This window comes from Micromys minutus (assembly GCF_963924665.1).
Source record: "Micromys minutus genome assembly, chromosome: 16".
Taxonomy (NCBI): Eukaryota; Metazoa; Chordata; class Mammalia; order Rodentia; family Muridae; genus Micromys; species Micromys minutus.
The window spans coordinates 48201484-48340586 of NC_137985.1; the positions used below are offsets into that span (position 1 = coordinate 48201484).

General features: G+C 48.7%; 9 protein-coding genes across 13 annotated transcripts in view; 5 read left to right on the forward strand and 4 right to left on the reverse strand.

Annotated features, from left to right (window-relative positions):
• Positions 1-5752: 5752 nt before the first annotated feature.
• RPP25 (ribonuclease P/MRP subunit p25) lies at positions 5753-6370 on the forward strand (the record flags this gene model as incomplete). The annotated part of the gene is made up of 1 exon (XM_080930049.1): positions 5753-6370. The coding sequence occupies exon 1, from the start codon at positions 5771-5773 to the stop codon at positions 6368-6370; it is 600 nt and encodes a 199-aa protein (XP_080786175.1). The 5' UTR covers positions 5753-5770.
• Positions 6371-18687: 12317 nt separating this feature from the next.
• On the forward strand, positions 18688-28697 carry COX5A (cytochrome c oxidase subunit 5A). Its single transcript, XM_080929878.1, has 5 exons — positions 18688-18885; positions 25412-25528; positions 26719-26840; positions 27919-28042; positions 28552-28697. The coding sequence occupies exons 1-4, from the start codon at positions 18798-18800 to the stop codon at positions 28030-28032; spliced, it is 441 nt and encodes a 146-aa protein (XP_080786004.1). The 5' UTR covers positions 18688-18797; the 3' UTR covers positions 28033-28042; positions 28552-28697.
• Positions 28698-35789: 7092 nt separating this feature from the next.
• Positions 35790-39608, forward strand: FAM219B (family with sequence similarity 219 member B). 2 transcript variants are annotated; one of them, XM_080930652.1, is made up of 5 exons: positions 35790-36005; positions 36195-36282; positions 36925-37002; positions 37381-37429; positions 38784-39608. In XM_080930652.1, exons 1-5 carry the CDS (start codon positions 35792-35794, stop codon positions 38946-38948), a joined length of 594 nt encoding a protein of 197 aa, XP_080786778.1. In that variant the 5' UTR covers positions 35790-35791; the 3' UTR covers positions 38949-39608. The 2 variants fall into 2 exon arrangements, with proteins under 2 accessions (XP_080786778.1, XP_080786779.1); XM_080930653.1 differs by having other exon boundaries at positions 37381-37558; positions 38784-38858.
• Positions 39609-42276: 2668 nt separating this feature from the next.
• On the reverse strand, positions 42277-50369 carry MPI (mannose phosphate isomerase). Its single transcript, XM_080930327.1, has 8 exons — positions 50315-50369; positions 49730-49857; positions 48349-48549; positions 47001-47142; positions 46511-46693; positions 44412-44585; positions 43213-43421; positions 42277-42917 (listed from the first exon to the last, which is right to left on the reverse strand). The coding sequence occupies exons 1-8, from the start codon at positions 50328-50330 to the stop codon at positions 42699-42701; spliced, it is 1272 nt and encodes a 423-aa protein (XP_080786453.1). The 5' UTR covers positions 50331-50369; the 3' UTR covers positions 42277-42698.
• Positions 50370-58727: 8358 nt separating this feature from the next.
• Positions 58728-85691, forward strand: SCAMP2 (secretory carrier membrane protein 2). The gene is made up of 9 exons (XM_080929922.1): positions 58728-58866; positions 73393-73461; positions 73848-73946; positions 75617-75734; positions 76979-77107; positions 77638-77797; positions 79097-79198; positions 83976-84096; positions 84310-85691. The coding sequence occupies exons 1-9, from the start codon at positions 58810-58812 to the stop codon at positions 84442-84444; spliced, it is 990 nt and encodes a 329-aa protein (XP_080786048.1). The 5' UTR covers positions 58728-58809; the 3' UTR covers positions 84445-85691.
• Positions 85692-86413: 722 nt separating this feature from the next.
• ULK3 (unc-51 like kinase 3) lies at positions 86414-92640 on the forward strand. 3 transcript variants are annotated; one of them, XM_080929967.1, is made up of 16 exons: positions 86414-86610; positions 87184-87324; positions 87408-87528; positions 87940-88044; positions 88697-88840; positions 89033-89115; positions 89408-89563; positions 89747-89852; positions 90042-90082; positions 90303-90405; positions 90537-90601; positions 90688-90766; positions 90838-90878; positions 91184-91231; positions 91359-91425; positions 91526-92640. In XM_080929967.1, exons 1-16 carry the CDS (start codon positions 86509-86511, stop codon positions 91540-91542), a joined length of 1419 nt encoding a protein of 472 aa, XP_080786093.1. In that variant the 5' UTR covers positions 86414-86508; the 3' UTR covers positions 91543-92640. The 3 variants fall into 3 exon arrangements, with proteins under 3 accessions (XP_080786093.1, XP_080786094.1, XP_080786095.1); XM_080929968.1 differs by having other exon boundaries at positions 90841-90878; XM_080929969.1 differs by lacking the exon at positions 87184-87324.
• A 6224-nt stretch (positions 92641-98864) lies between these two features.
• On the reverse strand, positions 98865-102865 carry CPLX3 (complexin 3; the record flags this gene model as incomplete). Its single annotated transcript, XM_080929801.1, has 3 exons — positions 98865-99089; positions 101390-101477; positions 102702-102865. The coding sequence occupies 3 exons, from the start codon at positions 102863-102865 to the stop codon at positions 98865-98867; spliced, it is 477 nt and encodes a 158-aa protein (XP_080785927.1).
• Positions 102866-103859: 994 nt separating this feature from the next.
• LMAN1L (lectin, mannose binding 1 like) lies at positions 103860-116169 on the reverse strand (the record flags this gene model as incomplete). Its single annotated transcript, XM_080929949.1, has 13 exons — positions 103860-103992; positions 104851-104978; positions 105572-105695; positions 106399-106466; positions 107464-107615; positions 108133-108265; positions 108928-108983; positions 109947-110067; positions 110435-110534; positions 111812-111870; positions 111976-112083; positions 112182-112336; positions 115992-116169. 13 exons carry the CDS (start codon positions 116167-116169, stop codon positions 103860-103862), a joined length of 1515 nt encoding a protein of 504 aa, XP_080786075.1.
• Positions 116170-121927: 5758 nt separating this feature from the next.
• CSK (C-terminal Src kinase) overlaps positions 121928-139103 on the reverse strand; it is a 24667-nt gene continuing 7491 nt past the window's right edge. For both annotated transcript variants that reach the window (XM_080930408.1, XM_080930407.1), the window contains exons 2-13: positions 126447-126523; positions 125987-126100; positions 125758-125870; positions 125238-125457; positions 124366-124459; positions 124119-124184; positions 123936-124035; positions 123742-123832; positions 123434-123507; positions 123137-123332; positions 122973-123059; positions 121928-122741 (exon numbers count right to left, since the gene is read on the reverse strand). In XM_080930408.1, the coding sequence (XP_080786534.1) occupies positions 122559-122741; positions 122973-123059; positions 123137-123332; positions 123434-123507; positions 123742-123832; positions 123936-124035; positions 124119-124184; positions 124366-124459; positions 125238-125457; positions 125758-125870; positions 125987-126100; positions 126447-126461 (1353 nt within the window). In that variant the 5' untranslated portion in view covers positions 126462-126523 and the 3' untranslated portion in view covers positions 121928-122558. The remainder of the gene's footprint in view (positions 122742-122972; positions 123060-123136; positions 123333-123433; positions 123508-123741; positions 123833-123935; positions 124036-124118; positions 124185-124365; positions 124460-125237; positions 125458-125757; positions 125871-125986; positions 126101-126446; positions 126524-139103) is intronic.

Below are 139103 nucleotides of genomic sequence, written 5' to 3' on the forward strand. Positions count from 1 at the left end.
CACATGTAATGCCAGCACTCAGGAGGGAGAAGCAGAGTGACCCCTGAGGGTTTAAGGCTTTGTGTGTTCTACACAGTGAGCTCCAGATCAGCCAGAACTACAACAAGCAGGACACCTAGCCCAGCTGGTAGAGTGCTTGTTTGGGACTCACAAAGCCCAATCACCAACACCCATTAGCATCTTGTAATCCCAACACTCAAGAGGTGGAGGCAGGAAGATGAGAAATTCAGGATCAATCTCAGCTACACAGTGAGCTGAAGAAGCCCAACCCTCTCCTCTGGGGACTCTTAAGTTTAGTCAAGTGAATGGCTCATTAATGTACCTGCCTCCAGAGTCTGGAAAGTCCAAGGAGGAACCGGCAGCATCAAACTACTGGGGAGATTAAAGAGGTCACTTGGCTACATTTGCCTCCCCCTTCTGCCTCCCACAGGCCTCCACTCACTCAGTTTAGCCCACACCCACACTTCAGGACCAGAGACAGAAGAGGAAAAACAATCTGAAAGTAAGTTCTGGCTGGTGCAGGTGTCCTGTCCTGGATGGCACAAAGGAAGAAGAGGATGCTCAGAGGGAAGACAAGCTGAGCCAAGGAATGAGCTGGGACAGAGAGATGGAATCCCAGCCCCATATCTGGGCCTGAGACTGTTGTCCTGGTCAAGGAGAAGCCTGGACTCCATAAGACAGAGCATCCTGCCCTCTCCTAAGCCACCTCTATCTCTAGGCATCATTATGGCACTGTTAAATTGATAGAACTCTAGTATCTGTAATCTTACTGAACCCCAAAGAGAGCCCAGCAAGATTCACCACTTCTGTGTCCATGAAAATAACCTCTGTGTGTTAGAAAACAAATTCAGCCCTCCAGATTCAGGACTGGTACCCTTCTACACCATTTCTTCTATGCATTAACTCCTTCCTGCCTCCCTCCCCTCTTAAATTTGCTCCTCAGATATTCAGTTCTGTTGGTATTTAAAAATATCCGCAAATTCTTTGTTTTTTTTTTTTTCCCCTTCAAGAAGGGATCTAATTCTCCTTAAATGTGGGCTAAGATGCTCATAACTAACAGACACTGCTTCTCCCCCCCTTCCTCCCTCCCTCCCTTCCCTCCCCTTCTCCTCCATGTATGTGTGTGTGATTCCATTCTTCTCATGTCTGATACATCATGAGGGGCCAGTGGAGGGTATAGGGACCTCTAACTAACTAATGAGATAATCTCAGGAACTGGTGTCCCATCTAGTCCCTCACTGCAGCCTCGGGTAAGATCCTGAGTGGGGAGGTTTAACCCTTTCAAGCTGGACTTGAATTTATGACTTTCAGAAATTGTACAGCATGATAAATGCTGATGGCTTTTTTAAAAGTATTTATTTATTTATTTGTTTGTTTGTTTGTTTGTTTGTTTATTTATTCTATATGAGTGCACTGTAGCTGTCCTCAGACACAGCAGAAGAGGGCATCAGATCCCATTACAGATGGTTGTGAGCCACCATGTGGTTGCTGGGAATTGAACTCAGGACCTCTGGAAAAGCAATCAGTGCTCTTAACTGCTGAGCCATCTTTCCAATGCTGATGGTTTTAAACTGTTAAATTTGGGGGCAACTTTTTTATGCAATAGCAGATACCCAGTCCATTTTCTTCACCATGAAAACCTCCTCTCTCCACAAAGACAACCTGTATCTTTCTTTAAAAAAAAAAAAAAAAAAAAAAAGCTGGGTGTAGGGCACATGCCTTTAATTGTATCCCTGGGGAAGCAGAGGCAAGGCCTCTATGAGCTAAGGCCATCCTGATCTACATAGGGAATTCCAGGACAGCCAGAGTTACCTTGAACGGCCCTGTCTCAAAATATTTATTTTTAATTATGTCTCTCTCTCTCTCTCTCTCTCTCTCTCTCACACACACACACACACACACACACACACAAGAATTCACAGAGACCAGAGGCTTCAGATCCTCCGAAGTTAAAGTCACAGGTAGTATGAGCCCCTTAATATGGATGCCGGGCACCAAACTCAAATCCTCTGGAAGAGCATCAAGCGCTCTTAACTGAACCATCCATCTCTCTAGCAGCCACTCTTGCTTATTTTGAGATTGGGTCTGATGTATCTCAGACTTCCGAGGCTGGCCTTTCCATTGCTGGTTCTTTTGCCTTCTCTCCAAAATTACAAGCATGAACTACCACAGCTGGTTCTCAGCCCATACCTTTCCTGGGTGGCTCAAGTCATTTAAGTCTTAGGAGCCAAAGCAATGACTCAGTGGCTTGCCACCAAGCCTGTTGATCTGAGTTCAATCACTTGTAACTCGCATGGCAGGAGGAGAGATTCAAACCCTGTACATGTGTTTAAAAAATGGAAAAGGAGTCTTAGGAGGTATGGTTGGCATATTCTGGTAATCGCAACAATTAGTCTGGAGGCTAAGAGGAGGATTTTGAGCTTCAGGCCAGTGAGGACTATAAAACAAGACCTTTTCTTAGACTATTCATTTTCTTCTTTTATTTATTTATTTTTCTTTCTAGAGACAAAGTTTCACTGGTTAGACCTGGCTGACCTGGAACTCTCTATGCCAGTCAAGCTTGCCTTGAATTCGCAGAGATCTACCTGCCTCTGCTTCACTATGTTAAGCATCTTTTTCTTCCTGCTCCAGGCTGCTGCTGGTAAGGGCCTTTGTAGAGCACAGGCTGGTCCTCTCTCTGTAAACTGATATATCTAATGCTTTCTAATGCTTTCCCCACCTCTGTTTCTCCTGCACCCCTCATCATTGTTTTCTCTCATCAGCCTTTACTTTATGTGTGTGTGTGTGTGTGTGTGTGTGTGTGTGTGTGTGTGTGTAGTCTCATGTAGTCTAGAATAGCAGTGTTGCTAAGGAAGACCTTGAACTTCTGATCCTACCTCTCACCCCTCCTTTCGCAATTTTAAAATTTTTTTTTAATCACAACTTATAAAAAGTAATAACAGCTACTGTGTCCCAGGACCTCAGGAGCACCTCGAGCAGGTTACTATAATTACCCTTCCTTTACAGGTGACAAACCAAGGCAGGAGGGTTAAGTCAATTGCCCAAGGTCACGAGAGGCAGAAAGAGGCTAATGAAGCTTGGACTGCAGGGTCAGTACCTCAATTATAAAGGCTCCTCCAAGACTTTACGCTTACTTAATTCCCTATCCGTATTTTGTAATCCTTTCCTTAAAGAGAGCAACAAAATCTGGATGTGGCTGCAGAGGTAACAGATGCCAGTGTGCAGTTTTCTTGTAAGTATTTAAAAATACATTTACATATGCAAACGTATCCGCAGGGTTTGGCGGGCAACCAGCTTTTTCAGCATACAGCCCTGGCTGCCTTTCTAACCATGATGCTGTGTGCAGCAAAGACAGTACTTTCCCTACATTGAACCTTCTTTCTCCTCCCGCTGCCGTCTGTCCCCTTTTGGAAGGTCCCTACCCATTTCGCAGGATTTCTCCTTTGGCCTTTTCCCCCCATCCTGGTATCGCTTCTCACAGACCCTTCCTCTTCATCCTCCTCACCTAATCTTCTTTCCAACCTCCCGCGTTTCTCCCCTCTCTGACAGCCCCGTTTCTTCACGGTCCAATCGGTTTCTTCGGCTCACCGCCCCTCTGCCAGTTCTGGGCTTTAAGGCTGCCAACACCACGCAGTCCCCGCATCCTTCCCCCATTACCTCCCCCGCTGCCGCCCCTCCCCGGCTGGGAGGGAGCGCACAGCCGGCGGGCGACAGAGAGAGCTGACAGAGTAATGAATGGCTTCAGCTGTAATTAGCGACCCCGCGGCTAATCACGATGTGCATTTACATTTTAAGTGCTGCAGAGGGAGCGGGAAGGAAGCGGGCGCGCGGGCGGGGAACCAGGCCTTTTCAGCGTTCTCCCTCCACAGACTCGAAAATAAAGTGAATAGGGGAGTTTATAGCAGAGAATGGTGGTACTGGGAAGGGGTGTCCTTGAGGGTCAACTTGGGTAGAGGCACTACCACCCTCTTTTTATGGAACAAACCTGCAATCCCCAGGTCTTCCAAATTATAGAATACTGCCTACATGGTCTCTAAGTTGTTTAGCCCAGGCTTGCATACTCCTGGGGACGCAAAGCTCGCTTTTCCAATTAACACATTCCTACATAGCTTCTAGTCTTTCTGGAACTTTTTTCCAGGCCAATCCGAAACTGCCGACTTTAAGTCCCATCACTTGCCCGAGACAACCGCAGTCGTGGTTGTCTTCCCAAGGTTGGGCCTCCAGAGCTTGCTCCTCCATGTGAAGCCGGCAAGAGTTAGATCTAGGGCAGAGTTCCAGTTCGGGGCACACTCCAGGAGTATGAGCAGGAGATTAGGGTCAGTCACTCACTTGAGGGTAAAAAAACAAACAAACAAAGTCCAGTGGGTGCAGCCACACTCCAAGAAGAGATGAAATATAAACCCGGTGTTCCGAGCTGCGGGGCTGAGAATTGTTACAGATGGCAGAGGAAGAAAGAGGAGGGCCGGGCAGCTCTACCCCTAAACGGAAGCAGTGCTCATCCAGACACTGTCTTGCTGATCCTTTGGAGAACACCGTTCAGTGCTTCGTCCTTCCCTGCGCTTTAACAAGTCTGCCTGGCTCCCTGCCTCCTTAAACCGTCTTCGTTTCATCAGATCTTGGTCCCTAGCCTCCTCTTTCTACTGTTCATCTCACCTCTCCTTAGATTCTGTGGAGTTTCCAGAGTTTGCAAATACCCTCCCCCCAACATCCCACCAAGACACTACACCCTGCCGCCCACCTCTTAGAGTCTGCCTTCTCTCAGTCTCCTTCTAACAAACCCTCTGGATTTCTAGAGGCCAAGGCTGACTGGCAAGGAATTCCACCTGGAACTGGAAGTTAGGAATCCGCGTTAGCACGGGCTGAGCCACGCACGTAAAAATGCATGCAGCTCCAGTAAAGGACTTTCAGGCATGAATACCAGAATTTAACGCCTTGGAAGAAACGGTCTCCTGTTCCCCGTTCACTTTAGGCTGGCCCAATGCATCACTTCCTGCATTTCAGAGGCGTATAGGTACCGGAAGCCTGGAGGTATGTATGGTCAAGAGGAACAAAGCTGAAACTTAAGTCTCTCTAAGCAGCTATTCAAGGACCAGGCCACGACGAAGTGGTCCCAGCCCAGGGAAGGCACTGCGTGCAGCCGCAGCCAACGCCTCCCACACTCTGCTGACCATGCACTAGCCGTCCTTGACGCAAGAATATAGAGAAAGAGAGGGGGTCCCTAGAGGGCTGGAGGTGGTTTGGAAATCTCTTACCTAGGAGGGGGTCTAGGGATGCCCTTGAGCTGGAACCCCGCAGGGCTTAGGGACCAGGCTTGAATCGGCGTTTGCAACTCAAGCATAGTTTGTATTTAGGTTGTTCCTGCATGAGAGCTGGTTCAGGGAGGACAGATGGTGACTTCGGGGAACTTCGCCTCCCAAATCACCCCCGCGCAGCCGCTGAGCACCAGCGCTGGATCCCAAAGGCTGGCGGGGCTGGAACAAGTCACGCAGAGTTGGGGTGGGGCCTGGACGAAGGGGCGGGGCCTATCCGACTCCCAGGCGGAGCTTCTGCTAAAGGCGCGGAGCACAAGGCGCCGAGGGCGCAGAGTAGAGAAGAGCTACCCTGTACAAGTCTGGGCTGAAGACTGCGCGTTCCCAGCCCACCTTCCAGCTTTCACTCGGTGCCGGCATCCCAATCCCTGCCGGCCCTCGCCCGGCACGACTCGCGGCCATGCAGCCCCGGGCTTGAGGCGGCCCCATGGCAAAACCCGCGATCCCAGCGACGACGGCGCATGGAGAACTTCCGTAAGGTGCGCTCGGAGGAGGCGCCGGCGGGGGACGGTGATGAGGGTGGCAACCCGAGCTCTGGCCCTTTTGCAGATCTGGCGCCTGGTGCTGTACACATGCGGGTCAAGGAGGGCAGCAAGATCCGCAACCTGCTAGCCTTCGCCACCGCCAGCATGGCGCAGCCAGCCACGCGCGCCATCGTCTTCAGCGGTTGCGGCCGGGCCACCACCAAGACCGTCACGTGCGCCGAGATTCTCAAGCGCCGCCTGGCGGGCTTACACCAGGTCACGCGGCTGCGCTACCGGAGCGTGCGCGAGGTGTGGCAGAGCCTCCCTCCTGGGCCCACGCCGGGTCAGACGCCCAGCGATCCGGCCGCCAGTCTTAGTGTACTTAAGAATGTACCGAGCCTCGCCATCCTACTTTCAAAGGACGCACTGGATCCACGACAACTTGGCTACCAGCCTCCAAACCTCAATCCTGGTCCTTCATCCCCTCCTACAGTGTCGACGTCCAAGAGGAGCCTGGGGGAATCTGCTGCTGAAGAAGGCTCCGCTAAGCGCTCTCAGCCTGAGCCAGAGGCTGAGAAAGAGGACCGGACTGCCTGAGAATTCTCGCCTCTGAGCCACCCAGACCGACTGGATCTTTTATCTTCAATGCCCCTACATCCACATGCACCTTTCATACCTGGGTTTTAAGGGGCCCATGTTCCTGGACACCGTTCCTCAGAATGACAGCGTGGATCACAAGGTGACAGGAGAGGGAGCTCAGGAATAAGAAGAGAAAAACCTTGAAGTCCAAGGAAACTTTGTGGGACATGTTGCTAGAAGCCACAGAATAACACCCACACCTTTTCTAGGCCATCGTTTTTGGGGAAACGTGGTGGGTAGTGGGACTCTTGAGCTTTCTTGGGGACCCAGACGTTAAAAGCACCCAGTATGCATGAAGGCTGACAGTTGAGGTTTTAGAAATCATCCTGGCTGTTAACTGAGAACAGGAGCTGTGAAGCTGATTCCTTGAGGGTGGCCAAGTTGAAAATGTCTAAACCCTATCCTGCCCACCCACACCCTAGCAATCCCTTTTAGCCTCCTTCCCCTTTGCATGGTGGCAGAGAGGGGACCCAGGACAAAACTTGCCATGCTTAGTCCCCTGACTCCTGCTGGAGTCTTGCTTCCAATAAAACAAACATGAAATGGCTCCATCCCCAGTTTTGTCTCTTTTTTTTCTCTTTTTAGCCACTCGCCTGAGCAGAGACCACTTTGGCATGCTTGCCTTCAGCCCTATTAGCCTTTGGAGTCCTCAAGGTCAGACACAGAGACAGGGCAGCGTCAAAATGTTGAAAAAGGGACTTGTGGTGGAGGGGGTTGGGAGTCGGTGTCCCCGTTATCCCCACAAGGGAAAGGAAGCAGTATTGCTTTTCTGGGAGGGGAAGGAGGAGGAGCATTGATGGTGGCAACAGCCTGCCAAGGCTGGCCGACCATGCTAAGGTTCTAACCTTGTGCCCTCCTCCCAGTAGACATTCCTACCCAGAGGCAGGCACAAAGCCCCATGAGTAGGAGCTCCCCTTCACTGCCCTCTCTCTGCAAAAGGACAGCACACCCTTGGGAGAGGGGGAGGAGGGAGATGGCACAAATCTACTGCTGGAAATTACTATTCAGCAGAGAAGCCCGGGCTGTGAATCACTGCAGGCTTCCTGATAAGCGGCTGCCTCCAGCCCTGCACAGCTGTGTGTTGAGAGATAACAGCCTCGGATGCCTCTCAGCTCAAGTCCAAGTCTGGAGGGGGTGGGGGTATGCTGTGTGCTGGAAGTCGGGGAGCTGTGCAGCATACAGCTCAGGATCTTCAGAGCAGATGCCGCCCCCATGGAACTCAGCACCTCTGGAAAGGAGATGGGAGAGGATACATTTGTAAGTCACTTTGCTTGTAGAATCTTTAAATAAATCCTACTGGTGAGGATGTGGGCTTCTGCAGCTGATGGAGAGGCACGTTGGGGAAGCCTCTTCTCTCCTTCCACTATCTCAGCATGTGTTCTGGCTGAGTCCTGTCATCCAGACTGCCATTCACTGCCCTCTGCCTCCCACCCACCCCCTGACTTAATTATTTATTTTTAGGGGAGGCTTTGCCATATAGTGCAGGCTGGACAAGAACTGATCCTCCTGCCCCAGCCTCCCAAATTACAATTTGTCCAGATTTTTTTAAAAAAGGTTTATTTGTTTATTATATATAGGTACATTGTCGCTGTCTTCAGACACACCAGAAGAGGGCATCGGCTCCATTACAGATGGTTGTGAGCCACCATGTGGTTGCTGGGATTTGAACTCAGGACCTCTGGAAGAGCAGTCAGTGCTCTCCAGTCCCTCCCACTTCTCCCCAGCTCTATTTCTTGTTCTTGAGGAATCTCTAGGGGTGAGGACTGGGCTGGGGGTGTAACTCAGATAGTAGAGAGTTTGCCTAGCATGTATAAAGTCTCATTTTTGATTCCCAGCCCCCCATAAACTTGTCAGGGTGGCCCATGCCTGTAATACCTGAACTCTAGAAGTGGAAGCAGGAATATCAAAAGTTGAAGATCATCCTTGGCTATACATGTAGAGTTTGAATCTAACCTGGACAGAGTATTCAGGAAATAGTAAACTATCCAGACAACTGAGGTTCTGTGGACTACTGGGCTTCTGAAACTAAAGGAAAAGGTAAGATGTAGAAGCCAGGAATGCTAGAGACTTGTCTAGATGACTGCCCTGATTCCAGTGCTGTGGAAGCAGTGCCCGCTAGGCATCTCAGGAAAGCAAAGCTACGGAGGCTCCTTTGATAGGCCAGGTAAGTCTCCTTCCAGCCTAAAAACATGTCTGAAGATGGGGAAAAAGGACATGCCTCCTGTAGCTTCAAAACCTGCTGCCTTGAGAGAAAACAAGCCACACATAGCTTTCTTTACTGTATTCCTACCCAAGCCAGCAGTTGGATGCTCAGGCTTTCATGGGTGTGTTAACTTATCAGTAGACACATCCATGAAGACCCCATCTCTGCCTTACTGGTCCTCTGGCCCTGCTGTCCCCTGAGCAGTTTCTAAAGGAAGGGAGCACATATTCCTTCTGTACCTCCTCCCTCCCCATCACTGAGGCTGGAGTGGGAACTTGAGAAGAACTGACTTAGGGAGAGGGAGTGAATGGAGCCCTCAGGGGTCGTTGTCCACTTCAGGAAGAGATTGGTGGTAAAGTGGGAGAAAGAGAGTTTCTCTTGTGAGACCTCCATCTTTCCAGTATTGGCCTGTTTTGTGAACTTGCCCTGGTGAGTGGGAGCAAGCCTCTATTTACCCTACACAGGGTACCAACAATGACTAGAAATGATTGTTCCCAAGTCTGGCTTGCAGAACCAACTAGTTTATTGGGTTTGCTTACAGAACATGAGTGAGGGGTTGCTTACAGCAGTCTGGGCGACCCCAAGCAGATACACCACTGAAAAGTCTCACCCCAGCACAGATGACGGCTTCCCCATAGCTGCACACGTGGCATTCCCCCTCCAGTTAACCTTCTACAGTCTTTACACTGTAGCACCTGCTGAGACCACAAGTCCACACACACACACACACACACACACACACACACCTGCAAGCAGGGAGGGAGGTACAGGAGGAAGGGCAAGACATGTCAAGCGAGGGGGTGTCAACAAACCTAATCTGATGTCACTAATATGTACCTGCTTCTGGTCATGCTTGGAGTTGTTCTTGCAGTTAGAGTTCCCACAGCTTGACACTTGCCTCCATCCCTCTGACACGCAGGCCACAAAATCGAAATCCATTGAGAACATAAAAGTTCATGTGCGAGGTCAGATGGGTGGTGGCTTCCAGTGAGGCCATTCAACTCAATGTCATTGTTCTGTTGTGTCAACTTCCAGCCTAGGCACAGGGCAGGGGTAGGAGTTAGAATCACAGAATAACTCAATATTGCTTCAGGACCCACCACCCCCAAACAACAATTTATTGTAGAGAAAGAAAAGTCGTGTTTATGCATGCCTTTAATGCCAGCTCTCAGGAGACAGAAGCAGGAGTTTAGAGAGTTCAGGAATAGCTTTAGCTTAAGAAAGTATAAGGCCAGCCTGGGCTACGTGATAGGACTCTGCCCCGTGTCATTTGCTTCTGTCCCTCTTCCTAGAATCACCACTACCAAAGAGATTATTCTTGGGGTCTTCTGACCTGATTATTAAGCAGAAACCATCTGATTTAACCCAATTTGAACACAAAGGATTATGAGTCCCTTTTTAATTTAGTTTAAAAAATACATAGTGTTGGCTTTTTCTAAACTTGTATAACTGAATGCCAAAAGCAGTGTTAGAAATACACTTTTAGGGGGTTGGAGAGATGGCTCAGCAGTTTAGAACACTGACTGCTCTTCCAGAAGTCCTGAGTTCAGTTCCCATCAACCACATGGAGGAGGCTCACAACCATCTGTAATGGAATCCAGTGCCCTCTTCTGGTGTGTCTAAAGACAGCTACAGTGTATTGATATATAAAAAATAAATCTAAAAAGAAAAAAAATATATCCTTTTGGGTTGGGTGGTGATGACTCACACCTTTAACCCAGCACTTAGGAGGCAGAAACAGGCAGATCTCTATGAGTTGGGGGCCAGCCTAGTTTACAGAATGAGTTCCAAGACAGCCAATGCTACACAGAGAAACATTGTCTCAACAAACAAACAAACAAATGAAATGGGTTGAGAAGAGCAATTGGAGCTTGAAAGCTACAGGGAAAGAAGAGCTGAGACTCTGGTCATGGGACAGTGGGAGTGTGGGACAGTGGGAGAGTAGGATAGGGCAGGTCTTAGCGCTATTAAGGCTAAGCATCACTGCCATTCCAGGCCTTCTGAACATTCATCCTACCCTGGCCAGGTCCTGGCCTGCTTTTCTGACATTCCAAGAATGACACCTTCTAAGGATCAAGTGTGGAAGTGTGAAGGGAAGGGTTGTATAAGGTTCAGGAGCTGCCATACGTTAGCCATGAATCTGCTAAAGTATATTCATTATCTAGAGAAGATATGCCAGACACACACTCAGTTAACCTTTGCCCTCCGTTTTCCGAACCTCATTACTTGGCCCATTTTTTGTCATTATTCTAATCAAGAGGGACAATCTAATCCCCTTTATTTAACCTAGATATTAGAATACATGCAGGTATCAGAGGGGGTAATTGAAGAGAGTGGGGGCAGAAGATAGAGTAGAAAAGGTGGGTCACCATGAAAGGGAGGCTATTAAAGGTATGTGGTTAGACTTGTATCCCTCCAAAAGACGTGGGTTTTAGTTTTTAATTAATTATTTATTTATTTAATATGCATGTATGCAAGTCTTGTGCCCATAGAGGACAGAAGCGGGTACTGAATCCTCTGGAACTGGTATTCTAGATCGTTGTGAACTGCAATGTGGGTGCTAGAAATTGAACCCAGGTCCTCCAACAAGAACAGCAAATTCTTTTAACCAGTGAGCTATCTCTCTAACAAAAAAAAAAAAAAAAAAAAAAACACTTTAAATGCCCAACCCAAGATAACTATGGGCTATCTAGAAACTCATTCTTTTCATGTTAAAGGTCTTTGGGACCTCTCTTTGACATTCCCTTGCTGCCAAACCTCACTACCTGAGTTTGATTCCTGACATTCAAATGGTGGGACGAGAAACTGCTCTCCATCAAATAAGAAAATATAAGACACATTTTTAAAAACATAAATTAAAGAACTGTGCCAGAGCTGCATGCCACTGGTGGTACAGGTCTACAATCCCAGCAACTCCAGAAATTGAGGCAGGGCATCACAGGGTTAAGGTTAGCCTGTGCTAGAGTGTGTGTAGAAAGACAGAAAAGAAAGAAGGGGGAGGGAGGGGGAGGGATAGAAGGAGGGGGAAGGGATGAACAAAGGAGGGAGAGAAGGAGAGTGGGGGGGGGGGAGAAAGAAATAATGACGGAAATATTGCTCCATAGGTAGTAGATTCTGGCCAGACTGTACAAGATATCAGGTCTTGTGGTGGTTTGAAGAAGAACGATCTCTATAGGCTCATATATTCGAATGCTTTGTCTTCAATTAGTGGAACTACTTGGTAGAACTAAGAGGTGTGACCTTGTTGGAGGATGTGTGTTTTTCAATCTCTCAGGCCTGGAATTGTGGATCAAATGTAAGTTCTCATCTAGTGCTAGAGTGCTCTGCCTGCCTGCCTGCCTACCTGCCTGCCTGCCCAACCTGCCCTGTCTGCCTGCCTGCCCTGCCTGCCCGCCTGCCTGCCCTGCCTGCCTGCCCTGCCTACCCTGCCTGCCTGCCCTGCCTGCCCTGCCCTGCCTGCCTGCCTGCCTGCCCTGCCTGCCTGCCCTGCCTGCCCTGCCCTGCCTGCCCACCTGCCTGCCCTGCCTGCCTGCCCTGCCTGCCCTGCCTGCCTGCCCTGCCTGCCTGCCTGCCCTGCCTGCCCTGCCTGCCCTGCCCTGCCTGCCTGCCCTGCCTGCCCTGCCTGCCTGCCCTGCCTGCCTGCCTGCCTGCCTGCCTGCCCTGCCTGCCCTGCCCTGCCTGCCTGCCCTGCCTGCCCTGCCTGCCTGCCCTGCCTGCCTGCCTGCCTGCCCTGCCCTGCCTGCCCTGCCCTGCCTGCCTGCCCTGCCTGCCCTGCCTGCCTGCCCTGCCCTGCCTGCCTGCCTGCCCTGCCTGCCTGCCTGCCCTGCCTGCCTGCCTGCCTGCCTGCCCGCCTGCCTGCCCTGCCTGCCCGCCTGCCTGCCCTGCCCGCCTGCCTGCCCTGCCTGCCTGCCTGCCCTGCCTGTCTGCCTGCCCTGCCTGCCTGCCTGCCTGCCTGCCCTGCCTGCCTGCCTGCCCTGCCCTGCCTGCCTGCCCTGCCTGCCTGCCCTGCCTGCCTGCCCTGTCTGCCTGCCTGCCCTGCCTGTCTGCCTGCCCTGCCTGCCCTGCCCGCCTGCCTGCCCTGCCTGCCTGCCCTGCCTGCCCTGCCTGCCTGCCCTGCCTGCCCTGCCTGCCTGCCCTGCCTACCCTGCCTGCCCTGCCTGCCCTGCCTGCCCTGCCTGCCTGCCCTGCCTGCCCTGCCTGCCCTGCCTGCCTGCCTGCCTGCCCTGCCTGCCTGCCCTGCCTGCCTGCCCTGCCTGCCCTGCCTGCCCTGCCTGCCTGCCCTGCCTACCCTGCCTGCCCTGCCTGCCCTGCCTGCCCTGCCTGCCTGCCCTGCCTGCCCTGCCCGCCTGCCTGCCCTGCCTGCCTGCCCTGCCTGCCCTGCCTGCCTGCCCTGCCTACCCTGCCTGCCCTGCCTGCCCTGCCTGCCTGCCCTGCCTACCCTGCCTGCCCTGCCTGCCCTGCCTGCCTGCCCTGCCTACCCTGCCTGCCCTGCCTGCCCTGCCTGCCCTGCCTGCCTGCCCTGCCTGCCCTGCCTGCCCTGCCTGCCCTGCCTGCCCTGCCTGCCCTGCCCTGCCTGCCTGCCTGCCTGCCCTGCCTGCCTGCCCTGCCTGCCTGCCTGCCTGCCTGCCTGCAGCTATGCTCTCAGCCATGCTGGTCATAAACTCACACTCTGAAACTATAAGCAAATCCCCCAATTAAACTTTTTTTTTTTATAAGTTGCCTTAGCCAATGGGTCTCTTCACAGCAGTAGAAAAGTTACTGAGAAAGGTCCTATCCACAGCACAACAATTAATTAATTAATTAATTATTAAAAATAAAAACATATTGAAATAGGGCAAGTCCTTAGTCTAAAATGTGATCCTGGGGCTGAAGAAATAGCTCAGCAGTTAGGAGTGTGTACTGCTCTTACAAAATCCAAGTTCAGCTCACAACTGCCTGTAACTCCAGCTCTAGAAAGATCCAATACCTCTGACCTGTGAGGGCACAAACACACGTGTGCACAAATACTTACTCAGACACACATAACTAAAAATAATAAAATATTAAAAAAAAAACTGTGGCCTTGTAAGAGGATATATATACAGAGAGACGAAAAAATAATCTAAAGATAGGGGGCGGAGATTACAGTGAGTTATATTTATCAACAAGCCAAGGAGTTTAGAGGACAGCCAGAAAAGAACAGAAGTTGAGAAAGACTCTTCCCTAAGGATCAAAGTATACAACCATGTGCTGATTTCATTCTTAGTGTAGATCAGGCTGGCCTCAAACTCAAAGGGGTCCTCCTGCCTCTACGACCTTAGCGCTGGGATTAAAGGCATTTCCCACTGTCCCCAGCTTCTTTGAGTTTGAAGTCTAGGGGCTTTTGTTAGTGAGGCTATAGGCAACTGACACAGTAAGTTCTTTCACAACCTCTAGTGAAAACTAGGAAGAAAGAATAAGGAGTAGTTATTATCAAAATGTCCATCCCTACACGAAGGGTTTATTCTCTGGGTTGTGTTAGCAGGTATTTCTGGTGTGTCAAGAAGAAGCATTTGAGAAATTTAGCCTGTGATTTGAAGCCAGTTACTTCTCTGGGCCTCAGCCTTCTTAGCTGCAGAATAAATCCCAGATCATTGAGGGAAGAAAGCGGGTGAGCTACCTGTCGTGGGCGCTGGGAACTAAACCCAGGTCTTCTGCAAGAGCAGTGTGCATGTCCTTAAACACTGAGCCATATCTTCAGCCCTGAGTTTTTCTTTGAAACATTAAAATATATAATATTTATATATAGACTTAAATATAATATATATTATTGTATATTATATTTTTATATTATATATAAATATATATGTATATATATTATATTTGGGTATGTATGCATGTGTGCCTGCATGCAGGTGCCTACAGAGACCAGAGATGGAGCTGCAGGTGGTTGTAAAGTGGGTGCACCGAGCCAAACTCAGGTATTCTGGAAGAACAGCCACTTCTCTTCTCTGCAGAACCATGTCTCTGGCCCTGGTTTTTCTCTTTAAACCCTAATAAAATTGCTCTCTAGCTTAAACAAGTTTTCTTGTCAAACACGGGACATACCTGCCTGTATACCTGCAATCCCAGCACTAAACCCAACACAGGAAGATTGGGAGTTCAAAGCTAATCTAGTCAAGATAGCAGCACCCTGTTTTTGTTTTTGTTTTTTTTTAAAAAAAACAAAACAAAAACAAAAACAAAAAAACAAAAACAAACAACATGGGTCCAGCAAGATGGCTCATCAGGTAAAGGCACTTACCACCATGCTATCAACCAGAATTCAATCCCAGCAGTCCACAGAGTGGAGGGAGAAAGCCACCTCCTACAAGTCGTCTTTCATCTCCCCACTCCTGCCGTGGTACACACATGCCCAAATACACACTCATGTGTGCGCACACACCCTCACAACGATATATTTAAAATCCCTTCACTTCCAGCTCTTTTTGGTTTTTTCAGTCTTTTGGTGATGGTGGTAAGTTTGGCGGTTTTATTTTGTTTACTGTTCTGGGATTGGACCTAGGGGCTCATATCTGCTAGGCAAGAGGCTTTGTCACTGAAGACAGCCTGGTCATGGAGGTCACCACCTGCTCTAACTCATGATTTGCTACACATTTCCGGAGAGAAATTCATTGTTGCAGAACGGCTCTGAGCTGCCCTCTACAGGTCATTTTGGGAGGGACAGGCTCTGAGCTCAAGGAAAGGGAAGAAAAAACTTTGGTGGTGGTGGTGGGTGAGTGGGGTGCTAAGGAATTCCCACCACAAAGCTAGGTGCTCCAAGTCCTGTTTCTGAGCAGAATCTGAGGGAGTAGAACTTGGCTCAGACAGCACATCACTACAGAGCCCTGGCTTTCACATAAATGTGTGTCTCTATATACTTATTTGGACCGTGCAACCTTCATACTAGAGCAGCTGTTTTGGAAAACGCTTACCGCATGGCTCAAACAATGTTTTAGACGTATGTGCAGAAGAGCTGAAAATGTGTCCACACACACAAAAAATGTGCTGGTGGGACCATCCAGAACAGTGTTAAGTGATAGCAATAATATATTCTTGTCTTGCCTCTGGCTTTCAAGCTAAAAGTTCTCAGGATCTGTAACCATGAAAATTATGCCGACACATACAATTGAAGTAGATCATTAAAGCGTATGCATGAATATTTAGAAAACCCTATTCATAATAGCTCCACAGTGGAAATAACCTAACTGTCCATTAGATGAGAAAAGCTTTGGGCCAGCAGGACGACTCAGTATTAAAGGTGATTGCTTTCTAGTCTAGTGATCTGAGTTTGATCCTACCCCCTACCCCTCCACCTAGTCCCACTCCACCCCCTCATTCACCCACCCTCCACACATGGAAGGGTCTGACTTAAAGTTGTCCTCTGACCCCCATGCATGCTTAGAGATTTGCCTAGGTGATATGGTGAGACCCTGCATCAAAGGGGAAAAAAGAAAGACCAAAAAAGGCCAAAGGTCACGTTATATGAGTTCCTTTATGTGAAACGGCCATAGAAGGCAAACCTTTGCTGTGTGCGGTAGCACAGGCCTGGAATCCTATCTGCTTGGGAGGCTGAGATAGGTAGATGAAAAGTCTGACAGGGCTACAGAGTAAGTTCGAGGCCAGCCTGGGCAACATAGGGAGACTCTGTCTCAGAAAAACTAAATGTATGGAGCTGGAGGTACAGCTTAGTGTTGACGTACTTGCCTAGTACATGAGAGTTACAGGTTTCAATCCCCAAGACTGGCGGAGGGATAAAAGAAAACATACAAACAAACTATAAAAAAAAATCAAAGGGCTAGAGAGATAATTTAGCAGTTAAGAACACTTGCTGCTCTTAAAAAGGACCAGAGTTCGGTTCCCAGCACCCACGTGGTGGCTCACAACCATCTGTTACTCCAGTTCTGGGAATCTGATGCCCTCTTCTGGTTGTGTATGTGGTACACATACATAAGACAGACAAAAACACTCTTACACATCAACTAGTTTTTTGTTTTGTTTGGGTTTCTGGTTTGTTTTGTTTTTTTGGGGGGGGGTTGGTTTAGTATGGCTTTTCAAGACGGGGTTTCTCTGTGTAGCCATGGCTGTCCTGGGATTAAAGGTCTGCACCCCAGGCTGGAGAGATGGCTCAGCAGTAAAGAGCACTGACTGCTCTTCCAGAGGTCCTGAGTTCAATTCCCAGCAACCACATGGTGGCTCACAACCATCTAAAATAGAATCTGATGCCCTTTTCTGGTGTGTCTGAAAACAGCTACAGAGTACTCATATAAATATAATAAATAAATCTTAAAAAGGGGGGTCTGCACCCCACCCCCAAACCAGCAAAATAAAAACTTTTATAAAGTTATAGCAGTAGAAAGGAAGTCAGAAGTTCCTTACAATGGGATGGGAATAACCATTTTGGGGGGGGTGAATAACTATTCGTGGACTGATAGGATGTCTAGGGTGATAGAAGTTCTGGAACTAGAAAGTTATGATGATTACACAGGGTGCAATGGCTATAAATGAACACCAACTGAGTCTGTATCTTTAAAAGGGTTTTACAGTTTGTGAGTTATATCATTCTAGACAAGTACTCCACCCAGGAACCACATCCCTGGCCCTTTACAAACCCACTTTCTTCGTTAAATTGTTTCTGTCACATATTTTGTTGAATCAATTTAAAAAGTAACTAAGGGCTGGTGATCCATCTCCTTTAATCCCAGAATTCAGGAGGCAGAAAGCAGACTGGTCTCTGTGAGTTCAAGGCCAGGCAGGGCCACCATGTAACCTTGTGACTTAGTGTTCTATTGCTGTGAAGAGAGCACAACAACTCTTATAAAAGAAAGCATTTAGCCAGGGCTGGCTTACAGTTTCAGAGATTAGTCCTTTTATCGTCAGGGCAGAAAGCATAGCATGGTACTGGAGAAGTAGCTGAGAGTTCTATATTTGAAGGTAGCAGGAAGAAAGAGACTCTGAACCTTGCATGGGCTTTTGAAACCCCAAAGCCCACCCCGTTGGCACACTTCTTCCAGCAAGGCCACACTTCCTAATCCCTCTCTAGTAGTGCCACTCCCTGATGACCAATCACTCAATATGTGAGACTGTAGAAGCCATTCTTCAAACTACCACAGCTTGTATCAAAAACTAAATTAAACTGACTAACATATGTCCCATACTTGGCACAGAGAGGTGAAGAAGAATTTAGACAAGCCAATTCATGGATTCATACTCTTTCAATGAAGTTACAGTTCCTCATTTTTTCTCATTTATTTATTCATCCATACGTTGGTTTCATTTTAAAGGTTTATTTATGTGTATCTGTGAGAGTATACAGTACAACATGTGGTCACCTGTGGTGTCCAGAGGAGGGTGTCAGAACCCCTTGGAGCAGGAGTTACAGGCAGTTGAGAGCCACCTGATGTGAAGTAAACTTGAGTCCTCTGACAGAGCTGAAAGCGAATAAACTATTAACTACTGAGTCACAGAAAGCACTTTATCCACTAAACCATCTATCTCCCTAGACCCCAAACAACGTAATTTTTGAGTCGGTTTCCTTAAGTGCAAAATTAAATAATTGGGCTTTAAAGGGGGTGGGAGAGACCATGTGACCCAGGCTGTCCTTGAATCCCCTTTTCTTCTGCTTCTGCCTCCAAAGTGCTGAGACTGTTTGTTGTCTTGAGTCACCACTCCCAGTATGAATATATATATACACACACACATTTTTTTTTCTGAGAATCAGGTTGCGTGGGAGACTCTGAAACTCCTAATCCTTAGCCTGTAGGGGGTTGGGATTTTAGCATACCCCAACGCGCGGGGCGAAGCGGTTATTTTTATTATGATTTGTCGTTATCGCCACAAATCGATTTTGCAATTATCTCCTCCTCCGCTGGCGATTCCAAATCCACACTGTTCATTGCTCACCCCGCCTTTTCTTTCACGCAGGAATGTTCACTATGGTCACTCGGGTCATCGGACCAGCATTGGCTCGGAGCGGACGTGGTTTGTCCTGGACGGCCTCCGTAGCGGCCCGCGACCACATGGTGCCCCCACCCGCTTCCGTAGGCGCGGGCTCTGCAGTGGGCCGGCCTCATGCTCCGCCCAGCGTGCGTCGCTGCGTGAGTCCGGCCCCCACGAACTGCTGTGCGGCCCGCGAGCTCACACCGGCTTCTTTTCAGCCCCAGCCAGTGCGCTGCGGTCGCCGTCATGCTCGCCGCTGCCCTCCGTCGCTGTACCGTAGCCGCGGCCGCCCGAGGCCTCCTGCACCCGGTCTCGGCTCCCAGCCCCGCCGCCGGTAAGGCCCGCTCCCGCCACAGCCCGCGCCCGCGTGTCCTTGCTGTGACCTGGGCTCCCGCCGCCACTCGAGGGCAGGCTCCCTGGCGGCCTAGCCTTTGCCCTGCGAGCCGGCAATAGAGTCTGGTGACCGTAGTGTGTCCGCTGCCGTCTGGAGTTATGTGGGAGACTCCCCCGGGTCTCCCTCCCGCCACTTCCTGATGCCGGGTCCGGTCAGGTGTGTGGACCTGCCGGGGTCGCTGAGGACAGGGTTCTGGGCCGTGACCGTTCCCTGCACTGACCCGGTAGCCACCTGACCGGGAGTGGCCCCCGCCGGCCTACTGCGGCGTCTTGGCGAAGGTGACATTGAGCCTCCGGGCGTGCCGCCCGCCTCTGCATTTCCTAGAACACAATTCGATTCCCCAGTGGGACACAATACCCTTTTAGTCCTAATCAGGCAATTCTCTGCTGGCATTTTTTTGTGTGTGTGTGTGACCTTCATAACTGAGTACGGCCACGTTTAAGGACTATTGAGCCAAGTTCTAGTCCCGCGCTTAAAATAGGTAGTTTAAACGTGTGGTGGTTTCTTGCGGTTTGTGAGAGAGCCTCAACGTTGATAGGTATTGATGGTAAGAATGTTAACGTTTCCAAAATTGGGTACCAAATATCCAGGAGTACTGGGTGTACAAACATGGAAATCTTCGTGGATCCCCCTTCCATCCGTTTAAAAGGAGAAACCACAGTCCTGGACTATGAAGTATTAAGTTTCGCTGCTTGTCCCCCCCCCCCCACCCGCCCCCTGTGTGATCTGGAGACTTTGTGTTCATCACTGTCCACCCCCAGTGCTGAGGAGGAACCAAGGAACCTGTGTTGCTAGATAATTGCTCTTTGACTTGGTGTGGTCTCAGACCTTCTCTACTAGTATTGTACTCTTTCTTATTTTTGGTTTGGTTTGGTTTTGGTATGTCGCAGTTGTGTAGCCTGGCTGTCTTGGAACTCTTTGTAAACCAGGCTGGCCTCTTCATTTTATTTTAGAGACAGGGCCTCTATACTGTAGTATACTCCAGACTGTACTAGAACTCAAAATGGTACTAAAGGGCCAGCCAGGAATTTAATGCATTCCTCGTGCCTTCCAAGTGCAGGGATTATGGTTGGGAGCCTTCACACCCAGCACATTGTACTTTTAATTAAAGTAATTGTGCTTAGATCCTGGTCTGTGATGTTAGTGTTTTACGAAATTTCGTTCATGAGTGTGGATATAAAAACAACTTATCCAGGTATGGTATCCCAGCACTGACCAGGTTAAAAAAAAACAAAACAAAAAACAGAATCTCTTTTGTGTTCCAGTCTAGCCATGGCTACATAGTGAGAGCCAGTCTCAAACACAAAAAAGGGCCTCAGACACTCCAAAATTGTTTCCTTGATTACTTGAACCTAAAGAATATTTTTGGCCTCATTTAATTTTTTAAAAATGTATTATCAACAAAAAAAATTTTAATGTAGGGAGTTTTGGATTTTTTTTTTTTTTTTTTTTTTTTTTTTTTTTTTTTTTGGTGGGAAGAGGTTAGATAGGGTCTTATAGGTAGTCTAGTTGGACTCAAAAGCAGTTGTGTAGTTGACTCATGATCATCCTCCTGCCTCCACCTCTAGAATGACCAGGATTACAGGTGTATGCCACCACACTCAGCTTTGGAATGCATTTAAGAAACCTAGGGGGTCCAGGGGTTATAGGTTAAGAGCACATACCACTTGTCCTTGCAAAGGACTCAGGTTCAATTCCCAGTGCCCATATCCAGAAGATCCGACACTCTTCTGACTTCCTTATGCATCCCATAAGATGTACAAACATATATGCAGGTGAAACATACATTTAAAAAAATAAAATAAAAAAGAGAAACCAAGGAGGTAATCATATTTTATAGAAGAAACTGATTCCTACCTGGGAAACTGATCTTTTTGTTAGTGATGGAACTATTATCTCTTTCTATGTTAAATTTGGGTTATCCTGATGCTTTTTGGGTCTTGCTAAGGCTAGAAATGCTTTTTTTTTTTTTTTTTTTTTTTTCCATATAGATAAACATCTTAGAAGTTGGGTGTTTTTTTTGTTTTTTGGTTTTTTTTTTTTTTTTTTTTGAGTTGGGGTTCTGCCTGAAATTTACTGTGTGATTCATGCTGGCCTCAAATTTGTAGCAGCTCTTCTGCCTCTGCCTCCTGGATCCCGGGATTATAGGCAGTTTGTGTACCCCTGGCTGTCCTGGAACCCACTCTGTACGCCAGGCTGTTCTTGAACTCATAAAGATCTGCCTGCCTCTGCCTCCAAGCACTGGGATCAAAGGTATGCACCACCACCTGACTGAGGTTTGTTTGTTTTAATTTCTCTTTTTTTGGGGGGGGGAAGGAGCAATTGAACTTTGGGGGTTTGTTATGTAACAGAGAAATTTTATTTCTTTTGTTTTTAAAAGGAGGTTTGGAAAATGGCAAAGGTTTATTGTTATTTAAGCAAATCATAGACTAAAGTTCATGTCTCTGAGGCTTTCTATTTTTCTATTTACCCCCCTGGTGTACAATTCAGAAACTAAGGCTTTTAAGTGGTTCTCCATTACACCTAAATACTTCCACGTGGGGGCAGTATTGGTTGCAAATGGTGTCTTCCTATTTAGCTGTGTGACCTTGTATACTCGTTGATCTTAAGCCTTTCTAAAGTTAATGTTTTTGATAGTTCTGAGGTTTACATTTGATAATGCAACTTTTGCCTGGTACAAAGGCTTAATATAATATGGTCATACCTTGCTAAATAATAAAATGAAGACTGGTAGGTACCTCCTGCACATTAATCGGTTTTGTCACTGGATATCTTATAGCCTATTACATACCTAGGCTTTGAAATAGGGCCCACTTGTCCTATATTTGGTTCATGTTTGGCAGAAAATGTCCAAACATACTCGGTTTATTGTGATTCACTTCATTTTGAGGTTGAGATTTGTTATTGGTATGAGATTATTTTTGTAGTTGAAAGTAAAAAGGGCAAGCAGGGTATGGTAACACATATGCCCTTAGTCCCAGTACTTAAGAGGTGGGCAGATTTTTGAGTTCCTGTCCAGCCTGGTCTACAGAGTAACTAACAGTACAGCCAAGGGAGATGTGAGGAGGAGGTGGAGGAAGCTGGACATGATGGGTTTACAGCTAGGGAAGCTGAAGAAGGCAGGAAGATCAGGTTGGTGTGGTGTGCAGAGTTGAAGCCCCTTTCCAACAGAACAAAGGGATGTGGGGGTAGGGTGTTGGTTTGGGGATACATCCTCCGTTAGTAGTTTCTGAACCTTCTTAGTGCTGCAGTTCCTCATTTGTGGTGACCCCCTCAACCACACAATTATTTTGCTGGTATTTTATAACTAATTTTGCTACTATTATGAATTGTAGTGTATATAGCTTGTGTGTAAGATCTGATATGAGACCAATGGAGGTGGAGACCCATAGGTGCTAGTGCTTAGCCTTATGTCCTTGAGGTCCATGTCTGGCCTAAGCTTTGCATCCTCAATAACCCTGGTGTCAAATTTGTTAATGCAACCTGCAGATTGTTTGCTTCTGTCCCTCATTCCTAGAATTATCACTGCCAAAAGGGACTATCCTTGAGACCTTTTAGCATGATTATCAAACAGAAAACTATCTGATTTAACCAAATGTGAACACAAAAGATTTATGAGCCACTTACTTTATTTTTCTAAATTCAGTGTTGCCTTTTTCTAAGCAAATGCCAAAAGCAGTGTTAGAAATATCCTTCTGGGTGTCTGTGTAGGAAAAATCTGGGCTGGCCTAGTTGTGTAGCAGAAGATGACTGAATTTCTAAGCTGCTCCTGCTTCTCAGGTGCTGGTTTATAGATCTGAATCACTATGTCCTGGGGCTTTCTGCAGTCTAGATAAGCATTTAGCCAAACAAATTACATCTCAGCCCAGAAATAGCTGTTTTGAAACATTCACATTTTCACACTTCCTTTTCCTCCTCTTCAGTCTCTGATGCCTTTAGGTAATATCAGAGCATTTAATAATTAAATGGCACCAGACATTTTTAGTGCCAGCCAGGCAGAGTAGTGTACTTTCCAGTAATCTGGGGAGGTGGAGGCAGAAAAGTTCAGGGCCATCCTGAACATACACAGCAAGTTTCAAGCCATAAGACCCTATCTCAAAGCACTCATATGTGCATGGGCCGTTATACAAACCCACTTAGGACATGAAGTGGTGTTGAGGGATTGGCACATCTATAATTTCTCTAAAAACAAAGTATTGGTTACATGTGGGCAAAAACTGGACCTGATACAATTCCAGCTTTTGGGAGGTTGAGGCAGATGGGGAGGATGGGACATTCAGGCTAGCCTTCAATACATTAGATGCTCTCTTGAGAGCACAATAAAACCTACTATCTATATATACAAATAAAAACATTGTACCTTATTTGTGGGAGGGGTGACTAAAGTCAGGTCATTAGCTAATAGAGTAGGTTCTACCCATTACTACCCATGTATAATTTAAACTTTGTGGAACATAGGATAGTCTGATTTTTGCTGTTGTGGAGTGTGTGTGTACACTCAGTGGGTTTTTTTGTTTTTGGTTTTGTCTGCTTGCTTTGGTTTTGTTATTTTTGAAACTAGAACTTGGCATGTCTGGAACTCAAGGAGTTCTTGCCTCTGCTTCCCGAGTGCTGGGAATGTACAACTGTGCTTGACCCTAATTAAGGATTGTTTTACTTGTTTTTGTTATGTTTCTGAGCTTGGATCTTAACTCTGTAGCCCAGGCTGGCCTCAACTTCCAAAGTATTAGTATTACAAACATGAGTTTCTATACCTAGCATTTTCTTATTTTTCCTCCTCTTCATGTAAGAGTTTTTGATTTGGCTTCTAGAACGGGGTAATGAAGACACTGAAGGACATGATCATCTTGCCTTGAATTTGTTGTGGTTTTACAGTTAGAAAACAAATTCATACCTAGGAGTAAGCAAAAGGGCTTGGCTACCTACCATAAAAACTTTTCTAGGTTGAAGGTGAACCTTAACAGTTAAACCAGATTTAAAAAACAAAGCAAGCAAGGCCCTGATAGCTCAGTCACTGGGGATGGGGAGTCAAACAACTTACCTCCAGGGGGAAATAATATATACTTTGATTTCTCTTGAGTAAATATTTAGTAGGGAAATTACTGGGTTTTATGGTAGCTGTGTTTTAACTTGATGATAAGTCACTAAGCAGTCTTTGAAAGTGGCTATACCACTTTATATTTGCACTTTAAGTACTCCGGTCCTTACTCTGGGTAACTTTAGTTTTTGAAAAAGGTAGCTTAGGACTTCTGGGTAACCATGAGATAGAAGGTTATTGCAGTCTTTGTTTTGTGGCATATAAAATGTACTAGTCTTCTGAAACACTGAATATACATGAAATTTTGATTAAGTTTAAATGTCAGATACATATAGGTCTAGAGACCTTTTTCCTTGTCAGAGAAGTTCAGACACTTTCGTCACATTCATATATGTGTTCCCATATATGTGAACCAAGGTTGTAGAGAAAATTTATCTCTGAAAATTGGGACTTAGTCTGTGATCTTCTGGGACTCATGGCTGGTATTTTGTTCAAGGTATAAATGGTGTTATTCAAAGGAGAATGCCTTTATTTGATCTTATATTCCTTCTCAAAATAATTGTACATTTTTGTCTACTTCTAGTTTTCTCCTTTTCTATCAGTTATCACGTTAAGGTTAAAATGCTCATTAGGAGCTGAAGAGATAGATATCTCATTGGCTAATGGTCTTCAGAGTATTACTTGAATTTGGTTCCCAGGACTCAAATCAGAAGACTCACAAGGGCCTATAACTCCAGCTCTGTGACATCCAGTACCTCTGACTTCCGAGAGCACCTACATTTTTGTATAGGCATGCACAAACATTCACACAGACGCATAATTAAACCTTATTGCTGAGTGTGGCCGCAGATGTGTACATGCCATAATGTGCATATAGAGGTCAAAGGACAACTTCATTGCCTCTTAGCTTTCTGCCTTTATGTAGGTTCTAGGAATCACTCAGGTACTTAGGTTTGTGTTGCAATTGCCTTTCTATACTGAGGTATCTCCCTGGCCAGAGACAGGGTTTTTGCTAAACAGACCAGGCTGAGCTCACTCACTCTTCTTAATGTTGGGATTATAGGAATGTGCCATCACACACACACACACACACACATATATACTATTTGTTTTCCTTTGTTAGTATTGAAGATTTGTTTTCTTGCTTTTTTGAGGTAGTCTCACTGCAGCCCAAATTGTGCATAGAATTCACTTATAGTGCAGGCTAACCTTGAAATCAGCACAGGCAACATAGCAAAATCTGTCTCAAAAATGAACAAAGGGGCAAATTACTGCACTAGACAATGTATCAAACACACTTTGTACATTGAGGCCCCTTCTGCATTCTCTGCTCTTCTATCTGCCAATGACAGCATTAAGGACAGGGTGTAGCAGGTATGGTTCAGAATGGTCTTACACTAGTGAAGTCATTGCTCTTTTCCTTTGTAGCTGTCTCTTCCATTCGCTGCTATTCTCATGGGTCACACGAGACAGATGAGGAGTTTGATGCTCGCTGGGTGACATACTTCAACAAGCCAGACATTGATGCCTGGGAATTGCGTAAAGGTAACTGGAACATAGATGTATCTGTTTGCATGTGTAAACCTGAACTATTCCCACTATTTTATTGAAAGCAACTAATTTGAAAACACATTGTGTGAACTGGCGACTGTCACACAGCTTGCAGTTAGAAAAGCCTGCAACTTCCTTCATGTTTTCTACAAAGTATGAGTTTTAAACTGGACAGCAGGTCTGGAGTATAGTCAGTGATAGAACTCTTGCCTAGCATGCATAGGTTTTGGGTCTGGTTCCCGTTTAGAACTGGGAAGAAAGGAAACACATGAACTGTTGACATTTGAGCCAGAGAACTCTGTTGTGAGAGGCTGTTCTCTGCACTGGAGGGTGTTTAACAGCAGAGTTACTACTTTTGTACTTTTCAAATACTTTAGATGAGTATTTAGATAGTCATTTGAGCAGGAACATTAGCGCTAACATTAAGCAGTCATTATTGTAAGTGTACTATATAAATAATCTCAGATCAAGAATCTGGCAATATGGTTGTGGGTATGATTGGTGGTCTGATATATCTTTGTTTAAATATTTTATAATAATAAAAGCAAGCATCCCAAGTGCTTTTAACCTCTCTGCCAGAATGTAATGGTCCTGCAGCTGGGGAAGTTCTTACTTAAAAACCTGAAGGTCTTATCAGTGTGTGAAAAGAACTGTAATTGTGCATTTTCATCAAGCCTTTAATTTTCATGATGTATCATTTTGTTCAGACACAAAAGTAATCATGCCCAGTCATTTTCTGGTTGAGTGTGTATGAGTCTTTACACTAATGTTTCTCTATAATGTCTTCTTAATGTCATCATTTGAGCCTCATTATCTCTCATTAGGCATCTTCTGGTTGTTTTTAGATGATCTTTCAATACCTTTTATTTTAAAGCATTCGAAATTCCTATATTGTATTAACAGTTAAGCATGTAAGTTGAAGCTCCAGGGCTTTTCCTTTAATCTCAATACTGATGCATAATTCTGCTAGTTTTTTGTGGAAGATTCATTATGTTCTTACTAGTTTGTTATAGGTAGATTCTCATTTTACAGATAATAGTGGCCCAAACAAATGAGGCCACATGTCCATGATTCAGTAAGAATAGAGAGAGCTAAGCCATTGAAAGTAAGTAGATAGATAACTAAATTTTAGTGTATAAAGGATATTTCAGGATAATATGAACTTTTTTTTTTTAACTTGACAGGGATGAATACACTTGTTGGCTATGATCTGGTTCCTGAGCCCAAAATCATTGATGCTGCTTTGCGGGCATGTAGACGGTTAAATGATTTTGCTAGTGCTGTTCGCATCTTGGAGGTTGTTAAGGTCAGTAGAATAATAACACTAAGGTTGTTTCAGAATATGTGGGCCATAACACTTATTGACACTGGTCTGACCTCAGCACAAATAGTCTATAAAAATGTTTAAGGATCTAGGCATGCTTTAATTCCAGTACTTGGGAGTTTTAAACTGGTGGTCAGAAGCAGGTGGTCTCTGAATTTGAGGTCAGCCTGGTCTACATAGTAAGTTCTAGGGCTACAGTCCAGTGAAAGCCTGTTTTTTTTTTTTTTTTTCCACAAACAAAATACAAGGTTGGAGAGATGGCTCAATTGCTAAGAGCTGCTGATGCTCTTAACTGAATGCTCTTTCAGAGAATCCAGGGTTCTGTTCCCAATACCCATTTGGTAGCTCACAACTGTATATATATAACTCCAGCTCCGTGGGATCTGACACCCTCACACAGACATCCAGGCAAAACACCAATGCACATAAAATAAAATAGATAAAACACTGGAGAGATGTCTCAGTGTTTATGAGTACTGTCTGCTCTTCCAAAGGACCTGGCTTTAATTCCCAGCACCCACATGGCAGCTTATAACTTTCTGTAACTCCAGTTCTGCACCCTCACACAGACATACATGCAGGCAAAACATCAATACACATAAAAATAAATAAAATTAAATATATACATACATACATACTTTAAATGAAAAGTTTTAAGGTTTGTAAGGAAAAAGTGGCAATCCCTTATCTGTAATGACTGAGATAATTAAGGATTCTGTAAGCTATCAATCCACTCAGCACTGGCAGTTAATTCAGTTAGGCCGTTAAATTAGAAGCAAGTTTTTAAAACTTCTCTTGTGTTAATTTAATTCTTCTGATGCCTGATGGGCATGTTTAATTACCTTTTCAAAACTCTGGCATTACCACCTTGAACTTCTCATCCTCCTGTCTCTAATTCTGAAGTGCTAGATTACAGGAGCGCACACCTGGTTTTGTGGTTCTGATGACCCAACTGAAAGGCCTCCTCATGTTTGGTGGGTATCCTACCAACTGAGTTCTAACCCCAGCCCTGCAAATGTGATTAAAAGCTGTTAACAGAGACTGTTCTCATTGCCAACAGGACAAAGCAGGACCTCATAAGGAAATCTACCCCTATGTCATCCAGGAACTTAGACCAACTTTAAATGAATTGGGAATCTCCACTCCAGAGGAACTGGGCCTTGACAAAGTGTAAACTCCCTTCAGTAAGTAGCATGTCCCTGCCTGAAGCAGAAGAATCAGTTCAAGGAGTGTTGTTTTAATGGCAGCATCATCCTGTGTTTGTTTATGTGTGTATGTTTGTGCCATGGCAGCTCTGTGGAATCCAAAAGACATTTTATACGAGTCAGTTTTCTCCTACCTGTGGGTCCTGGGGACTCATCTCAGATTGTCTGGCTCGGCAGCAAGTGTCTTCACCTGCTCAGCCATCCAGCCATCTTGATTATTATCCTGACTATCTATGTTGTTCTGACTGCTAGGATTACCTGGCTTTAAACTTTTCTGAGTAGAAAAAAAAAGGCTAAGTACCAGTGGCATAAATGAAGAGGCTACAAAATCAGACCCTGTAAATTGGCGATGGGGCAGTGTTAAAAGCAGAAAGTGCTCCAGAGTGGAGGAGATTTCCTGGGACTGTAATTCCAGGGGTTATTTAAATAAACTATCTTCATTTTAGCACTTTACTGGCTAATTCTTTGCTTTTTCTCTCTCTCTGCAGATGGGCTTCCCAAGGAGTTAACTGCTATTGCTACTTGATTGAAACAGTTGCCTGGAAATGTTTTATTTGAACAAATTTTCCTTTGAGTATCAAACCATGTAATAGTAACTTGGACTTTAATAAAGGGAAATGAGTTTGACCTGAAATTAGGTATTGTGCCATTGTTTGCATTGAGAAGCAGAGGCTGAGCTGGGCATGGTGACACACCTTTAATTCTAGCACTTGGGTGGCAAAGACAGTTGGATATCTTGAGTTTGAGGCCAGCAAAGGGCTACATAGAGAAAGGTGATCTGGAGAAGGTGCTCTGCAGCAGCTGACTCTTCTCTGCCTGCTCTCAGCAGTCTTGTGTTAGTTTAGACATTAGAGCATTTGCCTTTCCTGGGATTGGTTTGCAGGCATTGTGGTTAAAGACTAGAGAGACGGAGTTTACCCCTTGAAAGAACTAAGAAAGCAGCCCTGTTTTACTTCAGGAGCTCCATGATACTGGAGCGTATCTCACTGTTTTCTGCTTGTAGGTCTAAGTGACAACAGTACAGTTGTATTCCTATAACAGGCAAACAGTGTTAAATTGAAATGTAGATGTTTTGTGTTCTAAAGCGATGCCAGGAGTTTTAGTAAGTTTGATTTTTGTTGTTTTTAAGACACATCAAACCCATTCACTTGTTTAACCATGCTACTATGATAAGGTTTTACTCTCATATTTAATAAAATTTGATCCCCTACCAAAAGACCTCTCATTCCCTGGTTAAGAAGCAGAACTGGGGAGTTGGTGAGATGTCTTAGTGATTAACAGTACTGACTGTTCCCAGCAACCACATGGTGGCTCACAGCCGTCTGTAATGAATGGGATCCTGTGCCCTCTTCTGGTGTGTCTGAAGTGTTAGTATACTCACAGACATAAAATAAGTAAGTAAAAAAATAAGTAGAGTTGGCCAGGTGGTGATGGTGTACACCTTTAGTCCCAGCACTTGGGAAGCAGAAGCAGGTGGACCTCTGAGTTTGAGGTCAACATGGTCTATAGAGCAATTTCCAGACAGCCAGAAATACACAGAGAAACTCTGTCTTAAAAAAAAGATGAAGAGGAGGAGAAAGAAGAACCTTTTTAGTTTCCTCCAGAGATTATTTAGATGACTCATCCCAGGGACTCACGCTGATGTCTTGACCTTAGAAGATCCTGTGTTGTGGGAAGAAACTTTAAGAAATATTAAACAACTCCATAATATAGCAAATTTTAAAGTTCAGGTATAAAAGGCATTATTAAAGGAAGTGCCATTTTAGTTAAAGCCTCAAAAACTGGGATAGGGTGTTATTAATCCTAGACCCCAAAGGTAATTTTACTTAGCTGTCATATATTTGGTCTTTTTACCACTGGAGTGGGTAAAAGGATTTTTTTTTCCCTGGAAGCTCTCCTGATTCTCCTGCTTCTACTTCCCAAGTGCTAGAGTTATAGGTGTGCACCACGGCACCCATCCAGACTCTTAAAGATATTTTTTTTTTTTTTATGAGTACATTGTAGCTGTCTTCAGACACACCAGCAGAGGGTGTCAGATCCTATTACAGATGGTTGTGAGCCACCATTTGGTTGCTGGGAATTGAACTCAGGACCTTTGGAAGAGCAGTCAGTGCTCTTAACCACTGAGCCATCTCTCAAGCCCCTATCTAGACTCTGAATATTGAAGAATACAAACTTACTAAAATGGTCTGTTTCTCATGGCCATGGATGGAGCCAAGGAGAAAACAGTTCATCTACCACGGTGTATAATATGCTCGTGTGTAAGGTAATGGTCTCCATGCAACAGATACTGAATGCCTCCTGTACCAGACATGCCAGCACTGCCAACAGAGCAACAAACAGGAGGGTCAGCTGAAGGAAAGCATCGAGGAGGGACGAGGGTAACAAGTGGAACTAATGAGGATTTCAGGTTTGAAGCTGCAAGGAGAGGTTTCCCATAGAAGGTCCTAGGAGTGTAAAATAGGCTGAAGGTTGACTTGGTGAGAAGAGGAGGGTATCTTTATACTGTAGAGCTGTGTTCTCAGCCTTCCTGATGCTGGGACCCCCACAACCATGAAGTTACTTTCATTGCTACTTAATTGCAGTTTTGCTACTGTTATGAGTTGTAATGTAAATGTCTGGTTTTGGATGGTCTTAGGCAGCCCACTTGAAAGAGGCATTTGACAACCCCCACCCCCTGCCTCAGGAGTCATGGGCTACAGGGGTGGTGAGCCACAGGTTCAGCACAGCTGTTGTAGACCATTTACTGAGGTAGGGTAGTTTTATAAATTGCCACCTACCACCAATTTCTGACCCCCCCCATAAACAACCTTCACCCCCAACTCCACATAGTTTGAATCAACTTCGAAAAATGTGTGCTTTTGGACTAGCAAGATAGCTCAGTGGGCAGGGGTGCTTGCTCTGAAGCATGATGACCTCAGTTCAACCTCCACAGCTACATAATGCAAGGAGAGCTCAGACACACACACACACACACTCATACACATACTTTCTTTTTAAGAAAGTTGTTTAGCAAAACAAACAAAAAAACTGTAAAATACAGATATTTTTGCAGAGTCTAGTCCATTCTAGTATGTCCTATGATCTGCTTGTCTGACAGTTCACTCATGGTGGTGCATGTGTTTAGCTCCACACTCAAGAGACAGGCATGTGGACCATGGAGTCCAAAGCCAGCTGGGTCTACATAGTTCCAGGCCTGACAGCTACAAAAAGAAAAGGAACAAAAAAAAAAAAAAAAAACCTGTGCTATGTGGAATTTTAATTGTATCCCTCTCAAGGAGAGATGATCCTAGCTTTAGGTTTTGTATTTCAAGACAGAGTTTCTCTGTGTGGTTCTGGCTGTTTTAGACCAGGCCTCAAACTCAGATCTGTGTGCTCTGCTTCCTGAGTGCCAGAATTGAAGCTGTTTGCCACCATACCAGCTGTGTGTAGCTTTTTTCTTTTATTTATGTGCCTGTGGAGTTCTGGGGACAACTTGTAAGATTCAGTTCTCCACCGAGTAGCTTTTCATATCTTCCTACCAGATTAAGGTAAGCAGCAGAATGTAGCAGTAACGTAGGGAAGGGAGCTTAGACCTGTGTTAAACCCTTATCTACCCAATAGCACTTTTCTTGACAAAATTCAATTTAACGGTGAGGGTGAGGATTGTCTCCAAGGCAAGTAGGCGTCTTACTGCCAAGTACATCTGGGGTCTTCCACCCCTTAAATTAGGCAACTTTGTCTTCATTGTTTTCCAAGAGCTGAGTTGGAAGGTTTGTTTATAGACCACAGGGGTGGGAAGAATGGACTGGGTGTTTACAATGCTCTCCCTGGAAGCCTATGGCAGAGAGACAAAGGAAACAAAACTGCCCAATACAAGTAACTTCAGGTTATTTATTTATTTATTTTTATGAAACAATTGAGACATAGAAAACTTTGCTGTCATGCCAATGAAACTGGGTTGGCATATTTATTTCTCTAGTCTTGATTTCTCCGGTCAGTTTCAGTCTGGTGACTTGGAGTTTTGTAGGTTATCCTGGTCTTGTGGGTACTGATCTTACTCCAACAAAATTGTCTCATTTATTCTGGGAATACACTCAGGACGTCATGTGTGTTAGGCAACATAACAGCACCCATATAACTGGATAGCTACCTTTCTTTTGCTGTGCTTTTTCTTTTATAAAGATGGGAAATGTCTCAGAGGACTGCATTGTGAATAAAATATTAGTGATCTTATCTTGTTAAAGTCACAGCTCTGTTGGGAAAACAGCTTGCACCTCTGAGCTTCATAAATTGTCTCAAGTTGTTCCTGCTGTATAACAGGAAACTTGTCCTTGGTACAAGGCCACATGTTTTGCAGAAGTGTGGTTCAATTAACCATTTTCCTACATTAAATTTTGTTCAACAGCAAGAATGACATAATTCTGTGCTATTCTTGGCTTTCTAAAACTGGACCTGCTTCTATACATGATTGATTTTTAGGCTGGCCTCTAACTTGCTATGTAACCAAGGATGACCTTGAACTCTAGATTTTTATGCTTTAGCCTGCTATCATATCTGACTAAGAACATCCTAATTAGAACACATATCGGGTCTGGAGAGATGGTTCAGTGTTAAAGAGCACTGACTGCTCTTCCAGAGGTCCTGAGTTCAAATCCCAGCAACCACATGGTAGCTCACAACCATCTATAATCAGATCTGATGCCCTCTTCTGGTGTATCTGAAGACAGCTACAGTGTAGTTATATATTATAAATACGTTAATTTAAAAAACACATTATATTTTGGAAGTAGGTTCTGTACATTTTCTTGTGACTGGTATAAAACAAGGACAGGAGGACTCAAAAAGCCAGGATGGAAGTCTTTGATGCTAACATCTAAGAATCTCAGTCTAGGGAGTGGTGCACACCTTTAGTCCCAGCACTCCAGAGGCAGAGGAGGTGGATCTCCTGATCTACAGAATGAGTTCCAGGACAGCCCAGACTACACAGAGAAACTCTGTCTTGAAAAACAAAAACAAAACAAAGATTCTCTCTTCAAGGACCCATTCCCACCAGCAAAGCAGAGGAGTGAACTGGGGTGGAGTGTCTGTTGTGATCTGTAGAACCTGTTAAGACCTTCCACATCATGGGAGATGAGCTGCTTCTGAATGGAACAGAGGTAGAAGGCTTTGTGACCTGTATCCTGTGGCAGGATTTGCTCTGGAGTTTCATCCTCTAACAAAATAAGATTTATTGTTGTTTGGGGAGGGGGAGATAGCTTACTTTTCTTGGTAATTAGTAATTGATATAAAAAAGAAAGAAACAAAGGAAAGACTTCCTCAGTGAAAGGGAAGTAAAAGATAGTTTATTTTGGAGCACAGTAGTTACTATAACTGAGGAACACAGATTTAAGTTACTCCAAATTCTGTATTTAAATGTGGTCACAATTTGACATTTTTCTAAAATCAGAACAAAGACATAAATCTCAGATTGGTTGCAGCAAAATAGGGGAAACCTGCATATAAATGTCCGAGATATATCAATCTTAGTTTTTAGGTTGAGTCTTTTCATACTTTCCAAGGGACTTATCTAATAGTCACAAAAATGTAAGTCACATACAGAGGTGGGTAACATACTAAGCCAATTTGTAATTAAGCTCTGGACCTGCACAGTTCCAGCCTCCTCACAATCATTGAAGTTCAAAACAATCAGTATGTAAAATGGTCAGAGCTCGTGCCGCTACAGCTCCCTCTGATACCTTGAGATCTCACGACAATGCTTTCTTTTTTTGTTTTTTTCTTTTTTTGTTTTGTTTTTTTTTTTTGTTTTGTTTTGTTTTGTTTTTTTTGTTTTTTTTTTGGACAGGGTCTTACCCTGTCTGTCCTGGACCTCACTGTGTAGACCAGGCTAGCCTCAAACTGAATGCTAGGATTAAAGGTGTGCACCTGCACCCCAATGCCTACTATCTCATTTTAGGGTTTTAAAAACCTTTCACGAGATTTATTTAATTGCCTATATGTATGTCTGTGGAGGTGAGAAGAGGTGGAGTCTTCTCCTGAAATTGGAGTATAATCCCCTCTACCTTTTACTTCATGTTGTTACTGTTTGGGAGAGAAGTTTACCATGGTGCTGAAGCTGGTCTTGAACTCATGTATGAGCCTCTTGCCTTTACCACCTAACTGCTGGATAGAGGCACATGCAACCACATCCTTCTGTGACATTTGTATACAAGGAGTATTTTTTTTTAAACATGAAAACTGAACAATAAACTGAGTTATGTGTTTCTGTAAATAAACAGTTCCAACAGCTGGGAATTGTAGTGTAAACCTGCAATTCCAGTACCTGGGAAACCGAAGCTGGAGAATTGTGAGTTCAAGGCCAGTCTGGGCTACACATCATGATTCTGCCTAAAAATAAAATAAATCCAACAGACAGTGTAGGGTGGTATTCACCAAGATAACAGCTCTATCAAGTTTGATTTTTTTCAAAAGCTCTAACCCAAATGCTTTCTTTTTCCTATCCAGAATTGTTTGTCTGCCCCTGGGGATTTAGGCTGTACAATATTGACCTAACCTTGGATAATATGTTAACTGTGGAACAGCCTTGCAATATTTGGCAGTTTTCTACAAGGATCTGGAGCTTATTTCCAGCCAGACATCAGCACATCCCTTGGGGGCCAGAAAAGTCAAGAGTCTTAACACAGCCTTGTACCCTGCCACACACAGACTCAAGAGTGCACTTTCACCCGCTTTCTATCGTCCAATTTATTTTTGTTACTGTGGGACCTTTTTTAAAAGACAAGGACTTATAGTCCAGTCTTTTCATGAACTCTGGCCTTCACCTCCCAAGTCCTGGGCTTACAGGTATGCACCATCATGTCTAGCTTCCTATTTTACCACCAAAAGAGGGAGAATGAGAGGGAGAGAGAGAGGGAGAGGGAGAGGGAGAGGAGAGAGAGAGAGAGAGAGAGAGAGAGAGAGAGAAAGAAAGAGAGAGAAGCCTTTTGCACGCCAGGCAAGGACTGTCCCAATGTGCTATATACTTCCAGCCCCAAAGTTCTATTTAAGTGTGTAAATATGCCTAAAGAGAGCCAGTTGTGGCGAAGGTCCCAGGTACCCCCCAGAAACAAACAAAAACCGGTGGGAGTTGGGTAGTATTCCATGGGTAAATCCTGACCCTCCCAGACCTGTTTTCCAGAGAAGGGCCCTTCATATAAGCCCGACCCTCCCCCCCTTTTTTAGATTTATTTTATTTATAAAAGTACACCGTCACTGTCTTCAGACACACCAGAAGAGGGCATCGGATCCCATTAAACAGTGTTATGAGCCACCATGTGGTTGCTGGGAATTGAACTTAGGACCTTTGGAAGAGCAGTCAGTGCTTCAAGCCAGATCCCTCTTGTATCACCCCTAAAGAAGCTCCGGCTGCGGTGAAAGAGGCCCACAATGCATCCAGAGGGCACTTGGGTCGGCACACTCCGCCACCCTACTAAATGTCATTTTACTTCGACTATAGACTGAACTGAGATCCTGCACATCAACAGGTTCAGACAGACTTCTGGTTGCAGAGTACCTGAAAGGCAGGACCCGTGCTGGCCAGTTCCTGGCTGGTAGGGCGGAACCTTAGATGTTTTCTCCGCAGCAGGCCGCCGGAAAGCGCCAAGGGAAGCCCGCGCCTGCGCGTCGCCATCTTCCTAAAGGAGTGTACGTCTTGTCATTCGTTCCTCCCCGCACCGGGCTGACCACTGGCAGGGCGGGGCGGGACCGGTCATGGCGACCAGGGAGCTCCGCGGGCATGCGGTGCGGTTGTCCACCCAGGGGTCCCAGACTGGCACGGCTCCCGACAGCGTGGCAGGAGCTGCGGGGCTGCCCTCTGGACAGAGCGGCGGTGCGGCCCTCCGGCTGGGGGAACGCCCGCCCCCCGCCACAGAGAAGCGTGGACCCTACTTGGTGACACGCGCACCTTCCATTCAGGCTAAGCTGAGTGAGTGCGGTGGGCTGCGTGAGAGTCTCTGCCCAAGCGGGCTGCTGTGGCCTGGGGTTGGGCCCTAGAGCCCTGTGGTCTTGTCCCCAGAGGGGAAGGGGTTTAAGTGCAGCCCTCTCTTTGCCCTGAGAGCCCAGAAAGCAGGGAAATGGGGAAGACCCAGCTGACCCAAGACCCTTTGACTTCCAGAGAAGCACCGGGACCATGCCAAGGCCGTTCTGCGGAGAAAGGGCATGCTGGGTGCCTTGACGAACCGCCCCGATTCTTCAGGGAAAAGGTCTCAGTGGGCTTTACTTCCTCTGTATCAGCAGCTTCCAAAGAAGGCCGTATCCCTTCCTGCTTGGGAAACAGGGCGCTGTTTAAGGTTGAGCTAGCTAGCTTATCTGCTGGCCCCTTAAGAATGGGAACTAGAAGGGATGGGGGTGGAAGGGAGAGTGAGAACCGGAACTATCTCTACTCTTTAAGACTGTGCTAGTATCACGAAATAGGTTTTGTAATAGGGGAGTTCCATCAGTGTATAGATAGGATATTCATTAAAGGACAAGATGGTGGCTGGAGTCCCAGGAGTGAGGATGGAGAGCCCATGCAGTGTTTTTGGAGTTTTTAGAAGTAGAATAGTCAAATAAGACCTCTCGTAGTTGTTTCTAGCTAAATGTTGAAACTCGCATGTGAAAGGATTTGCCTGGGATCCTCTGGTTAAACAAGGTGGAGAGATGCTGCTTTACATGGTTCATGAAAGTAGGAGCTTTCAGTGTAGTGGAGTGGGCAAGAGTCAACTGCACAGAGCAAGCAGCTCGTCGTGGCTGGGATCGGGTAGAAGGAAAGTCTGGAATGGTCCAGCTAGTTCTTTCTGTGTAGGGACCAGGGCTCTGGCCTTCCCTGTGACATGCCTGTGCTTTTCTTCCTTACCCCATCTCAGGTCAGTGAAGTTTAACAAGGGCTATACTGCTCTTAGCCAGAGTCCAGATGAAAACCTGGTGTCCCTCGACTCTGACAGGTGAGTGCTTCCCTTGGAAATAGTTGGGGGTGACGACAAGCACAGCAGATTGCTTTATGCCCTTGCCTGCTGCCTTTCTCCCATAAGGCCCTTCAGGAACATTCCAGAACTATTCTCTTCTGAGTGCTGTCCCTTCCAGAGATGGCATGGCTGGAAGAGCTCCTGTCCTATTGTGCTTGCACTTTCAGTGAGAATGACTGTTTCTGCTGGAATCATCTGAGGGAGCCATTGGTGCTCACTGGGGAATCTGGGCTTGAGTTCTCTGGTGTGCAGGCTTTTGCTTCACAAGTCCTTCAGACCCCCTTGCATGTCCTCCTTGCTATTTGCAGATGTGCTACATAGATGTCCCCTGAACTGATTGTCTTCCTCTTCTCCTAGTGATGGGGAGCTGGAATCCAGATACTCCTCCGGGTATTCCTCTGCAGAGGCAAGTCCAGATCTCCTGTCTGTGCAGTGTCAGGCTGCAGGCAGCATCACCACCACTGCCAAAGCATTTGTTTGGCGCCTGCTGTGTACTCTGCTCTCTAGTCTTCTATGCCCTCTTCCCTAAGCAGAGGTAACAGGCATCTTAGGATGGCTGTTGAGATTCAAGAGAATGTAATCCTCAGGGCTAGAAGTGATCTCAGACGTCCATAGTCTAGGAATCCTCTTATAAGCTGTGCTGGAATGTTCTTGTGATTGGCCACTCTCTATGTTTAAGAAACAGTTCTTAGATGCTTGCTGCCCTTTCCCAGCAAACATACAAGTCCTTCTTTGGGTAGTTTCCAGGTCTTCTGTTTCTTGCAGCCTGGACCCACTGGTCATAGGCCTGCCTTCCAGTGTAGAAAGGTACTCAAATCTTCCCTTTCTTTCTCTGAGTCAGCACTCAGCCCTCTCCCACCCATCTTCCACTGAGCTTTCTTTCTTCAGTTGCATCTCTCAGAATAGTCTGAGCACACCTCCTAGGCTGGTTTTTAGGACATCTTTCCAGATTGTCCCAGAGAGAATCAAAGAGACAGATTATTCTCAGCCAGCCATAGTAGCATGTGCCAGTCCAAAGGAGCTGTAGTAGGGACATGACTTCACTGGGTAGCTCTCCTGTATTCTCCTAGGAGACTTTGGCTAACCTCAGTTTTTGCAAAGGAGAAAACAGCTTGCGCATTGTACCCTCCTTATATGTCTAAGACATTAAGATTGTCAAAAACTAAGAAAATTCTGTCAAGAATCACGTCTTAAGATGTCCTGCCTGCCAGTACACTGGCGAAACCAGGCTGACTTTGCAGGAGCCCAGCCCTGCCAGCAGAGAAGGAACTGGCAGACAAAGCTGTCTCCTACCCCTTTCTACCGTTCCACATATACTTCTAATACTCCAGCCTACTTTTCTGTTGTCAACCTCCCTCCCACTTTGAAAGTTTCTTCTCTACATAGCTTTGGCTATCCTGGAACTCACTATGTAGACCAGGCTTGCCTTGAACTCAGAACTGCCTGTCTGTCTCCCAAGTGCTCAAAGGCATGTGCCACCACAGAGGACAGCCCCATATTCTTGAATCTTGGCAGGGATATCTGGGTGCCTGTGGGGAAGGCTTCACATTGGCTTTTACTGTGAAGCCTGAACGGTTCTCAGTAAACTAGGGAAAACACTGCGGGTGAATGGTGATCCTTCTGTAATCCAGGATGTAGAGTGGGCCTGGGGCTAGGTAGAGCAGGGACTGGAAGCTCGGGTGTGATGAAAGGGACCTGCCTTTGGGCAGCAGCTTTGTATGCTCTGCATCCTGTTTTACACTTCTATCCTCTTCCTTTAGCAGGTGAACCAGGATGTGAGCCGACAGCTGCTGCAAGATGGGTATCACCTGGATGAGATTCCAGATGATGAGGACCTGGACCTCATTCCTCCTAAGCCTGTTGCTTCTTCCACGTGTTCTTGCTGCTGGTGCTGTCTTGGGGACTCTTCCTGTACCCTCCAGTAGCCATGACCCTCCAGGATGGGCAGATGGCTGATGGCCCTTCACAGCTCAGTGCACTGGGTCCTGCTGCCAGCCTAGAACCACTGGAGGCAATGACCTCTGGGCAGGTCAGTGGCCTACAGGTCGCCCTCACCTGGTGCTTCTCATGTCAGAGGCCCCCATTTGGGTCATAAGTGATAGGTGGAAGTCTGCAGGTTTCCACTGGGGCAGTTTCAGGAAGCCACTTTAGTAACAGAGGGAGGAGAAACTTTCTGTGGTTCTGCTGCTGACAAGGATTGCTAAGGAAACCATTTACAGACATTCTGACTGGTGTCAGGGTGTTCTGAGGAGGGAGAAGAAAGAACTCCACTCAGGCTGTGCTGGAGGGCGTGGTGGGAGGCAGAGAACAGCACTTCATGGCTTGCAGGAGGAATCTGAAAGTACAACTGGGACCAAGTCAAGAAAGCACCAAGTGGGCTGTCCTTCAGGTTTCCTTGTCTGGTTGTGGCAAGGAACCCAGCTTAATGTTGGAGTAGGACCATGGCTTTCAGAACCTCCAGACTTGGGACCTTCTGCTGGTCCTGCTGTCTGGATGGGCTTAGTAACTCTGTCAGCCCTTCCCCCATTAGAACAGAACTGCTCTGTCGTGTATGTTTATTTGTAGTTCCTTGGCCTTGGAGAGTTTTTCCGCCCGTTGGTTTTTTTTTTTTGGGGGGGGGGGGTATATTTTGTTTTGTTTGTTTGTTTTTTGGGTTTTTGGTTTTTTTTTTTTTTTTTTTTTTTTTTTTTTTTTGAGGTAAAAATTGGATTGGCTGCTGGGGCTATCACCAGAAACCTGCAGTTTTTGTAATTACCAGCAGAGGGTGCTGCTGGGAAGTCAGTGCCTTCCTATGTTTAGCTGCTTAAGCTTTTGGGAAGCATTGATGGTTGAGAGCCATTGTTCTGGTGTAGCTGTGATGCTGGCATAAATGGAAATGTTTAGACAGGATGGGGAAGGGAGACTTAAGCCAGCTCCCGGACCCTACTTCAGTTAATAGATCTGCATGCAGTGCAAGGGGGCCTTCCCTCTAACAAGGCCCATTCCTCCTATGGCCCATTCCTTTCCCCCAGCACAGGACTCAGACTGGAGGTGTAGTGCTTGCCTAGCATGTGCAAGGCTGGGAGAGGGGGACACAGGAATAACACAAGCCTGTGGGTAAGCACAGCTCAATCCTAAGCTTGAACACAACAAATGCATGAATAATTTCTCCTGCTATACTAAGCCTCTTCCTGGAATTTGATTTTCCCAGATCCCCTTCTCCACGGTTCTCTCCTTTGTTTTGTTACCCGGGTGTGTGGTGAGGCTCCGGGTAGATATGGTTCCCAGCATAAGGGACACAACAGTCATTAGGGGTTGGGCACCACATGTGACTGTCCTGCCCAGTAACTACTAAAGGCTTAGGAGGAATGATCTGCTCCCATGGCCTTTCACACATAGTAGCAGAAAGGCTAAGATCAAAAGGTAAGGCCTTCTCTGTTACTTGGCTACAAACCTGTCCTTTTGATTGCTGCCAGTGCCATATAGGGCTTTTTGTTGTTGTTCTCAGGCTCTGGGAGGTTGAAAGCAGTATACTGTCTACTGCTCTTTACCCAACTGCCTGGCAGCATCACAGGACAAGATGGGACAGAAACCAGAGACACATCTGCTTGGTTTTTGGTTTGGGTCATAGATGCTGACTGTGTTCTGTAGTGGGAGTCTGCAACTCTGCAGGGATCGCAGATTGTGAGCACTTTATGTAAGGCCTGCAGGGAAGGAACACAAAACATATCCAGGCCTTCTAGACCTCGTATGCAAATGGAATGGATTTAGTACAGAGTACAGAAAGACTTGGTAGACCTCAGTGAGGGCCAGAGTGGTGTGGAACTTAAGTGTGGAGCTCTGTTTGTATTTGGTTAAAATAGAGTAGGCTGAACATTTGGCAGCTCCTGGGGGGTGGGCAGTACCCCCAAAACCACACCCCCTGGGGTGGTTGTGTCTGTGGTTAACATTGAGATACTTGACTGGAACTGTCCCTGAGAAGAAAGTTCCCAGGCTGGGTGGCCTGGTGTGGGAAAGAAAGCATTGCTCGTGGAGAAAGCTCAGCAGTGTCCAGCTGTGAGGGGTAGGAATGGACAGTTGGTAGGGGCCGGATGAAAATCACTGATAAAGGCACAATGGTGCCCACATCCTAACTGCCTTAATTCCGAGGGCTGGGTGTTCTGCAGGAGGCAGTTCCTGGGAAGGAGTGCATCTGAGCTTCCTCAGGAGTGGCTCCCCAGTGTTTACACTGTTTCTCAGACCTCTTTCCTGGCTTGCACTTTCATTTTGTTCTAATAAATGCAATCCTAGTAGTTGGGCTTTATTGTGTTGTGATGAGATTTTTGGGTTTTATTTTGTTTTGTTTGAGACAGTTTTTCTGTGTAACCCTAGCTATCCTAGAACTCACTCAAACTTAAGAGATCCACCTACCTCTGCCTCCCAACTGCTGGGATTAAAAGTCTGCACCATCACCCAGCTTTGGTTTTTAATTTTATCTTACACATGGATGGGTATACTTGGAGTGTGTGTGTACGACATGCATGCAGATACAAGAGTCCACGGAAGTCAGAGGCGTCAGATCCCTTAGAATTGGAGTTACAACTGTGAGGTACCACATGGGAGCTGGGAATGAAACCTGGGTTCTGTGCAAAAACAGCAAGCACTTTTAACTACTGAATCGTCTCTTCAGCCCCGGTCATAATACTAGCCTGAGCTGTATGATAACCTCAAAATACATAAAGGCTGGGAGGATGACTCAACTGGTAAAGCACTTAATGTGCAAGTATGAGGACCCAAGTTCAAATCCCTGGGCCCTCCACACCAAGCACCCACATAAGAAACCAAAGGTAGTGGCACACACCTGTAATCCAAGTTGTGAGGAGGTCAAGTCAAAGGGCCACTGAGACCTGCTAGTAAGTCAGTCTAGCTGAACTGGTAAATCCCAGGCCAGTGAGAGACCCTGTCCTAAGAAAAGGTGGATGGTTCTTGAGAACTAACATGCAGGTGCATGTGCATATACACAACCATGTGCAAGCACCAGAAGCCATAATGAAGCTGAAGCAGGAGCACAACTCTAAAGTCATCCTTTGGATAGAAGGCCCACCCGTCCAACTGAGGCTGGAGCTGGCTTCCTCTCCACCCCTCCTGTAAAAGGGTTCTGGAATGCAGCCTTTCCAGCCTGCCCACCCCCTGGAAGCTGTGGAGAATTAAAACCAAAACTGGACAACATCAGAGAGCTCTTTCCTTCCACATCAGGGGCAGGCATACCAAAGGCTGACTGCTCTTTACTGTGTATCCTCAAACACAAGTGATCTTTAATTACTTTGACAGAGCTGGAGGGAATAAGCTTCATTAGTTCACTGGCCTGCCACTTCCCTTTCCTTCTCTGCAGCTGAGAAGATGCTGAGCTAATGCTGGGTGACACGTTCTGTTAGCCAAACACCTCAGCCGGAGCAGAGTGGTTGTCTCAGTGGACACACCTGGCTCAGAGGTAAAGGAGTGTTGAGGGTGGAGTGGAGTGGTTAGGCCTCAGGCTTCACACCGACCCCCTTGTCCTGAAGACGGTCCAACCTGGGCATGCTCTGGAGTCACTAATGCCAAACTCACTACTTCTAATCCAGTGTGCATTCAAAGAGTGCACACTAGGGACAAGGATTGGGCTGGACCTGAAATGTGGAGCTGGCCAGGATATAGGCAGAGAGGCTAAGAACTGGTCTCTACAGCAGACAGCAGGCCCGGAATATCAGCAGATCCTTGGGCACAGTAAGCTTCAGTGAGACACTCTCATTGGCCCCAATGAAGAGCACTCCACCACGCTGCAGAGGAATTTCTGCTTGGGCTGTGGGTGTGATAGCTGTCACTGTCCCTTGGACCATCAGAAGGATGCTGGCAGAGTCTAGTGTCAAGACTTTGTATTCAGTGATAGAGCCAGGGACCTGGTAGAAAGAAGAGATAGAATTCAGTGATAGAGCCAGGGACCTGGTAGAAAGAAGAGATAGAATAATTTGCACTCTGCTCCTGGGTTCTAGACCCTCTCAGGGGCCCTGCTGCCTCCTTCCCCACTATTCAGGCTCTTGGTGCCATGAAGGCCCACATCTGGTCCCTGGCAAAGAAATAGATGGGCTCTGTGGATGCCCCAACTAGGTGGGCTTGACAGGAAATCCAGGCCCAGGTATACCCCTGTAAGTTTGACATGCTACACAAGGATACCCTCCAGTTCCACCTACTCACCTCCATCTTCATAACAGTGAAGTCTGGCACAGGGGGATCATAGATAGAGAGATAGGGGTCATCTTGACTTCTTGTTGGGGCAAACAGCCTGTCCTCGCTGGGGCTAGGTGTGTAGTTAAGCATTTCACATAGGGTTGGCACATCGATGAATTTGGGTGTCAGGCCAGCACGAACAGTGTTGTCCGAGCATGCCATGCATTCCACGCAGTCTGAAGACAGATAAATGTCATGTAATGAGATGGTGAAGTTAGCCATGGAGTTTGGGTCTCCTAACTTAGTCCATGTCAATGCCTATAAAATTATAACCCAGTTTTAATTGGGTTGAAATGTGTGAATAGCATTGTGGGAAAATAAAAGGGAACAGGCCCTAAATATGTTAACCACTGCATTAAGACTTCTGCAACAGAATCCTATGGATGGGTAACAGTCAAACAGGACATCCAGTCAGACAGTGGTTCATGCCTATAATCACAGCACTCAGAAGGCTGAAGGGGAGTGGGGCTGGGGAAGGGACTGCCACACGTTTGAGGCCAGCCTGGGCTACAGAGTGAGACCAGAGTGTTTTCTTCTTCAAAACAAGAAGAGCGACAAAAAGGGAGGCTCAGTGGATAAAAGCGCTAGCTGTGCAAGCGTAAGCACCAGAGGTCAAACGCCAAAAATCCACTTACAGCCAGTGTGTAGCACAAATAGTTGTAATCCCAGCACTCCTGTGGGGAGACAGGAGAATCTGCAAGCTCACGGGCCAGCTGGCTTGGAGTATTTGGCAAAAAAAAAAAAAACAAACCAGAAATATCAGAACAAGAGACCCTCAGACAAAGTAGAATGAGGATGAGCCCCCAAGCCCCAGGCTGTCCTGAGCTCCGCACGTGTCCTTTGCCCCATGTGCGCCTGCATTCACACACAAATAGCATCCTTTTGTTGCACCACCCATAGTTCAGTGTAAAAATCTCTCCAGGCAGGTAGCGTTGGTGTGTAATCACAAGTGAGAAGAGAGAACAACAGCTTTGTCCAGTGTGGCTTGGCTCAGACAGATTTCCAGACCCATCAAAGGGGCTTAACAGCAGAATTGTAGCTAGTGGCAGATTCTGAGCAATATCTGGCTCAGTCACCCCGTGGTCACCAACTTCCCTCTCTCATCCACACGAACAAACGAAGTCCAAGGGGGATGGCAGTGGGGCTTACTCCGGAAATGGGCTCACCTCCCTTCAGGTAGGCATGGGGCACGTTGGCCTCCAGAAACATGGCTTCCCCAGGCTTCAAGGTGAGCAGGTTCAGGAAGTAGATGGCGAAACATCCGATATCACCTGGGTACTGCTGGTGCAGCTGTAGCAAGAGCTTCCCACAAATGTCCTCCATGCTGTTTCCGTCAGATACTGAGGGTCACAGAGCATCCCAAGGCCACTAAGACACACATGGTATCCACAGCTTTACCCTGACAAGGGAGTCTTGGTGAACAGTCCCTGCCTGTACGAATGCAGCTGTTAGGCCAGGCCTCTCTTAAACATCCCTCATCTTTGCCCAAAAATTCCATCTCTCACCTCAGTCACGTGCAGGTCTGGCCTGGCTACAACAGCTGGCCATTGTGGCGCACAGCTGTAATCCAGCACCAAGGCAGAAGGCTCACTGTGACTAAAAGGTAGACAGACTAGACTACAACAGAGTATGACCCTGTCTCAGGTGATACGGACTAGGGACATACCGCATTTGGTAGAGTACTTGCCCAGCGTGCATGCAACCCTAGGTTTGATCCTCAGCCCCACAAGAAACCCAGAGATGGTGGCACGTGCCTGTAATGGCAGGAGATGAGGGAGGAGTATCAGAACTGTAAGGCCATTCTCTGCTACAAAACAAGTTTGAGGCCAGCCTTGGGTACAAGAAACCTCATCTCAGAGGGAGGTAAGGGGGAAAATTGTATGAAAAACATTTAAAACACATAAACCACTAGCAACTCCAGTTTAGATTTTGACAAAAACATTTCCAGACAATTGCCCAGAAAGAGTCTCCTGATTAAGGGGCCACTTACTGCTCTTAAGCTCAAAATCTATTACAGTCAGGGAAGTAACCTGAAAGATTCAGGAAGAGTGTCGAATTCCCTATTAACCAAGGACTTCCCTTTCGCTAGCACTTCAACTCCCATGTCTCAGGACGTCCGTCCATCTGAGCAAACTAGGATGGTTGTCTACCCCAGGAAGCACAGCACACAATGTGCTACGGGCCAAAATGTGCCCTGGAAACTAGCCCAAGAGAAGATGAGCTCAGCCTGGGCTGGAGGGATGAGGGAGGCTTTTTGGAAGGGCAGAGGCAGAAGCAGGGTGAGTGGAGTTTCCTGGAACATGCAGATAAGGGCGGAATGGATTCAGAATGTGCAGGAACCACAATAAAGAAAGAAGTGTTCCAAGTGGTTTGGGTCTTCATGTAGATACTTGCTCAGTGGCTACTCTGTGAAACACTGGAGCGAACATGAAGTCTCTGGCCTAGAGAACAAATGGGCACATGGTGCTAAGGAGTCCCTGCAAACCTGGGTGTCAGAACAGAGCACAGGGCAAGGTTCTCCAAGAGTATGCAAGCAGATAAGACACTCAAAACCACAACAACACAAAACAGGAGGGCATGCTCACGTGAGGAAAAACAGCTGTGACACAAAGTCGCACAGCAGGGACGTGGGGACAGACTGAACCAGAAGAGGGTTCTGAGGCTGCCTGGAGAGGAAGCTGGCCTGCTGGGCAAGGAGCTAAGATCTCATCCAGGAGCTGCCACGTAGCCTTGTCTCTTACTGTGTGTGTTGACTCTGTAGGACAACAGTGACATGACCACGCCTACCTTGGTCATTTCCTGAACTCTGTTAGCACGAGGTCAGACATCTAGGAGGGCTTTAAGGAAGAACTCAGTGGTTAAGAGTACAACATTTGAGTCCTCTACAGAAGGATGCGCTTCTTGGCCCTTTCCTGCTCTCCAGCCCCACTAAATGCAAGTCTACCCCCCCCCCAGGAAGCAGCTGGGCAGCTGGAGAGAAACTGGAAATGCCCGGGTAGAGGGCCTTGATAGAATCCTCTAGGCCAGTCTGCTTCCAACCACCTCAAGAAAAACAGTTTGGAAGAAGCACTCAACCTAGGACCTCAAGCCACTAAGACTGAGAAATTAACAGTAGCAGCCGATCGTAGGACCATCTAAGTTTGGCCCCTTTTTGTGCCCTGCTTGGGGAAAAGGGCGAGGAATCCTGTCTCCGTGGCCTCATCCCTGCCTGTGTTCGGAGCCCAGGCTTGGGCACTGTACCCACCCAGACCCCTGCCACACCCACCTTGCTGGGAGATCCGTTTCACCAACAGGTTAAGCTGTTCCACCACCACCTTCTTCTCACACTTCATCAGGTGGGAAAAGCAGTTCCTCAGAGCAGAGGCCACGGCCCCAGGATCCCCACCGGGGCTCTGCTTCAGCTGTGCTGTGGCATCCTCTCCAACCAGTGCCTGGAACTCAGGCACCTCTGCAGGGTGGCCAAGGCAAGGAGATAGGAATGGGGAGGCAGAACACTAAGAAGTGAGGCCTTCCTGCCTCATCCCTAACCAAAGCTATACCCAGCAGCACTACACAAACTGTGCTGTGTAAACATGGCTCACCACCAGCCCTCAGCAACCACACCTAAACCTGGTCTCACTTTCTGGCCCACAAGATCCCTTTAGTCGCTATGATACTGAGCCTCTGCTCTCTGTCTCTATTTCCCCTCTGGCCCCAGGCTCCTCTTATGTCCCAGGCCCAGTACATGCACCCTCAGCATTCCTGCCCAACCTTACTCTTCAGAAAGGTCACTATCTCCTCCACTGGCCGGAAACCACACAAGCCCTGGAAGGGGGTGAGGGCAATGGCCATTTCTGGCTTGTGGTTGGCATCAGGGTAGTGCTCCGGAGCCTGGAGATGCAGCTTCTCTGCCAGCTCCTGTGGATGGGCAGTGGAGGACAACAATGGGGTACAGCTGCCATCAAGAGGAGTACCATCCTCAGCAGTCTCTGCTGCCCACCTGCTCCACTTACCAGATACCTCTGGCAATGAACCCAGTCAAGGCATCATGCAGAAACTTGGGGCAGAATCGTGAGCCAGGGGAGAGCTGGGACAGACTTAAGAGACCTGACCTGTGGCTCAGGAACCCTAAACACAAGGCACCTAAGCTGTGTGACTTGGGTGAATGGTTTGGGGGAGGGAGAATTAGAACGATCTGGAGTCTCAGATCATCCTCAGGTATGTAATGAGTTTGAGGCCAGCTTGGGCTTCGTAAGACCAATCTTTAAAAATCCCCAAATTAGGGGTTGGAGAAATGGCTCAGCAGTTAAGAGCACTTGCTGCTCTGGCAGAGGGCTCAGGTTCCTTTCCCAGAATCCACATGGTGGCTCACAACCATCTGTATCTCCAGTTCTAGGGGATCTGATGGTCTCGTCTTACCTCCAAGGCACCAAGCATTCATGTGATGTAATACATACATGGAGGCACTCAAATACATAAAATAAAACAATCTTTTAAGAAAGGTGCTAGAGCTATAGCTCTGTGGTTAAGAGCCCTGGCTGCTCTTCCAGAGGACCTGGGTTCAGTTCCTTGCACCCACATGGCAGTGACTCTGTATCTCCAATCTCAGGGGACTCAAAGCCCTCTTCTGACCTCCCCACACACCAGAGTGCACGGGCCTACATGCAGGCAGAACACTCATACACATAAAATAAAAATAAGTATTCATTTAAAAAGTGCAGTTTAGACAGACTGCTTAAGCCAAGCTGGGCCTTGCTCAAGAAGATTACATGGTGGGGTGCAGCTGAGGTAACAGCTGGGGTGCCTGCCCTGTCCTGGAATTCTGGAATTGAACTCTCCAAGAGAGCCAGGCGGAGAAATGGCAGATATGAATAGACCCAGGCTGGGGGAGGGGAAGACAAGGACAAACTTGGAGACTCTCTTGGCATAGGCCAGTCAGTTGTCCACTAACATTTGGCTTCATGCGTGTCCCCAGCAACTGCGCCCGAGCCAAGCTGGGGTTATAAGACTTGAATTTAGCCCTGAGCTAGAGCCTAGTATGGCTGAAGAAAAGCAACACTAGAATCAGTGGGAGGTTCCCCCAAAGGCCCTCCCTACACTGACCTCTGCACCCTGATCCCGTACCTTGTCAGGGTGTGCCTGGATAGACAGGGCTGTTTCCACTGAGAGTACTTTAAAGAGGAAGGGCAGTTTCCCGTCAAAGGTGTCTTTGACCTTTGGGCCTAAGCAGTCCTGGTTTTCAGCAATCCACTGGCCTAAGGTCTTCTGGGAAATACGGTTGTCAAGGATCTTGGCATCTCCCCGGGGATGTGTCCCCATCCACAGCTGGAAAGAGAGGAAAGTTGAGAAGAAAAAAGGAAGCAGATGACAGTCCTGGGTGCATCGGGGTCAGTGCAATGGCTTATGAGGTGCTGGGGATCAAGCTCAGGGCCTCACGCACAGAAAGGAGGTGCTCTACAATCGTCTGTCCAGAGACTCGGATGTCTCTGAAAGCAGGAGTCTCAACGGCAGATCTGTGAGGGGTTGGCACTCACTTGTTCTAGTCTCAGAACACATAGCTTTCCCATGTTTTGATTTTTCTCTTCTCATGAGAAGGAATACATTTGGGATTAAAAAAAATAAAAAATGAGGGAGTTGGAGAAGTGGCTCATTGGTTAAGAGATCTTACTGCTCTTCCAAAGCACTACCAGTCGGGTTCCAGCACCCACATCAAGAGGCTCACAACCTTCTTTAACTCCAGCTCCAGGAGCTCCAATGTTTCTGACCTCCACAGACACTTGCACTCACATGCACACAACCACATATACACAAACACACCTGTACATTATATAAAATAATAAAAATAAAATTAAAAAAAATTAACGACAGGCAAACACTTATTTATGGCTAGCCGTGCTGTTACATGCCTTTAGTCCTAGCACTTAGAACACAGAGGCCAAGTGATTGGGCATTCGAGGTCATTCTCAATTGTACAGCAAGTCTGAGGCCAGCCTGGGCATCCTGAAACAGTCTCAAAAATCAAAACAGGTGAATATTCAGTAAGTGCTAGAGGTGCTAGGGTTGAAGAAATGACACATGTTTAAGCTGTGTGTGGTGGTGCACACCTTTGATCCCAGCACTCGGGAAGCAGAGGCAGCCAGATCTCTTGAGTTCAAGGCCAGCCTGGTCTACAGAGCAAGTTTCAAGACAGCCAGGGCTACATAGAGAAACCCTGTTGGGGGTGGTGGTGGTAAGGGGCGGGTCCCCACTTATTTTATCCTTCTTTCTATGAGACAGGATTTTGGTACAGAGATCGAACAGATTCTCCTGCCTCAACCTCCCTAGTTCTGTGAAGATGGTGCTCTGATTACAGCTTTCTTTGTGCATGGATTCGCACTGGTCCCAAAACCAAGAGAAGCTCTTCTACAAGCTGCAGAGATTCTCTCCAACTGGCCCATACGGCTTGTGTCAGGCCCTTTGGTCTCATTTAGGGTAAAGTGGAATGCTGTGTATTCCAGGGTCTTACCTCTGCGTACGGCATGTCCTCTGAGATCTGGGCCAGTGGGTCACTGCTAGCCAGCAGGCATGCCACTTCGCTCTTGGAGCCCACCTTCCCCCAGGCATACTGCTGCACCACACAGGAAAGTGGGAACACTGGGGACAGAGACAGAAGATCAGCTTCCATTCCACTCTTCAGACCTGACCCTAGTGCTAGGGAACCAGGAACGGGGCTGGGGAATCTAAGGGCAGAGCCACACAAGAGTCCATGACTTGTGGAACCACTCTTCTCTTTCACAATCGTCGACGTTCCCATCTGTAAGGTTGGCAGATACCGATCTTGTCTGCCATGGAGAAGAACTGAATTCGGGTGATGGGAAGGGGAAAGGAACTTAACACTCATCTCTCTGCAACCGGTTAGTCCCAAAGTGATTCGAGCGCACGCACCATTCTCCTCTGTGACCCCCGGTTGCACTACCCACTCCAGATCCCATCCCTGTACCCAGCGTCCACGGGAGTGATCAGTCCACTGGACTGACCCGCTAGGTCCTGCCAGTATTAGTCCCCAGGACGCGACCACCACCAAGATAGCCAACACCGGTCAACGGCTCACCTCGCTGACTCGCCATCCTAGAAGCCTAAGACCCGGCTTCGGGAACGTAAGCCCTTCCCAGCAACCACCGCTTCTCTGTGCGCGGAGCTTCACGGGAAATGTAGTTTGCAGAGCCCACCCCCTCCTACCTGAGTAGTCAGGAGGCTCTGCTGCCCAAAAGCATTAACCCTAACTCTTGGTTTCAACACTCCTGCCTTCAGCCTTATGTAAGAGAACTTGCTAAGTACCACATCCTGAGAACAAAATAGCACCACTTTTGTGCTTTTTCAGGGCCTCCAGTCTAGAAAAGGGAAGTAATTCAAAAAATTCTTAACAGTACGTTAAAAGGTAATAAGTAGCAAAACATAGTGGTTCACTCCTATAATTCTTGAAGTTAGGGATTCAAGGAAGAAAGCTTGTCTTGAGTTTGAGGTCAGCCTGAGGAACATCTGGGTAAGCCCTAATAAGAAGGAAACATTTGAGGAAAAGTGTTCCTGGCAGAAGAAAGAGCTATCAAGAATCTCTAGTGCTGAACTTGGGAATGTGCCTATACTGTACACAATTAAATAACAAAGAGGTCAACACTGCCGGACAAAGAGACACACAGAAAGGCAGGCAGGCAGGCACGCATGCAAGCACACACTCATGCACACCAAAGGAAAGGGTGTCAGCAAAACAGAGAGGCGATGCATAGGGTTCATGTGCTGTCATGGAGAATTCAGGTTTTCCCATGAGTGCCCAGTGGCTACAAGGTTATTGGTGCAATGTAACTATAATGGTGGTGGCAGTTGTCACTTGTGCCCCCTTACACTATGAACTTCTGTTTCTTGCTCTGTAGAATGAGGAGAGTAATATAGATCTGCCAGATTTATTATGGGGCCTATGAGGACTGTAAAGCACTCAGTGCTGTGCCCCTCTGACTCTCCCATCCTAGGTGTTTCCAGAACCCAGCTCTCCCCCAGTCTGAACTGCTCATAAGTCGTGCAAAGGACAGAGGGGGGTTACCAGGAACCCTGCACAGGGGAGGCAGGGGATGAACTTCTGTTGTGGGGTAATCTTGTCATATCCTCTGTAGAAAGACTCTGACACCTGGACCTCCACAATAGTCTACAAGAAGAGAACCCAGCTGGAGACCCAAGATCACAGCTGTCAAAGTTCCTGGGAACAGGAGAGAGGGGTTACAAACCTCGAAGGGTTCTCTAACCCGTCCAAGCACACCATCCCTCTCCCTTGCTAAAACTGTTAGATTATATTCCTGAAGCTAGGCATCAAGTTCCACTCCCCTATGTGGCCATTTCCTTATGCCCAACTCATTCTTGGGGCTGATCACCAAGGTCCCGAGGCTGATCACTGAGGTCCATAGATAAAAATCATTATTTTGTGGCACTGACAATCATGTCCAATCAGGACTTACCAACTCATCCTAGCACAGGTTTTCCCTTTCTTGTTCTGCTAGGAGCACCTGATGCTGTCTGCTTGATCCAGAGGCAGCCCACCCCCTTGCTCACCATCTCTGGGATGAATACATCTCCTTATGTTGAGAATTTTGTGTCTGGGCATGTTCTGTGTCTTCAGACTTTACACACACTCAGACATGGGGTAGGAATTGATACCCACATTTTCTACCACATATATCCAAGGAAAGGAGACTCAAACTTTCTTTCCCAGATGTGGATACCAACTCCTCCTGGAGTCCTCTTGTTTATGTAAATCAACCTGTATTTCTTTTTTATGATATATTTGTCATATTTACATGAGTACACTGTAGCTGTTTTCAGACACACCAGAAAAGGGCAGCAGATCCCATTACAGATGGTTGTGAGCTACCATGTGATTGTTGGAGACTGAACTCAGGACCTCTGGAAGAGCAGTCAGTGCTCTTAACCACTGAGCCATCTCTCCAGCCCCCTCAACCTGTATTTCAAAGGAAGCATTCCTCTATACTACTAATAAAATGAAAAACGTAAGAATGGTGTGCTTGGCAGCTCAGGTACCTACTACCTTGGAGTTCTGTGCCCTCCCCTCTTGCCTGCTCCCCAAGCTATACTAACTCGCTGAGATAAGGATTGGGCACAGGAATGGGGCATGGTGGCACAGACTTTTACGTCCAGCAGTTAGGAGGCAAAGACGGGAAGATCTCTATGAGTTCCAAGCTAATGACACTGTCTGAAAGAGGCAAGGCGAGAGGGAGGGAGAGAGTGGGAGGGGGGGCGGAAGAGAGGGAGAAAGAGGGAGAGAAAGAGAGAGAGAGAGAGAGAAAGAGAGAGAGAGAGAGAGAGAGGAAATTAGACACTGGGGATAGAGAGATAGTTTTGCAATAATAACACTGCTTTTCCAGAGAACCCAGGTTCCATTCCCAGCACCCACATGGCAGCTTATAACCAACTGAAACTCCAGTTCCAGGGGATCTGACATCTTCTGGTCACAGGACCGGGCACCCACATGGTGCACAGAAACAGATGCAGGCAAAACCAGGTACACATGAAAGTACCCAGGAGTCCCGTCCCAGAGGCCATCACAGACACCAGAATCACATCCGCAGAATGTTCCCATCCCGTGGGAACTCCCACACAGGAAAATTATCTGCAAAGGAAATCAGGGTGCCTAGAGAACCTAGAATCTTCCACCACTCCCTCTTGCTGGTCTGGCTCAGGGTCTCACTAGCGCTGGCTGGCCTGAGACTCTCAGAAATCTGTCTGCCTCTGTCTCCTAGGTGCCATAGGACCTGCTCTGCTTTACATTCCTGCCACACCCTGCCAGTCAAGTGAGATAGCAGCTGGCTATCTTTGTGAAGCCACATACTGTGCGCTTTCTCTCCCTTTATGATTGAGATATGGCAACTAAATCTTTTTAGTCCCACTTGCTTTTATATATATATATATATATATATATATATATATATATATATATATGCACAAATCTATGTATTATGTGTGTATTTGTGCCTGTGGGTAGGTTTATACTCGAGTGCAAGTGTCTATGGGGGACCAAAGGCAGATAGATCTCCATGGGCTGAGAGTTACAGCTATTGCAAGCCAGCCAACACTAGTTCTCTGCAAGAACAGTACTTGCTTTTAACTAATGAGCCATCACTTGCTTTTAAATGACCTTAACAATCACTAATTTGACAGCCCAGCTTGTTTGCACAGACCTGTCATCTTAACTCAGGAGGTTGGTGCAGGAAGATTAAAGGTTTAAGGCCAGGCTGAAGAGATGGCTCAGCAGTTAAGAGCACTGAGTTCAATTCTCAGCAACCACATGGTGGCACACAGTCATCTGTAATGGGATCTGATGCCCTCTTCTGGTGTGTCTGAAGAGAGCAACAGTGTACTCACATCCATAAATAAATCTAAAAAAAAAAAAAAAAAAAAGAGGCTGGAGAGATGGCTCACCGATTAAGAGCACTATCTGTGTTTAGCAGTACACGCAGAAGAACTCTGCAAGTAGAGGTGTTGTGGGGTAGCCACCAGAGAAGACTGTTCAGACATGGTTTTAATCCCTCAGGAGTGTTTGGGATCTCAGTGTAGCCCTGAGCTTTTCCCAGTGACCTATTAAGCACAGAAACCACATTCTGGGTTGAGTCAGCTAACAAGAACAGTTAGCCAGAAGCAGAACTACAGAAGCCAAAAGGCAAGGTTGGTAAGTTTAGAGACCTTCCCAGAACTGTGGCCTTTGATGGATTAAGCCTTTATTTTACTTTTGGCAGGTGATGTCATCTGTGAGCTGAGTTTTACAGCCTGAATGGTGCTTCCATCATGGAGTCAATTGTGCTAAGGTCTGGGGCCTGTTACAGAGGCAAGAGGATCAGGTCCTCAAGGTCATCCTTGGCTACATACTGAGTTGGAGGCCAACTGGGGCCTCTTGGAAAGAAAGGAAGGAAGGAAGGAAGGAAGAAAGAAAGAAAGAAAGAAAGGAAGGAAGGAAGGAAGGAAGGAAGGAAGGAAAAAAGAAAGTAGAAAGAAAGAGGGGGGAAGGAAAAAACAAAGAAGGAAAAAAGAAAGACAGACCTGCTAACTTGAGTGTTGTGGTATATTCTTACAATCCTAACTATTCAAAAAACAGAAGACTTGTGAGTTCAAGGCCAGCCTGGGCAACTTAGTGAGACTCTTGATTCAAAATATTTTCTATCCCCCTCCTCCAACACTCCTTTCTTCCTTCCTTCTTTCCTTCATTCCTTCCTTCCTTCCTCCCTCCCTCCCTTTCTTCCTTTTCTCCTCTCATTCTTTCAACAAAGTCTGACCCTGAGGCTCAGGAAAGCCTGAAACTCAGGCTGGCCTTGAGCTAGCATGATTTTTCTGCCTTAATTTACGAAGTGCTGGTATTACAGGTATGAGCTACCATACCCTATGAAACAAAAGTTTTTTTTTTTTTTTTTTTTTATGGTTAGAAATGTAACTCAATGTAGATCACTTGTCCAACATCCCCAAAGCTCTGGGTTCCATTACCACTTTGAAAAAACAAATGATTATTTTGGAAGGCATACAACTATTACTCGTCTCCCACCAGCTCTACTGTAGATTTGACTGTCACCTCTGCCTAAAATCCCCCAATGGATTCAGACTGTGCCATGGCAAGACTTGCTTTCGGTTCTCTTTCCCCATCTTAAACTGCAAAGTTAGCTATTCCCAAGAAAAGGAACTAAGACAACAAATTCTAGGACTTCTAAAAGTCCAGTAAGTCTAATTTAGAACAGAGGCCATCAGATGGCCTTCGGGTAACATCAAACCACTGGCCAAGAATTTGCTCATCTTGTTCTTTCACCGCAAATTCAGCCACTGTGGGACAGGGCGGGGGGGGGGGGCACATACCTTTAATCCCAGCACTGAGAGGTAGGGACATGAATGTCAGTCATTGATGAACATCCTCAGCATAATAGCCAGTTTGAGGCCAGCAGGGGCTCTGTGAGACCCTGTGTATCAAAAGTTTTTAAATTAAGCTAAAAGTGAAATAATGTTTAACCTACAAGAAAATAGTATGCTTGTCTAAGAATCACAAGGGCTGGTACATTAGTGGGAGAGGGCGTGTTCACCCTGTGCAATGCCATAGTTTTATTTATCTTATTTATTTATTTATTGAATGTAAGCATGTGTGTGTGTGTGTGTGTGTGTAGAGGCTCCTGCCAGTTCATGCAAGTGTGGAGAACAGAGGTTGATGTTGGGAATGAGATTTCTCCACCTTGTTTTTTGAGGTAGGATCTCTCGCTGAACCTGGAGCTTAGATTTGCTAGATTAGCTGGCCAATGAGTTCCCAGGATCCTCCTGTTTCTATTTTCCCAGCACTAGGATTCCTTGTAAAGCATACCTCCATGACCAACTTTTTACATGATTTCTGGGTCTCTGAATTCAAGTCTTCATGCTTGTATAGAAAGCATTTTACCGGGGCTGGAGAGATGGCTCAGCAGTGAAGAGCACCGACTGCTCTCCCAGAGGTCCTGAGTTCAATTCCCAGCAACCACATGGTGGCTCACAACCATCTGTAATGGGATCCAATTTCTCTTCTGGTGTGTCTGGAGACAACTACAGTGTACTTAAATAAATAAATACTTAAAAAAAAAAAAAAAGAAAGCATTTTACCAACTGGGCCTTCTCCCCAGCCTCTTTTCTTACTATCCTGTCTATCTATCTCTCTTTGAGACAGGGTCTCATGTAGCCTAGACTGGCCTTGAACTCCATATGTAGCTGAAGATGGTCTTGAACTTCTGATCCTCCCTCCTATGTATGGGTGTTTTGCTTGCATGTATGTCTGAACCACGAGTGTGCCAGAGGAAGCCAGAGAGGGCCCTGAATCCTTCCCTAGTATTAGAGTTATGGATGACTGAAAGCTGCCCTGTGGATGCTGGGAATGAAATCAATATCTTCTGGATCAGCAGCCAATGCTCTTAGCAACTAAGTCATCGCTCCAGCTCCACAAATATTGGCTTTTAATTGGCAAGTAAATGGGTCTAAGTCTGGTAGCAATATTGAAAAACCATGTCTCCCTTTCTTGACCCATAGCTCCTTGGAATTTGTTAGAGATAAGTTTTTTAAAGATGGATGTAGTATCATAGGTCTATACTCCCAGCACTTGGAAAATGAGGAGTGGGAGGATCAGAAGTTTAAGCTACATGAGACCTGGTCTGAAAACAAGTAAGGGAGGGGCTGGAGAGATGACTCAGAGGTTAAGAGAACTGTCTCCTCTTCCAGACTTCCTCAGTTCAATTCCCAACAACCACATGGCTCACAACCATCTGTAATGGGATCTGGTGTGTCTAAAGACAGATACAGTGTACTCATATACATTAAATAAATAAATAAATCTTTTTTAAAAAAACAAGTAAACAACAGCAGAACAAAAAAAAAAAAAAAAAAAGGACCAAAAAAATTGCTTAACAGGGAAAAGTGCTTGGATAACCTGAGTTCAATCCCTGTGATCCACAAGATAGAAGTCAAGAAATATCTCTCACAAGTTATCTTCCACCTTCCCAAAATACATACACACACACATGCATGCACACACAGGTGTCTCCCAGAGTCTCCATATTGGTTGTTATGTTTCATTGCTTCTTCACCACTCAGCACGCTGCTGAGCTCTGGCTCTGGAGAACCACACTCTACAGACTGGGCTTCTCTCAAGATATCTGTCGTGGGGTTCTAGGACCCTGCCTCAAGATATCTGTCGTGGGGTTCTAGGACCCTGCCTCAAGATATCTGTCGTGGGGTTCTAGGACCCTGCCTACTTATCTCGAGTGAGTGGTATCACACTGGGTTCTGGTTATCGGGTATGTATCTGCTTTGGGGGTATTGGGATTCCTGGCTAAGGTTTTTGTCACAAGTCTAAAAGGCTTTCTTTTTCTTTACTGTGCTCATTGCATTGGCCTACTGGTTAGAAGAGACAGCGTGTACAAAGGCCATGAGGCGAGAGAGGACAGGGACGTTCGAGGGACTGAAAAGCCACTAAAGAGGAGAATGAGGCGGTGTGGGCAAAAGAGGGAGTGAGAAGAGATGGGGAAGACACTTTCAAAGAGACACGGAGGGCAAACTAAAACTCTGGACTTCACACAGCACAATGGTTCAGCGGGTTAGGCTCCTTGCTGCTGTGCCTGACAACCTGAGCTCAGTCCCTGAAAATCACGTCAGGGTGGAAGGAGAGAACCAGCCCCACAGTTCTTCTCTAACGCATGTGCTCTCACATCCACATCTCATGCACAACAACAACAATGACTGTTACTACTGCTACTGTTATTGCTGCTGCTGCTGCTGCCGCCATCGCCACCGCAGCCACCGCCTCCGCCACCGCTACTTTAAAAAAAAAAAAAAAAAAAACTTAAATGAGATTTCTGGGTAGTTCTGAGAGGTACCTGTCAGATTACCATTGATAAGCTCTCCAGGATGTAGAAAAGTGATGCCTTTGTTGTAAATAGTTTTGTTTGAGATTCTTAGGAGACGTCTTGGGAAAGGACATACACATTGAAGCTTTTAGCCTGGCTCATTACTCTAACTTAAAATATCTATATATGAAAGGAATATTAACTTTATGTCAACAGCCCTAACCAGCAAATGTTAAGTAGGCTGTCGTTTTTTTTTGTTTTGTTTTTTTTTCTTAGCTTGTGAGAAGGGCATCTATCAGAATCTGGGATGAGAGATTCCTCAAACCTACAAACAATAAAAAAGTAAATAAAAAGTAAAACAAACAAACAAACAAAAAAACCACAAGAAAATCAAACCAACCAGCCAAAAACCCTGGAATAACAATACCAACCAACCAAAAGCAAACAAATCAAACAAACAACATCTAGTTACAGCACAAAGAATAGACCAATCAGAAGCGCTGTTCTATTCCAGGGTAAGAAACGATTTGAGCTAGATTCCACAGCGGCACGAAAGACGAGGATAAATAAATTTGTGAGTGAACTACTACCACCTCTAGAATATCCATGAAATCACAGGAGGGTGGAGCCTAAGAGAAGCCCTGCTTCTCTAGGGCATGGGCTGATGCAAAGTTGTCCAGCTTTATCCTGGAGCACAGTTCTTCAGACAGCTCCTGTTTGACATGTCACCACTGTCCTTTTGATCCTAGACTTGCTCAAACGTCCCAATTTTGCTCTGTAGGTATGCATGATTCTTTCCTAGCAGTCCTTTTATTTGGAAGCTCAAAATAAACACACATTGGAAGGAAGGCATCAGAAGAGATCCTGCACCGGAGGAGTAAGTAGATGGAACGTTTGGGGATGTAACTCAGAAATGTAACGCTGTTTACCTTTCGCGAGGTCCTAGGTTCTATCCCCAACATCTCTGGAGAAAAAAAAAAAGAAAGTGGATGGAAACAAAATGCATACATAACCTTCGCTTTCTAATGGGCTGGACGGGGCGGAGCGGACCTCTGTGACGTCCAGGGCCACGCCCCCACAGAGGGCGCTACGCCTGCGCCAGAACTGCTGCCTTGCTCCCGGAAGTGGAGGGTTTACACTGAGTGCCGCTGGGTCTGAGTGACCGAAGGCAGTAACACTTGCGGAGATCGCCCGCTGGCCCTCGATCACCATGTCGGCCTTCGACACAAACCCCTTCGCGGACCCAGTGGATGTAAACCCCTTCCAGGTAGAACCTCCAACTCTCAGATTTCTCTAGGGCCAAGGGCTGCGGCCTGGGCCTCTTTCGCCAGAGCCGGGAGACGTGGCGTAGGAGGGACGGGTCACCTGTCCAATGGGAGGACGGTATCTGAAGGCTGGCCTATCATAGTTTGTATGGAGGCGGGACTTGGCAACAGGTAGAACTGTGGCAAGGGGGCGGGGCGCTGCAAAGAAGTGGGCTCTTAGAGCATCCCGGGTTGTAGGCCATCCCACCGGCCTCTGCTGGAGAAAAGGGCCAGGCACGCTCTTATCTCTGGGGAGATGTCTTAGAGTCAGAAAGGGAAGCAAAATGTAGCTGTGACATTTCTACAGTCTTGGGGAATCTACCTGTATTGAGTCATCTTAGGAGAAGGGCTCATTGAAACATAATGAGGAAGTAGAAGTCTAGTGGGGTGGAGAATTGTGGAGATAATTGTGAAGATAATAGCAACAGCGGTAGCAAAGCAAGCATTTGAAGTACAGGGGAGTCTCTAGTGTTTATCAACAAAAGGCTGAGAGAAGGTAGGAAGAGAGCCAAAGCCAAAAAATGCCCTTGGTAAAAATTAGACTTGTTGGCTAAGGGCTTTGTTTGGAGAGAGTTTGGGCCACACGAACTTTCAGGGGAGGGAGATGAAGGGGCTTGGAGCACAAGGTACATGGGTCTGACAAATCTGCAGGGATGGTTACAGGCTTGACCTTTGGAACTCTGAAGAAAACAGCAGTCTTCAGACTTAAGCCAAAACCTTCATGTGACGAACACAGGGATGCCCTGTTGTCTGTACTGAAGGGCTGGAACTCCTGTCAGCCTAGGAGCTTTGCAACTTCTTCTTTCATGTCTGCCCGAAACCAGTTTGAGGGACTCGTGTTTTTGATGACTGAGGATTTATGAGCCCAGCTGTTCTTCCTGTGTTAGTGACACCAAGCACATGAACTTGTCCTGCTGGTACCTTACTTTGGTCATCTACAACTTCAGAGTCTCCTGCATGTGTTGGAGAAGTCCTTTGAGCTTTTCCAGTGTGGGTCCTTCCAAGGGTGGGAGCAAAGCAAGGGCTCCTTGAACTAGATATTTACACCCTCAGGGAGTCGTGTATAAGCATTTACTATTTTGAAGGTTTGCAGCGGTGAGATTGAACCACAGCTTTGCACACTGTAGGCAAATCCTCTCCCACTGTTCATATTGGGTAACACTGGGCTTCATAACCAGGTCCTTGGTTGATTCGTGACAGGTTCTCTTCATATAACACAGACTGGCCCTGAACTCCCTGCTGTCACTTGCTGGTCTTGAACTTGGGGTCCTTCCTCTACCTGCAAGTGCAGCCATAACTAGCTTGAGCTACCACACCCAGCCAGGCTGGGAGTGGAAATTTTACACTTCTTTCCCAAGGTGACCTAGCTGATAGGAACCCTCAGGCCAATTTTGGTAGTTCATTCCTGTTACACTGGTGAATTTAGAATATGTTCTTGTAGCTTAATGTTTCTTGACAGAGCCTTTGCAGGGACCTTGTCTCTTCCAGAAGGCAAACATTTGTTTCTATTAGTTGAGTGAGGAGAAGAATATTTGCATTTTTCTTGTTACTGTCTTCTGCTAACTCCTTTGATTTAATGATAGATTGTTGTATAATACTGGGGGTTCGGTTATATATAGCAAGATTCTAGTAGTCTCTGGGAGTCTGTGGTGTACAGTGATGTTCCTTTGTCCAGTTTTATCCTGTCAGAATAATGCTTTGCTGCTCTCAAGGTCAGCCAGCTGTCCAATTTAGCAGCAGATTTTATAGGGTTAGCAATGGGCAGGATTGTCCCGCCCTGTCTTAGGAGACACTCCTTAAAAGTCTGGCTGTGGAAATGGTTGGACAAAGTGTGAGAGTAACTTTAGAAGTAACAAAGTAATTTCTGCATTGCATTCAAGTAAGACAGTTTGTCCAGGCAGTCTCAGGATATGGCAGGGCAGGAAGCAGCTTTTGGCTTGCCAACCGGCAACATCTGGAGGGGAATCCTGTGAGAGAAGACGAGGGCTGGGCTGACAGTGATATACTCCCCCTCACTCTGGAACGACTTCTCATCCTTGGCAGGAAGCTGTGTGAGGAGAAGCAGACTTGCATCTGATGTCTGGAGCGCCTGTGGTCAGAGTTGCCCTTCCTTGCCCGAGAACAGTGGGAACTGCTTCCCTATCGCCAGGGCTGGGGCTCTGGAAGGATCGGGAGGGTGTAGTCCCAATGACTAGGTGTGAGTCCAGCTTCATTTACTCAAGGTGTTGGCACAGAGCTCAGGAGAAAGCAGGTAGGGAGGCGACAGACTCAAACTGTCACACCTAGTCAGTCTGGAGAACAGCTTTTTTTCCCTTTTCCTTTTCTGTCATATCATATAATGGTGGGTTGCAAAATACACTTACTATTTGGAGTCTGTAGCTGACAGTCAGGGACTGTAAATGTTCTTAGAAATCTGTCCTAGCATCTTCAGATCAGCTTTACATAAGGCAAGACTCCAATGAGACTGGAACATGCCACAGTCAACAGAAGCATGCCAGAATTAGCCTCACACAGGAATTTAGACCCGGGCATCATTGCTGCGCTGGTGCTGGTTTAAAGATTCTCAAGTCTCACTGTGTTACACAGCCCTGGTTATTTTAGGTCAGTGAGGGGAGACTGTAGTATCCACACTCTTGTCTTCTTTTTATTTATTTATTTCTGTTTTGAGACATTGTCTCACTGGCATGCCTGGATCATGTCCCCTTGCCTCTGCTCCTGAGTGTTGGGATACCTTGCCAGGGTAGCCTTTCCTTCTAGAAATGAGAGTGCTGTGTAGGGAGTCAGTCCTTTGTTTCCACCATTAGCCTCAGGAATCGAAACTCAGATAGTTAGGCTTAGTGAGCCATCATGTCCTGAGCTATCTCGTCATCCCTTAGTGTGAAGGGATGGGATAGGACAGATGTCTTGAGCATGCTATACAAGTACTCTACCTTGGGGCAGTTCCTTATAGTAGCCCAGGCTGGCCTGGAGCTCACATAGATCTACCTACTTCTATCTCCCAAGTCCTAGGATTAGAGGTATTTGACACCACACTTGATCCCTTTTGTTTTGAGATGAGGTCTCTCTGTGTAACCCTGGCTGTCCTGGAATTCACTATGTAGCCCAAGCATCTCTTAAACTCAGAGATCTGCCTGCCTCTGCTTCCCCAGTGTTGGAACTAAAGATGTGCACCACCACTCCTATATAGGTTTTTTTTTTTTTAAGATGTATTTATTTATTATATATAAATACACTGTCACTCTCTTCAGACACACCAGAAAAGGGCATCAGATCTCATAGATGGTTGTGAGTCACCATGTGGTTGCTGGGATTTGAACTCAGGACCTCTGGAAGAGCAGTCAGTGCTCTTAACCACTGAGTCCCTAATATGGGGTTTTTAAGGCAATGCATTTAGGTAGTACAATTTGAATTTTCTGTTCTATGGTCAAGTGGGTTTGAAAAATTCTCCCCTCTCATATTTTTCATGAAGACTGACAGGGCTTGCCAGTTTGGTTAAAGTCCTGAGAAACTCGTCAAGGAAGACATTTGACCCAGCATTTCTCAAAGTTGCTCGACCAAGAAACCTGTTTCTGCTGACACTCAACAAAGCCAGTGAAGCTCTCCTGCATCTTTGAAGTTGATTGATTTCTTTACCTAAGTGTTTTTCCTGTGTGTGTTCATGTCTCTGTGGGTGTGGAAAGGTCAAAGAACTTGTTTTTAAATTGCCATTCTTCAGGCCCTCTTCACTTTTTTTTTTTTTTTTTTTTTTTTTTTTTTTTTTGCCTAAAAATTTTTTCCCTTAAATTTTTTTTCTTTCTTTTTTTTTTTTTTTCTTTTTTTTCTTTTTACTGGTCTAGAACTTGGCTGACCAGTGAACTCAGGAATCTACCTGTCTTGGGACTGCCCAGTGCTGGGATTACAAATGTGTCTGGCCTAGTGTAAATATGTGATGCGTGTATGTGTACATGTATGTCATGTGTACATGTATGTCACATACATGCTAGTGGCCAGGGGAAGAGGGCACAGAAGAATTAGATCCCCTGGAGCTAGAGTTACATACAGGTAGCTGTGATCCATCTGATGTGGGTGCTAGAAATTGGAAGAAGAGCACCCACTCTTAACCACTCCAGCCCCTACTTCTGGCTTTTTGTTTTAAAGTGTGAGTTCTAGTTAGGCATGTGGTAATACACCTTTAATCCTAGAATTATAGAATCAAAGGCAAGCAGTCTCGGTGAGTGTGAGACCAGCCTGTCTACACAGTATAGTCAGACTAGCCAGGAACATTTGGTAAGACCCTCTCAAAAAGTCTTCCAAAGGGAGTTCTGGGTATCCAGCTCAGGTTTTCATACCTGCAAAGACAGCCATTTCCTGATAATTGTCTCCTAGCCCCATATCTAGGTTTGTTATAACGCCCTTAATGCCCCTGTCCCCCCCCAGCCCTCCGCAAGTGTAGTTCATGAACCCCTTCCTTACTAATTGGTATAGTAGAGATTATTAGAAAGTGTCCTTCCAAGAAAGAGCTCTGGGTGGAAAGTGAAGTCCCCAGAGAGTGGCAGAGGCTTACCAAATTCCTAGGAGGAAGCAGGAAGCTGCAAGCCAAGCCTTAGCACTTTTACAACCTCCGTGTGCACACCCTGTTTCCTCTGTTCATTGTGGCACATCTGCTCCTTGCCCTCTGGATGTTTGGGTCCCTGGGTTGGAATGATACCAGGCTGTCTGCTCACAGATGTCAAGTGATGCAGAGGAGGAAAACTAAAAAGAGATGGCATTGTACCGTTCTCTTTTTTCCCCCTAGCAGTCCTCTAAGAATCAGACCACCCAAGAAAATGCCAGGGCTGCTTTCCTGCAGTTGAGCGTTCTGCCAGATCACAGCAGAGCAGGCTGGGTCTCTGGAGGGGGTGAGGAAGGGGTGCTGGCGCTGAACAGAGGAAGTCTTTCAGAGCCTGGACTTGCCAAGTCTCACGGTCTCGCTTTCACACATTGCTTCCTTGCAGTTTAAAGATAATCTCAGTGCTGTGGCTGCTTCCCTGGGATGCAGAACATTTCCCTCCTGTGGGAGAGGGTAGTGATGGCAGCTAGGTGCCAACAGTGACCTGAGGAGACTCTATAGATGCTAAAGCCTGTGCCACTTCCCAGAAAGGGAAGCTCCAGCTTGACCGAGATTTGGGAATTCTCAGAATGACAAATAGACCCTTTGAGTTAGGGCGTCAGGTATCACAGGCTGACCCCTAATTTGCTGTGTAGCTGAGGCTGTCCTCGAACTCTTAACTTTTCTGCCTCCATTTCCAGAGTGCCGGAATATGTGTTGCACCACATCCAGTTTAAGGACCTAGTGGAACTTACTGAAGGACACGAGCATTTTTCTTAAGAAATCTGAAAGTGGCTCTGGAGCCATGGCTCAATGGTGTAAGAGCACTGGCTATTCTTCCAGACAACCTTGGTTTGATTCCTAGCACCCACAGTCTGTGACTCATAACTGTAACTCCAGTTCCAAGGAGTTCAACACCCTCTTCTGGTCTCCAAAGGGATCAGACATGCACATGGTGCACAGACATAGAGGCAAAATACCTGTACACATAAAATCTTTTTAAAAATTTAAGGGAGGGCTGGAGAGATGGCTCAGTGGTTAGAGCACTGGCTGCTCTTCCCAGAGGTCCTGAGTTCAATTTCCAGCATCCACATGGTGGCTCACAGCCATTTGTAATGGAATCTGATGCCCTCTACTGGTGTGTCTGACAACAGCTACAGTGTACTCATATACATTAAACAAATGTTTCTTTGAAAAGAAATTTAAGGGAAAAAAAACAAAGAAAATTGAAAATGGCAAGAGTCTCACAGCTTAATGCCAGCTCCAGACAGCTACCCAGATGGAGGTGTCCCTGCCTGTATGCTTGGCACCTGGAGCCAGGCGAGAGTTAGAACTTGGCTAGAGGTCTGGAGGAACTTGGACTCTATACCTCTGTTAAATTTTCCTTGGAGTCACTATGCATAGGATTATCCATTGGTCAGCGGATGCTAATATTTAACCATGATACTCACTTAGGGAAGAGTCCTGTGCACAGCACAAGGCAAGCTTTGGGCCATCAGGTGCCCCCTCGAGTTCCTCACACCTTTATGTACACCAGAAGCCCTGCTGTTCCACCTGCTGGTCCCAGAGAGAAGGTAAATGAGCTTGTGGTCTGTGGTTGGCAGAGCTGAGTGCTAATGCTCGTTGATAAGGATGAGGGCAGGGAGGTTGTGAAGGATCTGAGAAACAGCAGAGCTCTGTGCCAGAAAGGGGCTGGGGTGGAAAGCAGAAAGTCTGGCAGGCAAGCAGATGAAGGATTCGGAAGAACAGCAAGAACCAGAAGTCACCTCTGTATTCCATCTGTCACCCAGGGGTCTCTTCAGTCTTAGATCCTGTAATCAGTCTCTGACAATTAGAGTTTAGAGATCTCTAGAGTTGGAGAGAAAAATAACAAGGCAAGCAAGCTGTAAACTTTGACAGCCTCCAGCAAGAGGGACAAGAAGAGGAAGACAGCCATGCCTTTTTAGTTAAGCTGACACGCCCATGGAGGTCAGCAAGCAGCTGTGTGGTGAAAGTCTGAGAAAGTCCAAAGTGGGCTTTACACATACAGGCAGGGGCACCTCCATCTGGACAGCTGTCTGGAGTTGGCATTTAGCTGTGAGATGACATGCTTAGGTTTCAGCCAGTATTTGAAAGAGATAGAAAAGAAGAAAGAGAATATAAGGATTTTTTCATTAGGGCTCAGAAAAGTATCCCAGCAACTATTGTTTGTTTGTTTGTTTGTTTGTTTTGAGACAGGATCTCACTATGTAGCCCTGGCTGTCCTGGAACTCACTGTATAGACAAGGCTGTCCTAGAACTTAAAGAAATTTACCTGCCTGCCTCCCAAGTGCTAATGCATGTACCACTGTGCCTGGCTTTTGTTGTTCTTGTTTATTTTTTCCGTGAGACAATGTGTCACTTAGACCAGGCCAGCCTGGAACTCAACTTGGAGCCAAAATGAACTTGAACTCCTGATCCTTCTCTCTCCACCTCTTGAGTACTGAGATTGTAGGCAACACAACCACACCCACAACCACACCCCGTATCTCTCAACCACACCCAGTACCTGTCTTCTCTGTGAGCCTGTGGAGTCCTCTGCTGCTTGGGTGACATACACCTGCCTGGCCTGAGTCTTCAGGACTTTGACTTATCTCAGGCTGTTTCCAGTTCCTGTCTCTTAAACGGCCTCAGAATAGCATCCTCACCCAGTCCTCAGCTTACACTAGGCTCTGGCAAATGTCACCAGCAGCTCGCATCCACACATTTCTAGACATGCCATTCTTTGCAGACACCTCCCGTGTGGTCTAGAATCTACAGAGGTCCTCTCCCTTCCCACACAGCCTGAAAAACCAGTCTCCTGGCAGCCTTTCCATTTTTAACCAACTTAGAGTTGCTGAGCCTGTGACATGTACCCCAGGTCTCTAGAATCCCCGACTCCTCCATGCTGAGCTGCTGTCCTATAATTTAACGTTGTCACTCAGGTCAGCAGTCGTGACTAAACATGTCCTTCCTGTACATGGCATGCTCCTCAGGGGCACCAGAATGGTCACAGTATGCCCTGCTCACACTGCTGTGGCTGCTTCCTCTTGCCACTGAGGTCGAGATCTAACTGCTCCAGTCTGGCCCTGCGCTTGTCAGGCTGGTTTCCTGATACTTCCAGCTGTTTTCTCTTTATCCCTTTCATCTCTAAGCCTCCTTAACGTTCTAGGCTGGATATGGTGGCATAAGCTTATAATTCAGCACTTGGGTGGTAGAGGCAAGAGAGTCAGGGATCAGGGTTATTCTCAAATAGAAAAAAAAGAAGGAAGGAAGAGGGGAAAAAAGAAAAAGGGAGGAAAGTAAAAAAGAAGGAAAAGAAAACAAACTAAAGAGACAATGATTCTATCTTAGGGTTTCCATTGCTGTGAAGCAACACCATGACCAAGGCAACTCTTAGGACATTTCCTTGGGTCTGGCTACAGGTTCAGAGGTTCAGTTCAGTATCAAGGCAGACATGGCACTGGAGGAGCTGAGAGTTCTGCATCTTGTTCTGAAGGCAAACAGGAGAAGACTGGCTCCCCAGGCATCTAGGAGGAGGGTTTCAAATTCCACCCTCATAGTGACACAACTCCTCCAACAAGGCTATACTTCCTAATGGTGCCACTCCTTGGGCCAGACATACAAACCATCACAAATGCAAAGCTGGAAACTATGCCAGGTGTGGTAGTGCACACGTTTATCTCAAAGAGGCAGAGGCAGTCAAAGCCTGTGATTTGGAGCAGGGCTATATAGTGAGGCCCTGTCTCTAAAACAGAAAACTAAACAAAATACCTGAGTACACCCTTCTCATTCACTGAACACAGGCGTGTTCTCTTTAGAGTTTAGGTCGTCTGATCCCAGTTAAGGAACACCTGTCTTGACGCTCCCATGTGACACTGCTGCCTTTACTGTTACTAGGGCTCAGTATTGACTGGGTTTGATGCTCTGCACTGTTCTCGGGGGCAAGAACAAGGCTGCTTCTCGGTCCCCACTCAGCGTTTTGTGGATTGGTTTGTGTAGGGAATGAACAGGTGGAAGCTGGAGAAAGGAATTGGTACAAACTGAAGCTAGACTATTTCCACAGAAGGGGTTCCAGGGCCAAAAGGCCTGAAGCATGGAACAGGACCCTGAAGTTTCTGTTGCCTCTCTAGAACACTTGACATCACTGCCTGTGGCAGGGGGCAGACCCAGAGTATGCTTTGCCCTCAGATAGGTTCTCAAGTGCCTGCTTCCCCCATTCCTCTTTAAGACAGGGTCTCTGTGTGATCTTAGCTGGCCTAGAACCAGGCTGGCCTCAAATTCAGAGATTCATCTAAGATTGAACTTCTGAGCATCCTGCTTCAACGTGAGTGCTGAAGTTACAGATGTATGCCATCCTGCCCAGTTTATGCTGTGCCAACAATCAAACCAAGAGCTCCATGCTTGCCAAACAAGCATTTTACCAAAATGAGCTACATCCCTAATTTTTTCCCTCAACACATCCTTCCTCTAACCCTTCTGTTTTTAGATAAAAGTGACATTATCGTATGAAATTTGGAAGATGGAAAAGAGCTCGCCAGTCCCTCCCACGGTCTTGCTTCATTCTTTTAATGAGCTCTTCTGCCAGCCTTTATCATGTGATTGCTTTTGACAAAACTAACTTGGCACTTGTATAATGAGACCTTTCAGTATGACTGCAGGAATTTTTGTTTTGTTTTGTTGGTTTGTTTTGAGACAGGGTCTTGCTATGTAGCCTAAGCTGGCTTTAGATTCACTATATATATATATATATATATATAGCCCAGGATGACTTACAGTGTTCTCCCAACCTCATGGGTGCTGGGACTACAGGTATGTCTTACCATGCCAGACCAGAGGTATCTAATGTGTTTGTTTGGAGCCTGGAATCAGCCTCCCAGTGGGAGCTCAGATGGAATATAACATGGGAAGCAGGGAGGCTCAGGCCTAACCAGGAATTATGAAACGTAATACAAGAGATTTCCCTCCAAACCAGGAAAAGGTGCCCTTGTAAGCCCCGGCCCAAACATGCTTCTCCCAGGGCCCTCACACCCTACCTACATAGAAATGCTCCTCTTACCTGCCATTGGCTTGCTGCCTTCTATAAACCCCACTACTCTAGTTTTATTTCTCTTGTGATAAGATACCCCAGCAAGATCAACTTAGGGGAGAATGGGGGTTTATTCCAGTTTATAAATTCACATTACAGTCCAATATTATGGGGAAGTTAACACAGGAACTTCAAACAGCTAGATATCACATCTGCAGTTAGGAACAAAGAGAAACTAATGAATATGTGCTTGCTTATTTGCTTGTGCTCAACTTGGTTTCTCTACTCTTATATGTTCAGGATCCCCCTGCTACCTAAGGAATAGTGCCACCCACAGTGGCTTCCCATGTTAATTAACTTAAGATAACTCTTCCACAGACAAACCCACAAACCAACTCAAGTAGACAATATCTAATTGAGACTCTCTTCCCAGATGATTATAAGGTTGAAACAGATTTACAGTTAAGGCTAACCATCCCCCCTCCCACGTCCTTCCTAACCCTCCTCCTAGGTATCTCCCTTCCCTCCTGTCAATCACACTGAACCCCACCCAGCACAATCTTGGCATTTTCTCTCAGCTACTAGTCCACCCAGCCATTAACTTTTAAGAGGGAAAGAGCTGTCTGTGTTCTGCTTCTCTTAGCATGTTCTTTCCCCTATAACTGTTCACAAAATGAAAGGACTAACTTTAGGAGCTTTTCTTCCTCCTCTTAAGCATTGTTGTTGCAGTCTGAGTAGCTGAAGAGGTTTTAAATTACTTCTTTGTGGGTGAAATTTAGACCTCACCATCCTTTTAAATAACTGCTTGACCCACTTAAGAGCCAAATGGTGCTCCATGAAGAGTAAAAAGTTGATGCTTGTAGCTTCTCTGTGTAAGCCTATGTACCGTGTGTGTGTGTGTGTGTGTGTGTGTGTGTGTGTGTGTGTGTGTGCATGTGTTTGCATGTGCATGGCCTGAGGATGTCAAAGAGGGCATCGGATCTCCTGGAACTGGAGTTACAGGTGGCTGTGAGTCACTGTGTGGGTGCTGGGGATTGAGTGTGGTTCCTCTGGAAAAGCGTCAAGTACACCATCTCTCCAGCCCCTACTCCAGAGATCTTGAATAGTTACCATTCCTACACTGAGCTTAGGCTTTCCCATCTACATCAGGGTACTGGTCTCTAACATGGCTGTGGTAAAAGCTAAATGAAGAAATCTAAGGTCTCCTTTCTTGGCAGAGCCATAAAGCACACAAGCTGACCAGCGTCTTTTTAAAAAAATTTTTTTTGGATATTTTATGTATTTACATTAAAAATGTTATCCCCTTCCCCCCTCCCATCCCGCCCTCCCCCCAGACCAGATTCTTTATAGAGTGGAATGTAATGAATATTTCCTCCCTCTGTCCTCTTCTCCCTCCCTCCTTTCTTCCTTCATTCCTTTCCTTCCTTTTATGTGTGTGCCTGCATGTGTGGAAGTCGAAGGATTTCATTCTCTGCTTCCGCTATGTAGGTTTCAAGGATCAAGCTCAGACTTGGAGACGAGCTCTTTTAGCCACTGAGCCATCTTGTCAGCCCATCAGTACATTACAGACATAAAGGAGAGCTCAGTCACCACTGAGTTGGGCAGGTTGCATATACCTGAAACCTTATCTCTGGGGAGGCCATAGCAGGAGGTTTGAGTTCACAACCAGACTGGAAAACCAGGTTCTGGGATAGCCTGAGCTACAGGGACTCTCGTCTAAGGGTGGGGTTCGGAGGGTCTGTTGATAGTGGATTCTTGTGATATGGGATTTCTCAAAAATAAAAAATAAAAAGAAGAAATTAAAGCAAGTTGTCAAAGGCTGATAGAACCAGCTGGTGGTAAAACACAGTGAACAAGTCTGGGTGAATAGAATTCACAGTAATGTCAATATGTGCTGGACCTGACACATAGTAAGTACTCAAAACTTTCACCTTCCCTCCATCCTCCCTCCTTCCCCTCCTCCCTCCCTCCCTGTCCTCACCTAGTCTCAGCCTCTCTTGAAGCTGCTCACAGCTTCCAGGTAGAATTCAGGTTTCCTTACAGGAGAAGGACCCACATGTCATGGTGTTTATCTCGTCTGGTCCCAGCACGGTGCCTCTTAGGCCACTGTTGTTTTACATGTCTCCTATCAGGAAGCGGCACACTGAGAAAGAAGCGCTAGTGTGGCCTTTGCTCTCAAACCTGTCTGTGATGATCCTCTGCCATAGCTTCCCACCGAAACCCAAGGAGCCTGAAGGATGGGCCAGGCTAGATGCCTCAGCTGCAGAGCACTGCAGAGGAGCAGGCCACTTACACTGAGCAGGGTTAGGGTTCCAGGTCCACCCTTTGCAGACATTAGGAAAGGAGAACAGCAGGGAGCATCACTGGGACAGGATAGCCACATCTCTGTCATCTCCATCCTACCTCAAGAATCCGCCACCTCACTATTTTGTTTTGATTTTAAAGATGTATTTATTTATCTTATGTATGTGAGTACACTGTCGCTCTCTTCAGGCACACCAGAAGAGGGCATCAGATCCCATTACAGATGCTTGTGAGCCACCATGTGGTTGTTGGGAATTGAACTCAGGACCTGTGGAAGGGTAGTCAGTGCTCTTAACCGCTGAGCCATCTCTCCAGCCTCTCACCTGATTGCTATTGTTATAAAAAATGGCATCTTGCCTTGGGCTTTAAGCTGCTTATTAACATGTACACTTTAGCCAGGTGCTAGCTCCTGAAACTGCTACTTGAGCTGTCTCTTGGGTCCTGTGCCCTGTGGTGACAGACTAGTAGCCAGTTCCTTGGCTGTTGGGTCTGATTTCAGTGACTTGAGCTTGCTTCCACTGGCAGGTATCTGCTGCCTTTGAAAGGGGGCAGACCCTGAGCCAGAGCCCCCCTGCAGGCCAGCTGGTTCTGGGAGAAGACTGATAAGACCAATCCCCATGGCTTTGGGTGACCCCCAGAACCTCACTTTGTCCCTTTCTCTGAGTTGCAGGAACCACCAAAGGAGAGGTAGATGTCCAGCAGTCAGGACACAGTCTGGTGGAGGAGGCTGGACGGAGGTGCAGCATCCCTGAGATGAGGCTGTCTAAAGACCCAGTGAATTGTAGTTGGTGCTCTGCTCTGGGTGTGGCAGTAGAGGAAGTCAGGCACAGTCTTACTCTAGGAGATGGTGGTCCCAGTGGGAAGACAGAACTACTACTGTATAGGAAAGTCAAGAGAACACATGGGGAACTGATACTTAGCTCTGTTAAGTTTCAGAATAGGAAGCCAGCTCCCACCTTCCAGTCTCACATAAGTTACTTCATCATGACCAGTGTCTTTTCTATACCTGTGAACTGAGTGATTTTTACAATTTGAGGCTGACCTGAAGTATATGAAACTGTCAGGAAAAACAAAACAAAAAAGGCACGTCTGGAATTGAACTTTAGAGACTCCAGCCAGGGGCAGTCTGGCCTCTCACTGCTGTTCCCCCAGAGTTTCTTCATGGCTCTACAGTACGACCTGAAGCCCTTAACCATGAACAGGAAGGAGGGGGAGGTTGTCTGCTATAGGACAGGCAGGATGAACTAACTGCTCTTGTCACCAAAAGGGCCACTTAAGCAAAAAGAAGGGCCAGAGAAGAGGGAAGGAAACACAGGACAGACAGCATTGTGCTGATGACATCTATTTGTTTTTTTCAGAAAAGATTTTTTAAAAATATTTATTTGTTTATTATATATAAGTACCCTGTATCTGTCTTCAGACACACCAGAAGAGGGCATCAGATCTCATTACAAATGGTTGTGACCCACCAGGTGGTTGCTGGGATTTGACCTCAGGCCCTCTGGAAGAGCAGTCGGTGCTCTAACAACTGAGCCATCTCTCTAGCCCCCTCAGACAAGATCTTATTATCTCATTTAATAGCCCAGCCAGGCCAGGAATTCATATGTAAGCCGAGGCTAGCCTAAAACTCTTTGGATCCTAATCCTTCTTCCTCAGCCTTCAGCCTGCTAAGACTAGACAGAAGCTGCCACACTAACTATAAGGGATTTTGTTTCATTCTCTCCTTCCCTTCCTCCCTCTCTCAGGGTTTCTCTATGTAGTCCTCTGTCCTGGAACTCTCTTTGTAGACCAGGCCAGCCAGGAACTCAGAGATCCACCTGCCTCTGCCTCCTGCGTACAGGGATTAAAGGTGTGCACCGCTATGCCAGGTTTAGAATTTCTTATTTTATTTTTTTAAGAAAGAAAGGAAAGGGACTGGGGAGATAGCCCCGCAGTTAAGAGCACTGACTGCTCTTCCAAAGGCCTTGCGTTCAATTCCCAGCAACCACATGGTAGCTCACAACCATCTGAGGCTCAGGTACCCTCTTCTGGTATGTCTAAAGTCAGCCACAATGTACTCATATACATAAACTAATTTAAAAAAAAAGAAGGAAAGAAAAAGAAACATTTTTCTGGCTTTTCATCTGAGACCTCGTCCTAGTAAGCGTGCCTGATTGGATAGTCATTGTTGGCAGCAAGTAGCATGCTCCCACTCCAGAACTTTAAACAACCATCCTCTAAAGAGCAAGAGGAATGAAATGCTTTCTGTAGACTAAGAAATAAAATGGGTTTGGGTGCTTAGATCAGTGGTTGAACCTCACAAGTACAAGGCCCTGAAAACAGAACAATAATAAATAAATAAATACTCCAGGAAGGTCTCTACCTCCACCCATTTCACCCCTCCCCACCCAAGTAGGATAAAAACCTACCCAGCTTGAATGCCCTTAACCTGGCATTGAGAAAGCCTGTGTGGGGCTGTTTCCAGAAAAGGTGAAGGGATTCCGATGAGGAAACTTTGTGACAGGGCAGACCAGAACCCCATTGCTTGCTGGCTCCTGGTCAGGGCTATTTCCTCTTGTTAGTATCTAATTCCTTTTTTTTTCTCCTTCCCAGGATCCCTCTGTGACCCAGCTGACCAGTGCTCCTCAGAGTGGCCTGGCTGAGTTCAATCCCTTCTCAGAGGTTGGTGACTATGTCCTTTCTGAGTCTTGTAGTCTCTGGGAGATGGCGGCATATATATTAGTGGGAGGTGCCAGGGCGTCTGGAGCAAAGGACGTGGTGGGGAAAGAACAGCTCTGGAGCGTTATTGTCCTCAGAGGGACAGTCCTAAAGTGGACTCGGGGTAAAGTAAGAATGGAGATGTCTCCAAAGCGGCTGAAGTTCTGTGGGTTCTGAGACACGAGCCTGCCACTTACAGGGTGGTACAGGGCGGTGCTGGAGAGCCTGGTACCTCGCAAGGCCAGGGGTGTGGGTTAGAGGTCTTGTCGCAGAGCAGAGTCCAGACCAGGTCCTCACCGTGGGTTTGCCACAAGTGGAACCCACTCATTTCCTTCCTTTGCTCCACTCAGACAAATGCAGCGACAACGGTTCCTGTCACACAACTTCCTGGGCCCTCCCAGCCAGCAGTTCTCCAGCCCTCAGTGGAGCCAGCGCAGCCGACACCCCAGGTACTGGTCAGGAGCCCTTTGACCTTTCCTGTGCAAGTAGGAATCGCCCAAGTCCATAGTTGAACCCTTAGGGTTGGGTGCAGGGAAGGGCCTTTATCTCTGAAGCTTCCTGTAAAATTTCTTGGGAGCCACACTACAGCCCCATTCCTCCCATCCAACCCCAAACCCCCAAGTAAGCTCCACTCGCCAGGCTGGGACCCCTGGTGTCTTCAGAGAAGACCTGCCCTGTTGCACCACTTCAGGTCCTTCTTAGGACACAGAAATTGTCTGTTTTTTTGTTTGTGGTGCTGCAAATGAAGTCCAGGGCCTTACAAATACTGTCACCAAGCTACATCATTGGCCCCTCTCTTTTTAACCTCATTTATTCCTGCCTTCTTTCCTATTTGCCTTAGTGCCTTCACTGAGTCTGGTGAACCTTGTCTGCTTGTGTCTAACGCCGACCTCTGTCACTCTCTCCACGCCCCACCTCCCACCCCCACCCCAGGCTTCTCACTGCCTTGGTGAGCATGGCCCACAGTGGAGTTGTGTATTGCAGCTCCTGCTTAGACAGGCCAGCAAGTTTCTGCCTGCCCGATTCCTGGCAGCGGGTGAGCCCTCAGAGAGGCAGATGCTACTAGGAAGAGATAGTATTCCCAGGGACAGCTACATGTGCAAGCTTCCGAAGGTAGGCCCAGTGTAGATGAGCAAGAAGAGGGTGGGCTGGGCACCTGGAGCCTGCCCAGGCTGGGTCCTAGAACCCTGTAAGGTGAGACACTCCTTATGTGTGGGGTAACTATGTTCAGCTTGGGTGGTGGGAGTAGAGACCCTGCCTCTGTTCCACAGGCAGCACAGGGAGATGAGGCTAGGGCCAGTTCCTATCCCAGTGTCTGAAGTTCACCTCCCAAGGATGCCAACTTCACTCTCTGGAGAACTGCTTTGCTGAAATGCCTAGTTGTCATCTTGTGAGATGGCCACTCCTGCTCCCCCAAAGAGGACCATAGTCTCATTCTTCAGGAAGAAGATGGGGGCAGACAGTGACCGCAGCAGTTGCAGGGGCCCTGAGCCCAGTTCTGCTCAGCCTCACCCGAGAGTCCCTGAACTGCCACTGACAGGCTCTGCTCTTCTGCAGAAGTGACAAAGCTTGACCTCTGTGTGCCATGAAGGTCAGGCAGAGAAGGGCCACACATCATAGATAGGAGGCAGCCCCCCTGGGCAGAGTGGGGAGGGAGGCTCTGGTGCCTGTGGCCTGCCTTACATCCTCCTCTGTGCTTTCTGCTGGCAGCCTACGCTGTGTCCTTTTCACATACACACTTCAGGTTCTTCCCCTTAGCTTCAAGTCTTTGGGTTTCTGGCTTCAGGTTGGGCTCCTGTGCTTTTACCAAAGAACAATACAATTCAATGTAGCCTGGACTCCACTATGGGGTGGGGGCTAGATGAGCCATGGGGGATGGAAAAGGAACTGCAGAGTCCTGGCAAGGACTAAGGGGTCAAAGGTGGTATAAGGGTAGTGGGCAGTGGGTCACCTAGGCACTCCCATGGCATTCCTTAATGCCCAAGACACTTTATTAGGCAAGACTGCCTCTGACCACCTGCTAGCTCCTCCTGCCCGGGTGAAGTGACTCTGCTGGCCTGCCTGGGCTCACACTGTCCCTTTCTCATTGCCGGCTGTTCCCTGTTCCTGTTCCCTCTAGGCTGTTGCAGCTGCAGCCCAGGCAGGCCTGCTTCGGCAGCAGGAAGAATTAGACAGGAAAGCTGCTGAGCTGGAACGCAAGGAGCGAGAGTTGCAGAATACTGCGGCGAATTTACATGGTAACAGAGACTGTCGGGGTCTAGCCTGCTCTACCTGGCACAAGGGGTACTCTTAACCACCGTCATGGGCATCTTGCAAAGCTTTTGATTTTAGAAGCATGTTGGTTTGGGGAGCTCAGCATAGTGACAATATGTCTAACCCTAACACACTGGAGGCAGAGGCAGAGGATTACTCCAAGTTCCAGGCCAGCCAAGGCTATAATATAGACTACATCTGAAGGGATAAAAGGAAGGAAGGAAGGAAGGGAGCTGGTTCTCGGGTAGAAAGAAATAAGGCAGAAGTTAAAAGATCAGCACAGTGGGCCTAACAGATAGGAGTTATTTCTGTATTCCTTCCCAGCTCTGAAATTCTTTAATTCCCTGGGCCCACAGTTCCATGTTGTTGCTAAAACTTCTTCCCAGAAGGAGACATAAACAAGGTCCCAGTGACAAACTGAGACACAATTCCACCAAAGCTTACTGTGTAGAACTAGTGAGTTTACTGGGTCCTTACAGAGCATGGGTGAGTTACCGACAGGAGGACGGTGTTCCTCTTCAACAGGCTGTCCCTGGAAAGTCTTACCCAGCAGGGATGAAGACTTCCCTGTAGTGGCATACATGGAGCCCTACATAGTCCAGCCTCACCGCAAGGCCATGTACAATAAAGGCAGAATTGCATAGAATTTATGGTAGGGAGTGGCTGGATATTTGGATGAGCACCTCCTGCTCCTCCCCACAAGCCCAGCTGGAATAAGACTTTTTTTTGCAAGAGGGTGCAGTTAAACTCCCCAAGATGGTGGTTGCTTGACTTCTACATGCTTATGATGACAACTCTGGTTGTCCTGCTTATGAGCAGGTCATTAATAAAAATACATTTTTAAGTCAGTGTGCTAGCTCACACTTTTAATCCCAGCACTCAAGAAGTAGAAGCAGGCAGATCTCTGTTAGTTCAAGGCCAGCCTGGTCTACATTCAAGGATAGCCAGAGCTACCTCACAGTCTTGAAAGAAATAAACACATCACTTAGGACATTTAGCTTTCTCTCTTACCCAGTATAGTTGGGCCTCATTGCCTTGGAGCAAACTTGTGGGTATCTCTCTGGGTTCCTCTTGATCTCACTTCATTTTCCTCAAAGCCCTCTGAAGCTTCTGAACTCTACTTGTAGGGTTTTCCTTGAAGCACCTCTGCAAGCTCTGTTCTGCCTATGAACTGGGTGGGTCTGTGGTTTCACCATGTCACTGATGAGGATGACCGTTTTTTGCACAGTGAGAGACAACAACTGGCCACCACTCCCCCCGTGGTGCCCTGTGAAACCCTGCTTCTATCAGGACTTCTCCACAGAGATCCCTGCTGACTACCAACGAATATGCAAGATGCTTTACTATCTCTGGATGTGTGAGTTCCAGGGTGCATTGGCAATGTGTTTAGATCCCTCGCTTTGTTTTTGGGCTTTGCTTGCTGGGGTCAAGACCTCATAGACTCCATCCTTCCCAGTGTTTGGGCTAGCATGGGGAGGTTCTTGATGTCCTATCTAGGAACCTGCTCAAAAGGGCCAGCTAGACTACTTTGAAAAGGAAAAGGGTCTAGCCAGAGACTTCTGTGTTCCTGTAGAGTTCACCTCCTGAAAGGCTCCCCACAGGCCTCTAGGTTCCTGTCAGTGAGGAAAAGCTGCAGCTCCATTGTGGGCCTTTGAGAAAGAGTTATTTCATTCCCCCAAGGATTAGCCCTCACCATGCCTATCTCTGAAACCTCATACCTGTCTCCTTGTCACCTCCTAAGAAAACTTGGTCCCTAGTGTGAAGTCCCTATTATTTTTGCAGTCTCCTTCACAATATGGCCTCTCCTAGGGAATAGCTTGCTCTGTGGGTAGCCAATCCTGCAGCCACCTTGGGTCAAGCCACTTTTCTCTCCTTGCCCCTTTCTAGTGCATTCAGTGACTCTGTTTCTAAACCTGCTTGCGTGCCTGGCCTGGTTCACAAGTAATGCAGCTAATGGGACAGCCTTTGGCCTCTCCATCCTTTGGTTTCTGATCTTCACTCCGTGTGCCTTCCTTTGTTGGTACCGACCCATCTACAAGGCTTTCAGGTAAGTGGAGCTAGCACAGGGGTGAGGGTCTGGCTGGCATCCCAGGAGTAGCTGATAGACCCACTTTCTGGGCCCATCATAGTCCTAGCTCAGAATAGAGTGGTAGGGGATTGCCTCCCTATTTTTGTCTTCTTACTCAGAGCAGACAAATTAAGAGCCATTTGCCTCAGCCTAGCCTATAGGTGAAGTTTGCTAGAGGCCTGTCCATGGATGAACACAGGAATTCAAGGGGTCTGGGAGCCTTACCTGCTCTTGAACTATTCCTGGGCAGGCTGGATGGCAGGCAGAGATTCAGTTACTGTGAAGAGGGAGTACCTTGCTGAGGGTTGGTGCTGTTCTGCGGGTGTCAGATACTATCTGTGGCTCATCTTTATGATCTCAGACATCTGTGGCCAATATGTAAGCTTGTTCCTGTGAGCATAAACAGTGTATCTCTAAGACCCCCAGGGGATTTGGAATTACACTTCATTCTTGATGCTTTTAAGGAAGAAGAGCCAGGAGTATCCAAGAAGGCAGACCCTGAATTTTGTATTGTGGTTCTCAAAGATACAATTGTCAAAGCCAGGGATGTAGCTGAGTTGGTACAGTGCTTGCCTAACACATGCAAAGCCTGTGTTCTAGTAAAGCTCCACATAAAACTGGGTGTGGTGCTACAGGACAGTCCCAGCATTTGGGAGATGCAGACAGAAGGATCAGAAATTCAAGTTTACATAAGGAATTAAGAGACCAGCCTGGGGCTGGAGAGACGGCTCAGCGGTTAAGAGCACTGGCTGCTCTTCTAAAGGTCCAGAGTTCAATTCCCAGTAACCACATGGTGGCTCATAACCATCTATAATGAGATCTGATGCCCTCTTCTGGTGTGTCTGAACACAGCTACAGTGTACTTATGTATAATAAATAAAATCTTAAAAAAAAAAAAAAAGAGAGAGAGAGAGAGAGAGAGAGAGACCAGCCTGGGCTACATGGGACCCTTGTATGTAACTAAGGAAACAGCACAGTAGTGGTGAGTAATCTTAATCAGTTTGCTACTCCACAGATATGTTTTCTCTCATCCAAGTTTACAGGGTGTGTGTGTGTGTGTGTGTGTGTGTGTGTGTGTGTGTGTACACACGCACAAGTGCGTGGTGCCACAGTTTATTTAAGTACATCAAAGGATAACTTTTGAGAGTTCTCTCTTTTCATCCTGTGGGTTCCAGAATTAAACATAGAGCATCAGGCTTGGTAGCAAGTACCTTTCCCTGCTGAGCGATTTCATTGGCTCCAAGCCCTCTTACAATTTACTTCTTTCTCTCTCCACAGGTCTGACAACTCTTTCAGCTTCTTCGTGTTCTTTTTTGTATTTTTTTGTCAAATAGGGATCTACTTCATCCAGTTGATTGGCTTGCCTAACTTGGGGACCAGGTAAGACCTGAGCTGAGGCTCAGCTTCCCTGCCATTCCCTGGCTTCTAGGGAGCCTGTCTGGATCATGGTGGAGAAAGGGTAGCGGGTGCACTACCACCCTTGAGTTTTCTGTTGTGTGATGAAACATTTCCTGCAACACACATGTCCACTCAGCCAAGATAGGGAACCCAGGATAGACCAAAGTAATGGTGCCACCAAAGTCCAGCTTGATGAACCAATGAGTTTTATTGGATTACTTACAAGGATATGGGTGAGGGGTAACTTAACAGGAGCAGAAATGACTCAAAGATAACTGTATCACCAAAGTCCAGCCCAGCAGGGGTGGCAGCTCACAAAGCTGGGTACTTGGTGCACACTGCACACAGCCTGAAGGTAGCTCAGCAGCCTGGAGGGTGTCCTTTTCGAATGACTGTCTGGTCTAAAGCTCTCCCAGGCAGCTGGTCTGGTCTCAAGAGTCTTCCTTGCAGGTCAACTTGTCTGGGAGCATCCTTTCAGCCTAGCCTCCTTCATCACCAAAATCTCAGCTTTCTCTGGCAGGAGGGGGTTCAGTGAATCTGGTCAGTTTCAAGGACTGAAGCTATTTTGAATTGTTTATAATGGAATAGAATATTTTAATCTCTGTGGAAACTCTATGCAACACCTCTTTTCTGCTCATTTTTTCTTTTGGGGGAGGTCCTACGAGTCAGACCCAGAACCTGCACAAACTAGGAGATTCTCTGTTCCTGAGCCACAGCCCAGCTTCCCATCATTTTTACCAAAGTAGCTGTCTTTCCTTGTCCTTTGCATTCTAGTGTGTGAGGATGAACATCTCACTCTGGCCTGGGACTTGCTATATAAGCCAGAGTGGCTTCCAATTCATGGTGATCCTCCTGCCTGCCTCCAGAGAGCTAGCTGAGATCTCAGGTTTGAGCCACCTTGCCAGTTTGGTTAGGTCTTTAGGGCTGTGTCTGGCATGGCACTGTCTACCAAGTTCTTGCTTTTCTCTTGGAGCGTCCTCTGAGAGGCTGATGGATCCCTGGCCTTTGAAGCACCTTACTTCTCTCAGACTCACGATGTAGCCCCAAAATGACTGAACTTCTTGTCATTCTGCCTCTGGGCTGTACCTATTTTATGTAGAGCTAGAATGGAACCCAAGGCCTCATGCTTGCTAGGCATGGACTCTGTCAATGGGGTTACATCCTTAGCTCCCATCTTACCTTTTCTTTCAGGGCCTACCGACTACAGAATGTATTGTCTGTCTCCCTGGAGAGGTGTCTTGCTATTCTGGAGCATGTAACTGGTTTCAGTTTCCTGGCTACCTCGGTCCTCAGCTCAGAATTCATTTCCAAAAGAAAGGCTAATGGCTGGTGTTTTCCTTTCTATGCTATATAGATATTCTATATACGTTCTATAGGGAACATTGCAAAGTGGCCGCACTGGCATGGGGCTGAGCCTGGAAGGGAAGCACTATTCTAGTTCCCTCCTCTCAGCAGTTAGCAAGTCCAGAGTGTGAAGAGAGGACTGGCCATCCGCATTGGCACTGTGAGCCTGAGCATACTGCTGTCCTGCTGCCGTACCCTGTGTTCCAATCCCGACCTTTTCAGTGGGTGGTCCGGTTTCATCATTACTTTAAGCTAGATGTTGTTAGGAAAGCTTGGTTGGCCAAGTGTGGGTGACCCATGTCTGTAATCCCAGCACGTGGGAGATGAGGCAAGAAGAAGTTGAAGGTCAGCCTGGGGTGTGTAGTAAGTTCTGGGCCAGCCTGGAGAACACAGTCTCAAAAAAACAAATGAGCTGAGCATGGTGACACACGAATTTAATCCCAGCATTCAGAAGGGCAGAGGTAGGTGGATCTTTTAGTTTGAGGCCACCCTGGTCTATATAAAAAGATCTAGGGCTGGAGAGATGGCTCAGTGGTTAAGAGCATTGACTGCCCTTTCAGAGGTCCTGAGTTCAAATCCCAGCAAGCACTTGGTGGCTCACAACCATCTGTAATGGAATCCGATGCCCTCTTCTGGTGTGTCTGAAGATAGCTACAGTGTACTCACATATATAAAATGAACAAATAATTATTTAAAAAAGGATCTAGTCTAGCTAGGGTTACATAATAAGACAGTGGCTCAAAACAAACAGACAAATGGGGTGGAGTGGGGCATGCTGCAGTTATAATTTGCACCCTGGATAGAGAGTCTGAGATTGAAGTCTGGTCCTCATCCTGCCTTCAGTGCCTTGAACTCAATGAGCTCTGCTGGTTCCTGCCTGTTCCTGCCTTCCCATAGACCTTCTGTGGCCATTTTCTTTTCTCTTTATATGTGTATGTGTATACCCATGTGTACATGCATGTTCATATGGGGTCATGTAAATACACCTCTATGTGGAAACCAGAGGTTGAGATTTGAGATCTCAACCACAAACTGCTAAGATTGCAGGTATAAGCCACAGCACCCAGTTCTAAGACACAAAAAGCTTTTAAATTACATCTTTATTTAGAGTGCATATACATGCACTCGGGATCCCCATGTGAGAGCCGGCCCTCTCCTTCCACCATGTGGGTTCTGCCAATCAAACTCAGGCAGTCAGGTACAGCGGTCACTCCTTTACTGCCGGAGCCGGAGCCAGAGCCGGAGCCGGAGCCGGAGCCAGCTTTCCTGCCGCTGCAGTGGTCTTTACTGCTTGTGCTTTTGGTATCACATTTCAGAGTCATGAAAGTTACTTCCTGTTTTCATCCACAAGTTCATCTGTTAGTTTTTTGAGACAGAATCTGTTTATGGTCCTTGCTGTCCTGGTTCCTATGTAGACCTGGCTATCCTAGAACTTGTATTCTCCTGCCTCTGCCTCACGAGTACTGGGACTAAAGGTGCGTGCCACCATGCCCAGCCTTTCAGAGTCTTATAGCTCTTACAATCAAATCTTGGTCCTATTTTGAGTTAATTTTCATGTATGATTGAAGTAAGGATGTCCTGGTACCATTTATAAAGAGACTATTAGTTCCCCTTTAGGGTGTTAACAGGTTTTGGTTTTTTTTAATTCCTTTAATTTATCAGGGGGTTGGGGTATGCACACCAGGACATGTATGCAAAGGCCCAAGGTTAATTTTTTTTTTCCCACCACGTGGGTCCTGACTGTCAAACTCTACTATCAAGCTTGGCATCAAGTACCTTTACCCACTGAATCATCTCACTGTCCCAGAAAAATAGATTGGGGATCGTAGAGAGATGGCTTGGTGGTGAAGTGTTGTGGTACATATTAAAAATAATCCACCAACCCTTGCTATGGCTGGCATCGTTAGAGCCATACGGCATCAGCAGGGTATATTATCTCGGGGGTGGCTAATTCCAGCATGGCACCACGTCACACTGTTCCCAGGTACTCTGTGACCCCAGCAGTCTCTCTCACCTTTGCTCCAGCACCAGTGGGCCATATAGAACCAACATTATATTCATCTCATCAGCAGCCGCCCTCTGGTTAGTCTCTCTCCCGGCAGAGGGCTAGCCACGAACTCTGCCCACACTAACCAGCCTGACAAATTCAAAACTCTAGAAACTTGTAATTTAGCAATGGTTTTATCTCACATTTTCTCAGGAAGTTTTACACTTCACAAAACATCCACAACATAAACTCAGAGCCAAATGATATAATTTGCCCACCTAGACAAGACAAATCATCCTGTACAAATCCATCTCTTATAAAATATTCATAACAACCTGTAGCTATGCAGAGCCGCACAGAGATGGTTCATTTTCTTCTTCCTCCATCTTGCCTCTCCTCCTCTCCTGCTTCCCCCTTTCTAAAACTTTGTTCCCACCTACCCTTTTTTTTACCGTCCAATGACAGGCCTCATCTTATCTTGCGCCTGCCTTCACCTGCATAAAAACAACCTACAGTTAAGAGCACTGGCTGTTGTGCCAGTGGACCCAGGTTCAACTCCCAGTACACCATGGCAGCTCACAACTGTCTGTAGCTCCAGTTCTAGGGAATCTGACACCTTCACACCGACACAACAACAATGTACAGAAAAAAACTGAAAAATCGTTTCCTTTATAAATATTTATGCACATGAATACGCTGTAGCTGTCTTCAGATACACCAGAAGAGGGCTTCAGATCCCATTACAGATGGTTGTGAGCTACCATGTGGTAGCTAAGATTTGAACTCAGGACCTCTGGAAGAGCAGTCAGTGCTCTTAACCACTGAGCCATCTTTCCAATCCCCAGAAAATAATTTTTAAAATATGTACATCTGGACTCTGAAGCCTATGGCGTTGCTCTTCCTGCTGTTCACACACAACTTTGATTATTGTAGCTTTGTTGAAAATTTTGAAGTCAGGTAGCATGAAAACAACCCCTTTACAGCTAAGGACACTGAGGCTCTGGTGATGACATAACCAGGAAAGGCTGAGGTAACAAGGTAGAGGCAACAGGCTGGCCAGTGCTCCTCTCCCCAGAGTCCTCTGTGAGAGCCAAGTCTTCTCTGTCCCCACTCTCAGTCAGCTGCAAACACTGAGCCTTGGACTGCTCCTGGCAAGGGAGTTGTCATATCTCCTTTCTGGATCTCACTGGGACAGAAGATTTTCATGTGAGCCCACCTCTGAGACCTCAGGAGAGCTCATGTTAGACTAGTGTGAGCCTGTCAGCACTCACAGCCTGGTCTCACAGAGGCAGGTCACTGAGCCAGAAAGCTCCCCATGCTGCTGGGAAATGTCCAGGTGGTGGTCAGGACACAGCCATGGGAAGCAGTGCTCCTCTTGGGGACTTCTGAGTCTCAATCTTACCTCACCTCTGGTTTCTCCTTTTGTAGTGGTTGGCTCGCAGCCCTAACTACAATGAAGGATGGGCCCTTAGCTGTGACCATCATCATGATGGTAGTGGCTGGCTTCTTTACCCTCTGTGCCGGGCTCTCACTCTTCCTCCTGCAGCGGGTAAGTAGGGCAGAGCCAACAGCGACCACAAGTAAAATGTCCATCTCTCCAGGGTACACATCTAAATATTTCTTGCTCCTGAAGCTATTAGGGGCCTAACACCTCGTCCAAGGCTCCAGGTGAGCAGCCTGGCAGGGTTGATCTCTCCGGTGCCACCATAACCCGATGACTAGGATTGCTCTGGGCTCTTCTCACACCAGCCTCCTTCCCTAGGTACATGCCTTCTACCGCCGAACAGGAGCCAGCTTCCAGCAGGCTCAGGAAGAGTTCTCCCAGGGCATCTTCAGCAACAGAACCGTCCGCACTGCTGCCTCATCTGCTGCCCGAGGAGCCTTCCAGGGGAATTAGTCTTCCTGACTCTCCTTTCCTCAGCCCTGGCCTCTTGTGTCACCTGCCTTCTGAGCTGCACTTTGTGTGGGTGCCGTATGCAGTGGCTGTGTCCAGCACAGACCTGGCAGGGATCTGTCTTGTCCCTGCACTTTCCTCAGTAGTCAGCCTTCTCTTCTACAAGAGGGAAGGAGGGGAAGGGACAAGGACATTTTTTTTTTAACACATGGGAAAAGAAAAAATAACAAAGCTGTCTTTCCTTTTTTTTAATGGTGGTTTGGTAAGATTTTGTCTGGAAGGAACGGGACTCTGCTTTCTCTGAAAACTAATGGACTCATGTGCATGGGATATGGGCCAACCTGGGCTCACTGTACCAGGGATTTTCCACAGGCACCCTGGACTCCACTCCTCCCTCTACAGGCTTCATGTGTACTGGGGCCTCCAGTCTCCCCTTTCATGCTTGGGCTTCACAAGTCTCCCAAGGGCTCCACTCTAGGTGAGCTGTGTTCTGGGTGGGTGCATAGATGTTCCCCAAATTATCTTCAGGTGATCTCCAGGTATACATAATAGAATCATGACCCTTGTGCCTCATGGTGCGATAGCACCTTGTGCCTTCTGGGGGGCTCTCTCCCTAGCTCCTCTCTTCAGACTTCTGAATGTATAGCAATTGGGGTTGGTTGGACTTGGGAGGATAGGGAGGGGTTGAAGACAAGTCCTGCCCAGCCTCTGGCGGTCTTCTGAGAGGGCAGGTGTTTGCTGATCTGTTTGTTGTGGCTTCTCTCCTCCCGAGGGGCTCTGCCTTCTGCCTTAGCCTGGCCCCTGCCCTCTTCAGCAATGCTCTCCTCTTACAACTCTTAGGGTGGCTTGGAGGAAATCAGTCTAGAACTATGTCCTGCAGGCAGGATCGCTGAGCCTTCTTGCTGAGGGTTCTTCCCACACCCTCAGTGGAGGCTAGGTCCCTTTCTACTTGTCCTGGGGGCTCCACAGGTGTGCCACTGCAGTGGCACTTAGGAAGCCACTGTGGAAACCTGGACCCTGTGTTGTGTCCGTGCCTTGTACCTCAAGAGCTCACCAAGCTGGCAAGCCTCCTGCCTCTGAACTGGGCCCCTCTGAGGCTACCTTCATGCTGTCAGCCCATTTAGCCCTAGGGCCACTGAATGGTAATGACAGCCACCAGGGTTTTGTAAACTTTCTGGTATTATTCTCCTCCATGTACAAATGTATATGTCGTGTCTCAAATTTTTTGTGCTTAAATAAAAAGATTTTTGGACAGCACTTGTTCTGATGTCTCTGGTGGACTTGGGAGGGCTATAGCCTATCAAAGCACAGGCTAAGAGCCAACTAAATAGGTGAGGTGACAAGATAGTTGGTGGCTTAACTGTGATAGACAACAAGTCACTCAACTCTAGGGAAGAAGCCCTTCCAAGAGTGAAAGGCATATGGGAGGACCCTGGCAATGGCAGCTTGGCCTCTTCCAAAGGCATTTACATATTTTTTAGCCAGGCATGGCGGTGCATACTATTAGTCCCAGCACTCAGGAGGCAGAGGCAGTCGGATCTCTTGAGTTTGAAGCCAAACTGGTCTACAAAGTAAGTTCCAGGACAGCCAGGACTACTCAGAGAAACCCTGTCTTCAAAAACCAAATAAACGAACGAATAAACGCCAGAGTATGTGATGATGAGAGAATTTGCTGGAGTCTGCTCTTCGTCTTCACTGTGGGGTTTTCATGTCCACTGCTTCTGGTCTTGAAGGGCTGGGAGAGCTCCAGGCTCTTCCTCCTGCCCCCTACGTGGGTGTTCTCTAGCATGCGGCGCTCTGAGTGAGGGGTTCCCATGGGATAGTGCCCACCTCTACACCCACTGAAGCTTCAGTGTCTGAAACCTGCCTGGCAGTCTTTGGCAGAGGGTGTCACCCAGCCCGCGGCGGGCGGGGAGGAGCCTCAGAGGGGAGGTGTCGAGCCGCGCTTCCGGCGGGCAGCGCTGGGGCCGTGCGGAGTCCCGTCTCGCCGCCCCTCGAGCGCCCCCAGCTTCGCTGCTGGCCGGAACCTGCACCCCGAACCAGGAAGCACCTGGCGGCAGGCGCGGGATGGCTGGGGCCGGCTGGGGGCTCCCTCGGCTGGACGGTTTCATCCTTACCGAACGCCTGGGCAGTGGCACGTATGCCACGGTGTACAAGGCCTACGCTAAGGTGGGTGTGGGCGGGTCGTGCCCGAGGTGGCCCGGCACCCGGCTCCTGTGCCAGCCAACTCCCTGCAAACCCGGCTGGGTGACGGGCCAAACTACAGGAAAGGCGACCGCCTTGAGAGCTGTAAGGCCAGCGGCTGCCTGGCCCCAAGCGGATGGAGGAGGCTGGAGTTAACCGCCCCATTTAGGTTTTAAAAACAACCTTGCCAGTTTGGTCTGGAGGGGCGGGCGATGACCTAAGGGAACCTCGGTGTCAGTGGTTGAAGAACCGGCTCTGCGCGGAAGTTGCCTTAGGGGCTGGGAGGAGTCTGGGGTCAGACTCCTAGGACGCAGCACCAGTTAGAATGCAGAGTGGCTAGCTCATTAAATAGTGACATCCCCTACACACACGCACACTCATGGCGTTGGAGAACACTTGCTGGGTTATTGATTTGAGAAGTGGAAACTGGGAAACTTGGAATCTCGTGGAGATTGGGCAGACCCAGACAGGGGAAAGGTTGCAGAGGGAACCAGAGCCCACTCCAGTCCATGGGGTCGGCCCTGTCAAGACAGAGACCCCAAATTTCCTGTGCCACAGAAGGATACTCGGGAAGTGGTAGCCATAAAATGCGTGGCCAAGAAAAGTCTCAACAAGGCATCAGTGGAAAACCTCCTGACTGAGATTGAGATCCTCAAGGGCATTCGGCACCCCCATATCGTGCAGCTGAAAGACTTCCAGGTCTGAGCCTGGGACGGGGTTCCCTCCAAAGGGGGCCAGAGAAGGGACACTGCCTAAAGCTGTCTCTTTACTTCCGACCACAGTGGGACAATGACAATATCTACCTCATCATGGAGTTCTGTGCAGGTGGTGACCTGTCTCGCTTCATCCATACCCGAAGGATCCTTCCTGAGAAGGTGGCCCGTGTTTTCATGCAGCAGTTGGGTAAAAAGCCTGTGACACACCCCATTCACTCTTCTCCCCTATTCCAATGCTTTGTAGTCTTTCGTGTTTGTGTCTCTAGCATTTGTGGGGAATTCAGGCTTTCATATAGGGAACCTGATGTAAGAACCTTATGGAATCTTCCAGGGCCCAGTTAGGTGGGACCCAAGTATTTTAGTGAGGGAGAATGCAAAGGCCTAAAGGGCTTGGGCTTTTCATGGGAGGGTTATCTTAAGGGTGCAAAGAGCAGGCACTCGGGAACTCTTAGAAGTAGCTAGAGTCTGGTGTTTCTGGATATTCTGTAGATCAGCTTGTCAGTAATACAGCTATAGGGGATAGATAGATGGAGGCTTTGGGAGGGAATAGGGGGTGGGAAAGAGGCTCTGACTTATTTTCTTGTGGCTGACTCCTCAGCTAGTGCCCTGCAGTTCCTGCATGAACGAAACATCTCTCACTTGGATCTGAAGCCCCAGAACATCCTGCTGAGCTCATTGGAGAAGCCCCACCTGAAACTGGCAGGTCTGGAACAGCAGGGTGGTGTTTTAGACTCGGTAAACAGTAAGCTGCTGGCTGTGCTCCCTCCGCAGCCTGGTTCCCAGGGGTCCCTCTGTGAAATCATTAGTGACAGATCAGGAGGTATAGGGGGTATCACCCATTCTCAGCTGTCCACACTTTACATCCTGCAGCGTTGTGGGTGGAGCTAGGGTCAAAGTCTGGATCAGAGCTGGAGTTCAGTCTGGAAATAGTGCCGATGAGGGAAACAGCATCCAGGATCAGTCTGTGAGCCAGGATCCAACTTAACCTGTTATTAGAATTAGGGCTCAATCTGGACAGCTGGGAAAATGCGTAACAGTGGGCAGGTGTTTGTGGCTTCTGATAAGGTTTAAAGAAGACTTGAGTTTGGAGGCCAGAGAACATGACATAACTTAGTGCTGGGGCTGGGGGTAGAGCTCTCTGTGGGGATCGTATTTGAGATAGGCTTAAGGCAGAGATGCTTAAGAGGCTGTGTACCATGCAGAGGGTTCCCAGCCCAGTGGGGGATAGAGGAGTGCACCAGTAACAAGGAGAGGAGGCAGAAGTAATCCAGCTGAGTCTAGGGTGGGGAGGAGCTCTGACTGGAGTCACAGAGGCAGCTGGGATTTGAGCCCTGTGTCTGGCCTCTTGCCTGCAGACTTTGGCTTTGCCCAGCACATGTCCCCATGGGATGAAAAACATGTGCTTCGAGGCTCCCCACTCTACATGGCTCCCGAGATGGTGTGTCGGCGGCAGTATGACGCACGTGTGGACCTCTGGTCCGTGGGGGTCATCCTGTACGGTGAGACTTTTGTTCCCTTGTTGTCCACCCTGAGAGTTACTCTGAATCCGGGCTAGGCTTCTCTGGGCCTCTCTTGGGTTCTAATGGGAACTAAGGGTTCTACCCAGAGGGAGTTTTGTCCGCCTTCCATGGGTGAGCTAGGCAAGGCTTAACCCTGTTCTTTCCCAGCCTTCCCTCTATCTTCTTCCACAGAAGCCCTCTTTGGACAGCCCCCCTTTGCCTCCAGATCATTCTCAGAGCTAGAAGAAAAGATTCGCAGCAATCGGGTTATTGAGGTGCGTCTGGCAGGGTCATGGCACCCACTGGGGACTGAGGGACTCAAGGCCAGAAGTCTGTTCACCATTGCTACAGACTGCAGTGTAGGCTCTAGCCCTTTCATGGCAGTGAGGCTGATAAAGGATGCTCGGCTCCCTTCCTGCACATCACCCAGACCTGCTATTTCCCACTCAGGTCTCAGATTACCCACCAGCAAACACGTACCCCTTGTGGGGGTTTCCAACAGGCCTTGGGCTTTGAGCTCAGCTGTTGGCGTCTCATGTGATGTGTCCCTGCTCTGTGCCTCTGTAGCTCCCTCTTCGGCCCCAACTCTCCCTAGACTGCCGGGACCTGTTGCAGCGACTTCTAGAGCGGGACCCCAGCCGTCGAATCACCTTTCAGGACTTCTTTGCTCACCCCTGGGTGGACTTGAAGCACATGCCTAGTAGGGAGAGCCTGGCGCAAGCAGTAAGCAGATGGATGGGGATAGGGTGGGCTAGGTCTTATTTGCCCACTCTCGGTGGTTAATAGGTAACCAGCTCACAGAAACAGAGGAGTTTGCCACAGGGCATGAGGGTGGGGTTGCTGACTAGTGCTTATTGCTGTGGCATTAGGAAGGTAGGTCTGATTGCCGATCCTCCAATCCCCCAGACAGCCCTTGTGGTGGAGGCTGTGAAGAAGGACCAGGAGGGGGATGCTGCTGCTGCCCTGTCGCTCTACTGCAAGGCCCTGGACTTCTTTGTACCTGCACTACACTGTGAGGCCCAGGCCATTTCTATAACCTGGGTGCAGAGGGGTTAGGAGTTGGGTCAGGCTTCCCATTCAGAGCTTAGGGGAGACAGTGTGGAAGATCAAGCTGGAACTTTGTATCTGAGGATTACAGTGGGCTTACTGTGGGGTAGACTTTCAGTACAGTTTCCTCATATGAACCCTTCACCTTCTGCAGACGAAGTGGATGCCCAGAGGAAAGAGGCGATTAAGGCGAAGGTGGGTGACCTCCCCAGGAGAACAGGGGTAGACCTCTGACAAATGGCATTCTTAGATTTGAAACCTCTCTTCCAAGATAAGGCTGGGGGAATGGGATGGGCCAGGCTAGCATGTTTGATATCTAGCATGGTTAGTGTGAGGCGGTCACTAAGGACCAGAGGCAAACTAGGAGGTGGGTGCAGAATAGGGGGCTAACCCTCAGCCCCTCATTCTCTTACAGGTGGGGCAGTATGTGTCCCGGGCAGAGGAGCTCAAAGCCATTGTCTCCTCTTCCAATCAGGCCCTGCTAAGACAGGGCACAACTGTCCAAGAGCTGCTCCGAGGTAGGCTTCGGTTCCTGGCCTTTGCACAAGTTCTGGCAACCCCACGCCATCTTGATGTGGAGACTGACAGGGCCTTCCTATGCAAGAAAAACACGCTGCTCTCTCACTATGAGTCTTTACTCTCACATCAGAGATGGCCCGTGACAAGCCACGCCTCCTAGCTGCCCTGGAAGTGGCCTCAGCTGCCATGGCCAAGGTTTGTGCTCATTGGGAGGAGTCCAGGTGGGACAGGAAGGAAACCAAGGCACAATATGGAATGATGTGTTGCCCTTCTGGCTGAAGGAGGAAGAAGCTGGCAAAGAGCAGGATGCCCTAGACTTGTATCAGCACAGCCTCGGGGAGCTGCTACTGCTGTTGGCAGGTAAGGCCCCAGTACCGAAGCTGCCCCTGCCTCTGGCTCCCCTGTCCTCACCGTCTTTCCTCTCCTTACAGCAGAAGCCCCAGGCCGAAGGCGGGAGCTCCTTCACACTGAGGTACTCAGTAGGGCTGGAGTCAGGAAGTGCTCTTTCCCCTCTTCCTGCTCAGGTCTATGGTACTTCCTTAGATTGCATATGGAGTTTCCCCGGCCTCATAATTGTGAGGTCAGCGACCCAGGACGTCTTGTGCCTGGATAAACCAAAAGTCTGCTGGGCTCCTGCAACAGGGAAATATTCCTGGAGGAGGGAACAAATAGAGTTATCAGACAAGGCCACTCTAATGAGACAGGGTTCTGGGGAGCATCGGGGGTGAGGAAGCACTTGACTTAAATCCTCGTCACGACTGCCAATTCTCTTGGCAGGTTCAGAACCTCATGGCTCGAGCTGAATACCTGAAGGAGCAGATCAAGGTGGGCATGGACGAGCCACCCTGGGCAATGGGTTGTGGGTTCCTCCTCTCTGTGATGGGGTATGCACTGTGGTTTCCAAGTCTAGCTGGCTCTGTCTTACCCTGTGCCCTGCTTTTACATCCCACAGATAAGGGAATCTCACTGGGAAGCAGAGAGTCTGGACAAAGAGGGGCTGTCGGAGTCTGTTCGTAGTTGTGAGTCCTGCCCTGGGGTCCCACAGCCCATAGCAGAGTTATAGGTTCTGTCTCTCTTGCCAGAGACCCCAGCCTGACCTTCCCCTTTCACCTCTGCTAGCTTGCACACTGCAGTGACACTGGACAAACCTGTGGATGGAACACAAACCTAGAGAGAAGCTGCGTGCCAAGCCAGGTTGACACCTGCGCACCTGGGCCCTTCCTGGATGAGCACCTCCCACATCCTAGTACCCAGCATTCCTCAGTGTTCTCTACTGGGGGGAGGGGTGCATCTGGTGGCAGGTGTACTAAAGGGGAGAATTACTTTAATATGACTTTGTCATTAGGTGACTGCTGGCCTAAGCCTGTTGGCTTTAGGACATCATCACCCTGTTGTTTTGTTCTGCAAAGAGGGCATCATATCTGTTCAGGACACATCAGTTCCTTCCCTGTTACCAGGCAGCTGCTCTACCTGGGCCAACCCTCCCTGGGAGCCTTTATTCCAATCCTACTTCCTTCTTGCACTGGAATAGGGTGCTCCAATACCCTCAGGGACTCTCTACCCTACAGTATGCTCTCAGTCCTGCAGACCACTCCAGCCTTCCCGGGAACTTACAGCTGACATCCTTTTCAGTTCTTTAAACAGTCCGTCATGCATGAAAGTCAAGTCCTTTGTAAAGATGGAGTGCACATGAGAATTCCAGACCGGTCCCTGCCTTGGCATGGAGGAGGGGTCCTCATACCTCAACTTACAGCTCTCCTTGAGGGGCTATGCCACACTAGTCACATGGTGGGCCTGGAGCTAGAGCTGGGTATTGGCTGGGTCTTCCCATCTGTCCTGTTAAGCTATGGATGCATCCACAGCTTACACCCTGTGTAAGCTGGAGAAGAATTTGCACATCTGCAGTTACTGGAGGATTGCTCTTTTTAACATCCCCCACCATTGTTGTGTTTCAGATTTTTATTCAAATTATTATTGAAGGCTGATTTTGAACAAGGAACGGGGGAGCTATTCTGCCACAAATAACCCAAATGACAAGGACTGAGAATCCTTTCTTTCTTCCTTCCTTCCTTCCTTCCTTCCCTACCTCCCTTTTCTTTCTTTCTTTCTTTCTTCCTTTCTTTGGTGTGTGTGTGTGTGTGTGTGTGTGTGTGTGTGTGTGTGTGTGGGAAGGGTTATTTCTAAAGTTAGAGAATATTGGTGATTTCCAATCATTCTGCCCTTAACTGCCTCCTTAGGGCAAAGTGGAATATCCTCCTCGCTAGAGGCTGGATATATGTAAAGAATGGAGTTCATTGTTTGTCTATTAAATTATTTTCCATATTTATGCATCTCTTCTTGCCTTGGAAAAATAGGTGAAATGACCCTGCTCATAACCAGCAAAGGTTGGAGAGCTTGACTAGTGATCTACAATTCCTGCTGACTTCCACCATTCCTGCCAAACACCTAGTGTGTATTGTTGGGGTGGGGGAGGCAGGATGGACAGATCTGGGAGCCCAGCCAGGCCTTTTCTCTGCATACTTCAGCACAGTGGCAGGTGGTAGCCCTTTAGAACACTCTAGAACATCCCACCCTGCACACTCCCAGGTGCCTCCTCACTCTGAGCCAACAGGAAGTGAATAAGCTGGGTTTCAGGAAAAGGGAATCTTTTAGGGTTTCTCTTCATATCTAGTCCCCCAAAGATCCCCAGATCAGGGTAACGTCCAACAGTCTCTTGACTTAATTATTCTCATACCTGGGGGCTGATACTGGAGGGATCAAGACAGAATAAATCCCCTGAAGCCTTTGGCCTAGCCACTGGGGGGCAGTGAGAGCAGTGTCCTATAGGCCAGCGGGAGCTGCTGAAGTCCCTGCTGGTTCTGTGCCTTGGCCCAGTGCTTAGACTGTACAGTTGGGCTATTGGTGAACATGCCCAGTAGGACTCACAGGGCAGTTTGTGTAGGCCTGTTATATAGCACAAGCACAATGAAATGTTATTTTCAAATGCAGGGGGGAAACATAGTTGAGATTTTTCTCTGGAAACGAAGCAGATGAAAAGTTTCATTAAGAAAGATTAGGGAAAGGAAGGAGGGGGTGACTGGCGAGGGCTGGCTGGGAGGGGACAGGATGGGTGCCACTCTGTAGAGGGGAAGGGAGAGGGGCATCGTGTCTCCATACCGTTGTTTGCTTCGATGGCTGTACTTGCCAGCCGGCTGGGAACAGACCTGAAATTCTTTCACGGGGTGTCTGAGCTGTGGGCCTGCATCAGACACCCGATGCAGGAGTGGCCTGGGAATCTGAAGCTCTCCCAAAGGTTGAAGTCCTCCAGGCTGCTTGTGTTGCCTGTCAAGCCCCCTGTGAAGCAGGGAGGCAGGCGGTCCAGGAGCTGGAGCAAATGGGGAATAGGCCCCAGAGAGCTTTCTGAGTGGCACGGGCCTAAAAGAAACTCCAGGGTTTTCAAGCATTTTTCATCTGGGAGGTGGAGAATCCCTGCAACCTCTTCAAGGCTTTCAACAGTGTCTGTCCAGGAGCTCCACCCCCTTGCCTTCCCATCTCCACTCTCCCACTAGGAGACTGAGCCAAGGTCAGCACCCGGCCTTCACCTCCTGTTTTCTCATGGACATGCTCTGGAAGGAGCAGAAGAGCCTTTAGAATAGACCACGGGACCCAGGTGTCTCTAGGCCCAGCCCTCCCTCCCCCATATCCCTGGATTTTTTTGTTTCGTTTTGTTTCCTACTGGGGACATAGGAAAAGATATAAGTTATCTATAAGGAAGGAATCCAGCCCCGGAGATCAAGTTGCCGGCCCCAGCTACAGAGGCACTTTCTCCCCACAGTAATTCACACTATCAAGCTATCCCTTGAAGTACCAAACACAGAAACAAAGCCTTGTGCAAGCTCACAGGTAGACATACATTTGCAGTTTATAGAAATGCAGGCACAGGTCTTGCTGAGTGAGGCAGAGGCGGCCTCAGCATTGTTGTGCCTCTGAACCCAGGCCAGTGATGCTTCATACAAATCAGGACTAGCAATGTCTGGCAGTCACAGGGTTAGAGACAGGACAGTGGGTTCCACAGCTCCCCAACCCTTCTGAAACCTCAGCTCTGTGGGACAGAGGACAGAAGCTCCTGCCTCCCAGTGCTGAGCCAGAGCATCAGCTGGGTCAACAGGCTTTGTCAGAAGCTCAGCCGGACAAGTGAACATGCCCCAGATGTCCCCAGTGCCTGCCTAGGGCTTCCAGTGTCTGAAGAGGGACCATCTGGCTGTGGGGGGAAAAGGGAGATCCTGCACATTCCAAACCCTGGCCACCCTCCCTACCCCTGCCCTGGGAAACAGCTGGCCACTTGTCATTTCTGCAACTCCTCTTCCCACTGGGGAACTGGGCTGCCTGAGCTGCCTGGGTGGGTGGGAAGCGGGCCAAGGGCACCACTAAGTTCTCTGCAATCCTGAGAATTGTAGAGGCCGAGACCTCAGTATGTATACTGTGGGGTAGAAGAATCAGGCTGTGTGCTTTCATCTCCCCTGTCCCGGGATAGTCTTCCCTCGGCATCCCTCACCCATCTTGGGAATTCTTCCTCATTTTTTCTTAATCTACACTTGCTGGGGGTGGAGGTGTGGGGAGGGTGAAGAGAAAGAATTTGGGTCAGGAAGACTTTTTTTTGTCACCTCTGGACATTTCAGGGGTCCCACAAGGGGTAGAAGGAGAAGTGGAAGGGAGAAAGCAAAAGGATGGGAGGGAGGAAAGAGGCCTGAAGCATCAGGGTTTATTTGGAGAGGAAGGGGTTAGGCGCTGTTAAAAGGAAACTGGTGGGGGGGGGGTCAATGGCTTCCTCTGGGGCCTTTACTTCATACCAGATAGTTCTGGAACATATGACTATAAAATAAGAGCGTGGAATGGCCTGGGGTGAGTTGGGACTTGAGTGGTTCCGTCCAGGGCCTGTGCAGAAGACAGCTCCAGCTTGGCTGGGTTAGCTGCTCCCTGTAAAGGAAGTGGAACCAAGAATGCTCAAGGTATTGGGGGATTCGGATGAGCACATGGATAGGAAGAAAAATCCACAGCACAGCTGACGCAGATGGGCAGCTGACCCTCAGCCTGCTCACCTTACTTCTCTTCGCCTGAGCTGCAGACTGGCTCTTTTACCCTACAGTCTCCTCTGCCCCAATCCAGGGACACCGAAGACAGCTCAGGGCCTCTTGGGATTCCTGGGATGTGAGTGGAATATCAGTGAGGAGACAGAGTCCCCTCCCACCTCCTGACCCCAGGCGCCAAACAGCCCTGCTTTGACAGGGTTCAGTGAGTGTCCCCAAGCACCCCTACCACCTGACCTGCCATGCTGGCCTCCTTCTCAGCCAGCAAAGCACTGAGGGGGAGGGGGCTGTCTAATCCCATTAGGCAGAAGGCCCCTGAGGGTGGAGGGCTGACGTGGACCCTGCTGTTGATGCGGCTGAGGCAGCCCACACACCCCCACCCCCAGCTTGAGGCTCCTTTGGGAAGGTCAGAAAAGGGTTTTTGTCCATTGGCTGCTAAACCCTTCCTTGGGGGGGGGGGGGGTAGACCAGGAGTATCTGAGACGTGCAGGTGCCTCTCTAGGATGCTCAAAGGATCCTCAGTATAGCAGCCTCAAGCTATGCCCCCTCAGGGCATGGATCCCTCTGTCCTCACCCTCTTACTGTTTCCTTCCTCTTTCAGCCCCCTCAGTCAACCTCACCTACCCCTTCATGCTCTTGTTTTACAGGGAGACCTAATAGGAACTTTGCCATTGAAAACATACTGCTTTCCCTGCCTGTGATACTGATGCTGTCCCCACAGGCAAGCACTTACTCAGTGAGGTCAAGGCACCAGGTGCCTGTAGCACTTTCCTTCGGCCCAGCAAGCTCCTGGGATGACCCATGAGAGCAGTTACCCCGGACTTCCAGAATGCCACCCCTACCCTGCTTGCCAGACACCAGAGAATATGATGACATTTGAAGTTTTCGCTTAAAAAAAAAGCCTTTTTCTTTTCTTTTTATTCCTCATTAAAGTCATACATAGTGCTGTTGTGCATCTGTAATCCTAGCACTTGGGAGGCCAGCTCAGGCTACACAATGAGATGCCATTTCTAATCCAAAGGGGCTGGAGAGAGAGGGCTCAGTACTTTTCCAGACACAGGTTCAATTCCCAGCACCCACACAGCAACTCAAAACCGCCTGTAACTCAGGCACAGGGATGTCTGACACCCTCTTTTGACCTCCTTGGTCACCAAACACACATGTGCAAATACATACATGCAGACACATAAAATAATAAAAGTAAATTAAATTAAAAAGCACCACCAAACACAGATGAGGATGCAGCCTGTTGGTACTTACCCAACATGCATCAAGCCCTTGGCTAAATTTCAAGCACAGCTGAAATAGGTGGGATGGGCCATTCCCATCGTCAGGGTACTTGGGAAGTTGATGATCAGAAGTCTAAAATCGGGCTGGAGAGATGGCTCAGAGGTTAAGAGCACTGACTGTTCTTCCGGAGGTCCTGAGTTCAATTCCCAGTAACAGTGTACTCATATACATAATATAAATAAATAAATAAATCTTAAAAAACAAAAAGAAGTCCAAGATTATTCCTGCCTACCTAGGAGTTTGAGGTTAGCCTGAGCTACATGAGATTCTGTCTAGAAGAAAACAAAATGACAATAATACCAACTAAGAGAGATAGACAGAGAGACAGAGGGGGAGAAAGAGAAGGAGGAAGAGAGGGAGGTGAGGAAGGAGGGAGGGAAGGAGGGACACAGAGAGAAGAAAACCAACAGAAGCAATAATTCACTGCCCAGACAGGAACTTTGAGGGCACAGCTTGCCACCTCAGGCCACCACCCAGAGAGGTGGGACTAACACCATCTTCACCAGCAGGTCTCACTCAGTGTAACAGGACTGCTGGTCCCTCCACCTCCGATACTTTAAAGAATGTGTTACCACATTTTGGGGAGGCCATGGGAGTGGCTGAGTGGCAGATCACTTGCGTATTCAGTGTGTGAGGCCCTGGGTCCCCAGCACTACGGGGGGGGGGGGGGGGGGAGGGACAAATGGCCACTCTTTGAAATACATCTTCTTGGGGAAGAGAACTCTTCATTTTACCAGGAGCAACATGGGCTGGGGGACCTGCTTGGGAACACACAGCAGAGACAGGCCGGAGCACAACCACCCTTTTTCTCTGTTTTGTTCTCCATTTCTTAGGTGAGAGGAAAGTACAGGACAGGTGTTAGAGACAGCCCTTTCTCTAGTCTTAGGAAACACCCCAAGGTTCCATCATCCCATGCACCTCTCCATCCAGCTGACTGCCACACACTCCTCACTCTCGGTGCTTAGACTCAATTTCATCCGGCCCAAAGGGCATCTGCTCCCTCAGCGAGCCACCCCCTCACCTGCCGCCCCGAGAGGTCACTCTTATGAGGGCTGGCACTAAAGAGTCCCACAGAAGCCACCATTTTTCTCCTAGGTCCTTCTGAAGCTGCAGGTAAAGAGGCAGATGGTACCCCTCAAAGGGCAGGCCTGGGGCCTGTGAACCCCAAGTCAGCAGGAAATGGGAAGGAAGATAGCCGTATCATTTGGAATTTTTATTTTTCACTGAACGAGAAGAGGAAATTCCAACTATGGAATCCAGAGACTTCTACAGGAACAGAACAAAATTTGGCTCAGCCCTGGGCGCAGAGGAGGACTGAAGCTGCTGTTCATTGCCAGCTCCGTACCTGGCACTCTGCCCCTCACATAGCGTTGCTCAGCTCCCAGAACCCACAGTGGCAGCTGTGTGATGCTGTGTCCGCAGCTGCTGCCCTGCCCAAGAAGGGATGTGGGCTCTGTTTTGAGTGGCCAGGAATGCCAGTCGGGAAAGAATTTTGGAAATCACTCAGTCCGGTCCCATTTTACAGATGATGAGATAAAACCCAGAAAGAGCTTCTAGGATCATAAAGGTAGGGACAAGAACAGATCTTCTGTGTGCCCAGAGGCTCTCCTAAGAGCATCTGGGTGCTGGTAACCAGAGGGGCTAGGAACCCAAGGGACATGTGTCTGTGTGTACCAGGATGCATCTGAGGCAAATGAGCTGGGGCTTCTGTGTCTTTCTGTGAGTGCTCTTGTGTGAAGAACAGGGGGCTGTATCCAGAAAGGGTTGGGCTAATTCTATCAGCTTGGGAAACTTTCCAGACAGCAGAGGGAGAGAGGGAAGAATGGGAACTTTGCTAGAGGGAGAGAGAGAGAGAGAGAGAGAGAGAGAGAGAGAGACAGAGAGAGAGAGAGAGACAGAGAGACAGAGAGACAGAGAGACACAGAGAGAGACAGAGAGAGAGATCTCAGAGCTAGAGCTGGACATGAATGAAAGGCTCCGAGGCTAGGCGGGGGCAGGGAAAACAGAGCCCAGAATGGACTGGAAGTTGAGACAGTCACTCTCTTAGACCTCACATGGGACCAGCCCTCTGGCCATCCTAGAGGCAAACCCAGGGGAAGTGGTCACATGATATGGCACTTCTCAGCTGATTGCTTGAGGTCCCCCAGTGTAGTCTGGGCCTTGTCCTTGAGTGAGCTGAGGTCCAAGCCAGGGAGGCTGGCGAGCTGCCCAAGCACAGAGGCCTTATCCTCCTCTTCCTCCGTGTCCTCCTCGATCATCTTGGCTAGCTCCCGAGGCAGCTCCACATCGCCGCCTGCCAGCTGGATCTGGCTTTCATCTGTCTCATTCTGAAGTGAAGAGAGATGAGACAAGGGTGGAAGTCTGTGAGGACCTAGCAGTACAGGGCACAGAGGCTACCCAGACTGGGTTCTGGGGCTCTATGATTCAGAGGGCCATATTCCCAGGAGCATCTGCCCCCACAGCTGAGTTAAGCCTCTCATGGGTGGACCTGAGAGTCTGCAGACATGGAAGGAATAGCAGAGAGAATAAACCCAAAGGAAAATGACACTCTGACAGTCAGCTGAGTCAAAGGTTAGACCATGGCTAACTCCAGAACAAAAATAGTGGTGGGTACCATTTGTCAAGACCTAGCCCATGGCTGACAGTGAGGTAGGTACTTTTAATGAGGTCTTTAGATTTATTTTATTATGCATGTGTGTGTGTGCATGCACATGTGTGTGTGTGCATGCACATGTGTGTGGGTGCATGCACATGTGTGTGTGTGCATGCACATGTGTGTGGGTGCCCATGGAGGCCTGGAGATGGCATCGGACCCCTGAAGTTGGAAGTACAGGTAGTTGTGAGCTTCTGATATGAATTCTGGGAACTAAATTCCAGTCTTCTGCAAGAGCAAACCGTGTTTTTTAACCACTGAGCTATCTCTCTAGCACCAAGAATGCTTTGACTTTTTATAATTAAAACAATACCTAGGAAAATGCTGGGCATGGTGGCACACCTTTAATCTTAGCACTTGGGAGGCAGAGGCAAAAGGATCTCTGAGAGTTTGAGGCCAGCCTGGTCTACAGAGCTACAAGGCAGGTTCCAGAACGGCCAGAGCTACACAAAGAAACCTATCTCAAAGCAAGCAAGCAAAAAGCAACAATATTATAAAGAACCAGAAGAGGTAGCACAAGCCTTTAATCCCAGCTCTTGGAAGGCAGAGGCAAGTGGATCCCTGTGAGTTCAAAGCCAGCCTGGCCTATCATAGCAAGTTCCAGGTCAGCCAGGGATATACAGTGAGATCTGTCTCAAAACAAACAAACACTAGGGAAAAAAATGACAAGTGGCTTGCATCTATAATTTCAGTACTTAGGAGATGGAGGCAGAAAGGTTAGAAGTTCAAGGCCCTCTTCAGCAATTTAGGACCTGATTATCTCTACTTTACAAATAAAAAAAGAGCAAAACTCAGAAAATGTAAGCAATTTGCCTAAGATCATACAACCAGGAAGGGAAGTGGGGATCTAGCCTTAGGCTTATATCACTTATTCCAACATCTGTACTCTGTTTGCACCTACTGAGAGCCAACATACTCCTCTAGGCATCTAAGGGCTGTTTGGGATCTTCTCCTGTGTCCTAGAGTTGCGTTCATGTCTTGCCTTTTCTTCTAGACTCAGAATTTCCTCACAGTGGAGTAATGTCTCTTACGTGATTAGTGTAAGCCTTTGAGCCATGACTCTTGCTGTCTGAACTTGCAGTGAGGCAGACTTTCCTCTGAGAGACTTCCAAAAGACTTGCGGGAAGTCAGTGAGAGTCAAGGTCTCAGCAAACACTGTGTTGGAGAAGTAAACATTGACTCCACATAGCTGACCTCTGTACTGTAGAAGAAAGCAAAGGCCTGGCTTATGGTACTCTACTCCTTGGATCTAGCCCAGCTCTGGGCACACAAAGGTGATACTCTGGGAAGCTGCTTGTCCCATGTAGGTGTCACATACTTGTATGCCAATCTAGTGCTGCAGCATCTTGGGAAGCCTGGGGCAGGAGCTCGCTGAGACAAAGACAGGCTAAAGGGGTACTTGGTTCCTTATAGATAGACCCATATATCCTGCTAAGTAGCCTGAGGGCTAGTGTGAGCAAGGGCACAGGCTTGAGTTCCCCCACCCACTGGCTAAGTCCTTCAGTCTCCCTGAGCTCAGTTTCGCAAGTGGTGTCTAGCAATTCTCTTGAGAGTCAGGTGAGAACATGGTTAAGTACCTGGTGCACAGGAGGGAGGAGCCATGGCCTCTCCTCCTGCCAGCTCTCCAAATGTATTCAGCAGCCCCATGAGAGCTCACTCCCTCTATAGAATCTGCTTTCAGACTTCTCTGTGTCTTCATGGGCCAGGTTTGACCAAGTTCAGAGAGGTGGAAGTGAAAGGAAAAAGGACTGTTCCCAGAAACACAAACTTGTAAACTTCCAAAGGCCCAGGGATTGTCTCAGCTCTGTGAGCATGTGGATGAATGAATGAATGAATGAATGAATGAATGAGAAGTGGAAAAAGATAATCAAACATCTTGTGACTCTTAAGGACTGAGAGCTGAGGGGTTCTGAGGGAGTCCAGCTCCCACTGCCCAGGGTCCCAGTAACACCTTACAATTTAGGCCCTGGATACCTTGGGCAAGCGGTATTTGTCTCTGAAGTGACTCCGTAGTGTGGCCCGTTCTGCCTTCCTCTGTGTGAACTGTGCATCCCGCTCCATCCTGTGTGGGAAGAGGATACCAGTTGTGATGTCATCTCGGGGGTTGAGAGAAGGTGTGGAGTCTGCAAATGGTCTGGAAGATCTGGGAGGAGGCTGTATGAGCTTTCCAATCCCCAACTGGCCTGTGCCTAGTTAGTCACCTCAGACTGGCAGGCTTAGCTTTTGCCACAACCCACCACAGTGTCCTTCCTCTGTGTTCTCCATTCCTGCCAGTAGAGCAATAGAGAGAGCTGACTGGGTTGGAATCTTGTTCAGTCTCTCTCTCTCTCTCTCTCTCTCTCTCTCTCTCTCTCAAGATCCTTTGCAATCTCTGACTCAAGTCTGTCTCTGCTTCTCCGACAAGCTGTGTTGAGGGGGCAATGGGGCTGCGTGTGCAAGGGTGTGCGTGTGCAAGGGTGTGGGGGGGCAGTCTGAACTTGATTCATGGTGCCACTGCTACTTTTAGTGTGCCCTTTATCTTCTGCTTCTGTAAAGTGAGAAATGAGAAACTTGCAAGTCACAAAATAACCGGGATTGGGTAAAGTGACAATAGCTAACATGTCTCGAAGATTTACCGTGTGCCAGGTGCTGCACTAAATAAAGGGTTAACATGCATTAGGTCATTCCGTTTTCACAGATACGTAGAACATGTATTGTGATTACCACTCCCAGTTTTTCAGAAGGGGAAGCAGTCACAGGGATGTTAAGTGGCTTTTTCTAAAGTTACTTAGCTAGAAAGCAAAGCGAGGATCTGAACCAAGTAATCCTACCCCAAAGTTTAGACCCTAGCTCACTCTGTCTCCACTCTGTCCTTGAACTACTGCATAGAATAGGCTCTAGGAATACCCCCACCGTGCATCTGTCCCCATGACTCTGAGCCCTGCCAGATGAAAAGTACTTTTCTTACAGCCTCAGGCTCAGAGGAGCACCAGTTGGAATACATGCGGTTAAGACCAGATCGGATTAAGGGATTACCTATTTCATCAGAGACGCACGTGCACCCTCCCCCACCCCACCTTCCACCCCTGCCGCACTCTTCACCCTTCCCCCAACTCCCTCTAAGCCAGAGGATGAAGCTGGAACAGGGTCCCGGCTTTGAGATGGAATGGCTGTAAAAGCAGCCCACTGGGCACCTCTTACCCCCTTACTATGTTTAGGAAAAGTGGAGGGAATCTCTGACCCAGAGGTGGGTATAGCAGCATCAGTGTGGGGGGGGTCACATGAGCAAAGGAGGGATTCCACTTACTTCTCCTCCACCAGTTGCTTCTGATACTCCTCGTACTCTTCTCGGCTCATGCCCTGTGCTTCGGCTGCAGACTTGTCTCCATCTCCCTTATCCTCACCGCCCCCCAGGCTGCCGGTGAGGTTCTTCAGCTGGCCACCCACCATGGACTTCACCATGAAAGCCATGGTCTTCTCTGGCCACCGCACCAGGTGCCTGGCTCGTCAGCGCCTACTTCAGCACTAAGTCCCGGGGACAGCTCCGGTTGCGAGCTCGCGCCCCGCGATTTGAGCACTGGTCCCAAAACCCTCCTCGCGGGGGGCGGGGGGCATGCACGGGGCTGAGAAGCCTGGACCACGTGCCTGCTCCTCACTCCCGCCTTTCCCACGTGCCTTCTTTAGCGCCAGCAAAGCTCTGCTGGCTACTGCTGACAGCTGATTAGGGCTTGCGGTGGTGGGGTCGCTGCCCTGGGAGAAGGGGCTGCGTTGAAGTGAGCCTTGATTCCTGCTTCCTACTCTCCAATGTCCTCATCTCCTGGGTCACCAAGAACCAGGACTTCAGCTTGAAGATCTCGGTAGCAGCAAGGGACAAACACCCCCCCCCCCAAGCCTTACTTCCCATTCCGTCCCTCCTCCCACCCCCACCTCCAATCTACTGACCCTAGCATCTACCTCAAAGTGCTCAAGGCTGGGACATGGGGAGAACTCAGAAGCGCAAGCAGGAATCCCAGTTATATGGTTCGGTGAGTTTGTGCTCAGTTCCTTTGTCATGTGTCTGCCCTGCTGTCCCTAGAGCCTCAGGGAGTCGGGGAAGGGGAGTGTTGTTTGGGGCTACTGAAAAGATGAGCTAGAAGGAAACACAGGTGACTTGTCCTTGTCCTTGGTGAGTTTAGGGACAGAATTTTGCGGTTATCTCTCTTTGCTTCCGTAGTCCAGAGGGAAGGGGTGTGGAGGTGTCTGGCTCTTGGCCTCCTTGCCTGCTTGCCTTCCTGATACCCACCCAGAGAAGGTAGAAGATAACAGAGACTGTGTGAGGCTCAAAGACAAATGAAGGCATCAAATACAGCAAGAGAAAAAAAATATCACCTTTAATATGATAGACTTGCCAGAAGCTAAGATGTGGGCAATGGCTAAATCCTCTGTCCCCCATTTTTTCCTCAGTAAGACATGGCTTTGAGCTGGGTCAGGCTTGCATGCTGGGGGAGATAGGCTGTCTCCTCAGAACCCCTATTGTCCTAGCGATGGGTATCGCAGGCTCTAGAGAAAGGCTTCCTGCGGACAGGTACTTCTGAAACCTCTTGTCCAGCTCCTGCCTGCTGTGAGAGGAAAAAAGGTTACCCGAGTCTCCTTTCTGAAGCCAAGAATCACACTCACCTCACAAGACTCAGTGTATGATAGGCTGCCACATTCCGGGGCCATCTATGGCTCCCTTGACGTGCCATGTAGTTCACATTTCACCCTGGCATTTGAAGTCTACCCGGGTGCTTTAGTGCCAAAGTTGCACTTCTGGGTGTAAGTTTTCTTCTTTGGTTTTTGTTTTACACAAGGTCTCACTGTGCAGCCAGCCCAGGTTGGTCCAGATTTCAGCATCCCTCTACTTCAGCCTCCCAAGAGTTGAAATTAAAGACATTCATCTCTAATCCAGAACATCCAGATTCCTTGCCCAATCACACCCCCCCACTAAAGATATTTCTTTCATGCCTCCATGTGTTTTCTGATGCTATTTCCTCTGCATCGGTGTCTCTTACTTGTCAGGCTGAAAAACTCTTAGTCACTTCAATGTCCCAAATCAAATATCTTTTCCAGGTCAGTTTCTTGATTCCCCATCCACTTCCAACCCAACCCTAAAGATGAATGAATTGCTTTCCCCCGCGAGTCTCCAAGCTTTTGGCCACCACAGCCCTGGTGACATAAGGTCTGACTATCAGTTTTCAGATGCTCACTCTAAGCGAGAGCTCTGTGGGGCAGGACTAGATGGAACAGGGTCTTGAGAAGGTGTCTGTGCTTGGTAAATGATGTGTCCCTGATCAATGTTCTGCTCCCAGCCCTCTGGTGAAGTGGGTAGCTCCTGCCTGAGCCTCGGAGTCCCCGATTTCAAGTTCAACAGTTGTAGATGTTCAAGTTCAACAGAACCAATTGATACAGGCAGGAGTCCTGCCTGTGGGAAGGCCCACCTGAAGTTCATGTAGCAGAAGAAGCCTACAGTCTGGATTAGGAGGAAGAACAGGAAGATGCTGGTTCGCAGACATGTGGAGGATCCTGGGAGCCAGCCAGATGGGCGGGGGGCCTTGGCTGTCATTTTCTGAAAGGGAAGTATGAGGTTCTGCCTCAGCTTCTAACCCGGGAGAGGGGAGGGAACTTGGAATCTCTGCCTTTCATGGTCCCTATTTATCTCCCTCAGGCTTGGGCCATTTTGGCTGTCATCTGGGGAACTTGGAGAAAGGGCAATGCCCAAAGCTGCACTTCCAGCCTCCCATGAATCCATTTATAGGACTAGTTCATAAGACATAGGTCCTGGAGTCAACAACAGACCAAAAGGCAAGAGGGAAGGAGAAGTGAATGCTGAATGCAAGAGCAAGAGAGAGAACAGGAAGGGACATGAACCCAGGGGACACTGGTGCCACCACTGAACCTAAGTGGCCCTTGGCATGGTACACCCCACTTTCTTTCTGGTCATCGAGGTGGGCTGACCAAGTGTCTCTGAGTAGTGCTGAGTAGTGGGCCTTCCTCCTGAGCAAGAGGTGAGATCTGTGTCTCTTCGTGCCCACATGCAGGCACACGTAGGTTCCTGTCAGGGGTCCTGGACAGATGCCTCAAAGCTCAGGAGCATTGTGGGAAGGGTGGGAGAGAGCAGACCTCAAGGATGAACCCCTTGTACTGCCTACTACTTCTTACCACCAGATCCCGGAGATCCTTCTGCAGGAGGCTGAGGATCTGGTCTAGCTCAAAAAAGTGATGCTTAGTGCCCACAGGCAGGTAGAAGACTTGTGCCCCTGAAGCCATCTGAGCGGCAGCTTCCCTGGTGGTGTGGCGGGGCACAGAAATCAATGAAGATGATCCATTACTCTCTTTGATTGTACCCAAATTACTTAATCTTTTCCCATAATCCCCAGGGCCGGTACATGGTAAAGAATAGATATCACCCATGGAGTCCTGCCTTGGGACTTGGTGTTTTTACTCTAAAGCTTCCTCCTAGAACCCGAGACAACTTTAGTTTACACAAAGAATTCTCAAAAAGTGTCTGTCTATGTTCCAAGATCCCTAGACTCTGCCTTTTATCTCTATCCCAGAGGAATTAACACCCCAGGCACCAAGATGGAGGATGTACACCTACAGAACCCATAATGTGCTCGGGCTCTCCCACTCCCAGAATTCCACGGGAGCTTCACCGGCATGGGTGGGCCAGAATGAGATTCAGGAAGACTGGCGGTAAAATGAGCTCAGACCACTTCCTCCAAAGAGCCTCATCTTGGCTGTGTGCTTCCTCCAAGAACCTCTATCAAAAAATTATATGCCCTCGAGAGCTGGTGTGATGGTTCTGTGGGTAAAAAGTGCTTGCCTTGCTTTGCAAGCATAAGAATCCGAGTTCATATTCCCACTACACACATAAAAATCCAGTATGGCTGTATGTGCCCATAGCCCCAGCACTGGGTGTAAGAATTTTCTCACAGAGACAAGATAATAGAGGACATTTTCTTCCCTCTCAACACCCTTCCTCTTACCTCATCTCTTGTAGGGCCTGGATCAGAGTCCGCTGTCCATAGAGCAGGGTGCCGAGCTTGGCAGTGTTCTATGGGAGGGCCAGCTCTTATGTAGTATCCAGAGGACAGAGCCCCTCTCCTCAGAGTCACCTTTCCCACAGATGACTCATTCTTCTCCCAGAAGCCTTATTAAATGGCCATGACTCTCTTCCTTTTGGACACACTGAATCCCCCTCACACTTGTCCATCTGGGCTTATAGAGGACCCTACTTCTACAACAAAACTGGGGTGTTTCTTTCCAAAGGGCCTTCGAGGCTTTCCACAAATCCTTCTTCTTTTAAAACATGTCCCTGCCTCCTCAGGGAAGCAGAAGCCCAACCCAGTTCTCTCTGTGCCTTTCTCCTAGGCTGTGGGCCAGCACTGGTTAAAATCCAGTACATAGGCCCAGGTTTGGCAGAGTGATCTGAAGAGGCAGCTGACACTTCTGAGGGCAAGTAGAATCAGGCAAGAGAGGTCCAGGGCCTGAAGAAAGATCAAAATTCCTGGAGTGTGGGCCTCTCTCCTCTGTGTCATGCCAGCAGCCTTGCCTAGGCTGTACTGGACTGAGGACAAAAGATTGCAGCCTGGGTAGGTAGAGCCCAGCAAAGCCCGTGAGAGCAACTGGCTCCCCCTGACCACTATCTACCTAGCACTTTGGCTGGGTTTAGCTTTCACTCCCCAAAGTTGGAGCAAGTTCTAGGGAATGATACCTGGGGGAGGAGCCAGGGTGGCATCAGAGATGAAATGAGGATTCTGGTGCAACTGAGCATCTAAGCAAGTCTTATGCAAATCACACGTGAAGCCACATGCAAATTAGCGCCTAGTCTATTTCTGCCATTTGTCTACAGACCAAATTCCAAATACCCGGCATCTCTGCAGCTCAATTTCTCCAGGGCAATTTCTATGTGACAGTGTCCTCTTACATACTACCCTGTGGCATCCTGTGACCTGCCCACCCCTTCCCCAAGCTTGGACGAGGTGAGAGCTGGATGGTCATTATTCCTTCAAGCCCTTGGGTGGAACCCAGGGCGGCCCAGGGTAACTCACCCAGCCTCCCTCAGGCCAGACTTGGACTGTAGACCCCAGCTGCTGCTTCCACTGTCTCTCGGCCTGGTTCATCTGCCTGGAGAGAGTCTGTAGGGCCTGCAGGATCTGGCGTTGTCTGCCCAGTGTGTCCTCCAGGTTAAAGAACCTTTCCCCTGGGGGTTGGGGCAGAAAGGTCTTTTGGGTGGGGCAGTAAATCCTGTTTTGGAGTGAAGTCTGAGGTGCTGTGGTAGATTCTTCTTCTAAGACCTCCCCTAGAAAATGAGTCTTGGGGGCCAGCAAGCAGGGTGGGCAACAGAAAAATGTCAGGAAAAGCTGACAATGTAAACTTGATCCTCAGGGTCCCAGATCCCAGGCAGAAGGAATAGATTTTACAAAGTCCCCTCTGACTGCCATACAAATGCTGTGGCACATCACACACACACACACACACACACAGAGAGAGAGAGAGAGAGAGAGTGTGTGTGTGTGTGTGTGTGTGTGTGTGTGTGTGTGTCTGAGGGTGAGGGGTGTCTGAGGGTGAGGGTGTCAGGTAAGCATAGGCCAGAAAGCTCAGCCCAGGCTCTGCTTACATACAGCCACTTTGGGTCTCCATTTCTCCGCTGGCTAATAGGCTTCTGGTTTGAAGGACGGTGCTCTATGGCCCGACCTGCCTGCTCTCTGTGTACTTACCTTCTTCCTGGGCGTTGGAGTTCAGTGGTGGTATGCTATCCTCTCTGGTGCCCAGGGCCAGCCTTGCCTTCAGTTCTTCCAGCTTCCTGGCCAGGTGGAACTGCTCCTTCTCCATGAATGGCTGGGGGGCTTCCTGGAGGAGGAAAACAGAAACTCAAAGGCAAATTCATGGGAGTACTGTGAGGGGCAGCCTTCCTCCCTAGTCAAATACTCACCAGGACCAAGGAGGAACCCACAGCTCAACCACCAGGCCCCAACACAGCCCTGCAGCTTACAGACATAAGCACCACGTCTACTACATCCCTGTGTCCTTCTGTACTTGCTGTGAGTTCAGGCCCTTGGTCATTTGAAGCCTTTAGGTAGGGTGCTCCTTTAAGCTCATCTCCCCCAGGCATCCTTCTCTCCCCTCCTTGCAGGCTCAGACCCCTCCTTAGAGTTCCTTCTCTTCCCCTCCAACCGACTCCCCACCTCCCCACCTTCCACCACACTCCCCGTCCCCACCCCACCCTAAGATTTCTTCGTTTCCTTTTGTTGTTGAGACAAGGTCCTAACTGTGCAGTCCTGGCCTGGCACTCAAAAATCCACCCACCTCTGCCTCCTGAGTGCTGGAGTTAACCTGGGAAGCCTAGGAGACAAACCCTGGCCCCTACCCTGTCCAGCCTAAGGTCTGACTTGAGTAGAGCTCAGAGCGTTAGCTGGGAGGAGAACCAGACAATAGGTCTGCCATGAGTGCAGGCAGCTGAGGAGGACGGGGTCTCTGAGCTACCTCTCCCAGGCAGACATGACTGACATCACCTCTAGACCCGGCTCCCTCAAACTGAAGGTCAGGAAGGACAGGACATCATGGTCATCTGGAAGAGGAACAGACGAAGTGGGGATAAGGAGGTTTTTACAGCAGCCCAGGCTCTACTATTTGCCAGGAAAAGAAGAAGCTTGTACGACCTTGGGCAACTCTGACTTTTGACTCACTTCACTGGGAAGGTATGAAGGTCAAATATACAAGAGTGTGAAACGTGAGGGTTGCACCTCACACAGCCAGACTGGGGCCCAGGGGCCATGCAGCAGACCACAGGACACAGAAAGAACTGTTGCAGCAATTGCAAACACACAGCGGCTGCTTCCTGAGCACGGCTCTATCTTCTCAGAAACCTTCCGCCACTCCCCAGTACCCAGAGTCCAAAGATGGAAGTCCCGGCACCCACAGACTCCCACACCCTGGTTGCAGCTTGCTTTTCAGTTGTGGGCTTTCCATCTCGAGATACCCTGCTGCTCCAGTTCCGTGCTGTGGCCTGTGAGACCCCTCTTTTTTTTTTTTTTTTTTTGATGCCCCTCTACCCTTCTTTTTACCAGCCTGATGCGACCAGGAAAGTGAGTTTGTGATTACTGACATGGACTATAAAATATAAAATTCCTCATGTGTCATCTAAGTTGAGGCTTTTTTTTTTTTTTTTTTTTTTTTGAGACAAGGTGTCATGTATCCCAGGCTGACCTTTGAGTTTGCTGTGTAGCAGAGGATAATGTTGAACTCCTGACACCCACACACACACCTCTGTGTCTCAAGTGCTGTGATCACAGGCATGCACTCCCACATCTGGCACCCTGAATGCTACTTGAGCACTCATCTGCAGAGCTGCACTCTCAGGCCCCCTCCGGGACTTTAGTAGCTTTTCAAAGTCTGATGGGGAAGCCACAGAGGGAGTGTGACCAGCCCAGGCCACTTGTTGAGGAGGTGGTTGATATACAAAGGCACCTTAGATGGCTTCACCATCACCAAACACAGCCCTCTACTCTTACCTACCTGGTAGAGCTCTCACCTGCTAAGGCACTGGTGGCTGCTGAGACCCCAAAGAAGCCTCCAGGGGCTAAAAGCAGGGGCCCCACGTTGACACAGACCTCTTCAGGGTCGTTAGGAGTAAGGCCTCCACTCAAAGACACCTGAGGGGCGTGGAGGGAGTGAGCTCCTGCCTCTTCCTGGTCCCGGGGTAAGGAACTATCCCCTTCTCAGACTCACTGGCTCCCCAGACCTGAGGTAAGGCAGAAACTACAGAGCTTGGGGTCACAATGGAATGAAAGTGACGCAGATGCTGGTCTCATGGGAGCCTTGTGATCCTTTGTATTGGTGGAAGAACACGTGTGGGTATTGGTCTGGGAGTACCGGGGACCTCACATGGGTGTGAGGACAAGTGTGAGAGTGACACGTGGGTCCCAGTCATGGGGCTATTGAAACACCAGGTATCCTTCCCTCAAACCACAGATCTACACCCCACCAGAGGCTCCCACAGAAACAGCAAGGGTGACTCACACGCAGCCTCTGCCTCCAGTAGGTGATCCGAGCTCGGAAGGGGTATGGCCGGTTCCTGAAGTCCTTGTGACAGGAGCCAAGCTCCCGGATAGTTCCATCCCTATGAACAACTGGAATGCAGCCAGGCCACATGGGACCAGAGGACTAGCCCATCGGGGACAGTCCCAGGAACAACTCTGTCCAAGCCTGCAGTGTCACTGTCCCCATGGGGTGACTTGGCTTGGGACAAGTCCCTGTTGTCTACCTTGAAGCTCCTTTGCCATAGTTTGCTTCCATGGCAGGCAAAGGAGGAATAAGTCCTGGCACCGTCAGCCGGGACTTGAGAGTTCGCCACAGCCAGAGGCTTCTGCAAAGGGTCAGAGACCCAGGCTAACCACAGGATTTCTAAATCTATCCTCCATCTCCCCTCCTAATCCAGCTGCCCCTCCCTTTCTCCATGCCTCCCTGTAAGCTTAAACTCCAAGGCCGGTCTGTCCCTTTCCCAACCTACCAAGACTGTTTAAGGCAGACACTAAGGGCCCTGTCCTAAAGGCCAAGGACGGTATGTCTAGTTCACCTTTCCCCCAGGGAGGCTCAGCAGGCTCAGGGAATTAGGAGCAGAGTTGAGCCTGAGTTTCCCACACTATGGGACCTATGCTATATCACCTTCAGCCAAGAGCTGGGCAGTAGAGACCAGGGAGAAGCCAGCTTAGAGGCTGTGACTACCTTGGGCAAGTTCTTGCACCTTCCCAAACCCCAGTACTGTTGTCTTTAAAATGAGAATAATAATCACAACTACCTCATAACAGTGTTATGAGGGTGCACAAGACAATGTCAAGTGTCTGGGCGCTGTGCCTGGTATACAGTCAGCCCAACTCCATAAACGTCAGCAATTATCTTAATTGTGATGGGCCGGAGGATGTTTGCTGAGACACACTGACAAACCAGTCCAGCCACTTAGGGCAGCCAGCAGGGGAAGAACAGGAGGCTACCTCATCTGGGAGAACAATGTGGCTAGATCCTGGACCCCCTCCCTGAGCACTTCTGTGTAGCCACTCAGGTTAGTCAGCCCTTCTAGGCCACCGTGCTTAATAAGGGTGTCTCGAGTGAGTGGGACCCTAATGGTAGTCCCAGCCTTTCTCACTTTCGCTGTGGCTTAGTGAGCTAAATGACTGGAGAAAGATGGGGCCATCACCCAGAAAAGCAAGCACATGCTGGCTTGGTTCCTGAACATAGCTCAGACTGGAGGGAAAGAGTCCCGGGAGGCAGTGGAGCTCAGAATGAGACATCAGCAAGGGTCATGTGGCTAAGAGGGGTTCTCTAGGGAAGAGTACAAGCGATTGCTAAGCACAAGAAAAGGGGTGAGGTGGGGGGGGCTCAGTTCTCTCAGGCCCTTACCCAAAATGCTCTCGGAGGCCATGCCCATCACTGGCCAGCACACGGATGGCAGGGCCGTTCTGCGTGGGAGGTGACAATCAGTTTGAGCCTCGGGTAGAGGGAGGATAGTGAGCATTAGAGTTAAGGCAGGCAGGCAGGAGGATGGGCAGGAGGTGCTTACCCACCTGGACATCATTGGTGGAGGAATCGAAGTAGATCCCGATGCCATCCCATGAGGCTAGCCCCTCCACAACAGAGCCGACTTGATCTCTGTCCTTGGTGTACCACATGGCCTGCAAGTTCCCAACCCACAGGTCAGGGATTCTGTAGGACACTGGTACCTGGGGCCTGTCACCTGCTTCCCCAGCAGATATGGGTAAAGACCACTCACCACACCCTGGGCTCCCCGGCGCCCGGGTCCAGTCACTCTCATCTGTATCTCTACTTCCCAGGAAGGGAAGGGGACAGAGATCTTGCTCCACACAGCCCCACTCCGGTTCTTCATAGATGGAACCAGCCGCACTTCCTCTAGGCCAGGAATGGCGTCTGTGGAAGTGGGCAGCTGAGGACCAGTGGACTCTCTTCTCCTATGTCTCTATCTCATTGGCAAAAGCTGAGCCCCGAGAAAGAGCTCACACCAAGACCTTGTCATTTGATAAGGGGCTGGCTGTTGAGATGCAAGAGTCCACTTGGGAAATGGGACCAGCACCCAACTGGGTGTTACCCAGTAAAGGCAGCAAGAGAGAGCCAGTACTTGGCTGGGTTCCACTTCGGGCTCACTGGATGTCTAAGCCATCGATTTTTATAAGATTCCATTTGATGGGGCATGGGATGGAGCTCAGTTTGTAGACTGTTTGCCTAGTAAACACATATAGTTCTGGGTTCTATCCCCAGTACCCCATAAAACTTAATGTGGTCGTACACACTTGAAATCCTAGCACTCAGGAGGCGGAGGAAGGCAGATCAGAGTAATTTAAGGCCATCCTTGGCTATGTAGTCAGTTTGAGGCCAGCTTTGGCTACATCAGACTGTAGCCGAAATGTACACAGATGGCTCAGTGGGTAAAGTGCTTGCTGTGCAGGTATCAGAATCTGAGTTTTGATCCCAACATCCATGTAAAAGCGGGACATGAGCCAGGTGGTGATGGTGCATACATTTAATCCCAGCACTCAGGAAGCAGAGGCGGGGTGGATCTTTGTGAACTAGCTGGAGGCCAGCCTGATCTACAGATTGAGTTCTAGGAGCTGGGCATGGCAGTGCAGGCAGGCTTGTAACTCCAGAACCAGGGGAAAGAGCCCTGGGGGCTTGCTGGACAACCAGTCTCCTTTTTTCCTCCTTCCTTTGTTACTTCCTTCCTCCCTTCCTCTCTCCCTTCCTTCCTCCTTTTTTCCTTCCTCCCTTCCTTCTTCCTTTTTTCTTCCTTCCTTCCTTTCTTCCTCCTTTTTTCCTTCCTTCTTTCCTCCTCTTTTCCTTCCTTCTTTCCTCCCTCCCTCCCTCCCTCCCTCCCTTCCTGCCTCCCTTCCTCTCTCCCTCCCTCCCTTCCTTCCTTCCTCCCTCCCTTCCTTCCTTCCTTTCTTCCTTTTATTATACTGGCTGCTCTTCCAGAGGACCTGGGTTCAAGTGCCAACATTCACATGGCAGCTCACAACTGTCTGTAACTCTAGCTCCAAGGGATCTGATGCCCTCACACAGACATGCATACAGGCAATGCACAAAAAATAAAAAATAATCATTTAAAAAAAGGTAGTGACTCCTCTGTCTTGAAAAACCACACCAAACAAAAAGGAACGAACAAACAAAAGACAGCCAGGCAGTGTTGGCTCACACCTTTAATCCTATCACTCAGGAGGCAGAAGCAGGTGGATGTCTGAGTTCAAGGTTAGCCTGGTCTACAGAGTGAGTTCCCGGATAGCCAGAGGTACATAAAACTACCACCACCACCACCAACTACAAAGGTGGAGAAGCAATCGAGGAATTTATCCTACTGTTAACTCTAGCTTTCACATGAGCAGACATATGCACACACACACACACATACACGCACACACGAACAATCATCATCACCATCATCATCATCATCATTTCTGTCTCCAAAAGAGATACCTGAGGCAGACATGGCAGGAACTGGAGCTAGGAATCAAAGGCTCCATTCCAACTGGCTCCCTAACACTCTGGTCTACCAACCCGGAACCTGGTCCAAGGCCTAGACCCTGCCAAGACTTTCCGGAGGTTGCTAATCCGGCTTGTTTGTTCTGCAAAGGCCAGTGGCGGGTGGGGAGAAGAGAAGTTACCGCTGGAAGCTACCACTGCTTGAAGTGAGTTGCAATTTTTTTTTTTGGATTTTGATTTGATAATGTAGACGAGGTTGGCCTAGAACTCTCTGGATGGACAAAGATGACCCTGAGCTCCTGATCCTCCTGCCTTCATTTCTACAGAGTTCTGGGATAATGTAATTCCATCTAGTTTTATATATGTCTTGGATTGAACCTAGCACCTTGTGCATGCCAAACAAGCACTCGCCAGTAAGCAGCATTGCTAGCATTGCTAGCCCAACATTCGTTTTATTTTCTTGCTTTAAAACATTTTCGTGCATGTACCCGTGTGTGTGTGTGTGTGTGTGTGTGTGTGTGTGCGTGTGTGTGTGTAATTCAGGCCCATATATTGAAGCTGGAGGACAACTTTCAATAGTTTTTCAATAGCTAGTTGTCTCCTTCTACGGTGGGTTCTTGGATTATCAGGCTTGCATGGCAAATGCTTTGATTAGCTGAGCCATCTGAATTATTTTTACAAAATAGAAAGGGTCTTGACAAGCAGCCCAGGCTAACCTCAAGCTCTTGATTCTCCTGTCTCAGCCCCCTGAGTGCTGGGATTGCAGGCCTGTAGCACCACACCCAGCCCAAGGAGACTTGTAGAAGGCAAGCTTACTTGACTCAGGTCACGTTCTCATCATTCTGCGGAGTGTCTGGAACCTCACCCCAGACTGGAGCCTGACTCAGTCCTGGGTATCTAGACTGGGCAAAGAGGAGTGTTGGGTGGGGCTCTGATCAAAGGGGAGATGAATGGATAGACAGTGATCATATCCGGTGATCTTGGTGGACATACCTTTGCTCTCCCTCATGATCTGTGACACCTTACATTTGCCGAGGATCTGAGCAGAGCATCGGCTTTGCCATCCTGTCCCTAAGGCAGCACTTGGCTGTAAGACAGAGCCCCACTCCCTTGTTTATCCCCTGACCTTCTGTGAAGAAGATCAGTTTCTGTCCTCTTAGAGCATCGTAGTCTGGAATTGTGCCATTGTTTGGGACTTATATCTAAGATAGAAATACATAGCCCATCTACTTTTTTGCTTTGCCTTTCCAGCTACAAGGTTCTCAACAAAACACATGACTGTGTAAACCTCACAATCTTCTCTGTACGTGAGCCACACTCCCTGAGTCTTTGATGCTTTTCTCTTCTTCATAAAGTAAGATCCTGCATATTGTATAGTTTTTGGTAAGTCATCATCACAGACCCTTTGTGCACAGGATCGGACAAATCAGGCTTTGGAAGTCCCCGAGCACAGACCTGTGGGCTGAGATCCTCTCATGTTTGCGTCTACCTCCAATAAACAGTCAAGGGAAGGACCTGCTGCCCGCTGTAACAGAACAGCTGGACACACAGTGCCTCCCCCTCCCCCAGCAGACCTCTAGTTCCATAGGATGGAGCCAGCAGAAAAGAGGCTTATCTGTCTTCAAGGTGCCTTGTTCTTGTGCATCTGGGAGACATCATGTGTGTGCATGAGTGTACATGTGTACAAGTGCATGTATTTACAGACCAGAAGCAATGCAAAAGAAAATTCCTGGGGCACAAGAGATACGTAGCCTGGTCTATGGTATGGCCACCCTTTGGCCCCTCTCCCCTGAGCTTTGTCTTCCTTCATCCTTCTCTTTAGCTGTGACCCTGTGCTGTCCTGCACACCCAAGAGCTTGTTCTGCTAGTGCCTTCTGGGTCCTCCACAAATAAATTCCATCAACAAAGGAGGGATGTCTTGAAAAGCAAAGCAGCAGGGCATGGGGGAGCAAGAGACGGATCTGGGAAGGGTCGTGAGCCAGGCATTCAGGTAACCACTGTGGTCCCTCTCACATCCACTGTCCCTCTGACTACAAGCCTGCTAGCGCTCTGGAGGACCCTGGGCACGAGCGAGTCTTGCTTTGTTCCTCACCTCCATGGTGGCTCCAGAAGGGTATTCCAGCCCCGGGAATTGCCAGTCTTGGTCCCTTGAAGCTGAGCTTGTACTCAAACCTGCGTTGAGGAGGGGGGTAGCTCCTTTCAGCACCGAGCAGAGCCAGCAGTAGGGAAAGGAGGCAGAGGGAAGGTGAGAGGCCTCCGGTCGCCAGCATTGCAAAGAAGCTAGTTTCTGGGCACCTGGATACAGCCTGCCTGTGAGGCCAATGATGGGGCTATGGGACTTGAAGTCAGTCTGGGAGACACTGGGGATCTTCCAGGATCTAGATTTTTGGCTCTATACTCTCCCTCCACCCCCCAAAACACACATCCTGTTTCTCTTGCAGGTCTGATCTCAGGCTCCGCCCTTCTTCACCTCCACCTGAAACCTTGGCTAACCCCTGGGCTCCTAGCCAACTTGAGCTTTACCCCTGTTCTTTGGCTTAGGCCATCTCCCTGCTCTTCCTCTGCTCCGTAAGCTGGTGAGAGGATGGGGTGCTCAGGAATGCTCAGCCCTGGCCTTCCCTCCTTGTTTGTTTGTTTGGGGGGGCAGTCTTTCACATCCTGCTCCTTTAACAGCCCCTCCGGGCCACTCATCTGACCCCTCTCCCCTGAGCCTGTATCCCTTCACCCTTCTCTTTGGCTATGGCCCTCTGTTGTCCTGCATACCCAATAACTCCTCCTGCCGGTGCCTCTGGGTCCTCTTAAAAGATAATATATGTTGGACATGGTAGCATACGCCTGTATCTCAACACTGGGAAGGCTGAGGCAGGAGGACTCCTGTGAGTTTGATAAGACTAGTCTTGCTTACATAGCCAATACCAGGCTAGCCAGGGCAACATAATAAAACTCTTAAAAAACAAAAAAAGCCTGTTTACTTATTTGGTTGGTTGGTTGGTTGGTTTGGTTTGGTTTTTTTCAAGACAAGATTTTCTCTGTGTAGCCCTGACTGTCCTGGAACTTCCTCTGTAGACCAGGCTGGCCTTGATCTTCCTGCCTCTGCCTCCTGAGTGATAGGATTCAAGATGGATGAGGCAGTGGGAGGGAAAGGATTCCGGGAGAACAAGTACAAATGCAAGTTATAGAATACCCTTTCGGAGTATACAAATATAAAGTATCTTGTTTGGAGTCTAATTTTGACCCAGCTGGAAAAACAGAACAGTTGGGGAAACTGATCAATGGGTATTCCAACAATGGTATTGAAGAATTATGGTTAAAATTTTAAGTGTGATATGGCATTTGAGCTCTGGTGTTTTAAGCGGTTAGGAGAAACACATTAAAAGTTTATGGATGAATTTGCATGTCTGGGATTTGTTCTTAAATATCTGGGGTGAGCAGGTGGCACAGACAATGCAGGCCTGGTATGGTCACTGTTGAAATGGGTGGTAGAAATTTGAGGGTTCATTACATCTGCTTTTTTTTTTTAAAAAGCAAAGTCTCATGTCACCCATGTTGGCCTAGAACTTGCTTTGTAGCTAAGGATGACTTTCAAAGTCTTTCCTTGTCTGTGTCAAATTCTAAATTACAGCATTTGTCAGATTGTTTTTCAATTTGCATTTTGAAACAGTATGTCTTTGTGTAGCTCTGTCTGTCCTAGAACTCACTCTATATACCAGGCTAGCCTTGAATTCAGAGGTCTGCCTACCTCTGCCTCCTGAGTGCTGGAATTAAAGGTGTGCATGCACCACCATGCCCAGTTTACAGCTGGTTTTTGTCTGTTGTTTTCAAACGAGATGTCACTTTGCAGCCCTGGCTGGCCTCCATGTGTTACCCACACCAGGCTGGTCTCACACTCAGAGACCCACCCACCTGTCTCTTCCTTCTGTCTCCCCTTCCAGGTTCCTCATCGGTGTTATGTGGAGTGGAGCCTCACTCTGAGCTACACCCTCAGGCCTGTCTTCTGCTTTCTCTTCTTTCATGTTGGAGATCCAAGACAGGAGCCCCACCACTGAGCACTTCATTCTATTCTTTACACAATTAAAAACCTTCTTGAAAGGTAAGAAACCTGCATTCCAAATCCTCCCATCCAGGTAAAGGTTCATTTTCCATAGCAGTCAATCAGGTATTCTAATAGCTGTAATGACTGAACTATGTTAAGTTCATTATGCCCAGGCTGTGAATACACACATTTAAGGACATGCTAAAGGAAGTTATCTTGCCAAGCTTGACCTCTACCTTCACAGCCAAACTGGGGGCAGAGGGACCCCCCCCCCCGCCCTATAGTTGTTTCCCGAGTCTCTCCTCTATCCAAGCAAGGTATTGTGAATCATTTCCTTGGAGTTCTAACAAACCACCTAAATGGAAGTTCATTGAAACTTAGTAAATAATTCTAAGGACTCAGGAAATTCTGAGGGAAGACTTTTAAGTCACCAGTTCTAAAGGTAGGCTCAGTAAGACTCAGGAAATACACAATCCAGAACACTCAGGAAGTCCCTGAAACTGACCAAGTATGTAAGGGGCTTCAATATAAGGATGAACTGTTGAGGAGGTTCAGACTGGGGGAGCTGCCTGGAAGACACTGATCTGTGGAGTTTCTTGCAAGTCATACAGTAAGCCCAGGGCTCAGGCTTTCGTGAGCAATCATCCCAAGTGTTGATGCAGCTGCTTTTGCTTCCTCCTGTAAATGACTCCTGACCCACACTCCTGAAAGTGCATAGGAGCTGACCTACAGCATTTACTGACACCCGAATCACACCACCACCTGGCTGAAGACTGGGCTGGCGGGAACTCTTAACTCCTCACCAGCTACTCTCAGTTATCTCCTGTTAGAAGCCAGCAGTAAAGCCTTGGGTAGGAGTAGGCCCAGCTCCCAGGACCCTGAGGCAAAGCGGGCACAGGTAACTGAGCCCTCTGGTCTTGTTTCACCTGAGGCTGTCCTTCAGTTTCTCTCCCTCCTGTCTTGTCTCTTGCCTCTAGCTTCTATCTCTTCATTTCCTTTTCCTTTTTGTTTTTATTCTTTTGAAGTGTTTTTGTATCTGGATCAAGTGCTGGTGGCCAAACCCAGGACCTCACATGAGCTAGGCAAGAGCTCTTAACAATGGTAGAACGGAGCTGTAACCCACCAGCCCAGTCCCCCCAACCTTCTTGAGCCAGCCCAAACTCTGATCAATATGCAGCTGAAGATGAACTCAGCGAGTCTCTCGCCTCCATTTCTCAGGTGCCTGTGACTCCATGCCCAGATTACTCGGTATGAGGAATCAAACCCAGAGCTTCGCGCATGCTCAGCAAGCACTGGCAGCTCAGCCCAGCTTTTAGCTCTCTGTGCTTGTGTTTCTCCTAGCCTCCAACCATCTGTGTGGCTGTTGGGTTGTGGTAAATGAGTATGACATAATTCCTAACCTAGAGGGTACTCCTAACATTGTGTGCAGATGGGGGAACCCATTCAGGGCTCCGTTTGGGTCCCAGAAGTCCTGAGGGGTGTCACCTTCTGCCAGTAGCTAGCCCACAGGGCAGAGATGTTGCCACCTTCCAGACACTTAGGAAAAGGAGCAGAGATGGGGTGTGTGTGGGGTGTTCCTGTTCAAAAAAGGGCCCATGGGCAGCAGAGGTTGTGAGATTCCGAAGATTGACGTATTCGAAGCTGAAAGGTATGGTTTGGGAGCAGGAAAAGCAGGTCCTGGACCTCACATGGTTTAACAGACTCAAGGAGCCCAACCTGGAGCAATTTCTTCTAAGACGGTCTCGCCTTGTAGCCCTGGCTGGCCTACACCTCCGTATGTAGCCAAGATGGCCTGCGTGCCCTCTCACTTGGAAAGTGCTAGGGTTTCAGTGTATATCTGGTTTCAACTTGGTCATCAAACATTCACCACGGCTCCAGGGTGTGCCTCCCTCAGCTGCAGTGACAGAGGTCAACTCCAAGGAAGGCTCTACCACACGTCCCACCACATCTCACCACATCTTGTTTTCGCCCCCGGACTTGGACACGATTCCCTCAGACGGTGGAATTTGCACAAGCCTCTGACCTCCTCCCATCTTCTTCCAGTCACAGATAGTTTCCTGGAATGGGCCTGGCCAGACACAGATGCTACTTGAGCCAGTTTCCTCTGAGTGGGGATGAAACCAACAACAGTCTCACCCCAGGGCTTTCTGCGAGGCAGGCTTCCCCATAGGCCTCTCTGGGCCTCAGTGGCACTGGCTCTCTGCTCCATCTCGAGCTTCTCTTCTGTGTCTTGCATAGGCCGATTTGATTATTTAAAGACAGGTTCTCAATAAGTAGCTCAGGCTGGCTTCTAAATCCCATCTACCTGCTTCAGCCTCTTGAGTGCTGGGTTTGCAGGAGCATCCTCTTCCTGACCTGTTCTAAGGCCCCGCCCCTTTCAGGGTTCATCCTATGCCCCTCACATCGCTTATCCATCTTCAGGTTCAATCCATTCACGGATAATTCTCCACTTCCTTCTCCAGCATGGGCTTCAGTAACTCCCTGCCTTTTGGCACACAATTCAGCGTGCCCTGAGCAAAACCTGTGCTGGTCTCTCCTGCGCAGGTGCCCAGCTGCGCACCAGGTAAGTCAGAGGCTCCCCCTTTTCCTTCCCGTAGTGCATGCTGACCCCACAGCTAAGTCCCAGTGTTGCCGCTCAGATCTCCCTGGATTCCATCTCCCCCCACGACCATCCTTACTCTCTCTGCCTCACATCTGCCTGCCAGGACCCAGGAGGATCACTTTAACACTGTACGACCTGACATGTCTCTGCTGCCCCAAACCTGTCCCTGGATTCCAAGAGCTCCTGGCTTGATAAAAAACGCAGGCTACACCCTTCCCTCCCCCACCCCATCTCATCTCTCCCAGCACCATCACCCTTTTTCTCAGAGCTCTTCGACAAGCTTCCCTGCCTAGGGTCTCCTGTCCTGGGGGGAGGAGGACTACGAGCCGCACCATGTTCACACCCATCTTGAACTCAGCCCATATGCGGCTTTTTGATCTACAGATAATACTGTTAGGCCTCCTTCACAAGAGCCTGTCACTGTGTGTGACTGTCCTGTTACCCGTGGACCCCAGTCTGCTCTGCTCCCTGCCTGAATCATCCAGCACAGTCCACACACAGCAGGTATTTGACCATTTGCAGTTGAATGACTCATAAAAATGAGCCTGAAGTATGTGCAGAGTGTGGCTTTGTGGGGCGGTATTGCATTGGGAAGGGCTGGAGCAGCTGGCCTGTGGAGATAGAAGGCAAGCTTCAAGCCAGCATTCCTGGGCCTTGGTCCTGTGTGCTGGAGGAGAAAGGCCAGAGCACGAGACAAGGGGAACCTCCCTACTCATCTTAATGAACCAAGTCTCTCCTCCCCACTGGGGCTCTACCGACCTTGGATAACCTAAGGGAGAAAAGCCCACAACTGGTCCTCATTCTCCATCTGTGTACCCCAGGTGGGGCTGACAGAAGGTGCCTCACTCCATGCAAAGCCCAGGAGGGCACAGGGCCTGGCACACAGTAGGGGTGGGGAAGAGCAAAGCTGTCACATGTTAGATGAGACGTGAGAAGCACCAGAGGTTCCCCTTCCCATCACCCTTGAGGTCAGTATTGTCGGAGGCATGTTTATCTGGGCTCTCATCCCAGAGGCACACCTGGCCAGGCCCGGACTTCAATTCTTTGTGCTTCAGGCCTGGACAACACGGCAGAAGCAGCCAGAACCCCCAGCAGCATCCCAAGGCCTGGTCCCGAGCCCAGGGGCTCAGGCTCAGGTAGAAGCTGGCAGGAATGGGCAGCGGTGAGCACTTCCCCACGGGCAGACACAGGACAGGCTCGTGCAGCTGACACAAAGAGGGGCAACATCTCCTGGCCATGCTTCCCTCTCAGCCTCACTCACAGAGACAGGAGGATGGACAAGATGGCATGGGAAGACAACTGGGCAGACAGGCAGCTCGGCGGAGGAAGCGCCGAGGCTGGATGGCGGTGTCCTCATGGAGTGGTTTATTACGATTCCATCTCACAAGGCGGTGTGGGTGAGCGGCCACAGCACATGAAATCCAAGCCCCTGACAGATGCCTGCCTTGGGCACATGCAAACAGCGCAACACGGTCAAGCGCAAACATAGGCGACCGAGGCAACACTGGACATGGAACACGGGATGGGGGACAGGCTGGGGTAATGAGTCCCTAGAGAGAGGCTGATTCCTCCCCACCCCCAGGGGCAGGACAGGAAAAATAAGATTCGTACTTCTTGTAAAATGCCCATTTGCTGGGTACTTTCTTTCTCCTTATGTTGAAAAATAATAAAAAATAAACACACAGGAAAAAAATCTCAAAAAGGAAAGGAATAAAACTCTAAGAAGGCGAATGATGGGGCTAAGAGAAGGCCAGCCACAGGGGCACTGCCTCCTGCTCCTTGGCCTCCTCTCTTCTCAGCCCCTTCAGTGGGTGCCCCAAGCCCTATAGTTAGGTCCATGAGAAAAGATGCCAGGCCTAGGTGGGGTCTCTGGAGGGGCCAAAAGGGACAGGCAGATCAGAGGCAAGAGGCCTACCAGCCCGCTGGGGCTCAGTTCAAGTTCAGGCCCAGCAAGCAGCAGGGCACCGGATCTGTATCTTCCAGGCCCCATCCCTGCAGGCCCACGGCCTAGGCGGCGGCAGAGGTCACAGGTGCAGCTCATGGGTTTTGATGTGCTCCAGCTGCTCTCGAAGCTGCAGAAAGGTGGGCCGCGTGGCAGCATCCAGGTGCCAGCAGTTCTTCATCACCTCGTAGACTGCGGGCGGGCAGCCATCCGGAGCGTCCATCTTATAGCCCTTTTCCACCCGAGGGACGACGTCCTTCAGGGGCTGTGAGAGGTGGTGTGTGAGTTCGGTGCCTCCCAGCAGAAGGGAGCCCTATCCAGAAATCCCTCTCTAAGAAGGGCCTTGAGCCCTGCTTCAGGCCCAGGTCAGGGAATAGCTACTCAGGACAGACCAGAGGGTCTGGGCTCCAGCCAGGGAGGCAGTTCCCATGGGATGCTACACTTGCCTCCCCGCCCTCGGCTTTAGCCACACACTGGCTTCCAGACCCATACTCACAATTCTTGGGTAAGGCACTCGCCCGAAGGAATAGATTTCCCAGAGAAGGATTCCGAAACTCCACACGTCAGATTTGGTGGAAAATTTCTGCCATGTGGATAAGAGAATCAGCAATGGATCCCAGGAAGCTCGGAAGAGGGGGTAACTCCAGGACCCTGGCTCACCTTCTCTCTCAAGGCTTCAGGAGCTGTCCACTTGACGGGCAGTTTGCCTGTGTCCTGAGTGCTGGAAGCTTCCTTAGTGAGGCCAAAGTCACTGACTTTGGCCACATTGTCCTCAGACACCAGCACATTCCGGGCAGCCAAGTCCCGGTGCACAAAATTGTTACCCTCAAGGTATTCCATGGCTTCACAGACGTCTCTGAGGGCAGGACAGCCACATGTCCCTCAGACCGGGGGCTCCCATAGCAGGGCAGGGGGCTCCATCAAGTTCTTACCCCCCACCCAGATTGCACCACTCACAGTGAGAATTTGAGGAGACAGTCTCCACCTAGCACCGAACGACCACGTGATCGAAGATAGTCCACCAAACTCCCCTGTGGATAGGACAGAGAAGGATGGAGGGAAGGGAGAAGGGATACAGTGTTCCTATTATTCAACCCCACAATCTTTGGGAGGCTTATGAGAGAGAAAACTGAGTTCCGAAAAGGTGGCCTAACTTGTTTAAAGCCAGCCAATAAATGACTAGCCAGGCCTGGCACCTTCAGAGCTCAGCAGGGGCAGAGTGAAGGGGCTGTGGGAGGGGCAGGGTGAGACCGAGGAGCACCTACCTTGGCCATGTACTCTGTGACAATGTAGAGACCACCCTTCTCCTCCACAATCACACCCAGTAGCTGGACTAGGTTGCTGTGCCGAAGTTGCCTGTGACAGGGCAGGGTGGTCAGGGGCTCAGTCTGCCCCTCCCCCCACATGTATGCTCGAGCTCCACCCAGGCAGCCTGCCCTTCATGTCTAGCCCAACTCACGTCATGACAGAGGCTTCAGCCAGGAAGGCCTGGGCTGTAGCGTCATTCTTAATGCACTTGACTGCAACTTTGTTGCCTCGGTAATCCCCCAACATCACATCTGTAGGAGAAGCAGGGGCTGTTTCCTGGACTCTTAGGGTTTCCCCCGCCTCACCCCCCAGCCCCCCAGCTCCCTCAACTCACCTCCAAACTCCCCCTTTCCTATCGTCTGTAGCAGCTTCAGTTCCTTCATGTTCAGTGCCCAGCCACCTGGGGACGGGGACCAGGAAGGAGGCATCAGTGAAGTGAACGGCTAATCTGAGGCACTCGAGATGAAAGGCACAGGCTAAACTGTTTTAGATGTGGGTGTGTCTGGGGTTTCCAAGCCTCTAGGGTAAGGGCAGGGGGCCCGGGTGAGGGAAGTGGGAGGTCGGGCATAGTGTGCACTCACTGCGGTAGAATTCATCCTGGGCTGCCACTGTGCCCTCCATGACCTTTGGTTTGATGAGCCGAGTACAGAGTCCGTCGGCATCTGTGGTGTAGTGCTGCAGAGATGGGGCAGGCCCTCAGAACCAGACCCACTAGGCCCCCGTTTTCACTGACTCATGCACTGCTCAGGTCTGACCACCAGAGGGCAGCAGAGGCCAGACTACATAGCCTTGAGCTGCTTTGTGTGGAGAGGGTTCCTCATTTAAAGAAGGGTGGGAATGCCTGTCCATTTCTCACACCACCCTCATTCAGCTACTGGACTCCCAATTGTTACTACAGCTTTGGGCCTCACCAATATCTTAAGGTAGATACCAAAATCTGCCCTGCTCCTATACCAGCCTCTACCAGGGCCAAGGTAAGCCAGAGATGAGTGAGCTTGGAGGAAACCCATAGGTACTGGATGCCAGATTTGGCCTGGCCAGAGCTGGTGGAGCTGGTGTTAGAAACATTAAGGAGCTGTGTGCCTCAGGGACACTGATGGCCGTGTATAATCTAGAGGTTCTGAGTGCTGGAGGAAGTGAGTTCTGGATCAGACAGGCCCCTCAAATGCATAGATGGGGGGGTTCGCTGATCTGAACCTGTGTCCTTATCTATAAAATGGGGATACCACCCTATTTGTGGGCTCTTGGGACACTTTGGGGACAGAACAGCTTTTTCACATAGCTGGTGCTCCACACATGTGAGGAACCAAAGACTCAAAGAAGCTGTCAACATGTCCTGGTCCTCTGCCAGGTGAGCTGGGTCACGGTTTGTACTAAAATGTCCTCAGGCAGACTTAGGCGTGAGTGTGTGAGAAAGAGGGGCCACCCCCAGGCAGGCATGTACCCTGCTCACCTCCACCAACTGCATGAGATTCTCGAAGTACACCTCCTCATCAATGCTCAGCTTGCTCGCGTGATACATGATGCGGTAGTGTTCCACCTTGCCTTCACAGCTCACACACAGTGTGTAGTCCCCGGGGTAGTTGGTGCTTTCCCGCACCAGGAACAGGCCTGTCTCTGGTGGGTAGAGAAGCCGCTCGGCCTGCTCCCGAGTGATCTTGCCATGGAACCAACTGTGGGTGGCAAGGCTGGGGGTCACAAAGGTACTGATCCAGAAGCTTCCTGCCAGCCTCCCGTATACACCTTCCCAGAACTCCCAATCAGCCAAGCATCTGAGGGTGTCATCTTCTTCCCAGGTCCTTTTTCCTTCTGAGTCTGTTAGGTTCAACCTCTGGTCCCATTCCTAACAAGCCTTCACCTACACAGCCCCTTACTTGGGCTGTTTTGCTCTGATGCCTTTCCAGAAAGACCACGGCCATTTCCTCTTTCCCCCAAACCAGGAGAGTGCAGCCCTCTGTCCTCCTGGTACTCACGGCATAAGGCTGAGTTTGGTGCCTGCCTTCACACCCTCACGCTTCTGGACATAGTTGGCTGGGATGATGCCCTCACGACCCACTTTATTTTTGGCTTTGTACCAGTTGGGGTCCTGGAGAGAGAGCAACACAGACACACTCTGAGGCTGCCTCCCTCTGCAGAGGAACCAAACCCAGAAGAAACCCCTGGAGGTGAGAGAGTGAGACAGGCATCGTTGGTCCCATGTACCTTGGTGACGGCCACAATGGTGAGCACATCTCCTTTGCAGAAGGGAAGGTCTTGCTCAGCAGTGCCATGGAAGTTGTACTTGGCAATACATTCTGTACCGGATGGCCAGGCGGCCTACAAGGTAAGGGATGGGTGTATGGGCACAGTCTAGGACCCTTCTCTACCAACCTGCCCGAATGCCCTTGAGACCAAAGTATCTTAGCTGACTTCCATGAACCTGGGGGAGATACCTTCTCTAGAGAATTTCTCAGCTCTTTCAGCCCAAACTCCTCTATAGCCCTCTCTGGGGCCCTGTGCCCAGTAGAGCACACTGGATTTAGTGTTATCCACACAGATCCTGACTGGGATGGAGAGCGGGCCTGGTTTGGAACAAGCTACTCTAAGTACCTACTCTTTGTCCAGCCTGGGGAGGACGGAACACGGGGTTGCTTTATCTGTCCCCACCACAGCCCCATGATACCTGTATTGCCGACATCTTCTGAGATCTGGCGTCCCCGGGCTATAGGAAGGCCGATCTGTTACTTGGTACCATTAGAGCTGTGGGAGAAGAGTCAAGCTGAAGCAGAGTGAGAAGAGACAACCCCCACCCTGAGTGTGATCATCAACTTAGTGCCAGGCCTTTTGACATGTGGGTCCAGGGCTGTTCTATCTAGCCTCAGGTAGAAACGCACAGACTTAGTAGTCCCAGAGAGGTGGCTATCAATCCTGTCTTTGCGGGCCTCACAGGTCCCACAGAATGACCAAGAGGGCCAATGAGGCCTGGAAGACTAGCAGGGAAGGGAGTCCAGGGAAACTCTAAAACTGGGCAGGTGCTATGTGGTCCAGGAACACTTGTCCAGAGGCCTCTGCACTGAAAAATGTCTGTCCTTCCTTTTAAGCAGCCCATGTCTACCAGGAGAGGGGCAGCTGCTCTCCCGTGGTATGCTTTGAAATGATGTAGACAAGGTAGGACAAGAAGTCACAGAAGGGAGTGCCGTTCATCAGTGGCACGACCCACTCAGCCACACTTGGGAGCCAGGCCCAGGAAAGCATGAGCACTGGGCCTCCCTTGGTATCAAGCTCAAAATCTGGCTCAATCAATCCAGGCTTGTCAGGATGGAACTTGGGGAAGGACTGGGCAGAGTGGTTATGGGAGCTCTCTGAGCTCCCTTGCAGGACAGGGTTTTTTTGCTCCATAGCAACCTACTGGCTGTACCCTGAGAGCTGTCCATGCATTCTAGTAAAGTCCCCAAAACACTTTCAAGAGCAATAAGTGTATTTGCACACACGTGTGTCATCACCACTAGCTGTTCAAATACAGCCCCAGGCCCCAGATAACCCCAGAAAGATGCAGAGGTGCTGGGGCTGCTGTTTCCTTTCTGGTGAGAAAACAGAGTCAAGGCCCTTCTGTAATCACACGGTTAGACAGCAGACCCACCTGAGATGGGACAGGTGAGGTCTAGCCTTTACTTTATGACTATGTACATAACCACTGGGACAGGAATTCCTGTGTAAATGCTGTTACACATGCATGAGCATGCACACCTGCACATACACACACATGTAGCAAGCATGGAAGCTAAGCCCTTAAGACTTCAAAAGGTAGGGTGGGAGCTAGGGACCAATCTTCGTGGGTGGTAGTTCCCTAGCATGCTCAAGGCTCTGGGTTCAAACTCTAGAACAAGGTGTGGACCTGTATGTTTTAAATCCATGCGCAATCAAACAAATAAAAATTGATATAAAAAGATGTTTGTTAGAAAGGCAGAGGGAAGAGGGTGAGGCAGAGGGATGGCTAGTTGGAGGCCAGCCTAAGCTATGTTGTTAAAACCTTCTTTTAAAGAATGGCTAGAAAAGGTGACATAGAGAAGCTGAGTATATTAGCTGAGTCGGTAAGAGCACTGGCCGTTCTTCCGGAGACCTGGGCTCACTTTCCAGCACCCACATGGCAGCTTACACCATCTGTAACTTCACTTGCAGGGGATCTGACACCCTCACACTGACACATGCACACAAAATACCAACACATAAATGAATGAATGAATGGAAAAGAACTGGCCTGGGTAGAACCTGCTGAAGCAAGGCAGAACCAATGACTCATTTGGGACTGTGACCTCAACTTGCCTAGCTTATCCCAAGCACCCTTGTCTGCCTGCTGTCCGAGACGGTTCCAGCGGCCCTAGAATGAACATTATAGGGTGGCAAGGAGCTTCCTTGTGAAGAGCTATGGCTGGACCCTGGAGCACGCACTCCCAGAGTCCAGCAGAAGTGAGGGTAGAGTGCAGGTGAAAGTAACTCCCGAGCAAGACCCGGGCCTTGAACCTGGCCTTATCAACATGCCAACCCAGAGGGAATGAACGGACCCTTGGGGCCTCATATCCCAGAAGCAAGCAAGGTTATCAAGCCTGCTGTCTAGACTGAAGCCCAGAGAGTGTAATAGGACCCACCCCCTCACACCCACTATTTCCATGCATGGAAAACCACCTCCCAGGCTCTGTGGATACTATGGAAGAGCTGTGAGCCTCCCTGTTTCATACAAGTGAAAACCAAGGTCCAAGAGGTTGCCTAAGGTCACAAAGCCTGAGCTAGGGTCCCCACTGCAGTTGGCTGAGCCCCAGCCTTAGGGTCCTTCTACTGTAGCTCGCCAGCTCTCCACGCCTCCTCCTCCCTCCCCAAACTCAGAACTCACTGCTGCCACCACAGGAGGGAGCGGAGGCTGGGCAGTTAGTCATCCTTCCAGCTGCCAGTTTGCAAACACTCCTTCCTGGCCTGCAGCTGCCCTGCCACCTCCCTGCTGCCTGGATGCAATAATGAAGATAATCACAGGCCCTGTTTTCTGAGCACTTACTCAGTGTCAGGCCTTATCCTAGGAACCTCACGGCTCGTCCAACCCTAATGACTCTGAGAAACAGAGGGGCTATTATTACCAACCCCATTTTACAGATGAGGCTCCCAAGGAAAGCCTAGAGTACTGTGAGACCTTGCCTGAGGTCACGGCTCCAGTGAGATGTCACATCCTGCTTCAGTCAGACTCCTGAGCTCCTTGGCCAGGGCCCACCTGGTGGCCTCTGCCTTCCATACCTCACATACTCTCAGGGACTGCTGTCTATCTGGGACATTCAGGGCAAAGCGCAGCCATGAGGTAAGGACGTGGGGAGAGGATGGGACAAGGCAGCAGTGGTCAGGGGATGCTGCCTAGAGGGGAAGGCTGCTCAGCCACCAGATCAAGGAAAATCGCATCTCCTCGACTCCATAGCAGCGCTTTCTGGGACTGTTTCTTCATGTACACAACAGCTGGGCGAGAAGCCAGCAGCTCCCAGGGCTGCTGTGACACCTGGGTCACTGCATGCCTTATCAGACATCCTCCAACCTGTCAATCATGGTGAGGTCACCAGGCTAGGATGGCTGAGCGAGCGAGTGGCCTTGCCGTATGGTTTCTCTAGCAAAGTCCTAGGGTAATAGCCAGCATGCCTTAAAGAAGCTACTTACTGAAAGCCACCTCACAAGAAGGTCCTTTGTGAATGACCAAGGCACTCTAGGAAGGTAGTGCAGGACCACTGTTCTAAGAGGAACGCTGCATCCTGATCCTATGACCTCTGGGACGTCCTGAGCTCCTCATATTTGCTGGTTTCAAGCACCATGCCTGTCTCCCTTTCTCACACTTTTTCTCAGATGCCTGAGATCTGCCTACTTATCCTCTCCCTTCACCCAAGGAAGTTATGCAGCCTAGGATACAGCCTAGGTGACTGTACTGCTATACACAAGCAAAAAGCAAAATATAGGGTACCCCTCTTTGTGGTGACAAGAGCTGGGGAGAGAGAGTCCATACTGGGCTACACAGTGATACCTTATCTTAAAAAACCAAAACAACCTTTAAGCCCAGCACCTGGAAGGCAGAGACAGGTGGATCTCCGAGTTCAAGGCCAGCCTGGTCTACAGAAAGAGTTCTGAGAAAGTCAGGGTTATGAGAAACCTTGTTTCAAAAAAACCAAAATGAAACCAACCAACCAACCAACCAAAGACCCAAAAAGCTAGATCAGTGGGTAAAATGTTTTCTGTGAAGACCCAAGTTTGGTCCCAAGCACCTAAATGAATCTGAGTGTCGGTGGCATGTCGTCCAGTGCTGGAAGGCAGGAGCAGGGCTTCTAGAACTTCTTAGCTCAACTGCCTAACCTACCTATAGAGTCCCAGGCTGCAGTGAGAGACCCCATCCCAAGAACAAGGTGAACAGCTCCTGAGGAATGTCACCTGAGTTTTCCCTCTGGCTTTTACACGAATGTGCACATAGGCATACTCACATACAAGTGCACATGTGTTCACACACACACCCGCACACACCAAACTCTCCCAAGTAAAGGATCTGATGCCCATGACAATCCAGCAAACACTGTGTGCAGCTATGTATGGATAACAGGTCAGTAAAGCAAACTGTGAGGCACGTGAGGCCCTGGGTTCTGATCCCCCAAACCCCCAAAATACAATGGCACCTGTGGCCAAGCCTAACAACCCGAGTTTCCTCCCTGGAAGGAGAGAACCAACAACACAAAGTTGTTCTCTGACCTCCAAATTATAGACAATGTGTGTGGTGCACACAAATTATAACAAAAAGGTAAGAGGTAATGCAATGTAAATGTGGCAAAATGTTAAGAACATACATCGGCAAAGTGTCTAACTTATTATTATTTCCACTTTTTGGAGATTTTTGAAACACTCAAACCCAAAAGCAGGCAAATGTACAGGTGACCTATAGTATACTACAACTTCTGGGTGGGGTTTGCTCTATTTTGTGGCTGCTATTGTTGGTGTTTTTGTTTTGCTTGAGAGAGAGAATCTCTACATAGTCCTGGTTATCCCAGAACTCATTATGCAGATCAGGCTGGTCTTCAACTTACTGAAATCCTCCTGCCTCTGCTTCTTGAGTGCTGGGATTAAAGACGTGTGCCGCTGTGCCCAGCTGCTTTTGGATTTTTTTTTTAAAGATTCATTTATTTATTTTATGTATATGTGTACACTGTAGCTGTCCTCAGACACACAGAAGAGGGCATCAGATCCCATTACAGATGGTTGTGAGCCACCATGTGGTTGCTGGGAATTGAACTCAGGACCTCTGGAAGAGCCGTCAGTGTTCTTAACCACTGAGCCATCTCTCCAGCCCTTGGATTTTTGATACAGGTTCTTGTTATATGGTCTAGATTGATTACAAATTCTGAGATCCTCAGTCTCCAGGCCTCGGTTACAGGCAAGCACCCCACACCCAGGTATAAATTGTGTGTCTTAAAATCTTTTATGACATTTTATTTATTTTATATGCATGTGGATGCATGCCCTACAGTACACATGGAAATTGGTTCTCTCTCCTTCCTCTGCGTGGGTCCTGGCCATCAACCCGAGGCAGCCAAGCTCGGTGGCAGGCGTCTTTACCAGCAGAGCCTTCTCCCTACCTCCCAAGTTGTGTTTTATAGAAAACAAATACACAAACCTGAGCTTGGAGATGCCTATGTAGTCTCCGAGAGACACAGAGAAGGCTGCAGAGATGGCTAAGCAGTTAAGAGCAACTGTCCCTCTTGCAGAGGTCCTGGGTTCAGTTTTTAGCACACGTGTGACAGGTACTAAATGTCTGTAACTCCACTTCCAGGGAACCCGACACCCTTTACTGAACTCCACTGACATTAGTCATGCACACAATGCCCATACACATGCAAGTAAAACACTCATACATATAAAATAAATTAAATACCCTTTAAAAACAAATGAAAGAAGTTGCCTCTGGGATGGGATCAAATTAAAGGAAATTTTTTTAATTCTCTATTTCCTTTTTAAAGATCTATTTGTTTATTTTATATATGCGAGTACACTGTTACTCTCTTCAGAAACACCAGAAGAGGGCATCAGATCCCATTATAGATGGTTGTGAGTCACCATGTGGTTGCTGAGATTTGAACTCAGGACCTCTGGAAGAGCAGTCAGTGCTTAACCACTGAGCCATCTCTCTAGCTTATTCTGTATTTCCTGTTTTGACATATACATCAAGACTCGTGCAGTCCAGGCTAACCTCTAGCTCACTAGATAGCCAAAGATAGCTTCAAATTACTGAATCGGCTGTCTGCCACCACACCCAGTTTATCTAGTGCTGGAGACTGAACCCACGACTTGAGGCAGCCCCAACACTGCCAACTGAGCTCTATCCCCAGCTCTCGGTTTTCTTTTAAAGTTACAAACATCTGTATTACCTTCTCCTTTAAAAAATACATTTGAAAATACTTTTGAAAGCCACTTCCACCAGGAACCTTTCCTGGGTTCTCCAGCTGTGCTGGCTGGCCCTGCCTCCAGGGTCTCCCATACCACAGTGCTCATCGGAGGACCTCACTAGCAGTGGCCTATGGTTGAGGTAGAAAGGAAGCTTTGTGTAGATAGAGGAGGGGAGCTAGTCTGACTCATGTCTGCATCGGCAGCATAGGCTGGGCTGAGAGCTGTTGCTCGGTAATGAGGAATGAATGAATGAATGGGAAAAGACAGACAGAAAGGAAAAGCCTGTCTGCTTACAGCACACTAGGTCCTGCAACCAATACGACTATATTTAACCCCAGAGGGTCAGCAGCTGCTACCCACCCCCACAAAGCTAGAGGACAGGGGCTTGGGATTGTGGCAGGACCAACATTTCTGTCCGACTTCCTGCCCTAAACTCTGCTCCCAGCAGTCCTTGTGCTGGGGTCCAGGGAACAGGCTGGGCATTGTGCCCAAGCGCTGAGGTCAGTGGCTGCAGCCTCAGGCAGGCCTTTCTTGGGAGCCCAGGCTGTCCAGGAGGGGACATAAGTGGGGGGGATGTAGGAGCCTAGACACTCCCAGGCTGCCCTTTTCTTGCCCTAGAGGCAGCTGCAGACCCCAGAACTAAGCACGTGCAGAGGGCTAGGGTAGGTCAAAAGATTCTAGCCCTACCCCCTCACCAAAACTCCACTGCTTAATGGGGCGTGGGAGCTTTCAGAAACTGTTTACACGCAGCTAAAAATACCCACTGAAAAGGGAAGTGTACCAGCGACCTGGGGGGGACTGGCGCTAAGGCCCACAGAGACTCTGGTCCTGCTATAAACCCAGCTGTACTGTCTGTAGACACACACGCACACACACGCGCGCACACACACACACACACACACACACACACACACACACACACACACACAGGCAAAACCACCTGTGGCAGCAGGAAGGTCTCTGTACCTCATGTCATGCCTGATGGTCAGGTTGGGCAGGAGGAGGAAGGCCCAAGAGACTTTTGTCGTTGAGATCTAAGAACCTGATTCAGCCTCGCCTCTGTGACCAGCCTATTGAGATACTGAGGATTCCAACAAAATATACTCCAAGCTCCTGTTTTCCTGAGTGCGGAATGGCCAATCAGCCAGTTGTCCCCGTGCCTCAGAAAGCTGAGGTGTTTCGGTATAACTTAGTGGTCAAGCATGTGCATAGTATGCTCCCAACCCTGCCTTGTTCTACCCCAGTGCCCGAAAACAGCTGAGGAGAGACAGGTTTACCCAGCAGCTTGCAGGAACGAGGTGAGCTAGAAAAGACGGGAAAAGGGGCACCTAGAACAGGCCAGGGTTAAAACTTATATAGAATTATTGAGGGGTTCGATCAAGGCTGCCAGAGGAAGTCTCCTACATGTCTAGGGCAGACAGGGGCAAAGGTGAAGTTGCAGTCTTGGGCACACCCCCTCTCAGGGCAGAGCACCTGAAGAGGGCAGTCAGCCAGCAGCAGAGCTGGTTTGGTGGCTATGGTCAGCCCCACCCCTGGTCCTGCATAATGCTCTCAGGCTGATAGCACTGTCACCCAGCCTCACACTGAGCAGAGGGCTGGGGGGGTTCCCCACTAACCCAGCAGTTCACACAGGCCCTCAGCACCCCCACACACAGGCACCCCGAAAGGTCTGAAAGCACAGACCTGTGGAGCGCTCAGAGCTCTGGGCAGCAGGGGCTAGAAAGATGCCTAGCTTGGGTTCTGGGGCATGCCGCCCCAGCCTCATCCTCGCTCAGCCATCAGACTGAAAAATGTTAAAGAACCAAATTATGGCAACTCACTGGGGCTCAGCGAGACCGGAAATCCTGTCTGGAAGTTTAGGAGCAGTAGGGGGTGAGTGAAGAGGAGGATAACGTTGGGGGGGGGGCCCTCCTCCCCAGGGTACACTGTGGCTTGAGGCTGCCACTCCTGGCCCAGAAAGGTTTCTAATTACCACTCAGGAGCCTAATTACTTACATGCACTGGGCCTCTGGGCCTCCACATCTCCCCAGGGTCCTACCCCAGGCCCCTGTTCCCCCACCCCTTAGTGGAAGGGCCATGTCTATGCATTTTCTTTTTCCTGTATTTACATACAGCTTCCTCACTAACCTCTAACAACCCCTTAGAGTCATGTAGTGGCTTTGTTTCACAACCCACACCCCCAAAGTCTCCTAGCCACATTACCAGAGAGACTGAGGCGAGAGATAAAGGGGAGACTGAGGCCCAGGGGATAAAAGAATGGTCTAGAACTCTGTGTGGCTGATTTCTGGTCCCCAGCACTTGAGACAGAGGCTGGTGAATCTCTGTGATGTGAAGCAAGAACGGTCTACAAAGTATGACCCTGCCTCGGAAAAACAAAAGCAACCAAGGAACCAACAGAACAGGCACAGCAGAGTACACAGCGGAAGGGGTACCCCGACACTAGGGGAAGGGGGTACCCTGACACTAGCAGGATCAACAGCAAATGGGAACAGATAAGCAGCAGCCTGCTGCTCTAACACGGTTCAAGGCCCTGGATCAGCTACTTACACCTCCCCTCCCACCACAAACCCTAGTAGATCCCTGCTAGACAGGGGAGGACGCAAGCTTGCCATCAGCCTCCAAGTGCTAGAATAGGGACTTAAGCTTAGTTATGCTGGAACCTAGGTCAGCAGACTTCTCCAAGTTTTCCCTGGCAGGATCATATGATGTCCCGAAAGGACAGAACAGGAATGCTAGGGGCACCTGACTACTCACATTATGTCCCTCTTGCTCCAGCAAGTTGAGGTACACCCGTGCTCTCCTCGGGCGGTCTACATATCCTGCCTTTGCGGACAGATCAGGACATCATGGAGAGCCTCACAGAAGAACCCAGAGAAGGCAGCAACCTCTAAGAGGACACAATCCCTGAACCCTTTTCTAAATTTCTAGCCCTTCAAATACTTTTCACAAGCTCTACTCTCCCTCCAAGAAGTCCTCCAGGCTGTCCTAGCGCATGCAGATCCTAGCAGTTTTGCAGGAGGGGAAACCACTGGCTTGTCCTGCCAGGCTTCCCCAAGCCCAGCTTCCTGTGTGGCCAGTGATGGAGTTCATCCATCCTCCTTCCCTGCAGTGTGCACATCACAAGCTGCAATGCCTCGAGGCTGGGTGAGGACCAGGTGCCAGGCTGGGCTGGGCTGAAGAGCAGTAGCCAGGATGTACGGGTCGGATGACACCCAGGTTTCGCCCGCCCACAAGCCTTCCAACCATGCAGAACCCAGGGCAGCCAGGGAGCGCCTAGCAGCTCTTCTGCTGGGTTTGCAGACCACGGAAGAGAGGCGGAGGGAAGCTGCGGTTGGAGGGTGTGCACTAGTGTGCTGTCCTTCTCACAGAACCAGGAAGAGAGAGCAGGCAAAAACAGGGTAGGCGGAGCTGTGTGGGGCCTCCACTATGGTGAGCTCCCAGCTAGTCCAGGGCAAGTCAATTCAAATTCACTCAATGAGCCTCAGTTTCCTCGTGGGAAAAATGGGATTTTCTCTCTCATCCTCCACCCAATTCATGTACTCTACAAGCAATGGGTGCTGCAGGTACGTCATGCCCAATAAGAGAGCATCCCCACTTCCCCCAATCCTCGGAGCACTCCTGACCATGGGGATTGGGACTCAGTCACCCAAACCCAGTCTCTCCCTGTTCACATCTTCCCTCAGCCATGCAGGGAGCACACAAGCTCTCCCTTCTCCGGCTCTTTATTTTTAGGCCTGAATTTGACTTTAATCATTACTTAGCGGATTCTATTTCAAGCCCTTGGATGAAGGGACCCAGAAGAGAGAAGGGAGGCAGTGCTCCCCGCTGGGTTTAGCTCCCTGCTGCTCCTCCACCCATCCTGTCCCTATCCAAGGGCGGGGGAACCGAGAAACACCCAAAGGCCAGCATCTTGGGTAAGACCCAACCCTGTGACCTCATCCCACTGAAGCTATGGGACAAGAGGGTAATAGTAATGCCTACTTTCATGCCACCAGTACCAGAAAGAGAAAGAGACAGACAGACAGACAGAATGTATGTGTCAAAGTCTGTTAGTCAGGGTCTCCAGCTACAAGCCTGAGAGACTTCAGCACCGAAATGGTCACGTCAGCATTCCTCACCTAGGTTAGTTCTGGGCCACCCTAGTCAATCAGGGCAACAGTCTTTTGGACCCAGGGTGTGCCAAACAGAGATTGGTTTCTTCTCACTGCCCATGTCACAGAGAGACACCCCCAGGTTAGATCTGCAAAGGAGGACACTAACTCATAAGCCTACTTTCTAACTCTCAGGTGCAAGGCTCCGGAATCCAATCTTTCCCTTCCCTGGTCACTGGAGAAAACTGGGGCTGGCTTGACCAACTCTGGCTCAGCCTGAGGAAACAGCCATGCAGAATCTGAGGCAAAGGGTCCCTTGACTCTGGGTTTGGTGGTCTGTAATCTTAAGGCTCTGGAGACTGAAGCAGGAGGATCTTGAGTTCAAGGCCCGGTAGTGAGAACCAGTGTGTGTCCGTGCTGGGAATCAACAGTAGTAGGTAGCTTATTCCCAACTCCAAGGCTGTGGAAGGGGAATGGGTGGGGTCAGGCCTTGGACAGCAACTAGCAGCCAATCTTCTCAAGGCCAGCCCCATGCCCTGGGGCAGCATATCACGTGGTAAAGGAAAAGGGGTGGGCACAGCACAGGCAGACATAGCAGCCTAGAATCCATGGCCAGAGGTTTTCAGAGGGTCTGGGACATCTTACCAAGGATGGGTGAAACGGTCATTCGTTCTGGGGCCCGGGGCTCAGGCATCTTCCATTCTGAGGCAGATACACTAGCCACTGTCCCATGCTCTCTCCAGCCTCTTAGTGGGTTCGTTAGTTCAGTGTCCTCTGAGGTACAAGGATCACTGTTCCTTTTAGCTAGGTTCAGGGAACAGTGGTATGGCTGGGCCTGGAACCCACATACTTAGCTGCTAAACTGCCTGCTTTCTACTAGCTGCTTGTAGGGTGTGTAGTAACAGCCCACAAGCCTGACAGATGGAGCTCGGCACACTCGGAGAAGGTTTGGTGACGAAGCAGCAGCAGAGCTCCTGGAAATACCCTGAAGCTTTGCAGAGGCAGTTACCAGGGCAGGTAGCTCAGGAAATGCCCAGGAACACAGTAGTAAGTGGGGAGAAAAGTGGAGGCACACACATTTAAATGCTAACAGCAGCAAAGGAAGAGAAACAGGGCTCTAACGTGCCTGCCGACAGGCCCTGGCTGGCAGATAGTGGGTACTCTTGTTTTGTTTTCTAAGATTTCTGGGGCTTGTTTTCTTCCTTCCTTCCTTTTTAAAGATGGAATCTCCGTCTGAAGCCCATGCTGGCCTTGAACTTGGAATCCCTCCTGCCTCGGCCTCCCTACTGCTAGGATTACAGCTGCATGCCAGCACATACGGCCCTCACTGCTTTCTAAATAGTAAGATCAATACACACAGAGTTTTCGTGTGAATTCAGACCAACCTTCCAGGTCCTGCCCGTCAGCTCTGGCCCAGGTACTCAGGACTTTTCTACTATGGAGCACCAAGTCCCATCTGGGACACTCTCTCAGACACGAGAAGGTATCTCTCTACGTCCTTTTCCAGACTCAACATCTCTGTTCCTTGACTGTTACATGTCAAGGCTTTGAAATTCTTCAAAAGATGGGCCTAAATGGTCCTACCATTCCCTGGGGATCCAGGAGGATTATTGGGGAAGTTCAGTCATACTATGGGTGTCTGGCTTCTATCCCTACCTGTACTCGAATTAAGGAAGCAGGAATCTTCCCCTGACCAACACTTGCTGTGGGCCTCTCCATGTGGACTAGCCTCTAAAAGCAGTGCCCTGTGGTGGGGAGGGAATCTGCTCCCTGGTCTTCTCCTTGTTCCCATCCCAACACAGAAAGACTAGGCCCCTTCTGATAGGGGGAAATTAGTTGGCCAAATGAAACTCACAGCCTCCAACATGTGCTAGCCCAAATGAAGCCGCTTTCTAAAAGGCCTCTGGACTGTGGCCACACCCTTGCAGCTAAGTTGGTAAGAAGCATCCAGCCATATCAGGCCTAGCCACAACCCCTGAGGCTGGACAGAAGTTCGGGTTAGGCACAAGGCAATGTGAGTATAGACCCCCCCCCCCCCCCCCAGTGCATCTTAGAACAATGGGAAAATACTTAAGCAAGGGCAGGAGCCTGAGAACGGGACAAAAACAGCCTGTGGCTCCAAGGGGCCTGAACAGAGCTAAGCATCCTGAAGGGTTCCCGACTGCCAACCTTACTGCCTCTGGCCTGATCCTGTTGTGGCCACTGCTGAGATCCCACGACATCAGGGTACAGGGAAGAAACAAGCCCCAAGTGTCTACATTCCCCTGATACTTTCAGGCCAAGGCTGTGTCCCTCTCTGCCTATGCTGACCCTGTTCAGTGTCTATTTGAGCCGTTTGGGAAATGTGGGGAAGGCAGGGTCAGGATTAACTACCAGGCTGTTTCAAAACTGCCTAGAACCAGGCTTCTGTACACACCACACCACACCACACAGATGGCCCACACCAGTAGGAGCCAGCCCCGATACCAAGGGGAAGTCTTATAAGCAATACTTATGATGTCTTAGCCCCTAAGAAGACAGATAGCAAAGGCCCGGAAGCCCTTTCCCTCTTCTCTAGCCCTCTGCAGGGGAACACGTGCTCGGGCTGGAGACGCCAGTGTCCCCGGTCGGTACACAGTGGGTCTGGTTCCCCTTCACCTATAACCATCCATTGCTGCACAAGTGGGAATGAAAGAGAGCCGGCCTCCCTCCACCAAAAGCCTGGAATATGACCTGCCCCTTGGGCCTCAGTTCCCTGCAGTACAAAATGATCAAAAAAAAAAAAAAAAAAAAAAAGAGCTCCTACTTAAGCTCCCAAGATC

Excerpts from the sequence above, each read along its gene's own strand:
- ULK3 (XM_080929967.1), top strand. The coding sequence starts at position 86,509 with ATGGCTGGGGCCGGCTGGGGGCTCCCTCGGCTGGACGGTTTCATCCTT. Across the intron at positions 89,564-89,746 it reads GGGAGAGCCTGGCGCAAGCA|ACAGCCCTTGTGGTGGAGGC; the intron begins GTAAGCAGATGG and ends CCAATCCCCCAG. Across the intron at positions 91,232-91,358 it reads ACCTGAAGGAGCAGATCAAG|ATAAGGGAATCTCACTGGGA; the intron begins GTGGGCATGGAC and ends TACATCCCACAG.
- MPI (XM_080930327.1), bottom strand. Across the intron at positions 48,550-49,729 it reads AGGACATGCCGTACGCAGAG|CTGTGGATGGGGACACATCC; the intron begins GTAAGACCCTGG and ends CTCTCTTTCCAG. Across the intron at positions 43,422-44,411 it reads CCATGCCTACCTGAAGGGAG|ACTGCGTGGAATGCATGGCA; the intron begins GTGAGCCCATTT and ends ATCTGTCTTCAG.
- FAM219B (XM_080930652.1), top strand. The coding sequence starts at position 35,792 with ATGGCGACCAGGGAGCTCCGCGGGCATGCGGTGCGGTTGTCCACCCAG. Across the intron at positions 36,283-36,924 it reads CCCGATTCTTCAGGGAAAAG|GTCAGTGAAGTTTAACAAGG; the intron begins GTCTCAGTGGGC and ends ACCCCATCTCAG. Across the intron at positions 37,430-38,783 it reads CCGGGTATTCCTCTGCAGAG|CAGGTGAACCAGGATGTGAG; the intron begins GCAAGTCCAGAT and ends CTCTTCCTTTAG.
- COX5A (XM_080929878.1), top strand. The coding sequence starts at position 18,798 with ATGCTCGCCGCTGCCCTCCGTCGCTGTACCGTAGCCGCGGCCGCCCGA. Across the intron at positions 18,886-25,411 it reads GGCTCCCAGCCCCGCCGCCG|CTGTCTCTTCCATTCGCTGC; the intron begins GTAAGGCCCGCT and ends TTTCCTTTGTAG. Across the intron at positions 25,529-26,718 it reads TGCCTGGGAATTGCGTAAAG|GGATGAATACACTTGTTGGC; the intron begins GTAACTGGAACA and ends TTAACTTGACAG.
- SCAMP2 (XM_080929922.1), top strand. The coding sequence starts at position 58,810 with ATGTCGGCCTTCGACACAAACCCCTTCGCGGACCCAGTGGATGTAAAC. Across the intron at positions 75,735-76,978 it reads TACTGCGGCGAATTTACATG|TGAGAGACAACAACTGGCCA; the intron begins GTAACAGAGACT and ends TTTTTTGCACAG. Across the intron at positions 79,199-83,975 it reads TTGCCTAACTTGGGGACCAG|TGGTTGGCTCGCAGCCCTAA; the intron begins GTAAGACCTGAG and ends CTCCTTTTGTAG.